Below are 121,896 nucleotides of genomic sequence, written 5' to 3' on the forward strand. Positions count from 1 at the left end.
CCACATAAGTGGCCCTTTCCAATATACATCATTTTCTTAAATATGATAACGATATCTGACAGAAAGATTAGTCTGAACCCGTTCTCACTTAAAAGAGAACCAGAAATCAAGTTCTTTTGATTGTCTGGAGCATGGAGTACATCGGTCAAAGTCACCTCTATTTCGGAAGTGAATTTTAACACGATCTTTCCCCTTCCTTTGACTTGGGTGGTCGAGCCGTTTACCTTGAATAAGGTTTCTCCTTCGGCTACCTCTGTATAGGAAGAGAATAGGCTTTTGTCACTACAATCGTGATGATTTGTCTTAGAATCGACCCACCATCTCTGGTTGTTAACCAGGTTATCTTCATGTGCCTCTGCACAGAGGTTCATTTTATGAAGTAGATCAAACGCCTTTTCGAACTCAGTAATCATTAGACGATGATTCCGATTTTCGGTGTCTTTTGCTAATAAAGCTTGGTTATCGGCTTTTTCCCTTTGACTGTCATATGTGGAGTGACAATCTTTGGCTAGGTGGCCTCGCTTTCTACATTTGTAGCATTCGACAGGCCTTTGCCTTTTCCTCGACTTGCCTCGCTTCTGCTTCAGAGCGAAGTCAGTTCCCTTGAACATCTCTGGGTTTTCCACGTATGTGGTGTTAGGCTGAAGAACCCGTAGGGTGGTTCTTGTTCGTGCCATTTCCTTTTCTGAAACACACAGAAAGTAAGCCAAATTAATATCTTATAACCAGAGAAATAATCGCTATATAAAATGTCTTAAGATTGTTGTTCTCTGGTTGATAATCGATAAGTCGATTTCTCTCTGTCTTGGCTTGATTCGGACAGAGTTTCCTTTCTCTAACTTTATAGAGAGATAAACTATTAAAGAATAAAGATAAGTCAATATTCCTTCTTTCGGGCTAACCGAGATAGGTGTTTAATGTAGTCGAGGCAAGAATAAATTCTCTTTCCTTAAGACATTTTACACCCCCGTAACAGTACCAAACGTTAGGGTGAATGCCTTCGGGATACAACGACTAACCTTTCAGAATTTTAAGATGGTACTTCTATATTCTGAAAGCGGGCGAACCTTTGTCAGTATTATGAGCTCTTTGACTGATGCGGATGATCTTCTAGATGCTTTGGAAATTCAGATTTCACTCGAGACTTCTTTCTTCCTTTTCCAGATATTCTAGTCTATCCAGAACCTCTAGAAAATACTTCTTTAATTAGATATTCTAGGCTAACCAGAACCTCTAATTGTTAGAAGGGAAGAGAAGAAGAGAATGAATTGAATTGATGTTCTAGACGACCTATGAAGAACTTCTTTCTTCCTTTTCTAGATATTCTAGTCTATCCAGAACCTCTAGAAAATACTTCTTTAATTAGATATTCTAGGCTAACCAGAACCTCTAATTGTTAGAAGGGAAGAGAAGAAGAGAAGAGAATGAATTGATTGAAAATTGGAGTGGATTTGGTTGGTTTATATAGGAGTTGAATGGATGCATAATGTCTGTTGGGTTAAAAGACATATCTGTTCGGAATTAGGGACCAAACAGGAAGTATAACTGATTGTTGAAGTCGGTTATAATCTGGGACGTCGGATCTGGGTGAAAATCTCGGGTGGAACGCCCACCGTTAGATCAGTCCCGAAATGTGCCCACAGATTTGGATGCGCGTGGTATTCGCTCAAACGACCCCTGATCTAACTTGTCCCGTTTGACGTTTCAGACCCTAACTTAACCGTTTTTTCACCCAAACTTCAAACTCGAATTTCTCATTCATCCGGAATCGGATTCGAGTAATTCTTTGCTCTAAATTTAAGAGCTCGACGAGACGAACGCAATGGCGCGTTCGGTTTCTGAGTTTGACGAGTCGGGTCGAGCCAAAATTGGCTCCGATTCCAACACCACGAACTCCCCATTAGTGTTTGTAACTATTGCAGCCGAAGTCCCATCGCCATTTTTGAACGCCCCATCAACATTTATCTTGTGGTACCCTGGAGGTGGAGGTAACCAGGTAATGACTTGATGATGATCTTGGATTGGATTCCATGTTTGACTATATATCATATAAATTACCTTTGTTTTTGAAATCTGACCACATAGTAATGGCATCACTTATAACCTTCATACTATTAGGTCTAATGTTTTCAAATACCAATTTATTCCTAGCCTTCCACATATACTAAAGTATATAACAACTCATATGAAATCCTTCATCATCAATCTTTGTTGTGGCCCATCTTCTAAGTAATTCAAATATTGTTTGTGATAGATTGATTCAAACGCTTAGTGGGGAGCGAAACCAAACTTCTTTTGCAAATTGGCATTTGTTGAATAGGTGGTTCACATCCTCTTCCTTATCATTACACAATGAGCATATCTTCGACTCAATTTTATTGAATCTTAAAGCTCTGACCCTAGTTGGGATAGCATCATTCAATAACCTCCAAATAAATATTTGCACTCGTGGGGCAACGCGAACACTTTTCCAAAAATTTTGGCACTCGAAATCGCTTAAGTTGGGATCGGTCGAATAAGAACTCAACGGTGTAGCATTTTTAGAGATCGATATAGAGATTTAGATGTAAACTCACCTTTTTCTACATGAGTCCAAATGATCTTGTCTTCATTAGCCAGATTTCCCAGTGGGATTTTCAGAATTGCCTTCACCGAGAGCGTATCGAACACTTCATTAATGAGGTTCGTCTTCCATCTTTTACCATTCAGTTCAATTAACTCCTGAACTTGATAGAGCAGTAAGTTTGTTGTAATTCCTTCCTTCTTCCCCGGTCAAAAACCTCTAAGAGAAGGTACCCATGGATCTTCCCATATTCGTAGTTTTCACTCCATTACCCACTGTATAGCTTTTTTTTATCATATGTGGATCTGCCACTGGATTGATTGACCAAACCGTCACCACCACTGGCTTCTCTATCTATCTCCGTCTCACACACTCTGGACAAGATCGGAACAAATAATTACACCATTAAAAGCATTAAATGTACACGGAACTTACTTATCTGAAGAGGTTAAGACCTGCTCTCGCATCTATTCAGGTTCTTAAGAGATAGTTCATTCGATATGGTATTAACATTTTATTCTTTTGAACTGGTTTAAGTCACTGAAATTACATCTCCTCAGCTTAATTTCAAATGTTGAAATTAGACCTCTCAAACTTATTTTTAATAACGAATATTACACTTCTCAAATATATATCTACGATTTGAATTGTAAAACTGTATGTGTCAATCGGACATAAATTATACCATCGTTTAAAAAGTTACACGTGATTTTACATTACGAAAATATCCATAAGTGCTTATTTCGAAAGTACCTTTATTCTTTACTTTTATTCCACAAAACCACTTTATTCCACAAAAGTACTTTTGTTTTCTGCACAAGTGAAATGGGTCGCCATCTCTTCATGTTTATAATAGTTTGTAATGAAGATGGTATTTAATTGGTTATTTCCGAAACGACCCTTAATTTATGATCAACTTCCCGTTTAGCCCCCTAATATATCAAAAATACTAAAATTACTTCCTTTTTGTTGTTACTTTCACAAGGTCGTTAATCCAAATATTATATTCCAAAGTTACCCTTCAATGATGTCAGAGCACGACTTATCAAACTGTCATCTCAAATCTTATTCTTCATTTACTTTACCTTCTTTGTCTTCCCCTTCATTAACAAAAAGTAAATGAAGAGAAGAAGAATGTGGTAGTTGTGACTTAATTGTGCATCAGAAAACAAAGTTAGATATATAGGGAGAAAGTGATTGGTAGAGAGAGAAGTTGACAAACTTTTCACTTGATTTTGGTAAAAGAAGAAAGTGACAAAATTTCATACTTGAGTGGGATTGGTCTACAATAATTAACCTTGTTTACAATAATATTATTATCCTGAATAAAGTTTCGTGCTTGAGTGTGATTGCAAAAGTTTATCACCTTAAAAATGTGAAAACAAATAGACCAGTAGCAATCAAAAGTTCTTGATTAAGATAGAATAAGAAAAGTGAGAATTGATAAAATCATCTGAGTTTGGTGAAATTAAGAGAAAGAAGATAACAGAAATAGATCTTTGAGATGGGCTTTGAAAAGATTTTAGAAAGAGAAAGAGATTTTAGAAAGAGAAAAAGATAATGATTAGAGGGAACTTTTAGTGAGAGAAAAAGAAAGTTGATATGAAAAAATTAAGAGAAAGATAATTTTGGAATAGAAAGACTGACTTTAACAACCCTATGAACCTCCTCATGATCGGGTTCATCAATTTTCTCATCCTGAGTATTATCCTGATGCTCCACCTGATCATGATTCCTAGAAACCCGTTGGTCTTCGGCTTCTACTTCCACTACTTGAGCTTTAGTAGACCCAACATCACCACAACTAGGCACCGTAGCTTTCGCCATAGCTACAATAGATGACTCATCAAACACCACATCTCTGCTGATTACAAACTTCTTGTCTTCCGTACACCATAGCCGATAACCCTTGACTCCTGTAGCATATCCTAAGAAAATTGCCTTCTTTGCTCTATTGTCAAGTTTGTTACCTTTAACATGGTAATAGGCCGTACAACCGAAAACCTTAAGTCTCCCGTAATCTGCATGTTCACCTGACCACACCTCGTAAGGTATGCCGCCATCTAAAGAAGAATGTGGAGACCTGTTCACAATATAACAAGCTGTAGCAACAGATTCTGCCCACCATTCTACGCCTAGTCCCGAATTGGAGCGCATACATCTAGCCTTCTCAAGTAGTGTACGGTTCAATCTCTCTGCGACTCCATTCTGCTGAGGTGTGTTTACTACTGTCCAGTGCCTCACAATGCCTTCCTGATTACAAAACTCCTTGAATGCCCCATCCGTGTACTCGGTCCCATTATCCGACCTTAACGTCTTCAGCTTTCGACCAGTTTTGTTCTCAACCATTGCTTTCCACACCAGGAATGTGTTGAATACCTCATTCTTATGCTTCAGAAAATAAAGCTAGACAAATCTCGAATGATCATCAACGAATGTAACAAAATACCTGGAACCACCCTTGGAAGGTAACTTTGCCGGTCCCCAGACATCGGTGTGTACGTAGTCTAATACCTCTTTGCTCCTGTGCTTGCTTGTAGAGAACGTCACCCTGTGTGCCTTCCCGAACACACAATGCTCACAAAACTCCATGCAAGGCTTCTTCATGTCCTTCAACAAGCCTTTCCCGCACATCAAAGATAGACCCTTTTCTGACATATGCCCAAGGCGCATATGCCAAAGCCTCGTACTAGCCGTTGGATCCCTTCCACTGATTCCTACTGCTACATCTCCCGTAATTGTTGTCCCCAAAAGTTTGTATAAATTTCCGTAACGAGTACCTCTCATTACCACCAAAGAACCCTTAACAACTTTTATGGAGCCATTCTCTATAATTATCTTACAGCCGTTCCGCTCCAACACACCAAGGGAAATTAGATTTTTCCGCAAATCGGGTATGTGTCTTACGTCCGTCAATGTTCTCACCACTCCATCGTGCATCTTGATCCGTATTGTTCCGAGTCCCACAGTTTTACATACACTATCATCACCCAGTATAACTGTACCACCATCTATACTCCTATAGGTAGTAAACAACTCCCTATTTGGGCACATATGGTGTGACGCCCCTGAATCAAGCATCCACTTATCGAAGATCTTCTCAGACACCTCTGTCACCGAGAAACATTCGTCCGCCTCTTCTGACACATATCCCGCCTCTTGCATCTCTTGTTTCTCCTTGTAGCCTTCGTTCTTTTGCTTCAACTTTCTCTTTGGACAAGCCGCTTTAAAGTGGCCAAGCTCACCACAACTAAAGCACGTTTTCTTGAAAAAGCCTCTAGATTTGGATCTAGATTTCCCGCCCTTTCCCTTTCCCCTTTCATTACTCCTCCCCCTCGTTACAAACAACCCTTGTGCTTGATCCTTGTCTACTCCACCCGACGCCATACTGCTAGTAGCAACCTTACGAAGGTCATCCGCTAATAGCGAATTTCTCGTCTCTTCCATGCTTAGACTATCACCAACAAGCATCAAAGTTTGAACAAGGTTCTCATAGGATTTAGGCAATGAAAGTAACAATATGAGGGCTTGGTCCTCATCCTCAACCTTAACATCAATATCCTTCAAATCTGAGATAATCCTGTCAAACCTATTCACATATTCCTGAATAGAAGAACCCTCTTCCATTCTACATGTGAATAATTTGGATTTTAAGTAGACCCGATTCGTTAAAGTTTTCGTCATGAAACTGCTTTCTAGTTTTAACCACACACCCCCCGCCGTTGTTTCTCCGTCTACTAGGAACGCCACGTCCCTCTCAAGACACAACATAATGGTAGCCCGTGCTTCGAGATCTAACTCTTCCCAATCCTCATCTGACATATCTCCTGGTTTCTTTCCCGTCAACGTCTTGTGTAATTTCTGCGAGATTAACAGATTCTTCATCTGCATCCGCCAATAAGAAAAATCGTTTTTCCCATTGAACTTCTCTATCTCATATTTCCCTGCTTTGACCGTACCACTTCTCGATCCCATCTTCTCTTCGTTCAATCTCAACAAGGCTCTGGTACCAATTGTTATAACTATAAGGTCGCGGAAGCTATCGAACCTATCCTAGAAATTGATCCGATTATGAAGATGAATCGAAAAGCTAAGTCAAAATCAAATATGCGAACAGAATTTAACGAGGTTCGGCTTTAAAGCCTACGTCCTCGGGCGAACAAGAAATCTTTATTGAAGGATAGATGAAGACGACTAACACAACCCGCAAGTTCGTCCCAAGATGGTACCGTATAGAATTAACCTTCTATACTAAATCTTCGACGACCGAGAAATTTAACACCGCTCAAAAACTATGAAAAATTTCTCTCACTCTTGCTCTCTCTCTAGCTCTCTAAAGAAGAGTTGTTGTTGCTTGTGTTGGTGTGTTTTCAATAGGCTCTCAAACCCCATATATATACATCCAAAGGTTTCCCAAAAATTGGAGTCGGTGGAACCGACCTCACCAATTGATGCCAATTGAGAGGAAACTGCTTATTTTTTAGAAACCATCAATTGATGCCAATTTGAGAGGAAACCGCCTATACCTATTTTGAAAACCGCCTCTCCTATTTTAAACTGCCTCTCACAATTCTTGTTGGGAAAAATAACCTAATTAACTTGTTCAGGAATATGAAGATAAACGATGCGAAAGTAAAAGTAGAGACACCAAGATTATTTAACGTGGCAAAAAACCCCTCCAAACTAGAAGGTAAAAAACCACGGGACCTAGTCCAGAAATCTTCCACTATAATTAAATAATGGATTACACAATTCTTCAAGATGTGTAGAAACACTCTTGGACAACTCTTCACCAAACCTATGGTGGATAAACTGAACAAAGAAACAAAGAAATAAAATCTCTTACTCCTTAGGATTTGAACAAATCCTAGATTACTAAAGGTTGAAGAAGATAACCACAAACTAAATTGCTTCACAAGATTAATAATCTTCTTTTCTTCAAACCAATATTCTGCTCTTTCAATCTCTCTTGAAAGAACCACTTCAGAAATCTCTCTTTCTCTGACTTCTCTTTGTTCTGGAAGTTGTTGTGTATAATCTCTTCCCTTTCATTCCCTATTTATAATAATAAATAAGGAGGTTTACCAATAGAAATAGGAATTCCTTTTTAGGCTTGAAAAAATAGAAACTAGTTTCTATTTTTTCCCCAAACAAGGAATAAGGGAAATCCTATTCCAACTAGGAGTCCTTTAATTATAAGGAGGGACCCCAACAAACTCCCCCTCCCGACTTATGAAGAGGGACCTACCACCCCCAAACCTGCAACACTGCTACATAGCTCATGTTTGCCTTTGGGTAATGGTTTTGTCATCATATCTGAACCATTGTCTTCAGTATGGATTTTCTCGATCTTCAACACCTTGTCTTCAAGAACATCTTGGATCCATTGGTATCTCACATTTATATGCTTGGACTTTGAATGGAAACTAGAATTCTTACTGAGGTGGATGGCACTTTGACTGTCGCAATGAATAACATAATTATCTTGTTTCATACCAAGTTCTTCTAACAGTCTCTTCATCCATAACATCTCCTTGCAACATTCTGTAATGGCAATATATTCTGCCTCTGTAGTAGATAAAGCTACACACTTTTGTAATTTAGATTGCCATGACACTGCTCCCCCTGAAAATGTAAATAAGTAGCCTGATGTTGACCTTTTAGAGTCTACATCTCCTGCCATGTCTGCATCTGTGTAACCGACTAATACTGGCTTATCATTACCAAAACATATACGAGCTTTAGACGTACCTTCTAAGATACTTCAGAATCCACTTCACTGCTAACCAATGCTCTTTGCCTGGATTAGCAAGAAATCTGCTTACTACTCCAACTGCAAATGCAATGTCCGGTCTTGTACACACCATTGCATACATCAAGCTTCCTACAGCTGAAGCATAAGGAATTTTCTCCATTTCTTCTTTCTCACTTCTAGTTGATGGACACTGATCACGAGTCAACTTGAAGTGACTGGCTAATGGACAACTCACTGGTTTTGTCTTGTCCATATTGAACCTTTCTAGAACCTTCTCGATGTATCTTTCTTGTGATAGCCAAAGTTTTCCAGCTTTCCTATCACGAGAGATATGCATGCCAAGAATTTGTTTTGCTGGACCCAAGTCTTTCATATCGAAATACTTGTTTAGTTCCTTCTTTAACCTGCTAATTTTATTAGCATCCTGACCAACAATCAACGTATCATCAACATAAAGTAGAAGTATAATCAAATCTCCATCAGGAAATTTATGAACGAAAACACAATGATCTGAAGCCGTCCTGTGATACCCTTGATCTTTCATGAATGATTCAAACTTTTTGTACCACTGTCTTGGTGCTTGTTTCAGCCCATATAAACTCTTCTCTAACTTACAAACCAAGTGTTCCTTACCTTTAACTTCAAACCCTGTTGGTTGTTCCATATACACATCTTCCTCTAAGTCACCATGAAGGAAAGCGGTCTTGACATCTAGTTGTTCAATTTCTAGGTTCATACTTGCAGCCAATCCCAATACTAACCGTATAGAGGACATCTTCACCACTGGAGAGAAAATCTCATCAAAATCAATACCCTTCTTCTGCCCAAATCCTTTCACCACTAGGCGTGCCTTATACCGTGGTTGTGAATTTCTTTCTTCGGTCTTGATTTTGAAAACCCACTTATTTTTAAGAATTTTCTTATTCTTAGGTTTTTCAACCAACTTAAAAGTGTTGTTCTTATGCAATGATTCAATCTCATCTTGCATAGCTTTCAACCACTCCTTCTTGTGTTCATCATCTATGGCTTCTTCATAACACTGTGGTTCTCCACTATCTGTAACCATCACATACTCGTGTGGAGGATACTTGGTAGATGGTGCTCTATCTCTAGTCGATCTTCTCAATTCAGCTGGTGGTTCATGTTGAACTTCCATTTCCTGCTCAACATCATCACCCATAGGAACATCTTCATGAGCTTCATCTTCATGATTTTGTTCTTCACCTGCATTATCATGCATAACCTTAGAAGAGATATGTGGATCTAGATCAATGAGATCATTACTATGATTCTCATGCTTCTCAACTTTCCCGAAGTCCTCAATAGTTTGATTTTCAAGAAAGACCACATCTCTACTTCTAATAATCTTCTTATCGACTGGATCCCATAACCTGTATCCGAATTTCTCATCTGCATACCCTAAAAAGATGCATTGCTTGGCTTTATCATCAAGCTTTGCTCTTTGATCTTTAGGTATATGCACAAAAGCCCTGCAACCAAACACCCTTAAGTGTTCATAACTGACTTCTTTCCCAGCCCACACTCTCTCAGCTACATCTCCATCTAATGGTGCTGAAGGTGATAAATTAATCAGATAACATGCAGTACGCATTGCTTCACCCCAGAAGCTTTTAGGCAGCTTTGCTTCTAACAGCATACATCTGATCCTCTCCACAATAGTGCGGTTCATGCGTTCTGCTACACCATTTTGTTGTGGAGTTTTGGGAACTGTCTGTTCATGTCGAATACCATGGGTTTTGCAATACTCTTCAAACGACCCGATGTATTCTCCTCCATTGTCAGTGCGAATACACTTCAATGATTTTCCTGTCTCCCGTTCTACCATGTTGTGGAAATTCTTGAAAACTGCAAGTACCTGATCTTTGGTCTTTATGGCATATGCCCAAACTTTCCTGGAAGCATCATCTATAAAAGTAACAAAATACAAAGCACCACCAAGTGTTTTGACCTTTAAAGGTCCACAAACGTCAGAATAAACGAGCTCCAAAACACTGGATTTTCTTTCAGATGCATTCCTTTGAAAGGATACTCTATGTTGTTTTCCTACTAAACAATGAGAGCAAGTGTTTAAAGTTATACCTTTTACGTTCGGTAAGTCTTGTCGTTTAGCAAGGATTTGAAGTCCTTTCTCGCTCATGTGCCCGAGTCTTCTATGCCAAAGATCAGTGGAAGAATCTTTTTCAACTGCATTCAATTCTCCTTTACACAGTTTTACTTGAGTCCTGTATAAAGTACAACACTTCTTCCCCCTTGCTATCACCATTGACCCTTTTGTGAGCTTCCACTTTCCATCACCAAAGTGACTGTGGTACCCTTCATCATCTAATACTCCGGTAGAGATTAGGTTATATCGAAGATCTGGTATATGCCTCACATTCTTAAGAATCAATGTACTTCCTGTGCTCGTCTCAATTTTCACTTCTCCAATTCCTACGATTTTTGAGAAACCTAAGTTTCCCATCCTGACTTTGCCAAGGTCACCAGTTCTGTAAGATCTAAAGAAATCCTTACATGGAGTAGCATGATACGAAGCACCTGAGTCAACCAACCATGTTGTTTCTGGTTCTGACTCAGTCATACTTAAGCAAGTCTCTTCACAACCTGAGAGTAAGATAATGTCATCACCTGAGGCAACTGCCGCAACATTATCTTGTTTTTCATCATCCTTTTTATTTTCCTTCTTTGGTTTCCTGCAATCACTCTTGTAATGACCCATTTTTCCACAACCAAAACATCTAATTTCTTTCTTTGGTTTTGATCTCCCCCTTGACTTATCACGGTTATGAGGTTTTCTACTTTTACCTCTCCCCCGTCTTTCTGTAACAAGTGCCTCTGAATGAGACTCATCTGACGATGATTTCCTTCTAGTTTCTTCATTCAACAAACTACCTGTTACGTGATTCATACGCATTATGCCATCAGGAGCAGAATTGCTAAGAGACACCACCAATGTCTCCCAACTATCTGGTAAAGAATTTAGAAGAAGTAAGGCCTGCAACTCATCATCCAAAACTAACTTCATTGCAGAAAGCTGGTTTACTAGACTTTTCATCTCATTCAAGTGTTGAGCAATTGAGGTTCCTTCTTTATATTGTAATTTTCCTAGCTTTCTGAACAATTAAGCCTTTTTGGCAGCTGTCTTCTGATCATACAATTCTTCTAATTTCCTCCATAGACTATAAGCGGAAGTCTCCGTCGATACATGATGAAAAACACTGGGTTCTACCCATTGTCGAATAAATCCAACAACTTTACGATCTAATACCTTCCAGTCTTCTTCATCTATCTTCATCGGTTTTGTACCGTGATTTTCAATGGGTGCAGCTAGGTCTTTGCAGTATAACAAATCTTCCATTTTTGCTTTCCACATCAAGTAGTTTTCTCCATCTAAACTAATCATTCGATTAGTATTCACTTCCATATTTCTGAACAATAAATCCAACCTTAGCTCTGGTACCACTTGTTGGGAAAAATAACCTAATTAACTTGTTCAGGAATATGAAGATAAACGATGCGAAAGTAAAAGTAGAGACACCAAGATTATTTAACGTGGCAAAAAACCCCTCCAAACTAGAAGGTAAAAAACCACGGGACCTAGTCCAGAAATCTTCCACTATAATTAAATAATGGATTACACAATTCTTCAAGATGTGTAGAAACACTCTTGGACAACTCTTCACCAAACCTATGGTGGATAAACTGAACAAAGAAACAAAGAAATAAAATCTCTTACTCCTTAGGATTTGAACAAATCCTAGATTACTAAAGGTTGAAGAAGATAACCACAAACTAAATTGCTTCACAAGATTAATAATCTTCTTTTCTTCAAACCAATATTCTGCTCTTTCAATCTCTCTTGAAAGAACCACTTCAGAAATCTCTCTTTCTCTGACTTCTCTTTGTTCTGGAAGTTGTTGTGTATAATCTCTTCCCTTTCATTCCCTATTTATAATAATAAATAAGGAGGTTTACCAATAGAAATAGGAATTCCTTTTTAGGCTTGAAAAAATAGAAACTAGTTTCTATTTTTTCCCCAAACAAGGAATAAGGGAAATCCTATTCCAACTAGGAGTCCTTTAATTATAAGGAGGGACCCCAACAGTTTCGTGCTTGAGTGTGATTGCAAAAGTTTATCACCTTAAAAATGTGAAAACAAATAGACCAGTAGCAATCAAAAGTTCTTGATTAAGATAGAATAAGAAAAGTGAGAATTGATAAAATCATCTGAGTTTGGTGAAATTAAGAGAAAGAAGATAACAGAAATAGATCTTTGAGATGGGCTTTGAAAAGATTTTAGAAAGAGAAAGAGATTTTAGAAAGAGAAAAAGATAATGATTAGAGGGAACTTTTAGTGAGAGAAAAAGAAAGTTGATATGAAAAAATTAAGAGAAAGATAATTTTGGAATAGAAAGACTGACTTTAACAACCCTATGACGGCAACTACAAAAAGAAGACCATCTAAGTATATTTGATAACCAAGGGGGTATGGAAGGAAGTTAGTCATAAACTAAAGGACACTTTAGAAAACAACCCTATTTAATTCAAACAATAGGAAAGAAAAAAAAGTAGATCTTGTTTCAATTGATTGCGACACACAAATGAAAACAAAAGCAAAAATTAATTTTACAAAAACAATCATTCAAGATATCTGCAGGGGTGACACATAAAGAGATAGAATCCCAAATTTATGACAAAATGTATTTTTTACTTGTCATTTTTCTACAGTTTGGAAGTATATTTTAAGGAACTACTGGGGTACATATTGATTCATATTAGTTGAATCTAGCTTACCAAAATTTTATTTTATTTATTTAAATTAAATTTGTGCACATATGAGTTTGGAAGCTGAACACGTAACATAGTTCTAAATAGATGTCTCAAAAAATCATTATTTGAAAAACAAATAAAACTGATATTATGGGCAATCTATCTTGAGTGAGTGGCTATAATACAATGTAGAAAATTGGCCAAGTGTACCAAACTCATAAAACGAGTTTATCATGTATAGTTTTCAACAAGAATAAGAAGTTTCTAGTGCATAGTCTAAAACAAAACAAAATGCTAAATGTACATGACAAAATGTTATTTAAACGGTCTCGATTAAAGTCAAATTTTGAAAAGCTTTAATCAATTTTTATCTTTTAGTGAAAAAAAAAATCATTAAGTCACAAATTTTGTCAAAGATCTTGTACATGTAGCACTCCGTCAAAATATTTTAAGTGATACCAAATAAAAAAAAATTATGTAAAAAGATTACGTAATACCAAATAGAGATGGATTCAGACAAGAAAAAAAAAAATCGATCATATTTCTGTCAGTAAATATTTAACTTATATGCCATGTAAAGTTGTATTACGTCTAACTTTACGTGACAACACATAATTAAAAACAAATGGCGCACATCAAAATTTAGGACTGTAAACGAAAAAAATCAAAGCATCTCATATCAACCACAAGTATGTTAATATGATTATTTTCCCACACCCAACTAAACTTTTAAACAAAATCTGGTCTTGGGATATGCCGCGTAATTGATCTCTATTTGTTTTGGACAACCCCATAAAATCAGTCACTCAACAGTCATAATGAATAATGAGACTCTAGAGACATAATTATAACCACAGCTGGATATTATTATAATTAACCAAATAAAAACATTTTACACGAGGGTGAAAGAATCTCTCCTACTTATCTAGATAAGGTATGAATGGTTGATAAGACTAGGGAAATCAACATTTAACATCAATTAAATCCCACAAGAATGACCCATCCCCTTTCAATTTGTGTATGCATCATGGGGTCTAGTTTTGGACTTAAGTTATTCAAAGTTGATCCGGCGACCTATCCGGCTAGGATTTGGCCGGAGAGATCGCTCACATTTGGCAAGATATAGAATCATATTTTTAAGTTATTTGTATAAAGGAGACTTAATAAGTTTTTAGTCCATCATTAACAAATGTCACAAACTCGATTCTTATAGAACTTAAAATCCATAATTTGTTGAATTGAAGTGTAAATAAGTCGAATAGAAGAATTTGTTTTTGTTTCTTTTTATATTGTTATAGGTTACGAACGCCAACTAGATCAATGACTCGTTGATGCTCCCTAAATAATTTTCGACCTCATATGATGGTATTAAAGATACTTATATGGTCCAGAATGAATCCTTGACCATATCTATGCCATGTAATAATGAAATGAAAACTAATGCTTTGTCGTCCACTCTTGGGGATTTGAGTAAATCTTGGTTGGGTGAGTGGTCGGTCCAGATATAGAGATAGAAAGTGAAAATTTCTCTCTCTAAATGTAGCCTGGACATATCATCAGATCCGAATTCACCATAGAGAGTGGTTGAACATAACATCACCGTTGAAATGAAATGATCCTAAGTCCATTCGAAAAATAAAACCTATTTTTTTGTATGGTTAGAGAAAGTTTGATTATTTGATCAATAAAGTTGTACTCTCTTGTCTACCCTCTTGTCAGTAAAATGTTAGCCTCTCTGGGAAGTACTCAGTGCCATGTCCTTTTCTAATAAATTGTTTTTGGTTCAATTATTATACTCTCTTGGATCCCACACCATATCCAAAAGATGTACCCTCCCAAACTGCTGTTGGCACCCGGCCAAAGCACAAACGGGGAGATATACCATGTGCAATCCGGGTGCCAACATCACTTTGGGCGAGTGCTTTTAGCCCTCTCAGAAAGAGATCCTTACTTAAAATAAAGTGTTTTGTTAGTTGTTGACTTGTTTCCCCTCTTAAGATTGTCACGATTTCTTTGTCTATGTTATACTCGTTGAGAAATAAATATTGCACATGTGAGTTTTTCATCAAACTCATTATGGGGTCGCAAAATCGATATTTGGTGAGAGTGAAAATCTATCAGTTATAGACCTGTACTATTAAAGGTATAAAAAACAACTATGATACTATGTCCGGCCACTCTTCCGGATGAATCTTCATTAGGTAAAGTGGTCGAACTAGATTTAGAGAGAGAGTGAACAGTCACCTCATCCGGCAAGAATTCACCCGAAACAGTGGCCATGTCAACATTTTTCATTAAGAAAAAAAGAAATATATTAGAACACTTTACAATGGTAGGTAAGATGGTTTCAGTAACCATTAAATTTTAAGAGGTGTATCAGACAGTTTTAAAGCTCGTTGTAAACATATTTTATCTTTATAATATACCCAAACTATTTGACGATATAATGCCCATTGTATACATATAATCATATATTTAAAAAAAATATCCCCACCAACCAGTGTCAATACAAGGTGTTGATTTATTATAATAAAAGATCAAAGGCCAGGCTTTTAAATGAAGTTTATATTATCTTTACAAATTATTATAAATAGAGGTATGGGAAGGTTTAAAGACGAGATCTAGTGAGAAGCCACTAGCTCAAGAGAGAAAAAGAGGGAGGAAATCCAAGAGAGAGAGAGAGAGAGAGAAAGGAAATCTAAGAGAGAGAGAATGGTGACCATGGGGAGAGTAATGCATTCAATCCTTCTCCTCCTCCTTACAGTTAGTTTCCGGACATCCACCACCATGGCTAGAGAGCCACCAACTCCTACTGTCATTGTGGTTGGAGCTGGCATGTCCGGTGAGTAATCGCTATAACCTTTTTCATGTTGTGGTTGGAGTCAACAAGCTTGTTAAGAGAGTCTGAAACCCAAGTGGTTCGAACCCCTAACCTAAGAGGTCAATCAGTCACACATATGCTTGACCAGTCTAATAGAAGATTGGTGGCTAATCACGGTAAACCCAAGTGGTTGGAACAATGACCTAGATGTTAGTCAGTCACACATGTCCTTGACCAGTCTAATCGAATGTTGGTGGCTAATCACCATAAACCCAAGTGGTTCAAACCCTGACCTAGATGTGAGTCGGTCACACATGTGCTTTACCAGTCTAATCGAGGGTTGTTGGGCAATCACCGTAAACCCAAGTGGTTCGAACAATGACCTAGATGTCAGTCAGTCACACATGTCCTTGACCAGTCTAATCGAATGTTGGTGGCTAATCACCATAAACCCAAGTGGTTCAAACCCTGACCTAGATGTCAGTCGGTCACACATGTGCTTTACCAGTCTAATCGATGGTTGTTGGCCAATCACCGTAAACCCAAGTGGTTCGAACCCTGACCTAAAGGGCAGTCAGTCACACATGTCCTTGACCAGTCTAATCGAGGGTTTGTGGCTAATCACCATAACCCGGTTCTCTCTTTCTAATTTTTTCTAGCTCTAGATTTTTATGTAATAATAATGTGTTTGGGTGACAGGAATATCGGCCGCAAAGACATTATCAGACGCAGGAATAAAGAACATATTGATATTAGAAGCAACAAATAGGATAGGAGGTAGAATGAAGAAAACCCAATTTGCAGGTTTATCAGTGGAAGCTGGTGCTAATTGGGTCGAAGGTGTTGGTGGCAAACAAGTTAACCCTATTTGGCCTATGGTTAAACAAATTGGTCTCAAGACTTTCTATTCTGACTATGACAACCTTGGTGCCTTCACTTACAAACAAAAGTATACTTCTTACTCTTCATACAAAATATTTTTCATATCAGCCGTGATGCTATGTCCGGCACGTCTCCCGGTTGAATTCCGACCACATGGCATGGCCGGACAAGATCTAGTGAAAGAAAGTTAAATGTGTCGGGCATAGTGTCATTTTCCTCTCATAATGTGAAGTGTTGTGGACGAATTGGACGAAATTTAACCGACGCTTTGCTACTTCTTGTGAGATGTTTGTACGTACAGACAGATTTGACAGACTGATCGGAGACCATTGGTTGACCGTCAAGCCCACTACGTAGCATATCAACTCGCCCATGACAATAGCAACCCTACTATATGGCCCAAAATATAACAAGATTTGTCGGCACTTGGAAGTTTACCGGGTTTATTTTCCTTACTAAGATGACTTACACTGAAAAGATCAACGCGAAAATGAAGGAGACACTCTAATCATTTCATGACTCTATTTTTCTAATTATGTTTTTTCTCCCTTACTACAGAGGTGGACTATACAAAAAATCAGTAGCTCAACAGGCATACGATATATCAGATGATGTCGCCGAGTTCAGCAAAAAAGTATCGGTTTCATTGTCTGCTCATAGACAAGAAGACATTTCAATCTTGGCTTCCCAACGCCTCAAAAACAAGTTAATCATCCTCACTTCTTCTATGGACAAACATTTATACACATGAATAAGTATGTATACGTGCACATAAGATGACTTAATTGATTTCGGTTCATACCATTGATTTGTAGAGTTCCATCAACTCCAATAGAAATGGCGATCGATTATTACACATATGACTACGAATTTGGCGAGCCACCACGTGTAACAAGTTTGCAGAACACAGAACCATTGCCAACATTTAAAAACTTTGGGGAAGATCTGTATTTTGTAGCAGATCCAAGAGGTTATGAGAGTGTTGTTCATCACATTGCTAATCAGTTCCTTCAAACTAACAAGGCTGGAGATATCATTGATCCCAGACTCAAACTCAACAAGGTAAAATATCAGTTCCACCGTTGTCTGCTCTAAAAGTATGGAGAGGACCTAGACATTATATTCTTGGTTGCTAGATCGCTTTTCTTCTGTGTGAGACTATTTTCACACGCCCCCTCTCGTGTGGCGTCTTTGAGCCTAACACATGTTTTTTCCTTTTTGGGGATGTGGAGCACGTGTGGCTTTTAAGCTTACCACGTGTGGGCCTAGCTCTGGTACCATGTTAAGTTTGTGGTCGTCCAACATGGGTAGTGAGTGGAGAGGACCTAGACATTATATTCTTGGTCGCTACATCGCCTTTCTCCTGTATGACACTATTCTGACAGACTGACACATACTGATGATCTTGTTCATATAAACAGGCGGTGATAGAGATAAGGTATTCCGAAAACGGAGTTATCGTGAAAACGGAGGATGGTTCAGTCTACAGAGCTGAATATGTCATGGTTTCAGCTAGTGTTGGAGTTCTTCAGACAAATCTCATTAACTTTCAGCCTGATCTTCCTGTTAGTACTTTCTCAAACTATCGAACATTATATATGGCTCTTCGTTCATGATAAGTTAATACTTAACCATATATGTTATACATATGTTGCAGCAATGGAAGATACTTGCAATATATCAATTTGACATGTCTATTTACACTAAGATTTTCCTCAAGTTTCCTCACAAATTCTGGCCAACTGGTAATGGTACCGAGTTCTTCATCTACGCTCATGATAAGCGTGGTTACTACACAATTTGGCAGGTAAAAACAATTCAATGACATAAGTAAATAACAAACGAATCAATACGTGACTTAGTACTGAAGAAATTGAAATGTTTTTGTGGTTTTTAGCAATTGGAGAATGAGTACCCAGGAGCGAATTGCCTTCTAGTAACAGTAACAGATGATGAATCAAGAAGGATAGAACAGCAACCTGATTCAGAGACGAAAGCAGAAATCATGGAGGTTCTGAGAGATATGTTCGGAAAGAACATCCCTGATGCCACTGATATCTTGGTTCCTCGGTGGTGGTCCGACAGGTTCTACAAAGGCACATTCTCTAACTGGCCAATTGGTGTTACCCGATATGAGTACGACCAAATTAGGGTACGTATTACAAATTTATAGACCCATTCTAGGTATTCTGGTGGAAAAATGTTCAACAAGAAAAACAGGCATACTCTAGGCAGAAATCTTATCTGGATTGTTGTGATTCGTGTTTTCGATGATTCTGATCAACTAAACAACGAATCACAGCAGGCCATGTAGGATTTTTGTCCGGAGTCTGCCTAGTTTTACTTGTTATCTAGCATTGCTCATTCTGGTGCCATATAAGTAATCTGGATCACGAGTTACTCGCGACACATTGAGCTCAGAGGTGGTCACGAGTTACTCGTGACATATTGAGCTCATATGTGGCCTGAGTTAACCACCACTGTCCAACCTAGCCTGAAAATGGCCGATTGACATCGTGACTAAGAAACGATCACATAGGAATCGAGCAAAGACACCCTACCCACTTTGACTAGCCTTGTGATTTCTCATGTAAAGAATGCTCAACCAATAAGCAGTAGCAAAATTTGTTCTTCCCCTACTTATGTTTTTGTTTTTTTGTTCCTTATTTAGGCCCCTGTTGGTAGAGTTTATTTCACCGGTGAACATACGAGCGAGCATTACAATGGCTATGTTCATGGTGCATACCTTGCAGGTTTGTCTTCATTTCCCAACATTCAAGCAATGTCTACGTCTTTTTTTCTCTTACCTGTTTCACATGTACTAGATCAACTAACGGAACGTCTGTTTAATGTCCTTTAGGTATCGATTCTGCAAACATTTTGATCAACTGTGCCAAGAAGAAGATGTGCAAGTACCAGGTCATGCCCAAAGGAACATAAATTTGAATCGTACAATTCAAATTTCGCAGCATTCTTGAATCGGAAAGGTCTCTAGTTCTACTTCTACTTCGTGTTGTATTAGGATTGAAAGAATTCTACTATTTGGTAAGAGTCGAGATGTTTTCATTTGTTATTCTAGTTTGGGTTAGGAGTTAGAGAAAGATGTGAAGTTACTTTTATGTGAATAATTGAACCTTTCCACTTAAGTTGTTATTAGTTTCTAAAGATTTAAGTTCTCGTTCCATTTATACTCCGGTCAAGCAAAATGCAACCGATATTCGGACTTAACAAGATCATACAGAACAGGTTAAAAAAAGATAAGGTAGATAACAACATCAATTTTCCCCTCAATATGAATTATGAATTTTTTTGAGTACTCGACAGATATAGAACATGATGTAAGTATGCTGCAAATAACGGCAATAAGAATACACAAATCGGTTAGAACCAGCTTACACAGGTGGGGAGCCTTTGAAGAATTCATAAGCCTCATTGTACTGATCTAATACAATATTGTAGAGAGGGTGAATGGTCTTTAACAGGTTAGAATATGGACCAAGAATTGCATGAGGCAAAGGTGGAGAATCGACATTCTTTGTCCAGCTATACTGAGAGACGGCAAGACCACTGAGACAATAACAAGTGTGGTAGTAATCCCTGTGCTTTCCGGGCTTGTCTTTGAACCCTCCATCTGATACCTGTGTAACGAATGTTGTTTTAATATAACAAGTTACGTGCACCCGTAGAAAGATTAGAGACGTATTTCTTATATAAACACTGGAAGGACAAAAATGAAACTAAGTGGAAACCAAAATTTAGATTATTGAAGATTTAAAATTTGAAAATTTATACCTGAGAACAAAGAAGAATATATTGCTGCAAGGCAATGCTATGGAACAGCGGCCCCATTTCTGTAGGTATCTTGAGAAATGAGAAACCAGTATCGGAAAGGTTGCCTGTATGAAGCATTTCATTGAGCATCAAACAAAAGCGTTGGAAGTGAAACAGTTAGGTTTGTTGATGTAAGAAAAGTTCTTAAACGAAGCCTTGGGTTTATTGGAATGACAATTACCATTACATTGACTAAGACTTCCAGCTGAACCGTTTTCTCCTTTAGATTTTAGTTGTTCGCCTATAATTGGAGATAACCTTTGGACTAATGCAAAGACGCCACCCTAATGTTGGACTTATTTCAGATGATAAGTTACACAGATATAAAAGGAATTTTCTTATCGTTTTTGCTTGGGTGACCGGTGACAGAACTCACCTGCCAAAATGAATAGCAACCATCAACTAGTTTATTTGCTCTTCCTTGAAATCCACATTCTACCCCTTGACGAAATGCCACCCAGTCCTAGTTTCCAAATAAAAATAACAAATGGTTAATTGGTTTATGGTATATTGCGAGAAAGATATTGGGTAAACAAAATGACTAAATAGAGATTGGACAACCGAAATATAGAGAAAAAATTACAGAAAATATTAAAGCTTTTCTGGTAGACTAGTAAAGTGTCCAACTGGAAGTTCAATCTTCTTTTATTACTTAAGAGCATAGCCCAAATAACAAACAGAATCAAGCAAAAGTACGATTAGTAAGGGATTCATCGTCTTACAATTAAACTAAGCAAGTCCAGTCGGTTGGCCTCATTGATCAAAATCATCGCTGCCAAGCCACAAAAGGTGTACCTAGTGCAGCAAAGATATCAGGTCTGTGAGGGACTACTAAAAATGGGGACGGAGAATCATTAAATGAAGTTGTAGTTATTTACGGGACATACCCACCATGAGCTTCAGAGCCAGGCTCCCCAGCGATACCACCTTCGTATGTTTGACAGCTGCAAGGAAGACAGAGTTGAGTTACAGTTTTACTTCAGTTTGAAGTTTGCATACGGCAGTAAAACAGTAGGAGAGATGAAAATCTAGCAATATAAAAATCTGTTTACAAAACCCACAGTGGTCATTAATCAATATGTAATTCGTTCTTGGTGTTATTTGCCCTTCACAGATGAAATAAATCTCCACTAAAATTAGTAAATAGTAACAACTAACAAGCACGTAAAATCCCCTGCATCTCGGCCGAGACAACCCGAGACCGAGACAGGAATTTCTAATTATTTGAAGAAAAAAATTTGGAAAACACTTAAACCTAATTGTGTACTACTATTTATTATCTTCTTAAATCTTAACTACTTATTCCCAATAGAAATATTGAAAATTCTTGCTGTCTCGCCCGAGAATAAATTTAGTAAATATTACTTAGTAGTTATTACTTAGTAGTAGGCCATTAGCTAATAGCTACACTTGATGTCTCGACCGAGAATCTAATATAAATAGCAATAATTAATTTATTACATATTACTTAGTAGTTATTACTTAGTAGTAGGCCATTAGATAATTGCTACACTTGCTGTCTCGGCCGAGAATCTCGGTCAGTCTCGGTCTCGGCCTTCGGCCGGACCGAGACCGAGACCGATACCAACTATATAGCTGTAGAGTAGAGAAATTGTTAAGAAATTGAGGAAAATATTGTTCCCTGTCTCCCTGAAGAGGTAGCTCCTTCTTTAGAAGGGGGAGGGAAGCTTAGCTCTGTCTCAATTCCTTATTGAATGATTGGAACGATTAAAGTGATCTGCCTATATATGATAGTAGAACTAAAAGAGAGCAAGAAACATGTTGGCAAGACTTTTGTACTCGATACACGAGTAACTGAGAGCAGTGTGATCAAAAGCGGCAAAAAATGACATAAGGTACAAGTAGAAACAGAACGGCTGAGAACAATCAGAATCAATCAAAGTGCATTCTGAAAGTACTAGTAGTAATGACCAACCTTAATATGTAATTTCCAACATTTTGCACTAGCTCAACATCCAGAATGTTCAAGACACTTGCTACCTGAATGAGATTAAATAGGAATTCAAGGCATGTATCATTAAGATAAGATTATAGTACATAAAAATGAGCGACAAACCCAAAATATTTTATCCTTTAGTGTCATATTTACTCTTGTGTCGAATTTCAACTATAGACTTTTTATGACACATAGCTTTAGAATATACTTTCCTCAACGAACACCTTTTCAACAATTCAACATCAACAAACTTCTATACGGAGGAACGTTTATGAGCAGAAAATCTCGTTTACAATTTTTTTGCCAATGATTGAACTAGTACCAATCAAGATAAATTATTACACCCAAAATTCGTCAATATACACACCACATTTAGAGGGGTTAAAGGAAGGAGAGGCTAACTTACAGAAATGGCAGTGTAGCAAGCCCTTACGTCGATTTCACCTGCATCATGCATTCTGATATACAAGCAAGTTAGTATTACTATATGGAGCAGTCGCTTAGACCTTCAAAGAGATAACTGCAAATGTGTTACCATGTTCTATACATTCTGTTATGAAATTGGAACTTTGGAGGGATCATAATATGGAATGACAAGTCAAGACAACAGAATCAGATAGTCGATTAACATGATTTTACAGGACTTCAACTATTTGAATATTTACAAATCTGCATAAGATCCAAACGTAATAAAGATATAAATTCGACGGATCAAAAAGAAAGAAATCACCAGGTCCCATCTGCAAGTATGGTACAGCCATAATTAATCACAAGGCAGCATAAGGTAGTATGATCCTTTCTATGCTCCAGACTAAGGATGCATTAGGTGCTTGATGCTTTCTTGGTAAGTACTACATAGAACATGTGCAAGGTATTGAGTCGAGGCTTATAAGTAGGGTTCTGAAAGAAATTATGGTATTCGATCAGATTCACCTTCCCAAATGGGCATATAACCTCCCAACGTACAAGAAATAATTCCAAAAACGAAACTCATTCCGTTGTTACGCCCTAAGAAAGTATGTACCAACTGTGAAATTTGAAAACAATAGTATTTAAACAAAAACATAACATTACCTGAAGCCACCTGATGGATCTTTCATCCTAAGCAGGAAACTCCGTAGTTTATCTCTAACATATTCAAGAACAGTACATCAGACCATTACCTAAATCATGAAATCTTATTACTCAAACCCGTCAACTTAGTAAGTACCTCACCTTTTGATCGACGATAAAGCCCTATCGCCACCCAAAGTAATGAGTGAATTAACAGCAGCGTAAGTTGTCGCCAGATGGGGCATCTGGGACAAAATGCACATCAGTTATAAGCTAAAAAATATTCCACTTGTTACAGTTTACCAGGCGATAATAAGTAGAGGACGATTAAAATAGCAGTGTCTTCGCATCAACCAAAAAAGGCTAGGTAAACTTGACCTAATAAATCGAACTGATAAATTCTAATACTTGATGTATGCTAAACCTGGGTATGAAGTTTATGAACAAATACAACAAGAGAAATCCATAGTAATATAGTATAAATCCATATTAAGAACACACCGAAACAACAAAATTAGGACTATAATACTTGCCTGTCCAGGTCCACCACCGTATCCACCATTCGGATCCTGTGCGTACACAATGGAAACGCTAAGTCAGCTTACCCTACAAGTAGATTACCCCAAAAGCAACCAAGTGATGAAACAAAAACAATCGAACTTAAAAATAGGATTTGATTCCAAGTTCAAACCTGACAACGGTCGAGAAAATCGATAGCATTGTTCTCCATTTCACAATCAAGAAAGTCTCCCAATAAAGCAATTGAATGAATAATCCAATAACAAAGCCATGGTCGACTGTAACCAAATGTGTTTGATGATTTCATGAAATTGAAAGAAAAAAAAAACAGTAAAAATGACAATCACTAGTCCCACTAAATTATCAAAAGATACCCATATAAGAATGTGCCCTAAAAGAAGAAAAGGTAAAACTTACTTGGCATCTAAAACACAAAATCCAGGTCCAAGATGTTTGAGACCTTTAGTTAAAAACTCAATGTGTTTATCAACTTGTACTTTTAACCTAACAAATAAAAAAAATTAGTACAAGAATTGGATCCAAATCGAAAAATAATATGAAACCCTAGTTAGAGAAGATTATGAAAGAGTAGTAATTCAAAATAAAGGAGGAATTACATTAGGGTTTGAGCATCGCGAGGTAGAGAACTGAAGAGCTGGTAAATTTCAAAGACTTTCGATTCAGTCATCCATTGTTCACGTTGAGATACTGTAGAACTCGTCGACTCCATTACTCTCTCTCTCTCTACTACTGTAGTATTTTTAGAGTGAGAAAAAACGAATTCTATTACTTCTTGCTTCACTTTCTTTGTCGTGGGGCTTTAGCGTCTAATGTTGTTGGACTTTACCATCTATGTTGTTGGGCTTTCTATGTTGTTGGACTTCAGACACTTTACTCATTAGTATACTGCAGACGGTTATCGTGCTTATTACATTCATTCTGATGATGATTTCAATTTTCAAGTAATATGGACCATCTTAAATTTCACCATCAACTTCGACACCAGCCACCGGCCACTACCACTATTACCACAAACCACCATCTTCATCTTTTCATTCACCGTCATAAATAGTTTTATTCTCTATCAACCACCGTCAACCATCTTTCATGTCCTCCTATCTTTATATTTTCCCTTTGGTCACGAAAACGTCTTTTGTCGTTCGCAAATCAGTGAACAACTATTTTGTCCTCGAACAAAAGGGTTCGCTTGAGATTGTGGTGGATTATAAGCAAGATGGTGGTTTGTGATTGGTGGTGGTGGCCAATAGTTAGAGTCTAGAGGTAATGGTGAGGGTCGATCAATTGCAAGTTATTTTTTAAGCCAGACGAAGTTGTAGTTCAATTCGACTGGTCAGTCCAATTAATTCAAAATATTAATTATTTTGAAACATTAATTTATTTTTTAAAATTTACCTGAGTCACATGAATTTCACTATATTATCAATTTCATACTCCTATTTTAATTCATATTATTATTATTAAAAAAGAAATAGTATAACCGTAAACATAAAGGACTTGCATGTAATCTATCTGTTCAGTTTGAACAGTTTCGAAATGTTCAAGTCAAAGTGAAACCAAATCGATTGAAGTTCGATTACGTTCGATAAAAAGAATAGTTCAATTTTTATCGGTCCAATATGATTGATTTGTTCGACCAACATTTTTTTTTTGTATATGGATTACGATTTACGGTAGTCATTACATGTTATTGATACATCATCAAGATGTGATAACTGATAAGCATGATAACTGCCGAAATTAAACTACGAATGAAAGAGGCCTAAAGCCCAACAACATATTAAAGAGGTTTAAAGACCGACAAACTTATTATTTAGGCCGCGACTTTGGGGAATAAAAGAAAATCTCGGGGGAATAAACATATTTTTGTTTTAGACCAAAATTTGAAATTGTTGTTATTGACCCCCTAATCTTCATCTCCTCACATCTTCATATCAAGTCACAAGAAAAACAAAGTAAATCAACCCACCAAATGCTCAGATTCTGACTAACAAAAGATAAATAATATATTCACACCATTGAAGAAAGAATTTTTTTTTTCACAAATCTCTTTTAAAAGATTCAACCAATCCACCTGCTCCTCTAAAATTCCTCTAAACTTTCATATGACTATCACCATCTTTACTTCATCCAAAAAATTCCAGGATTTTGAATTGTTACCCCTCTACCCTTCATTGAGAGTTAATCACCATCTCCATGTGTTTCTTTTACAGAATAAACATCAGAGGAATTTTCTTTTTGTGCCTAAATCTCAATAAGAAACCACTGTTTCTATAGGAAACCCTACACCAGGGAGATAGAGATAGATAATTTAGAAACCCTGGATTAGGGAGAGAGATAGAGAGAAAGAAAACGATAGAGAGAGGGGGGAGAGAGAGAACGACAGAGAGAAAGGGGAGACAGAGGGGGAGAACGACAGAGAGATAATGGGGGAGAGAGAGAACGACAGGGAGAGGGTGGAAGAGAGAGAAAGGGGAAGAGAGAGAGAAATGGGAAGAGAGAGAGAGAGAAAGGGGAAGACAAAGAGTTTGTTAGAGATAGGGTTTGTGAGATTTAGGGGGTTAACAACAATCATGTCAATTTTTTGTCTAAAAAAAATATGTTTATTCCCCAGAGATTTTTTTTTATTCCCTAAAGTCGTGGCACAATTATACCTGTAATAACCAAATTCAATAACCGTGAATTCTACTTTTTATGGGAATCGAACCAGGGACCTCCAGGATTTTGGAGTCTATGTCAACACAATCAACCACTTGGGAAACCAAGTGTTGGCCAACTTTTACTCACTCCCGGATATCCAGAGGTGACAGTGAAACATTTGTTTTAAGTCCTTAAATTATATTGCCCCATATTAGTCGAAATTTCCACACAACAAATTATTCCATCCACATATAAACACCTTCAATGAACGTGCCTTTAAAGCTACCTAGTTCTTATCGGTGTACAAAATCGTCACGTACGGTCAAGATTACGCTATGAACTACGGAGGCTTAAGATCAACGGTCACAATCAGTCTGACTTTCATTCTTATAGCCGAGTTCCATTGTTCTTTCTCTCACTAACTTCCGCACCAGATCTCTATCTCTCTGCAATCCGTACCGCTGCAACAGAGGTGATTCCTAAACCCTAAATAAGTAGTACTATTCATAATTTCTCCGATTCCCCATCTAATGAAGAAATCTCAGTAGATTCACCATCTACTTTACCCAAAATATAATTTGATAATCACTTATCTGAATCTTTGTTAATTATTCAAATCTGATCAATCTTACTGCTTTTTTTTTTATCCCCGATCCTTAATCTTGTGATGCCCTTTAATGGGTTACTCGTTGATTTTTGAGAAAACACGATTTTGATTTGATTTGATTTTTAGGGTTTATGGTTTCATTGTTTTTCAATTTTCATGCAACGATCCTTTCATGATCTCAATTAGGGTTAAAGTTGAAACATTTATATGTTTTTCCTTCACATTAGGATGCATATTACTTATATAGTCTCTACCCTCTTTAGATCTAGTTTTTTTTTTCGTTTGGGTATGAATTTCAAATCTCTCATTGACTAACCTAAAACTCCTATTTATCTTGATCTGAGATTAGATAGTTCTTTTGGTGTTTCAGTTTTTGTTAGCTATGGCTGAAGCAAAACCCGAAATGAGGAAAGCAGTTTTCACCAAGGTCAATCAGCTTCGACCAGGCACGAGTGGACACACTCTGACTGTGAAGGTGGTGAATGCGAAAACGGTGATGCAGAGAGGCCGTCCTGATGGACCACAAATGCGTCAAATGCGTATTTCTGAATGTTTGGTTGGTGATGAAACTGGAATGATCGTTTTTACTGCCAGGAACGATCAAGGTATATGGTTTAATAATCACTTTTGCTTTTATGATGAGATTTAGTAGTTTTAAAAAATAATGAGATTTAGCTTCAACTTTTCGTATTCGTATTCTCATGATATATTGCCATTATTGTTCACTTCAAATCGAGGCATCATAGTTAATAAATAGTACGTCTTAATGACGATATGAGTTTTATGACATGATGCCTAATATTTCTGCCCCTAGTATGGTATTCTTGTTTTGTTGATGACTTGATTCATTATATGTTTCCTTCCTTTCTTAGAGTAACATGTGAAATGCAAAGAGGTTTCGCTGATGTGATGATATATGTTTTGTTGCCAACACTCACTCTGCTCTGTTGCCAACGCTATTAGATCGAATGAGGGTTCAAGAAAGCCATATGGGCACTTAGTTAACAACTGAGTATGACAGTGTCTAGATATCCATCTCACAGTTTTTTTAAAAACCGATACAAATTTTCTGTTGCATTCAATCAACTAGCGTTTTTTACTTAAGAAAATCTCCCTAGTTACTATCCGTAAAGTGTTTACTACCTCCACTGGATGTAGATTTGAGCGAAAAACTCGGTGGTTGTAAGCATTGTCTTCCTCTCTCATCACGCCCTTGGATATTGAGACACAAAAGCAGCAAGCTATTTTGGTATCATTACTAAAATCTGATATTATGCACATGATTACTGTGGCCAGTAGTGTATGAGCTATGAGAACTTCTGAGAAAAATGGGTTTTATGCACATAGTTTTCTTTCGTTATTGTAATTACTTACAGTAAGACATGTTTTATGTGCAGTTGACTTGATGAAAACAGATGCTACTGTAACCCTGCGAAATGCTAAAATCGACATGTTCAAAGGGTCAATGAGGCTTGCAGTAGACAAGTGGGGCCGTGTGGAAGTGACTGAACCTGCAAGTTTCACTGTGAAAGAAGATAACAACCTCTCTCTAATCGAATTTGAGCTCGTCAATGTTGTCGAATAGTAGGTTCTAATTAAAATTGCTGGTTATGTCCCAAACACCACCAAAACAAAGAACATGCCGAGTTTTTATAATTTATTGAGGTTAGAGAAGTGGTATTTACTTTATTTTCCTGAGAATCCTTTCAAGTCCAAATAGCGATTAAGCAAAAAAAAAATGATGAAGTTATTTACACCGAAGGAAGTCAGTACAAAATCTGCAGCATTGAGGAAGCATGAAGAACCTTCTGAGGAGAACTATCGACGCAGATTGGTGATGACATGCAACAAGATAAAGCAGCTATTTATCTTCAAACCCTCCTTCGGTTTTTGCTACTTCGTTCATCATATCTTTTTCGGCTGTTTATTTATTAGGGCTGGAGATACTCTTGGTAAGTAACTTATATGGATTTAAGTATGAAAAAGCTCTCTTTTAACTGAATAAATACCAACTTTTCTTGCCATATGAAGCCTACCTTCTGTTATTTAACCTGATGAATATGTTGGTCTGTTGAATCTGGAGTACTACTGTGTTATTGTTATTAGGGTTTTGTGTGGACCAAGCAGATAAGGATAACAGGAATTGAAGAATAGAAAATGACAGTGAACACTGCAAGGAGAACCTTGTTGGTGACTTGGTGTATCCAGGCAAGCTTGGCCTGCCCTGGCCTGTTTAGTTTGCCTGTCGAACCAGGCTGGTTAGTAGCCTGCTCGAGACAGCTTTGGCCTGGTATGTAGGAGATTGATAGAGTTTAACTCCGTTTTATCTCTGCTCGGTTATCTTTCTCTGACCAAATATGTGGTATGGGTGTTTTTCTCCTTGGTTTCTTCATTACTTGACTTTTGAGATATAAAACTACTTTGTGCATTCATGAACTTCATAGAAGAGTAGTAGTCTGAAGCCAACTGTTAACATAATTGAATTTGCGAAAAATATTGCGAAAAAATAAAACCATGTTCTTGATTTTTTTTTTCATTGATTTTACTTCTATCTTTTTTTTGAGATTTTTGAGGGAATTTAGCTTATACTTAGTTTCTACTGCGCCTGCGTGGTATATCCCTTTTGCCTTATAAATCTATGAACAAGAATTGAGAAATTAGATCTGATTCAAACCAAACTCCCAACAAAAAATTGACGGACTTATAGTTTAGTAACTGCTATCAATCTTCAACAAGGTAACTTCGAATATGACTAAACTAGGCTTCTTCATTTATAATAGAGTTGACTCTGTATTGGCTACGAATTTGTGATCAATTCGCTGTTTTGGCTCTATAAGTGTTCGGCAGTTCGATTTGGTCTCAAAGACCAAACAAATTAAAAACATAAAAGTTACATCGCTTCTCTATTTCTCCTCTCTTCCATCTCATTTCCTCTGCTTCGCCTCACCTCTGGCATAAAACTATCAGTCGGCAAAAATTTTGGCCAACCACCTAAACGTAAAAGAAAAAAGTCTTCTTTTTCTTTTTCCATTTTGGCCTTCACTTTTAGAAAAAATTTAAGAATATTATTCTTAGGAATCAAATCGAGCTGCCAGGCAATTATGAGATCAAAACGAAATTTACTCTTCATAGTAATGTAAAAGACTATCTTTTCATTAGTTTTTTTTTTTTGAGGTAATCATCAATCTATTAAATAACATTAATGTTCATTACAACTTAATGATCATCAGGATGTATCTCATCCACATGGATAGATTGACCTGTTTTCCAAGCTAATTTAACTCATCTATCCGTTATATTGTTTGCATCTCTTTCTATGAGGTTAAAATTCAACTCGTGAAAATGTTTTCGACTGTTCATCAATTGGTCTATTGGAACCTTCGCTGTCCAATGGTGTTCTGAATTTCTTCCTTTCAGAGCGTCTATAATTTTCTTTGAGTCTCCTTCTAGAATAACTTTGGTGAGGGTTCTCTCCCTTGCCCATTGGATTCCAGCGAGCGCTGTTCTAGCTTCTCCTTCGTCCATTGTTCTTATTCTCAGTACTTGAGCGTTTCTGACGAGGCAATCTCCTGAAGAGTTATACGCTGTGTATCCTATAGCTGCTTGCTTTTTAACGTCTGTAAAGGAGACATCGAAGTTTATCTTAATATAGTTTGCAGGTGGTGGTTTCCATTTGTCTTTAACCTGTTGTTTGCTCATATTTTTCGTGCTCTGGGTTTGGATAATTTGAATGAACGCCAAGATTCTTTGTATGAGAGATGTAATGTTCAGTTTCTGCCTTTGGAACACTATTTCGCGTCGTACCTTCCATAAAACCATAATGTTATGAAGATTATATCCATGAAACTAGGGTATCTTTTCATTAGTTTAAGTCAATATCCACTTATTACTCGGCCCATATCTTTTCTTTTAAGGTCTGTTTGATTCGTTAGAATGTCTGAGTAAGAAAATCAGTCTTTTTCTTATGGGTCAGAAAACAACTTTCTTTCACATTAGAAATTCAAATTAAAGTGTTTGTTAGAGTCCTAAGAAAGAGAGAGAGAGACAAAAAACAAGAGGTGGGAAAGAAAAGGAATTCTCATGTTGTAGGTGGGGAAAAAAATTAGATCATTTGCGCACTTTTTTTCTTCTTATTTTATTACTCAAAGTGGCCAACCAAACAACAGAAAACTGATTTTCCTGTAAAAACGACGTTCTTACTCACATTTGTACACGTATGAAACGGTCCTTAGTCAATTTAGAAGTTGAAACTTTATCGTGGAAATTCTGTTCACGTTTTATAATATTAGAAATGTTATATACACTTGCCATTTCTACCTACCGCAATCACACCTCCTTTCACTTTAACAAAAACTACCTTAGCTTTGAGTGTAAATAACAAAAATAGTGAGTGCATACAAAATTTCCCTTTTAATATAACTGTCACTACTTTCCCCTATATTATAATAGATGCTGTGGGTAAACGGGCATCATACTAATATCAAATTAGAAGTACATAATGTGTTCCGTGCATGTTGTTGATGTTCATTACTTTATGTTGTCTTTACATTCTTAAAATTGACAACAAAAAGAAACGAGGTTCACTAACATCGTGAAACTAGTTGCAGAACTAGGCCGCAAAAATATGGATCTTTTAAAGGAAAAAACACATTTAAATTACTCCATTTATTCCAAGAGGGGCAACCTTTAGTTGTAGAAAACACATTTAAGCTACCATTTGCCACAATGTGGTCCACAAGAAGGACCTAAACAATTGAAGGGCAGAACACTATTTGACTCATCCATATAATGAATAGTTGTTATCGGGATAATTGCATCATCAATGCCATGATATATAGTGATAATTTTATTTAAGAAAATTCTATTTCGTTGAGTTGTTGTTTTCTTTTTGGCATTACTAGGGAGAACCAAATACCTATTCAAGGGTGAAAATAATTGTCTTTTTAAAGGGTAGGATTATTTTTATTTTGACTCCCTAATATGTAACTAATTTTGTTTTTGGCCTTGTAAATTCAAAATTGACTTCTAATTTAAAATTTATCATCTTTTATAAAACCTAGTTAGCTTCAATTGCTAACTATCTTGTTTTCATAATTGTCATGCTTCAACCAATCAATTCTCATTTATCTCTTCTCCTAAATCTGAAAAGTAGTCGTCGACGACTTATTGATTGACCAACTACTAAAGACCTTTATAAATTGATTATTGAAAGAAGAGAGAAAACATAAGTGTGAATTGATTGTTAGAAGAAGACAATTTACAGAAACGAAATTGTTAATCGTTAAAATCAATTTACTGTTTAGAAGAAAAAATAATCAATTTTGAATTTATGAAAAATAGGGGAGTCAAAAATGAAATTGATCACAAATTAGAGGTAAAAAAAGAAATAACCTTAAAATTTTAAACTAAATTATGTTACACTTTATGTACACCTATCTATAAGATGCACATAAATGTGAAATCTCGAGAACGAGGGGTGGTAAAACACTAGAGGGTGTTTGATTTTGCACTTATTAAGTGATTTTCATCTATTAAGTGTGGGACGACAATTTTAGATTGTTTGTTTTTCACTTAATCAAGGTGGTAGAAAAGTTAAAATCCAACTTGGAGCTTATCTTTTTGCACTTACTTGTAAGTGCTAAAATGATACGGAGTACATATTGTCACTCACCTAATATAACCAAACTAATAAAATCACGACTGGAAACAAAATCTTAAATAATTGATAAACACAAAACTTATTATGGGTTTAACAAAGATTCTTCTTCTTCATTCATCTTTCACCTAAATATTTCCCCTAGATTCTTATCATCTCTCATCTTTCACTAATTCTGAAACCACCCGAAATTCATGACGAAACATAACCGGTTTCTCCTAATTCTTTATTGTCTGCCATTTAGATTTTCTACGCAAAGTATTCATAAGTCTTAGTTCTTTTCTAACTTATCATGGGCTTAATGAGCTAGTATAAAATGCAACATTTAATTAGTTTAAGTTTAAAATAGACAATTGCTCCATTCTATATTACTTAGAATTGATATAAAAACAAAATCGTCCTGGCGGCTAAGTCGGAACAGTGGCAAATCCCGCAGGGAGATTCCAGTGGATCACTATAGAATCTTCTAGATAAGTTCAGGGATTTGAGAGCGGAACAAAAGACGGGATGACTCAACCACCTTCCGAAACGAGATGCAGCAATGTTGAAAAGACAATTATATCACTTGCAAACATATCTGGGTGAGATCAAATATATGACGGGGTTGCCTGATATTGTAATCATCGCTCGAGGCAGGCTTCTCCAAAATAATTCATGAAGAAAGAAGTCAATCCCCCTATGAGTAAGTTCCTTCCCTGCAGCATTTCGACCATTTGGAGCACCCATCCTTATAGAAGCATTTGATTCCTCTCTGGCCCGACACATTGATTTTTCAATGAAATATTGATAGGGCTTATAGAAGCATTTGATTCCTCTCTGACCCGACACATTGATTTTTCAATGAAATATTGATAGGCCATTGAATCGGGAAACGAAAATCGTAATATAATAAAAAAAAAGGGTTGCTCGACCACCAAGAAAGGGTATGCACTTAGATTTGATAGAAAATAAACCACATAACACTCACAATAGATATCACTTAATAAGTGGTAACATTTCTAAGTAGTAAAAAATCAAACCCCGTCTAAACTTATGGCCAGCGCTTTGGGGAAAGCTAAATAGTTTCCGGGGTGTGAAGACTTGGTAAAAAATTGGTCAATTTTGTTTGACAATTTTATTTAGGGGAAAGCAAAATACTTCTCCACCTCATCTCTCTCTCTCTCTCTCCACCTCACCTCACTCTCTCTCTCCACCTCACCTCTATCTTCTCCGATTAGGTCGCCTGCCGGAAAAATTTTCCGGCCGGCGACCATAAAAAAAAAAAAAAAAAAAATTTCACTCTCTCTCTCTCTAGAAACTCCGGCGACGGCGACCTAATAGGAGAAGATAAAGAGGTGAGGTGGAGAGAGAGTGAGGTGAGGTGGAGTGATTTTCTTTATTTCCCCTTAAAATTTATTTCCCCGGAAAATTTCTAAATTTCTACATATTCCCTTTAAAATTTCACACCCCGGAAATTATTTAGCTTTCCCCAAAACGCTGGCCAAACTTATTTGAGAGAAAATGTATCATATATGTATATATGCTGGTTGTTTTTTGTGGTACAAATGAGTGTCCCTGTGCCAACGATGGGCCTATACCACTCTAGCCTTCTTCTTTTACTTCGAAAATGTTACTTGGAAACTTTGAAGGCAACTACAACCTGAATGGTGATTTGACCCGTTCCAATTGGCCAACCCATGTAAAAAGAAAAATAAGTTGACCAGTTAGTTACGACCACGTCGTCTGTTCTTTCAACGAGACAAAGATGTTGGGCGGTGAGTATCTTTGTTATCTAACCTTAAATGTAACAAAAAAAAAGGTCACATCACTTCTCTATTTTACTTCCACTTCACCTCATTTCTCTCTCCTCTTCACTTTCGACTTAAAAATTTATTATTAAAGGTCAAATCGAACTGCCACACAAATATGAGATCAAAACGGTGAATTGCTCACAAAATTGGAGCCAAAATGGAATTAACCCATCCTAATAAAAAATTGTCCCCGTCAGATTACAAATCAATATCCACTACCTATGACTTGGCCGATATTTTTTCTTTTCGTTAACTTTTCTTTTTGTTGAAGTTTCTTTTCGTTAACTTAGAAATCAAAACTTTATCGTGGAAATTTTATTCATTTATTATAATATAAGTCATAACTTTACCCTTGACAGGCATCATATTAAAATTAATGGTGTGTTTGGTTGCAGGATTCCTATCAAAAGTGAGATTTGGTAGGAATCATGAATCCTTGGTCTATTTGGCTACCAAGAATCCTAGGACTCTTGAATTCTAAGGATTCCTAATTCCAAAATTTGTATTGGCCAAAATCTCACCCTACCCCCTAGGATTTTGGATTAATAAACCTAAATTTCAAACTTAAAATCAACAAAAAAATATTTCCTTCTACAAAATAATTATTTTTCAAAAATCATTATTTTTTTTTCAAAAATAATTTTTCGTCTCGAAAATCATTTTTTTCTTCAAAATCCGATTTTTCCGACAACCGTTTTTTCTAAAGAAGTGTTTATAAATACCCAAATAATAACAAATCATATAATTCTTATGAGTTGTCAAACAAACCAAAAAGTATTACTTGGATTCATGAATATGTGGAATCATAAATCCCAAGGACTCACGAATCCACGGATTCATGATTTCGTCATCCAAACGCACCATAAATTGAAAATACATAATGTATTTCGTTCAATGCGGTTGATGTTCATTACTTTATGTTGTCTTTACATTCTTTCAATTGACAAAAAAAATGAAGTTCACTAGTACCGTGAAACTAATTGTAAAAGCAGGCGGAAAAAATTAAGTCAACCGCAGAATATCAATCATTTAAAAGAAAAAAACACATTTAAATTACCGTTTATTCAAAAAGCAGCAACCTTTAGTTGTAGAAAACACATTTAAGCTACCATTTGCCACAATGTGGTCCATAAAAAGGACCTACAAAATTGAAGGGCAGAACACTATTTGACTCATCCATATAATGAATAGTTGTTATCGGGATAATTGCATTAATGTCATGACAGTGATAATTTTTTTCATTTAAGAAAAAATTATTTTGTTGAGTTGCTTTTTCTTTTTGGCATTACTTGTTATAAACTACATTTACCTAGGACCGTCAACAGTTGGTAGCCCAAGTGGTTCTAAGGTGTTGACATAAACTCCAGAAATCCCTGGAGGTCCCATTTTCGAATCCTAGAGAAGGTGGAATCTTAGATTATTTGAATTGGGATTATTAGGGTATAAATAATGTAGTGTAGTAGGGCTTTAGGCCATTATCTAGTTGGACTATAGGCCAGGTCATGTTAGTCGGTTTCCAAAAAAAAAAAAAAACTAGGACCAAATACCCATCCTCAAAGTTTTTGAATTCTTATTTATGGTAAATTCAAAACTGACTTCCAATTTAAAAGTCGATCATCCTTTTTAAAACCTAGTTAACTTTAATTGCTGATTATTTTGTTTTTATACTCCAATTGTCCAGCTTCTAACAATCAATTCTCATTTTAACTCTTCTCCTAAATCTGAAAAGTAATCGTCGATGGCCGATCGATCTGCCAACTGCAAACAACCTTAAAAAATTGATTATTAGAAGATAGAAAAGTTAAGTGTGAATTGATTGTTAAAAGAAGACAATTTACAGAAACAAAATTGTTAACCGATAAAGTTAACTGACGGTTTTGAAAAAAAATTAATTTTGAATTTAAGAAAAACAAGGAACCAAAAATGAACTTGATCACAAATTAAGGGCCAAAAACGAAATAACCTTAAGGGTTCGTTTGATACGCGAGAAAATATGTGGGTAAGAAAACGACTTTCTTTCCCATTGGAAAGAAAAGAGATTTCTTACTCCAAAGTCAAATTTTAGGTGTTTGATAAGAGGTGAGGAAAGAAGGTGAGAAAAAAGGGTGCCTTTAGAAAAATGTATATTAATTATGTTTTATTTATTAATGGGGCATTTAACCAATATATAAATGTTAGGGATTTAAGGGGTGGCTTAAGAGTTTAAGAGGTGTCTTTAAAATTTAAGGGGTGCCTTTAGACAAATGTTTATTAATTAGGTTTTATTTATTAATTGGGCCTTTAATCAATATATAAATTTTAAGCATTTAAGGGTGCCTTTAGAATTTAAGGGGGTGCCTTTAGACAAATGTTTATTAATTAGGTATTATTTATTAATTGGGCCTTTAACCAATATATAAATTTTAGGCATTTAAGGAGTGCCTTTTGAATTTAAGGGGGTGCCTTTAGAATTTCAGCTTACTTATTAATTTGATTTTATTTATTAATTGGACATAGATGAACAAAGAGAGTTACGGTAGGAGAGAAATAAAAAGTGAAAGTTACGGGAGGAGAGAGTTATGGGAGGAGGGAGAGAGTGAGAAATCAACTTTCTCATCTAAAAGGTGGGAAAAAAAATTAGACCATTTGCACACTTTTTTTTTTCTTAAGAAATCGATTTTCTTACCCTAAGTGGCCAACCAAACAGCGGAAAACGGATTTTCTTGAGAAAATGACTTTCTTACTCACATTTTCACACGTATCAAACGGACCCTAAAAGTATAACTAACTCCTCAATCATAATTTGTTCATAACGTCAAGAGAGTGTTTGATTTTGCATTTTCATCTATTAAGTGTCGGACGATAATTTTAAGTTGTTTGTTTTTCACTTAATAATAGAAAGTCACAAGGTGCCAACGTAAGTGTAAAAAAGTAAACTTCAATTTGGAACTTATCTATTTGCACTTACTTTATAAGTGCTAAAATAATTCATCCCTCACCTAATATAACAACGACCAATATAATCATAACTGAAAACAAAATCTCAAAAAATTGATAAACACAAAATTTTTGTATGGGTTTATCGAAGATTCTTCCTCTCATCACTCATCTTTCGACTAAATCTTTCCCCTAGATTCTTATCATCTCTCCTCTTTCACTAATCATGGAACCACCTGAAATCCATGATGAAGCGTAACCCGTTTCTCCTAATCCTTAATTGTTTGCGATTTAGATTTTCGACGCAAAGTATTCATAAGTCTTAGTTCGTTTCTAACTTATCACGAGCTTAATGAGTTAATATAAAATGCTAACATTTAATTAGTTTAAGGTTAAACTAGACAATTCCTCATTTTTATATTACTTCGAATTGATATAAAATAAATCATGCACTTAAATTTGACGGAAAATAAACGACATAACACTTACAATTGATATCACTTAGTAAGTGGTACCACTTCTAACTGCTAAAAATCAAACCCCCTCTAAGTTTGTTTGAGAGAAAATGCATCACATGCTGGTCATTTTTTGTGGTGCAAATGAGTGTCCTTATGCCAACATGGGCCCTGACCACTTGAGCCTTCTTCTGTTACTTCAAAAATGTTATTTGGGAAACTTCCAAGCCAACTAGGGCTGGGAAAACGGTCCGGGACCCCGAGATCCGGCCCGTTCGACCCGGACCGTTAGAGACCGCTACCCGTAGCCAACCCGAGCCGGGCTTACCCGGCCCGATGGCTCGGGCTTATAGGGCCGGGCTCGGACAGGGACTCCAATCCGAGTCCCGGCCCGATAAGTCCGCCCGATACCCGAGCCCGATTACGCCCGCTACCCGAGCCCGCGTGTAATAGTAACCCTAAGACCTAAACCTAATATAAAAGCAATCACAACCAGAAACCTACCCTAAACTCTTCCGCCTCTTTCTCTCCTCTCTTCCGCCTCTTTCTCTCTAACTCGCCTCTTTCTCTCTAACCCTAACACCAACCTGGAATCAACCATGAACTAACCTTAAACCTCTCTTTCTCTCTAACCAAAACACCAACCTAGAATCAACCATGAACTAACCCTAAATCCTCTCTTTCTCTCTAACCCTAAATCGTAGCCCTCTTCATTATCTTCTTCGATCTACATGGGGGTTAAGATTGAAGAATCATAAGATGATGTGGGCATTTTCATCTTATCTTCTTAGATAGGGTTTTAAGGTTTTTCATTCCATACTCTGTACAGATCTCTTGTGATTGTCTCATGACCACCTTTATTTTTCTTATCCGCTAAAGTGGGCATTTTAACGACCATGTAGATAAGTTTGTTTTTGGAGATTCTTCCCTTCTTCTTTTATACTTTTTTTTTTTTTTTCTCTTTTTCTCTCTTTCTTTCTCATGGATGGATGACGACTTATGAGTTTACTTATGCCTACATGAAGAGTTCTCCTTAATGGCAAGGTTAATTCCAATTTGTGACCGAAAATTGCGTTTGATATTTGTCTAGCATTCAAATTTGACCTCAATATCATGATATGTTTCCCTCTGTACCTATCTTTTCAAGTGATCTCTTTATTCTCTTTCCACAGTTGTATCTTCTTTACCCTTACTTTAGAAATTGAGTTTTGTTGAATGATAATTGCCTTATGCTAGTATTAGATCTCTTATTGGCAATAAATATCCACTTCATAGAAAATATTGTGACTCCTTAATAAGTTAATAGTTATTGGTATTACATCTACTTTAGACAACTCAAGGTTAAGTAACTGGTTAAAAAAAACCCGAGAGAGAGAATCGTCTCATTGGCCCTAGCATAATCTAGGGTTCCATTTAGACCCTATTTTCATAAAATATGGGTAATTATTAATTTATATTTTTCTTAAGTAAATAACCCGAGCCCGTCCGGCCCGAGCCCGTTGGAACCCGCTCGGGCAGCCGGGCTCGGACGGGCTACGGGCACTCAGATGTCGTGTTTCGTCCGGCCCGATCCGCCCGACTCCCTACCTCGGCTCGGCTTATCCGAGCCCGATCCGCCCGAGCCCGACACTTTGTAGCCCGAGCCCGTCCGCGCCCGCCCGATTCCCACCCCTAAAGCCAACTACAACCTGAATGGTGATTTGACCTGTTTCAATTGGCCAACCCATGTAAAAAGAAAGATGAGTTGACCAGTTAGTTAAGGCCACGTCATCATTTTGCCTGTCCTCTCAACCAAACAAAGATCTTGGGCGGTGAGTATCTTTGAACCTTAAAAGTAACAAAAAATAAGGTATCATATGCCTCACAACTTTGTACTAGTACATTGAACTTAAAATAAACGAACTCAAAACATTCTCAATCTAGTTTCCAACTCACACGTGATCTACAAAAAAATATCTAACATACACAAAAATGATTGCTTACTTAAATAATGTAAGCACATTTAGTGTGAAGTGGCTTTTATACTCAAATTTAACGAGATAATCGTACATGGTTAATTGAGACAATGGATGTTTCAACAAAAAATGAGACAATGGATAAATTGTTGATGTTGTACAATGACTTAAAGATCGTCCTATACAATTACATTTTGCAGAAAACTACTAAAAAGGACGATCTTGTTTAAGGGTGGCTTCTTAAATACTCAAGATTGTGGAAGGACTTTAATATGTAGGCCATGAAAGTGTGAGTAGTGCAAATGACAAATCTACCGAGTTAAAATAGATTTGACATTAATTGGAATATCCCCATAGTGTCCTTGTCATATTATTTTACACATTGACTTTAGGAATGAAAAGTGAATGGTCTTATAAGTGAACATAGATGATCTTTTGTAGGAGTTCATACAAGGGTGAAGTCATTGATTATAGTTTCCAAAATTGGAATAGAAATGATTAAAGTCGGTGCTAAACTAATAGTTATAAACCCTTTCACTCTCACTCTCTCTCTATCTCCTATATATACATAGAATCCTCCTTCCAAACATAAGACTACCTACAATATTGTAGAAAGAGAGCTAGTCAATAAGTAAAAGATGAAAAGTGGAACATCCTCATCAAATAAACTAGATAGAAAGATTATTGAAAAGAGTAGAAGAACCCACATGAAGTCTCTATGCTTCGAGCTTGCTTCTCTTCTACCTATCACCCATACTCATAAACCCACTTCCTCCAAGGTTTTCCCTATCTTCTTCTTCGTATCTATCTGTCTGTCCGTCTGTCTATTTTTTATGTATTTAACTTAGGTACATCTTTTTCAGGGGCCAATGACGCGGCTAGATCAGTTAGATCATGTAACTAGTTACATTAAGGAATTAAGAATGAAAATTGATGAACTCAAGAGAAAGAAGCAAGTAATGATCATGGGTACTAATCATTTTGATAATAATACTACACCTACTACTATTAATGATGATCTTAGTTATAATTTAAGATCATCATTAGCAAATACTCTTGTTGTGCGAGAATGTGGTTCTTCTCTATATGTGATTCTGGTTACTGGGTTGATAAGAAATTTTGAGTTAAGTGAAGTTATTACTGTTCTTGAAGAAGAAGGAGCTGAAGTTGTTAATGTTAACTCATCCATGGTGGGTGATTGTGTTTTCCATACTATCCACTCTCAGGTGATTAACTTAAAATCACTACTTAATTAGCCCACTAATTCTTTCCGCCCGAAAATTTACAACTTTGATCATATTTTTGACAGGTTAGAAGCTCAAGAGTTGGAGTAGAAACTTCAAGAGTATGTGAGAGGCTGAATGAGTTAGTACACCCTTAAGTGATATTGATCTTGAGCTAGAAGATGAAGAAGTGAAAAAGTTTATCTACCTTTGGTGTCTATTAAGTGATGATCATTTGGAAATAATGATATAAAAAAATGTATATCTATTAATCTAATGTTATTGGTTTCTTACCAATCTATTATATTATGTACTATTTGTCTCTATAACCAATGAAATGTTTTTACTACATACAATTAAGAGATATTATCAAATAAACTTCGAATTGTTCTATTCGAAAGTGACTTTCTCAAAATTCCAAAAGGTGGTGAATTAGAAACTCATTCTAAGTTCTTGTACATAGTTGTCTAAAAGGAATGAATTTCGTCTTGGGTGGAAGTTTTGGTAGACACAAAAATGAAAATATTTTAGTCGTTTTGTGCAAAATGTTAGAATAATTAATTTTCTAGTTGTGAAAAGTAAGGTTACATGAGAATCAAGAATGAAAAAATCAACGACTAAATTTTGATAGAAAAAAAAATCACGCATGCATTACATGGTTGCATTTTTTTTTAGAAATTGACTACGATAGTCTAATTTAAATCCTTAAAGGAACAAGCCTAAAGTCCAATTAAACTACTTCATTTATACTTTTTAATAAGTCAAATTTAGTACACCATAGATTTCACTTCCGGTAGGAATCGAACATTGGATCTCTAGAATTTCGGAGGACGTGCTCTAACAACTGAACTATCAGATGCTGAGGGTTGCATATATTTGACGTCATCAAATACATAAGAAACCAAGTTAAAACAAAAACTTGTATGTGAAATTCCAAATTTTTGGAATATCATTCATTTGATCAAATATATATTCATGCCCAATTCTTTTTCTCTATTTATGGTGTGTTTGGTTGCAGGATTCCTAAGTAGGATTCCTATCAAAAGTGAAATTTGGTAGGAATCATGAATCCTTGGTCTGTTTGGTAGGAATCGTGAAATTCCAAATTTTGAATTGGACCAAAATCCCACCCTAGCCCCTAGAATTTGCTAGGATTTTGGATTAATGAACCTAAATTTCAAACTTAAAATCAACAAAAAAAAATATTTCCTTCTACAAAATCATTTTTTTTTAAATCATTGTTTTTTTTGAGAAATCATATTTTTTCCTAAAGACGTTTAAAAATACTCAAATAATAATAAATCATAGGATTCTTAGTTGCCAAACAAACCAAAAAATATTACTTGGATTCGTAAATCCGTGGAATCATGAATCCGCGGATTCATGATTCCGCCATCCAAACACACCATTAGTTTACTCTCTAGTTCAACAACAACACAAAAAAAAGTTTACTCTCTCATTAAACAAACAAAGATATAGTTCATCATAAACCAAATGTCGTGAGTCGTCACTTTCATTTAGCCTCACTAAATTCAAGAAATGACTACACAATCCAGCAATGTAGGCATACTACACAAATAAAATTAAAATTGTTGGTTTGGAATGATCACTTAGCATGATTATTTGGGACATTGGTCAATTTTTTTTTAACTAGCTAGTACTAGTTGTTTAGCCAATTAACTCTAAATTATGCATAATTACTAATGAGGTGTGTTCTGAAGGAACCACAAAAGACAACTTTGACTTCTCTTCAAAACTTCTGGTCAAAAATCAGAGGATGACTTTCAGTCAATTAAGACAAAAGTCCGATTCCTATTTCATGTCATAAAACTGGTCCATGTGGCATGTACTGGTGTACACCATTGTCATTGTACGTCATGCAATATGTCATATGGTTATATTTCCTAAACAAGCGTAATAACCATTCTTTGCAACAAAAAAAGAAATGTGATGACCATTCTAAAGTTTATTACTTTATTACTTTTCCCTTTATTTCCAGATTTGAAATACGAATAGGATGTTAATTTAGATTCTACATTAAAGAAAGGCCGCGGCTTTGGGAATAAAAAAAATTCTCCGGGGAACAAATTCTCGAGGGAATCCAGATTTTTTTTGAAAATTCGTCGGGAATAAATTTTTATGGGGAATACAGAATAAATTTTTTTGAAAGTTCTCCTCCATCTCATCTGTGCTCTCTGCCACTTTATCTTCTTCGGGGACTAAATTTTTATGGGGAATACAGAATACATTTTCGAGAAGATGAAGTGGCAGAGAGAGGTAATGAGATGGAGGAGCCTTTTTTATAGCATCTTCTAAAATTAGAAGCCCTTAGCAATAAAAAGAAACATAAAAAGTCAATCTTATTTGACTAGTTTTAAGAAAAGTCTTAATTCCCCGAAGAATTTTCTTTATTCCCCAAAGTCGTGGCCTAAGCAAATCCTCATAATTTAGCTAAATTGAATCATTACATGTGTGTTTGTTGTCTAGAGAGACCACCGCCGACAACAAACAACCACCACCACAACAGAAAGATCGGTAAGATTTCGTCGATTCTGGCGAAGGCCGTCGTGTTTGAACCCTCACTGGATCCTTAATATTGTCGATTTTCAGTCAGAGAAAGAGAAATGACCCTCAACAAATTTGGCGATAGTTTGACTTTGTTAATCTACGGTGAGAGAGAGAGAGAGAGGGAGGGATAGAGGGAGAGATTAAACCATCGCAATCTTCGGTTAGAGAAAGATAGAGGGAGAAAGAGAGAGGGAGAGTTTTTTTTTTTTTTTTTTCCAGACAAGAGAGGGAGTATGAGAAATATAAATTAGTTTTCTTGGTTAAAAGTATCAAATAGGGGTATACGTGTTAAAATTTTAATTCATACTTCATCATTAAGATTTAGAAAACAAATATTTAACTTTGTAAATGATCTCGTCAATCCAGATTCAACCAATTTAGATTTAAACGTAAAAAAACACAAAGTAAACCTATTTAACACATAAACAAAGCAAACTAAATTCATTCATTTTATATTTTCTCATTAGAAACCCGATCATGTTGTGATAATAGTCCCACATGGGAGAATGGGTAACTAGCAACCAAGAATATAAAGTGTAGGTCATCTCCACTCATTGCCAATTGGTTTTGAGTTGGATGGCCACAAACTTAACATGGTATCAGAGCTAGGCCCACACGTGATACGTTTAAAAGCCACACGTGCTCCACGTCACCCGTAAAGAAAAAAAACACACGTGTTTGGCTCAAAGAACCTCACACGTGAGGGGGCGTGTGAGAATAGTCCCACATGGGAGAATGGGTAACTAGCAACCAAGAATATAAAGTATAGGTCCTCTCCACTCATTGTCGATTGATTTTGAGTTGGATGACCACAAACTTAATACATGTCTTAGACCTTAGGCGTGAACAAACCATATCTAATTTATTTTTATCTGGTCACAACAGAACACACTTGCTTAAGTTAGTGAGAAACCTGCTTCTTACGGGGGGTGGTCGCCGCACAGTCTCAGCTGGCCCCGGTTAAGCTGTTACCATAAAAGTTGGGAACATTACCCGTAGACAAATTTCAGTTTTTGATGTCGAGACACTTGAAGGAGAACCAAATCCTCCACATGTAGATGCCTCATTGGCCGGGCCAATACGAGTGGACATGTCAGTATCTATCACTACAGTGGTGTGCCATGTTTCGCTTGTTGGCACAACAAGTTTACCTCAGTGGTGTGCCATGTTTCGCTTGTTGGCTCACTATGTCTCTCGGTTGGCACGACATGTTGGCAACCAGTCTACACTGGTGCTCGTCAAAGCGATCCGAACTCACCAACACAAGCCAGTGTAGCCGGCCGGGGATTTATCCACCAAAAAGGTTCTAAAACCAAACAACTCCTTAATCCTTCTCCCTCCTTCCAACATTTCTATCTCCAAACCCTAGAGAGAGAAAGAGAGAGGGCTTTCAATTTTTAATTACCAATGGAGCAAAGTTGTATGTGGATGAGACGAGCAGGAACCAATTGTTTCCTAGTTCTGAAGAAGAACCCACTCAATCTCTCTTCCATCACTCCATCTCCCTTTTTACTCCCTCTTCCCTCTTTCCCTTCCATCATAAACCCTAATTTACCTTCTCTCCGTTCAATTTCACTTCCCACCAAAGCTTCTTCTTCTCCTTCAATTTCAGGCACTACCTTAGATTACTCCCAAACTGGTAACTATTTTATCAATCTAAATTCATTTCGTTTCTGCAAAATTTTACAAATTTATTCTACTGATAGTAATAAAGTTCGTTCCTTTTTTGTGTTTTTAGGTTTTAATTCTAAGAAGGGGTCGAAAGTGCTTTTGAAGAACATGAATTACACTGAACTTGAAGTGGGTAATTTTTGTTGTTTATTTACTTATCATAATCATATTCTTTAGTAGCCTTGTTTTTGCCCTAATTGGTGAATATAATTGGTTGATAGAAATGGGCTCAATCACATGGATATAGGCCTGGTCAAGCTTTAATGCTATGGAAACGTTTGTATGGAAACAACATTTGGGCTCACTCTAGTGATGAATTGGAAGGTTAATACTTTATCTACCCATTTCAAATTTCTGATTTCCTTTATGAAGTAGGTCTTGTTTATACTGTCATTTTGTGATTTCACTTCTTGTTGTTAAGCTATCTTATCATCAAGTTACAATTACTAATCTTGGGTTTTTTTTCTTTCTTATGATTAGGTTTAAATAAGGATTTTAGAAAAATGTTGGAGGAGTTAGCTGAGTTTAAAGCATTGTCTTTGAAAGAAGTTATCACTGCTTCAGATGGAACTCGAAAGGTCTGTTTTTCTATGAATTATTTGTGTTACTTGGTCGTATAGGTTCTAGATAGGTAGCTTATGAATTGCATTGTGGGTTTTTTTTTATTAACTTTGTTGCATGAGATTCTTCTCATTGATGTTGGTAGTCACAGGGTGGTTGCAGATTTTGTTCAATTTGGAAGATGGGTCGGTTATTGAAACAGTTGTGATTCCTTGTAAGAGTGGAAGGACTACTGTTTGTGTCTCAAGTCAAGTAGGTTGTGCCATGAATTGCCAGTTTTGCTACACCGGAAGGCAAGTTTAACCCTTCAACTTTATGCTTTGGAGCTAAAAACATTTGAATTTTGAAGTTACAATTTGGTTTTATAAAAGAAGGTTTGAAGTTAAAGTGACTAGCTAATCTCATTTTGCATTTTCATTTTTGTAGGATGGGTTTAAGGAGGAATTTAACTGCAGCTGAGATAGTAGAGCAAGCCGTATATGCCCGGCGTTTGCTCTCAAGCGAAGTTGGATCTATTACAAATGTTGTCTTTATGGTGAGCATATAATTGATACCAAAATTTCGATGTATATATTCTTGTCATGTCGATGAATCATATATAGTTGCCAACCGTCTGAACTTCAGATGTGATAATAGTCTTTTGGGTCTTGATTTACTTTCCGATTTTGTAAGAGGCAGTGCTTAGAATTTGATTATTTCCTTCTATGAACTACGTATTTGATTTTGTAGGGGATGGGAGAACCATTTCACAATATTGATAATGTCATAAAAGCTGCATCGATTATGGTTGATGATCAAGGCCTTCATTTCAGTCCTCGAAAAGTTACCGTTTCTACCAGTGGGCTTGTTCCTCAGCTCAAGCGCTTTCTTCGTGAATCCAACTGTGCTTTGGCAGTCAGCTTGAATGCAACAACCGACGAGGTTATTATTCCTTAGCATTCTATTATGCAGTTTTCGTGAATTTGTTAAAAGATTACGAACAAGCAAGTCTGCTGACATTATTTTTCAGGTCAGGAACTGGATAATGCCAATCAACAGGAAGTACAACTTGGCACTTCTTCTAGGTACTCTTCGGGAAGAACTCCGATTAAAAAACAACTATAAGGTGTTATTTGAATATGTGATGCTTGCTGGAGTTAATGACAGGTCAGATACACCTGCTCGTCTTTCTCCTTATTTGATGTCACACCTCAAAACCAACCATACTATCCTTGACTTGGGCACCACTGAGGTCGAATGACCAAGTTACACATGATACATAGTTTTTCCTTGCCATGGGCCTAACGGAGATCACGCCAGACTTCTCGACCTGGCCAACGTAGGTGCTAAGGCCACCGAGAAGGCCTCTCTGATATGTAAGACAAGGTGCTAACCTAGGCCGGAGAAGTCATCTTCATGATAATATGTTTGATATACTTGCTCGTGTCGTGTTTAATTGATACCCTTTTCTGAATGCAGCATGGAAGACGCAAAGAGGCTAGTTGATCTTGTTCAAGATATTCCTTGCAAGATCAATCTCATTACGTTCAATCCTCACAAAGGGTCGCCGTTTAAACCAACGACTGACGAAAAGATGATAGAGTTTCGAAATGCTTTGGCAGAGTCAGGGTGTGTTGTTTTTTGGCGGCCAAGCAGAGGGGACGATAAGATGGCTGCCTGTGGTCAGCTCGGAAAGCCTGGGGAGATTGAAGCACCTCGTCTCCGTGTTCCTGCTCGATTCCAATTGGCTCTATAATGGTCAAGTTCCAGTGAAGTTGGTGGCTTACCCCCATTGTTATTTGCTATCTGCAGCATTTTGATTTGGAAGGTATGCTAAACTCTGAGTAAACGAGAACGAAAAAACTGTTGGACAGCCGTGATTTCAAACTGTGTTTACATTCTATTCTGTCATTCTCTAACTAGTGTCAATGGTGGACTAGATGAAAAATGAAAAGCTTTCTAATTCTAATTCGTTGGAAATGACCAACCGAACGTGCTTCAGAGAAGAAATTAAACAAATAATTTCATATCAACTAAGGAACAAGTTAAATCATTGTCATTAGAATATTTAATTAGAAAATTTCATGGATGTAAAATCTTAAAGGTGATATCTGGTGTTTTATTTCATCAATTGTCAACCTGAGGTTATTATTATATATTTTAATTTAGCCTTGTAATAAAATATTAAAGTTATGTTTAAATACATACTGTCAGTATTAATTTTATAAAGGGTATTTAAATGAAATGAGACTATATGTTATATTAAAGTCATGTGGGTGACAACTATTTGCTCAATCATGTCCCCAATTACATAATTATATACTAACATTGAATTAAACTTCATTGATTGAATAAGACTTTTTTTTTTTTTTTTTTTTTTTGTGGTGGAAAAAACGGATTGGGCCTGGTACCCATGGGTACCATCTTTTATTGAGCCTGGCAAAACGGATGACAAAAGCCCCCTTTGTGCATTCGAATTTCGAACTATATGCTTTCTGTCCGAAGCGCCGAAGCGTGTCCGAGTCCGAGAGCCTGAAAAAAGCAAAGCCAGGTGACTGACTTTACGCCCAATGCCTACTAGCAGCCGGGTGCTAACCGTGGCAGTGAGGATCGGCTATATCCTGAGTCGGGTATTGGGTGCTTCCGAGCGAGCACCATGGCTCGTGCACGGGCCGGACAGGTTCAAAGGGCTTTCCCCATGACACAACTGAATTACCAAGAACTAATATCCACTTCCCAACCAGATTAACAAAAGTCAAGAACTCTCTTTTTTCATCTTGAAGTGATAGTTGTGGAAAAAGAAAGTATATACAAACCGTGAAGCCTATCAACCCCATAACTCAGGTAGAGAGAGAGAGAGAGAGGAGACAAGAGGTGGGTCAGAACTACCAGTTATGTTCAGGCAATCCATGTGCCCACATGGATGATGATGATAGAAAGAAGAAAGTAGAAGAAAAGATAATCAAAACCCATTTTTCTCACTCATCTTCTTCTGTAATAACACCAAAATTTGCTCCTTCTTTGTTCCCTGTTGTTGTTGCTGCTGTGTATTAACATAATAGTTTTAGAGAGAGAGAGAGAGAGAGAGAGAGAGAGAAGATGAAGGAAAACAATGATGGGTTTGTTAGAGCAGATCAAATTGATTTGAAGAGTTTAGATGAACAATTAGAGAAACATCTTAGTAGAGCATGGACTATGGATAAGAAAAGAGATGAAACTGTTGGTGGTGGTGGTGGAGAAGGAACACCAAGAGATAAAGATAGACAAGAATGGGAGATCGATCCAACTAAACTTATTATCAAAACTGTAATTGCTCGTGGTACTTTTGGTACTGTTCATAGAGGCATTTATGACGGCATTGATGTTGCAGGTACAAAAAATAAAATCAAACTTCCAATCTACATTATTTATTGAATACCCATTTTGTTAATTTCATAGTTCCATTGATTTATGTGGTTTTGGAACACATTTTGGTCACTGGGTTTGATTAATTCTGCTTCTAAATACTCAATTTTGGTTCAATTTGTTCTTCCCCAATTTTTAGTGTTTTTTAGGTGGCAAGGTTTGAGGGAAGGGGGATCTAGTCTTCCTTTTAGTAACTGATTAGGTTGGGGGAAGAACTATGAAGCAAAATTTCCATCCATGACCATTTTTGTCAATGGGATTTAGGGCAGTTGATACTTGATAAGTAGTTCTTCAATAGATTGTTTCTTCTAATCTTGTTAATTCTAGTAACTCCCATCCATGACCATTTTTGTCTACTTTTTCTTGTGGATAGCTATTGCATTTCCTTGTGTGTAGTGATTTCTATTCTATGGCTTGATTAATTTTTAGTCGTTGTCGTGAAGGTCGAGACATGGGTGTCTCTCGTCTCGACTGAAGAGAGCAGGATTCAGCTCTCTTAGTCATGGAGGTTCAGCGTATTCTATAAAACCGGTGTGCCATTTCAATAAAAGTATTAGGTTATTATAATCCCGCATAGATGATAGATCTGTCAACTCTTATGTGATTTTTATCGTTAAATGACTCCCACTTGTTTTCTTCACGAGTTACTACTTTATACTGATATTAGAAGTGGATGCAAACTTTAGACCTTTGTATGAGGATTGGTCCATACATGCTAAGGGAAGTCATAATTATGTTGATCTTTTTTGTTTCGCCTTCAGTTAAAATGCTTGATTGGGGAGAAGAGGGTCATAGAACAGAAGCTGAAATTGCTGCACTTAGGTCTGCTTTTACTCAAGAAGTCGTTGTATGGCATAAGCTTGATCATCCTAATGTAACCAAGGTAACCTTCAAATTTTGTTTCCCCATTGGATTTTCCTATATCTAACGATTTGAATACTTGGTTTTTCCTATTCAACATAACGTCTTATGCTCGGATAATTAAATCATTTTTAAATCTCGGTTTCAGTTCATAGGGGCGACAATGGGTAATTCAGGGTTGAGCATACAAACCGACAACGGTTTCATTGGAATGCCAAGTAATATCTGTTGTGTTGTTGTTGAATATCTACCTGGAGGAGCACTAAAATCTTACCTCATAAAAAATAGGAGGAGGAAGCTAGCTTTTAAAGTCGTTCACCAAATTGCCTTAGATCTCGCTCGAGGGTCAAACTCTAAGCACTATTTCCTTTTTCCATTAATCCATACTTCCTTTTCATTTGTAGGTGCGCTTCGGCAATTCTGACTTCTCCACTATTGTAGGTTGAGTTATCTTCACTCAAAGAAGATTGTCCACAGAGATGTAAAGACAGAAAATATGCTTTTGGATAAGACCCGCACTGTGAAAATAGCCGACTTTGGGGTTGCTCGTGTCGAAGCTCAGAACCCTCACGACATGACTGGCGAGACTGGGACCTTAGGTTACATGGCTCCTGAGGTAAAATTCTCAAACCATTCAATTAGGGTTTAGAGAACAATTGACGGGGAATGGCTTCGAGATAATGTTGCAGAGAAGAGCAAAATTTACCTCTTCTTTCTTTTTTCATCGAAAAACTCCGATTTGTTGTTTTCTAACCAAACGGCTGGGTCATTTGGTACAGGTACTAAATGGGAACCCGTATAACAGGAAGTGTGATGTTTATAGCTTTGGTATATGCTTGTGGGAGATATACTGTTGTGACATGCCGTATCCTGATTTAAGTTTCTCAGAAGTCACATCAGCTGTTGTTCGTCAGGTACGTAATCTACTCTTCATCTCCATAGATTCATTGTGTCAACACTGACAAGATAGAGAGCTAATCAAAATAGACTTGAATTTTGTAGAATCTAAGACCTGAGATACCTCGTTGTTGCCCAAGTTCTTTGGCGAATGTAATGAAACGATGTTGGGATGCAAACCCCGATAAACGACCAGAGATGGATGAAGTCGTAACGCTGTTAGAAGCCATTGATACGTCAAAGGGTGGAGGAATGATCCCAGTCGATCAAGCTCAAGGTTGTCTATGCTTTCGTAAGAAAAGGGGACCATAAAGAACCCTTATGGGAACAAAATTGAACTATTGAAGTATATTGAGTGAACAAAAGCTCATTAAGAAAATGGGTGTTTCAGAGGAGAGAAGATTTGGTTGATGTATGATAAAGAGAATCTCTGTATCTAAATCTCTCCATCAGTGGTGTATAGCTTTTCTTTTGTTCATTCTATGTTTATTGTGTATTTCCATTGAAATCCAGGTTATTCGGTTGAATTCTTCTCCCATCTATTCTGTAACAATAATCTTTTTTATTTTTATGAACAAAGAAGACAAATTTACCTGAATAATGTTGAGTCCAAGATTTAAAAGTGCAATCTAATACATAATTATTGAGTTCAAAAGTTAAAAGAATGAAGATGACAGGGAAATGAACAGAAAAAAATGATAACATCACATAAGTTTACAGAGAAGTTTAGCCTGAAATTTTGCAGCTTGGGTTAACTAGATACTGACACAACCGTGATAGGGAGACCGACAAACTTGGCGTGAAGTTGTCGTGAATCCCTATCCAATGGTTTGGATTCATCCCACTTTCATCAAGAGGTTTGGATTCATCCCACTTTCATCAAGAGAAAGTGGCGTGAATCCAACGATTGGATGTGGATTCACGCCAATTGCACGCCCTAAATGTCGGTCACCCAGTCTTTTTCCATACTGATAAATGATAAAAACTTAAACTAGTAAACAGATTCTCCGATCGCAAACTAGGTCAGACCGACTCAGATATGACTCTTAAGAGCTCTGTAAATACTAGTCGCCTTTCATTCTCGTTTGCTGAAAATTGGGTTTCAGAACAATTTGTGTAGTTTGGCCCACAAATTGATGTGCCTCGTGCATCAAGTTCTACTGGAGCCCATAAACCCAATGGGCCATTTTATCTCCGGCCCATATATGAGATGATCCAAACATTAGCCTAAGTATATCTAGCTTTTGACCTCTTTTGACTTTGTGAGATTTTCTTTTCCGAATATTAGTGTTTTTTTTTCAAATGTAACGACATACGTAGATCGTAGTCGACTTCCAAAAAAAAAAAAAAGAATATTAGTGTTTTTACCGGCGACCCATATCACAAAGTATGATCTAAACCTCTCACATCAACCACTGAAAAGTGGTCAACTTACATGCGTATTTCTGATTTTAATTGGGCTAAGTAAATCATTTCTTTTTCTATCGTTACAGGCTTAGATTGTCTTGAGTGATCGAAGTAAAAACAAAGAAAAACCAATAATCTTCAGTTTATTTTTCTCACCCATCAAAAATAAAACACAGAGAATACTCTATACAATTTCGATTTTATCTTCACTTATGTAACCCACATCAATATTATAGTTGACCATGAAACCTCAATTAAACCTGGGTTAATTCCGTTTTGACCCCCAATTTGTGGAGTTTTGACCCCATAAGTGTCCGACATTTACATTTGGCCTCAAAGGGCCAATTTTTTCAGGAAGTACCCATTGGGAGTTAAAATGAAATTATTTCACAGAAAAAAAAAGTTAAAAGCATAAATGTCACATCACCTCTTTCTTTCTCTTCTACTTCACCCTATCTCTCCTCCTCTCCACCTCACCTTTCTTCTCCGGTGAAAAGTTGTCTGCCGAAATAAAATTTTGATTGGCCACCTTTAACAAAAAAAGAAAAAGATTTATTTTTTTCTCTCTTCTTCTTCTTCTTTTTTTCTCTCTTCTTCTTCTTCTTCTTCTTATTCTCTCCCTTCTCTATCCTTTCTCTCTCTAAAACCTCCGCGAAGGGGTTTCCTTCGTTGGAGGTCTGCTCCAACAGACCTTCGAAGGTCGAGCAGAACCAAACTTCGAAGGTCTGTTGGAGTAGACCTCCGACAAAGGTGGCCGATTTGAATTTTTTTTAATTTCGACGACCTATCATCGGAGAAGAAATGTGAGGTGGAGAGGAGGAGATGTGATTGAGGAGATGATATGGTGAAAATGATGAGGAAGATAGAGGTGGTGTGACATTTATGCTTTTAGTTTTTTTGACAAATAATTTCATTTTGTCGCCAGGGATGCTTCTGGGAAATTTGGCTTTTGGACAGACAATCGAACTGTAAGACACTTATGGGGCCAAAATGGTGACTTGGTCACAGATTGGGGGCCAAAACGGAATTCACCCTTTATTTCCCTAAAGGCCCCCTACTTTGTGACCAGCTTCCCGCGAAGCCCACTACTTTATTGAAATTACCGAGAAGGCCCCCTTTTTTCCGTTACCGTTAAGTGTTTGTTACTCTCTCTCTTCCATCTCATCACCTCTCTCTGCCACATCATCATCTTCTCCGATAAAGTCGCTGGTCGGTCAAAAATTCCGGCGACCGGTCGACGACCTTCATACTAAAGAAAAAAAAAACTTCCTCTCCTCTCTCTCTCTCTTTCTGAACACTCCGGCGAAGGGAACCCCCTTCACCGGAGGTCTGTTCAACGAACAAACCTAAGATCTGGTAAACCAGACCTCCGACTAAGGGAAATCCCTTCGGCGAAGTGTTTAGAGAGAGAGAAAAAAATTATTTTATTTTTTAAGTATGAAGGTCGCTGGACGGTCGCCGGAATTTTTGACCAGCCGACGACCCTATCGGAGAAGATGATGATGCAGCGAGAAAGTTGACGTGGCAGAGAGAGGTGATGACACGGAGGAGAGAGAGTAACAGACGCTTAACGGTAACGGAAAAAAAGGGGTCTTCTCAATATTATTGATAAAGTAGGAGATACGCCGGAAGCTGATCACAAAGCAGGGGGCCTATAGAGAAATGACCCTAAAAGTTATCATGATTCTTATACTAAATGCTTGTAGGTGGGTCCTAATAGGTTCCATAAGGGATAAATGAATCCCATGCTTACATGTGTCCCACATCTTAGATTCTCAAATTTTATTAAAATTGAGGGCTTTATAGTCAATGTCAACCATGTACACAAAAGCAAGTAAGGGAAAAAAAAATAGTTTTAGAGAGAGAAAGCACTAACTAAAGCTACGTTTATGCTCCCACCACTTTTGAGATGATGCAACATCTACATCTTTCAACATAAAAAACAGAACATCTACATCAAAGAAATGTTCCTATATTATGATCAATACTCCTTTATATCTTATTTTTTTTGTATAAAAAAACCCTTAAACTTTTCCTAAAGCTAGAAAAAAAGAAAAGAATAAACAAATCTTACCTTATTAGTGAAGAAAAAAAAAAAACTAAAATGCCTCCCCCCTTGTACATTTATTCTTCAACACATCCACATCTTTTTTTATGAGTAGTCATTCTTCTATCTTTTTTTTCTTTTTACTTTCTTTTAATATTTTCTTTTTAAGTTTATATTGTATTTTTTGTAAAGTTGACTTATCTTAAATACCATTGGTGGGTGTCATTTAAAAAAAATTATGATTTTTTATTCTATAACATTTTAAAACAAATACATTATTAAATCAATGGATTTTTACTAGTGTATTAGGTGTCATGTATGTGTAGCATTTTTGCCATCGCCATTGACTCTATGATGTGTTAGGAATAATCATCTTAAAAAAAGCATTCCCTTGAGTTGTATCCCGTTTCCAATTTTTTGTCTTAACATAACAATAAAAACAAATGAGTTTGATATCGATTTCATAAATAACGTCAATATTCTATCAGTACGCTACTCAAACGTACATGCGAGATAACTCAAACACTAATGTATATAGATCACATTATAATTCTTTTTTTTTTGTTAAGAGATCACATTATAATTCAACAATTACATTTAATTTGCGGAAACAACCTTGGTTAATTAAGGGTATAAATTTGAATGGTAATCCTATTAAATTGATAATACAAATACTCCAAACTAGCATTTGATGGACACGAAAAGACAAATAAAAACTTTATGACTTCAAATGAGATGGAAAAAAACCTAAATTTATTAAGTTCAATATCTCAAACATCGCCAACTACTGATAGTTCAGTTGATAAGGCGTGTACCCTGAATCCCTAAATGTCCCAAGTTCGATTCTCAAAGGTAGTTTGATAGGCTTTAGGCCTCGAGTTTAGATGGGCTTTAGTCCCTATAGTTTAGAATGTTTAAGTTTAGGCGGTTATCGTATTTATCACATCTTGATGATATATCGATGTCTTTGTAACTTCTGTATAGTCAACTTTCCAAAAAAAAAAATATCCCAAACATCATACGTGGAGTCATATAAACTTTTACAAGATATAAAAAATAAACCTAATTAGTTCAGATTCTAACTTCAAACTTCTGAGATTATATTCACTAAATCATTTTTTTAGGAGCAAATATAAAAATTATGTTCTTAATCTTACCAAAATTAGATACTTAAGGTCATGTGTTTTGTTGGCTAATGAGGAGACCCATTTCCCTATTAAGTAGCAAAATTCTTATCTTATTCACGCAATGAAACTCAAGATGGACAACTGGCCAACACATGGAACATGGTTCCATAACTATACTTCTCTCTTGATCCAACACTAAATTGTGTTATCTCAAACTCAAAAAATACTATCTACTTGATCAATATGTTGTTGATTCACTTTATGAAATAAGTCAATGAACTGAATGTTTATATGTAAACCATTGGATCAATTTTATACCTATTTGGATGATGGGTGGCAAGATAATCCAACGGTTGGTACATCTTAGATATTATTGCAAAACTCTTCTCAATTTGGTTTTGTCATTTGGCTATTTGATCCATATAAAAAAGAGAACTTTATTTTATATTTTGCTTACTTTAGAATCATAGAATGATATATTAAGTGCAATGTATCCCTTTTTTTCCTTTGTTCCCACCACGCACATTAGCTTTTGATTCTCGGTTCCACAATTATGTGTCGTTTAGTTAAATATTTCTTCAGAATACGTAAGAATTAACCATAAATTCTCTATAGGCAATTAGAGTGGAATGAAGATCCAAGGGGCAATAAGATATATGTGGTCTTAAATCCATAAAATTTGCATGACGAGGGAAAAATTATTGAAGAGGTGTCAGAAAGTGACTATAGCATATCTCTAAGTTATCGATAACATATTTTTCGTGTCGAATAAACTGTAGAGTCTGAATCAATTAACTTTTTTAAATGCTTAAAGTAGGATAAAAGATGTAGATGTCTGATTCACTTCTGATTTCAACGTAGATGTAATATGCTACTTATACGTCAGAAAGTGCTAGCCTTGTTCTGAAAGAAAAGGAAAAGCATTTGTTATGGATCTACTAATGTCAGGATATGTGAAATAAAAGATGTATTTTATGGTGTAATAAATGTGGAATAAAAAATACTCCGCATGAATGCATTCAACTCAATAACGCCAAAGACAATACAAAGTAGGTGATCAATTTATAACACTATTGGTTTGATTTTATAATGCCCACCAAAATGTCTAAAAGTGAAAAGCAAATTAAAAGTTTCCACTTCAATACAATCAAAACTGTATCTTCAATGTCCTTTCGTTAGATTTATGCTACATCAACTTTTGAACAAGTCTTACTACTCATTTATAAAACAACACTCAACTTTACCAGAGCAGGTACAGACTTTTCCATGGAGTAAACTTTGAAAAAAAAACTCTAATAGACCCAGAAAATACAATTATTCGTATGGAAATTACTGCATAATGGAGTGACTACATTGTCAAACATAAACAGACGCATGCAACATATAGATCCAGTTTGCAAACTATGTAATACCCAGGAAGTAGAAACTCTATCTCATTTATTTGGTTCGTGTCCTATGTTTATAAATCTTATTGGTATTATGATGCTTCAGATTTATTGCAATTAAGGTTAGATCCTATAAAAAAAATTTGCAGGATATACTGAACAGATGAGAAGTAGCAAATGGGATCTGGTACAAGTTCACTTATCTATTATGGATATGGTGGAAAAATCGCAATGAACTATACTTCAGACAACAAAGCTTTACGTTGGAGAGATTATGGTTACTGACAAAAATGGAACTCCAACGAAACCCTAACTTGTTAATTTCAGCTCTTGTTGTTGATGATGCACATGTACAAACTTGGACACCTTCCTCCCAGGGATGCTTTAAAGTGAATGCTGATGGTGCTTTCCAATCTGAGGGAGCATTGGCGGCGGCAGTTATGAGGGATTCGACCGGTGAAGTAATTGGTTCGCGAACGATAACATTCCCCCCATTTCCGCTCTCCTTCCATCCCGTGGAGACTGAAACATGAGATTCAACTGCTACATGAGGAAGCCAGGGAAAGACGAGTGAAATTCAACTATTGACCTCGAAGTGCTAATTCAGCCCCTCATACTTTGGCATATGAAGAATTGGTCCCTAGGACTAATTAGAGATTTTAGCTTTTGTTGTTCACTTAGTGTCTTTTACCTCTGTAATTGACTTTTCTTTGATTAATGGAATCAATTATTCAAAAAAAAAAAACTTTTGAATAAGTCCACCACCGGCCATTTGGTTTACTGGTTGGACATTAACTTCGCACAGTGGTAGTCCCGATATCGATTGCAATAAACACAGAAATTTATGATTTATTAAATCTGTATGTATCCATATAGAGTTAGGAATAAATAGGTTCTCATGTATCCTTAACAAAAAAAAAAAAAAAATAGGTTCTCATGTCTTAAGAAATCTTTGAAATCATACTTATTGATTTTATTCAATTCATGATGTATTTATGTCATGTAATGGTGTAATGACTTTTGTGTTCAATACAAAATCTGAATAATAAGTATACGAAATCCCAAGAACTGTTTTTTTTTCGTTGATGCATTTAAACTAATAACATCACTACAGGTGTTGAATCCAACTTCTTACAGTATACCGCATTACATGTCATCGAGTAAAATTATGATTACGTGGACGTGCAAAACTGACTGTGTCAACTTAATTGTCATCGACAGGGACATGTTTGGCATTTTTTTAAGAGTCTCAGCTATAAAATAAGAGCATCTCCAATGCAAGACTCAAGAAAAACTCTAAAAATCCTATGTGTCAAGTGTGAGAAGTGGATCTCTAAATGGTCTCTTTCCTATTTGGCCCTTTAGAGATACTCTATTGCAAAGCCTTCTCCAATGCAACACTCAAGAGGTTGTGGCACTTAGAGAAACTCAAGAGGACACTCCAAATTTAGAGTGTCCTCTTAAGGATCTCTAAAATAAATCTTGACACATCATTTTAGAGATTCATATTGAGTTTTGCATTGGAGATGGATTTTAAAGAAAAACTCTAAAAATTCCTACGTGGCACTCTAAGATTTAGAGTTTGAGTGTTGCATTGGAGATGCTCTAATACAATGATACACCATCGAGTAGAATGAAACAACTCTGGTCCCAAATTACACAATTTGGCCGGTCGGCGACCCTGCCGGTGAAGACGATGATGTGGCTGGTTTAACGAGGTGGCAGAGAGAGAAAACATGCTGGAGGAGAGAGAAAAGAAATGGAAGAGAGAGAGTAACGGTGTTATAACGGAAGGGGGCCATATGGGTATTTCTTGTAAAGTAGGGGGCCAAGCAGGAAGCTGGTCACAAAGTAGGGGGCCATTAGGGAAATAACCCAAAACAAAACTGGTCATAAATTAGAGGGTCAAAAAAGAAATAATTCTATAAAAAACACGAAAGACTTCTTCATCAAAATCGTAGGTCTTATTGCGGTTAGTATTGACATAAACTCCAAAATTCAGGTGGTCTCAGGTTTGTCAGATTTTAGGCCTCTTTAATATGTTATTAGATTCTAGACCTCTTTCTTTCGTAGTTTAACATAGGTAGTTATCGCGCTTATCACATCTTGATGATGTGTCAATGACATGTAATGACTAACGTATATCGTAGTCCATTTTAAAAAAAAAAGGTTAATTCCGTTTTGGCCCCATAAGTGTTCGGGAGTTCGTTTTGGCCCTAGAAATACTTTTTGGTCAGTTATTACATCATCAAGTTCTGACCAGATATTTTGTACTCCCAATCTACCCTTCTCACCAAATTAAAATCAAATACAGGTCAAATCAACTAACCTACTTATTATTACCCTATTTCATTTCCCAAGTCTCTTTCTCTCCCTCCCACTAATTTTTACTTCTTTCTCTCTCTCCCATTAATTTCTAGTTCTTTCTCTCTCCATTTATCTCTATCTTGATCCACCATTGAAGAAGCTTCTTTGAAATCTATTAATTTCTGCCCCTCTCTTGATCTAATCCACCATTAATTTTCTCTGAAATCCTTTACCTTAATGTAAAGTTTTCCTCATGGGTTCTTTTTTTTTGTACAATATTAATCTTCTTTTTTGTTTGAGGATAGATAAAGAAATTTCAATTTTGATTAGTAAAGCAATATGGGTGAAAAGAATACCCCTTCATCTGTATATCTCGAAAATCTCTGTTATTTCTCTTCACAATTACAACTTTGATTTTCATTTTTTCTTGGTTCTTTGTTCTTCGTTCCACTGGGCATATTCAATTAATTGATTACAGTTTCTTACCTAATTCAAGACTTTTTTCAACAATTGATTTTGAGAATACCCAAATCCTAAATGAAAATGAAAATGTTGTTGATTCCAAAAATACCCATTTCATCAGATTCAATACCCATTGATTCTTCAGATCAGAATGTGGAAGAACCAGTGAAAAAGGATGTGATTTGTCAATCAAATAAGGCACCCTTAAAAGTATTTATGTATGATTTGAATCCTGAATTTCATTTTGGTCTTTTAGATTGGAAACCTCAAGGAAATAGTATTTGGTCTGATATTAAAACTAAGATTCCTTATTATCCTGGTGTATTAAACTTGCAACATAGTATAGAATATTGACTTACAATAGATCTTCTTGTCGATGATTCATCTTCCCGACTTCGCTGTATTTCAAGGAGCTATTTGAAGGAGTTGAAGGAGATGTCCTTCGACCAAGGTGACAATGCGAACAATTTGTCGGATAGGACAATTGATATGGAAGATCATCAAGTCCGATTGATTTAGGGATCGTAGAGTTGTAGCTAGAGACCAACTACGATCGTCGAATTACGAAGTAATTCGCGGCTAACTTCGATCGGATCCTACAACGGGTTACACATAAGAGTGACAAATTGATCTAGGATATGACTAGTGGGAGTGAGATATAATCATGGGAGTGTCCCATAAACATATCTCATAGGCCTAAAAGGAATTAGGCAAAGATAGTACAAAAAGGCCAAAAACAGGGTTTTTGGGCCTAGACCGGTTCGGGTACTTCTAGGACTCGGATTGGGCTAAATTTTGGAGGGTTAGTTGCTGATATAATAAACATTATATCTGCCAATTTTCGTGGTGTTTGGACACCTCCTACTTGGGGAATTGAGAAAATACCAATAGTTGCTATTTTCGACTATTTCCCTAAATCTTATTCTAAAGGGTGTTTTAGGAAACCTAAAAGGAGGTGGATTCTTATTAGGGTTCTATATAAACACTCTTAGGGCAGAGAATAAGGTGTGGAATTTCTCTCTAAGCTTTCTTACTCTACCACATCAAGTAGAGAGGAGAAAGTGAGCTAATTCCCATTACTATCAATCTAGTCAAAGAAGAAGGTGTTCTTCTTTTCCAACCACCATTGGTGTGCTAGCTATACAACAAGGTGGGAGATCAAATTGATTGCTCGTGTCCCAAGTAGAGGAGCTACACTTGAAGCTCTTGGTCTTCTTCAATCAATTCAACTAGTTCGAGGGAAAAGCGATTAAGGCAATCTACTATCTCCATTAGATTAATTACTAGTTTTGCATGTGATCCTGGGAATACTAGTGTACACATTAGATGTCATATTTCCGCTATAAACACTAGTAGAAGGGTGTAAATCCCTACACTATTTACAGGAAAGATGTAAGATTTCCTATACTTACATTTAAAATAATGAACTGCTTTTCTTGCCTATGTTTCTTTTTCTTATTGTTTAAAGTTGCCCAAAGATAAGAAAGAGAAAAAAGCTTCTTCCATGGTGGATCCGATAGAAAGAAATGGATAGAGAGAAAGAACTAGAAATTATTGGGAGAGAGAGAAAAAGTAGAAATTAACGGGAGAGAGAAGAGTCTTAGGGAATGAAATAGGGTAATAATAACTAGGTTAGTTGCTTTGACCAGATTTTAATTTGGTGAGAGGGGTAGATTGGGAATACAAAATATCTGGTCAGAACTTGATGATGTAATAACTGACCAAAAAGTATTTATGGGGGTCAAAAAGGTGAATTGGTCACAAATTGGGGCCAAAACGGAATTATTCAAAAGGTTATACGAGTGACGAGTCATTTGTCAATTTTCACTATAAATAAGCCTTGGCACACTAAACCAAACTTTAGCGGCAAAAAACAGAGAGAAAACCATTTTCTCACCGGAATCCGAACCTTTTCTCACCGGTGTGTCAGATTCAGTCGGTTCATTTCCAGTAGAAAATTGATCTATATGATAGAGTATAACCATCAAAGGGTCTGTTTAAATTTTTCTTTTCTCTTTGGTGTGTAAATTAAAATTCGTATAGGGTGGGGGGTGAAAATTGCCGGAGCTGGGAAATTTGTTTCTCGTGATGGGATTTTGTGTATGTCCGTTAGAGGTTCCGACTAGATTACTATGGAGTACTAGCTTTTTCCGTCACAAGATCATGATCTTCTGATAGAAAACCTAATTGTCGATACAAGAAGAGAGAGAGAAAGATTGAGGGTTTGGGGTTTCTTTTGTTTGAGTAAATTTGAAATTTTGGATTTCTCATATTGATCTGAAAAATCTATCGTCGGAATAAAAACTCATCGACGATCTGACACACAAAACAAAAACTCGTTTTGGAAATGGATTCCGGTCGTTTCTTATTCGGTAGCTCCTGCCATGGAAATATGTTAGTTCTTGGAAATGGGGATCATGCTTTTCAAGGTAAGGTTTTCATATTAGGGTTTCAGTTTCTTCGTTTTTCAATTTTTTTTTTCTTGATTTGTTTTTTTATCATGATCTTGTTATTAAGTAATTTGTTAATTTTCTTGAATTTAAAGAATATTTAATCTTAGTTAATTACTTATTACTAAAAATATCTGATTTTTCCACATCTATCTAGTCGTAAACCTAAAAATTTATTCAAGTATCTGTCTTGATTGATTAAACCCATCTTCCCAAACAATTTTCTAGTCAAATAAGAAGATACCCATCTTCATTTTTAGCATTATTTTTCGAAATCATATGGTTCTTAGCTAGTTAGACTAAATAGAACATCTACATATGTATATTACAGGGCCAACAAGATCATTGTTTAACATGGAAGAACCTTCAAAGAGGACATTTTTCTTCAGCTCTCAAGAAGAACTTTACGACGAAGAATTTTACGATGAACAGTTGCCGGAAAAGAAACGGCGCCTCACCTCCGAACAGGTTAGTACAATGCTTTTGTTGAAGTATCGAATCTATACTCTTGATCCCTTAAGATATATGCCATATTCATATTCTTCATATTTTATTTTATTTTTCTTATCGAAATGGTATGAGATACTATCTATTCCAAAGTGATATAAGTTTAGTATACCCATATCTTATAAAGATTCGAAATAGATAGATCTTGAAACTTTATCTTTCATTTTGGTATATTGATCTTCATTTGAATATGTGATTATGTTTAAATGGGGTTTTATAGGTTCTGTCGTTGGAGAAGAGCTTCGAGGCAGAGAACAAGCTGGAGCCTGAACGAAAAACCCAGCTGGCCAAGAATCTCGGGTTGCAGCCAAGACAAGTAGCGGTGTGGTTCCAAAACCGACGGGCTCGTTGGAAGAATAAGCAACTCGAGAGAGATTACGATCTCCTTAAGTCATCTTACGACTCCCTTCTCTCTGATTACAACGCTATTGTTAAGGAGAAGGAAAAGCTCCAATCTGAGGTATGTACTAGAGCTTTACTGATTTGCTCGTTTCTGTCTTTTAAGTTCGCTAATTTCAATCAAAATGTAACATGGCTGAATACCTTGCTGCAACTAGTGTTTCGCTTAGAGCCTTGATAGTTACACTGGACATTTTATCTATTTTACCTTCGAATCATCCCACAAAATTTCTATCCATTAAGGGCTAGCTCAGGGTCACCCGTATGTGTGAGGATAGTCTCATGTGGACAAAAAAAGTCTCATAAGCAAGTATAATAGATCTAGGGTAGGGTCTCTCTAGTTGTCACCAACTAGTTCTAAGACGGAAGCTCCCATACTCAATATAGTATCAGATTATGCCCTTTGGACTGAATGATCTGAGGTGTTCTATGCCACTAATAAAGGGTCAAGTCCTTGACGAAGAGGAGTGCAAGAGTAATCCCACATAGATTATGGGAATTCTCATAAACTAAGTACATAAGATTTAAGACGTCTCCACCTGTAATCAGTTGATTTCGGATAAGAAAAGTTTAGAAGCTTACAAACTGAAATAAAGTATAGGCTTTCGAAAGAACCCCGTTGAAGGAAAGTGAGTGGTGGCCGGTAGGTGGGTTAGCTGTAATCTCTTATTTGGGAAAGAAAGAGTTTTGTTAGACCTTTTCATGTGGGGAGGTAGCAAAAAACAACCAACCACCCCACTTCGTGATAATAATACTTAAATCTGTTGTTTAACTGGCATGAAAGTGGATAGTGAGGGAAGCGCTCAATGTAAAGGAAAAAAGAAAAAGAAAAGAATCGGGCCACTCTAAGCTATAGGGTAAAGGGGAAAGTGATTCACTATAACAGTAGACGGCACCACTAAAAGGTGCCGTGGAAGGTTCTGTTGAACCGCGATAGTGGAATACAGAAATTCACTAGCTCTCTCCATTTCATTATCATGCGGCCCAAAGCAGAGCAAAACCAATAAATAATATAATGAAAGTAGACATACTCATGAAATTGTCACGTGTGCTTGAAATTTGTTAGAATCTTGCAAGTTAAACCAAGTTTTGTAGCAGTATAATACAAGCCGTTTTCCATGTTTTTTCGGGTAATATTATGGTGTTCGCTATATATTATAGCGTTATATCTCAGTACTTAATATATTTGAATTTCTTATCTAATTGTGTAAGAACAACTACAAGCATTTAATAAGTCAATTTCTGTCGTCGTTCAATATTGTGTAGGTGGTTTCGCTAAATGAAAAGCTTCAAGCAAAGGAGGCGGTGGGAATGGTAGTTGTGGGTCAGAAATCTGACCCACAACTCACCTTCAACGACAGCACCACCACCATGGACGGTCTCATGGCAGCTGTACAATTTAACGTCAAGGCTGAGGACCACATGAGTTCTGGCACAGGCGCGAGTGTTGTGGTAGACGAGGATGGTCCAAACTTTGTGGACAGTGGTGATTCATACTTCCCCGACGATGTGTACCATGGGTACACCATGGGACTGGTCGATGCGACCATCCAATCAGAAGTAGATGACGGAAGCGACGATAATGGGAGCTATTGGGGTGTGGAGCACGGACAGGAGCAAGAAGGTGAGGGGTTGAATTGGTTGATTTGGCCTTAAAAGAAGCTGAAAGCTACTGCCATTGACTAAGAGTTAATGGTACTTCCCAATCTCAGATGACCTTTGGAAGAACAAAAGGTCTTTCTCTCTCTAGATCTATGAAAGTCTTTGTGTAATGTTAATGTATGCAACTATAAGAAGGTAAGAATAAGCAACAGTGACAGTTTTTATATATAAAAAAATTGTACTAGCTGTTTGAGGATGTTGACCTTTATATAGACTACTGATCTTTGTCAAATACCCACCTCAACTAGTGACAATGTTTGTGAATTTTAATTTACTCTTTATTTCTTGAAAGTGTGATATTGCTCCAAAAAAAAAAAAATATAATCTTTCCCACCTACACCTTCTCTTTTCTTTTATTGCTAAATTATGTTATCTAGTTCCAAGTCTGATTGATTCAGTGTTTATTTTTCTTAGTAAGGTCTGAAATCTGACTTGATGTCTTGTATTTACGCGAGTCTCATTTCAAAATGTTTGTTTTTGTTTAAGGTGTTGGCTCGTTTAGATGATTGAGATTTGGGTTGATATTTGGACTATTTGAATGAGACAAAGTTAGTCGACCAAGTAAGATTGTGCGGATAAGTCCAACAGACTGACCTATTGGAAAGTTGGAACATCTTATTTACATATTTGCTCACCATATGAACTAGTGGTGAACTTGAAATGGTAAGAGCTGGTTTATACCAGACACATATCACCACTGTTTGTAAAGTAGGAGGCTGGACCCTAAAACCCCATGAGGAAGTAGATAAGAAGGGGGGAAAGGTGGGAAATGGTTCAGGACAAACCAAGGTCATGACCCCATCTCTTAAATGAACAAAATTCCATGGTAGATAGTCAAGAGATAGGGGTGCTCCAATTCCTCCAAGAACCCTAAAAACTCAAGCAACCAAGCGCTAATCCAGAACAAGATACAGCACATCTGAATTTAAGTCATAAATCGTGTCATGAAACTAAAATATGTACCAACTCGCATAGTTTAATATATTTTTAAAGAAAAAATAAACTAATAAACGGAGTAACACTTTAACAAATGACAATTGACTTTTGCCCTATATATATATACTAGGTTATAGCCCGTGCCTCCGGCACGGATAATTATATGAAGAGTAAGTCGGGTTGATTTTCATCGAAATAAATAAAAATACAAGAAAATTTGAAATAGTGCAATGGGTATTGTTAAAGTTGTTTTTGTTGTGGTAGTTGCCCACCCTTCTTCGTTAATGACCTTTCAACATGATAGAGAAGTTCCAATATTAAAGGTATAGCCTGTACCCTAAGCCAAACGTATTTTTCAAGAATGAAAATGTAAAGAATTGCAATAGTGTCACGAGCAAACATAAATAATAATTTTCGCCTTCCTCTTTAGTTTTTGCAAGAGGGTGGTGACCTGTGATATATATGAAGTTGTTCAACACATAAGTATATAAGGTGAATACCCTTGATTCCAATAAAGCCAGCTTGTTCAACACATTTGTACTTTGTTTTCTGGGTTCAGGTGGAATTGTTGTTATAAATGCACCGTGTTTCAGCAAATTTACCGCACAGAGACATTATTTCTTCCTTGGTGATCATAGGTAATTGTTTTCAGTGATGCGGAACACATTTACTACAAAATGTGCAACTACGTAAAGCTTCCCACACACAAGTAAGACACAATGAAAAGGAAGATGCCATTATTGAGGCTTTCGGAGTATACTTGCTGATACTTTAGGTCGTCACAACCTGTGTTATTGAAGTACGACAGTTTCCTTCTCTAACGGGAGAGTTTCAGTGCTGACGTCGATTGATTCTTCTATTTTTTGGCATACGTAAATATAGTGAGACTCTGGATCTTCCAGAACATAAATCGGCCATTCTATGAGATAGACACAGGTTCCATGAATGATCTTCATGAAGTATCAGCACTGGTTTTCTCATATCCTGGTCTGGCACTCTGGCTGCAAGAGATCAGAAGTAGATATTGTTCAAAACGAAATGAAAAAGGAAAGGAGCCAAAATGTAGCATTTATTTTAATAGAAACGACTGAGTCATTCAACATATCAATGATGTGCCTCGCAATCCAGGGATTAATATGAGTATCAGCGAGACTCGTAATCAAAATTTCCATGAATTGAGGGCGGATTTGGAGACTTATTCCTTGAGTTATCTTTCGAACAGTTTGAAGTACTAAAACAAAAGAATTCTCTATTATCCATGATTACTTCATGGGAGTAATGTCTCATTCGGTATAAATAATCTTATTAGTTACCCACAGAATAAAAGGGGCATAAAAACCGTTTACATATTGTTGATATTTGTGATATTTCATATATCAGAGACAGAATACGTACTCCTGAACAAAGAATTAGCAGAAATGATTATCCTTTAAGAAGAATAGTATTTACCTGATTAAATGGTTTATGTTATGAACATTGGCACAATTTTTCACTACTAATGAGCAGGGGGTTCAAGTAACCTATTTTATCGTCACTACATATTGTAACTATTGTCCTATACTATCATGGAAAGCAAAATGCGGTTCGAGGTTATCAGCAAGTTATCGGATTACTGGCTCTGATAAAACTTCATAAATGTTTGTTTTCATTGATGCTAACAAACATTACGTTAAAACATCGCAGGTTATAGCCCGTGCCTCCGGCACGGAGAATTATAGATAATCTTATTAGTTACCTACAAAATAAAAGGGGCAAAAACAACAAAAAAATAAAACACTTTAAAAGAAGAAGATGATCTTGAGTTGTTAAAAAATAATACACATTCTACCATATTACCATGATATTCATGAAAATAACATAGAAGAACTACGAAATCACACGTGAAGACGATTAGACATCATCACTTACCATTTGGTTGAAAAAAGTCGAAAAATTTGTTTTTTTTTTCTTTTTGTTGAAAGGAAAAATTTGTTTGTATGTATAGCTTTCATGTTATCTTGTTATTCTTCCCTTCCTCGTGACCTACCATGTATATGAGAATACTAAAAGAAGTTAATGCAAAACGAAACTGGGCCATCCTATAAATTTGAAAGAGGAAGTAAAGATTTTAGCTTAAGGGGAACTAACTCGAATGCGTACTTATCGTAGCATGTTTTTTAACTAAACTTCTAAAAATTATGTTCAAAGATCAAAAGCTAAAATAAAATCGTAGAGTGTAATTCCTTCTTAGTTACAGAAATTATAAAATTATTTACGTTTCTATATCCAACTATTTGAGGTTCTTAGGTACAAAACAACAATATTGAGGTTTTAGTATGTACTTTCCATTGTTATTTTCTCTAGTATCGGAATACTCTAAGAAGTTAATGCAAAACGAAACTATAACGCCCTATAAAATCCCAGAATCAAAATGTATGCATCAATAATTAACCACTTAATCAGATTTGGAACAAATGATTTACCATAATCACTTCAAATTTAAAGCAATAAGTATCAGAAAAACAAATTGGAATTACTTACCAAGTGAAGTGCACAAGAGACTAACGTAGTTTGAAGGGTCGAAACTGAAAAATAGCAACATAAGTTAGTACATTTCATAGAAATATAACAAGTTGGTTATATATATTAGCAAGATTGCCGCCATCGGTTGTGTTTTCTTCAAAAGTGGATATAGCAAAAGACTTGCGGCCAAATGAAACCAGAATTTTGAAACATTAAATGTAAGATAATGCTGGGGAACATGTGCTAACTGGGTTTCATCAGGCACCTACTTGGCATATGGAACAGAAGTCCTTGAAATCTTAAAACATCATCCACGAATTAAAATCAACTGCAGAGGCTGAATTTTTACAAAAGAATGGACATTCCCTTCGACATGTGTATAGTTTGACCATGTCCAATAGTTACCAAAAACTCTTCCACGTACAATCAATAGTAAATATCTTCCACATTCCATAACTCTTGGTGTCTGATCGGAGGACTGACAATCAGTTTCATACTGCCCTATCTAAATATCAAACATGTGACGGGGCCTATGCGATTGGAAGTCGCGTGTTCGATAAGGATATGTTATAAGAACTATGAAGCTAAAGAAATGAAACTAATTTGGACTGCAAGGGTTTAAAGTCAGGGGTGTGTGTTCACGTGTTCGATAAGGATCTGTCAGTGCCTTCTTTTTCATTCGAACCCTAAAATTACACATTCTCTTTTCTTTGATAAAAAAGAAAAAGAATATAGTTGGGGGTGTATGAGTCTTTGTGTGAGTAGAAATATGTCATATCATTTTATTTTGCAACCGTAGATACACTAACAGATCAAACAGTGTCAACATAGAATACGTTTTTTATTTCAGTGTCAATATAGCGTTGGATCAAATCCCCATGTTCATAGACGTAACCTATTTAGCAAAATTACATAAGCAATGAGAAGTTAATTTTTAATATTGTGCAGACAGCCTTGAAGGTGAACCGCGTTACGAGAAAAAAAACGGGTGTACAGAGTAGTAAGATGAAACATAAAATTGAAGATGAACCCAAACTGAAATAGGATTTTAAAGTGTTTCAGACATTTAATAAAACACTTCGTGAGCATATGAAGTCAAACACAAAACTGAGAAGAAAATAAAAAACAAAACTGAAGATTGCAAAAAAATTGGATTTTGAGAAGAAAATACAAACCAAAATTGAAGACATTTAATCAAACACTGTGAGACATCTAATCAAACTAAAACAACACCAAGATAAACCAAAACAGAAATTGGATTTTAAAGTGTTTAAGACATTTACTCAAACACTTTGTGAGCATATGAACTCAAACACTTTGTGAGCATATGAACTCAAACACAAGACTGAGAAGAAAATACAAACCAAAATTGAAGATTGCAAAAAAATTGGATTTTGAGAACAAAATAGAAACCTTGAGAAGAAAACACAAACCAAAACTAAAGACATCTAAACAAATACTCTTAAACATTTAATCAAACCAAAACAACACTAAGATAAACCAACACTGAAATTGGACCAAGAACAGTAAAATCAATGAACCTACATATTCATTTGAATCAATAAACCAAAACTGAAATTGGATTTTCAGAAGAAGAAAATAGATGGATTGAATCAAACTAACCTTGCTTCCGTGCAGTGAAAAATTCGAGACACGAAGCACAAATATTCTCCAACTCGAGAAGCCATCGTTTTAATGAGGAAACTGAGAAGAGATGTGTCTGGCAGGAAAAGTCGTGTCCGTCTGCAAATGAAAATTTTCTCATTTATTACCTGGCCGATTGGTTGAATCTAACAGTGGATAGGAATGTTGATGTGGGACGGAGGGTCGGATTTATCCCGGGGTTTGTCCCGGTCAGCACCCATCCACCTGTTTCGATAAAAAAGACTTGAAAAATTAGTTTATAATGTATAAACTATTCGTTCCGTAATATAAGTTACAAGTCCGCCAAGTTATGATTATTCCTTTTAGACAAAGTAGTTAAAAGAAAAGGACGAAGTGGTCATCATGGTCGAGGTAAGATTCTAGGACAATTAGAAAATCAAAGTTAAGATTCTAGGAACTTGGACCAGAAAATAGTACTTGGACCAAGTTTACTGGTTCCTCTTCAGTAAACTGCAAATTGAAAGCAAAATTTTGGCGATAAGTTTATTATAAATTCTCAGAGGAATTTCGTCGAATAAGAAGTGCATATCGTATTTGTAACAATCACATGATTAAACAACTAATGAAGATGTTTATGAATTCTTCGTGCTTCTTTCTCTACCAAAAGAGTCTAGTACAAATTGAATTGAAGGGAAAATTGTCCTCAAAACTAACCTATAATAAATGTTGGAACTTATTATCTTTTGAGCTTATGATCCTTTATCACCAAACCCAGTTTCTTGTTGGGAGTAGTAAGATTAAATGATCCTTATTCCCCAACACACATCCAATTTCTTCCAATGGGTAGAAGATCAATATGTTGAATAATGTGTAGAAATTTAGGATGAACCCAACTTTTGGAGGTTATTATAAGCCTATATATGTGTATTTGTCTTTTTGGTCTTGACAACAACAATCTAATTAGAACTTTCACTGGTAGTCTTGACAGAATACATGGACCAGACAATAGTACTTGGTCCATGTTAGGGCAACCTCTCACAATTATTGATTGATACACATTTATAAGGAACTTTTGTTATGTAGAGAGAGTTAATTTTAGGAACTCCACCAGGAAAAAATCACACAGACATTTCACCAAACATGTAGTATGCACAAAATTCACATAGACAATCCACTTACTTCTTCCTATTTTTCCTGAATCCAATTACGAACATAACAATGGTTGATACAAAAACTGACCTTGCGACAAAATCAGAGATTTCTCTAAAGATGAAGAGAACAGAAAACCAACCTTCCCGGCGTCTACCGAATCCCCAATTGATGTATCACAAATAGATTCGGATAAGAGATCGACTGAAACCCCAAAGGAAGAATCATGAAAATCAGGAAACCGAAAATGAAATTGAAAGAAAATTACAATGGTTGATGCAAAAACTAACCTTGATCAGAGTGTTTGGAGCCAATCGATATTTGGAAGAGATTATGAAGCACAGGGTTTTTATGGAGAGAATTGAGAAGAAGCACGACCGATAGGTGTGTCTGTCCGTGATGAAGTGAGATGGCGAAAAGATGCATTGCTACAGGCTGGGATGAGTCACTCAATCCGGTGGTGGATGAGAGTGCTGACGTGTATTGGACGGCTGGATTTATCCAATTGTTTGTCCCGGTCAGCATGTTTCCACCTATTTTATTATATAGATTGTGCATTACGATTTTGGTTTTATGATGTCTTTGGGGTTTTTATTTGAGATCATGATTAAGACTATATAGACAAAAACCTCACCTACTAACATGTTATTTTCAATAATTAAAATAAAAACAAGCAAGAGATGATGGAGACAACTAATTAAACATTATACTCTCTTAACAAAAAAAAATTAAACATTATACTGGAGTAATATATTGGGCAATGGAATTGGTCCATCCTCAAGAAAAAGAAAAAAAGTATAGGTGGGGGGGTCATTACTCTCTAGGTCATTACTAACTTGGAAACTTTCATCAGAGAAAAAAAAAAAAAACTTGGAAATGAATCTCCCGTGCCAATCGTGTGGTCTCGTCTCTAGGTCGTCGTCGCACCTTCACCTTTTTACCACCACCCTATTCACTCACTTTTTCCGCCGGTTTGGTTACTCTCTCTCTCTCTCTCTCTCTCTCTCTTTCTCTCTTTCTCTCTCTAAAAATGGTGATATTAGTATCATTAGGAGACCACTGAAAGCGATGCATGTTTTCTTCTTCGAGATTTTCTTCATTTTCATCACTGCGCCTTCTTAAAATACATCACTCTCTCTCTCTCTCTCTAACTTTCTCTTCTTCGGTAACTTCTTCCATCTCTCTATCTCTCTCTTACTTTGTTTTGTATTTACTCGCACTCTTTTGAACTTATACTGTTAGGTTTTTGATCTTCTAAGTCATTGATTCGTAATCGAAATAGACAGTTAGTAGAATGGATCTTCGTATGCCAACTTGTTGTTTCTTCAGTATCTTGAATGTTTTTCTTCACTTGGGTTTCATCCCATTTTTGTTAGTAACTTGTAGATCTCTGTTTTTCTGGAGGGGTTGTGTTGGTTAGGTTATTGTTGGGTACATACTGTTGCCCTAATTTACTTGTTCTTATCGTTCTACCACCCTCTAGATTCATTCCAATTGAAATTAGGTGTAATTTTGTACTATTAGCTGTTGAGAAACTTAGCACCAATTCAATTTAGAGACCACTTTGTACTGAGAATTATGCCTTTCTAGATGCAAAATGATAAACATTTTTTTTCAGTTACCCTGTGTTTAGTTTAGTTTGGTGGATGTTGATAAAGGTCCATTCAATGGTAGACATGATCCAGTTACACATAAAGCTCCATTTTAGGGTTTATTTGTACTTCCTATTGATTACTTACAGTTTAACTAGAAGAAATCGTATCTAGGGCAACTATTATGCTTAATTATACAATCATGGGTTTTATAGATACAATTGCTCTGCATATGTTTTTCGATATTCGTGCATGATCGTACAAGATAAGCCTTATCATTTCAATATGGGATTGTCTTTTTTTCTTTACAGACGGCTTCATAGAGATGACTACGGAGGCCCTCAGAGATCACAACACACTACCAGGGTCTGAGAGGAGAAATGGGAGTTCTAGTAAAGATAGCTTACCCAAGTCGTACATTGAGAACAACAATGAAAATCTTGAGAAAACGGGAAGTGCTAAACCTGCTTCTGTGGCCACTCCAGTCAAGGAAGAAGAAATTGGGGGTAATGGAGTAGAAGTAGGTGTCGTGGAAGTAGAATACGTAGATTCTGAGCACCTGAATGACGTGGAGGATGTGGATAAAGTTCTAAGTGTAGGAGTTACTCATTTTGCTCATGAGCCATTTTCTTGTTGCTTAATTTACACTTTTTCAAGTCTTCTTTCATGATAAGTTTACCTCGAGTCTTAACCTTAATCGTTGTCACTTTTTAATTTGTGCTTCTTGCTATTTTTTAGACATTATTAGCGGGACTGGACTCTAAGGATTGGGTATTGTTGTGCGAGTCACTCAACAATGCACGGAGGTTGTCAATATTTCATAAAGAAGCAATTATCGATACCTTGTACGTGTCTCTTTTTTTATATATTAAGAAAGTTTCACGCGTTGTTTGCGACTCATCATTGCAAATTCTCTTTTCTCACATTGCCGTCCTATCTTAATGAACAGGGGGAATGTGATTTCCCTGGTTGTGAAATCCTTGAAGAATCCGAGAAGTGCTGTGTGTAAAACTGCAATTATGACATCTGAGGACATATTTAAAGCGTATGGTGATACTATGATTGACTCTTTGGACCCTTTGGTTAGTTTTCTCTGTCTTTTTTTTTCGGTGAAGCGCAATTGGATGGATTTTATTGAAAAGAAGAACTTAGAAAATTAAAGCAAAGAAAAGAAAAGTTTTCCGAAACATAGCCGACTAAAAGATATGCCCTAGGCAGCCCAAATATGTCATGGATAAACTTCTTCCCTTGGTCTCTGCAGTTTATGGTCTCTCTATGCTATTCTTTTAAGCATCTATAATCTTACTATTCCAATTGTTTCTTTTATTGTGGTCGTTCTTTTAAATTACTTCTACCATTCTGTTTCAGCTTGTCCAGCTTCTTCTAAAATCTTCGCAAGATAAACGATTTGTTTGTGAAGCTGCCGAGAAAGCTTTGGTGGCAATGACTACTCGGATTTCCTCAACCATATTATTACCAAAGGTGATACCACATCTTAAGCACAGGAACCCTCGCATACGAGCAAAGGCATCATCATGTTTCTGTCGAAGTGTTCTGCAACTAGTAAGATCTAATTCTGCTCGTCTTGTTATTTCTCTATTTTAGTAGTGAAACATCACTTTAATTTGGAACTCATGTTCTTTTTTATCCTTGTCCTATTGATAAGGAGACTCCTCTTATTCTATTCAGCTATGATTTTCATAAACATATCTGAACTTCACCTGATCTCAATTAATCCTTTCCGAAAGATGGACTGAAGTGACTGACAGATAACAAAAATATTGGAAGAGTGAAAACTCTTGTTCATGTGGGCAATTGAATTATGCTTAAACCATGCTTAATGATGTTTTCTTTGGTGTTTATGAATTCTAAATTTTGGTATGTGATTTGCAGGGAAAAGACGGAATCAATGCTTTCGGGATTGATAAGTTGATCCAAGCAGCTGCACCACAACTCACCGACCAACTTCCGGAATCAAGAGAAGCAGCTCGAATCCTCCTTTTGGAACTTCGAACAGTATACGAAAGTACCGACGATCCCCTTGTACACAAAGATGAATATCCGACTGGTGTATTATTAGCTGCAGATTGCGAGCAGGGTGAGATTGATTTGGGGACTTCGTCAGCGAGGATGTGGGAGAACTTTTGCTTCTCGAAACTCAATCGTTTGAGTGCAGAAGCTGTCATTCGTGTTACGAAAACTGCAAAACTAGGTCACGTTGTGAGCTCTTAACAATACAGAACTATACATTTCTGGACATATATATGAGCTTTATATTTTTCACTGTCATAGTCAATTCTTTTTGGTTTGGTTTGGATGGTCTTTTTCATTTACATGTAAATTCTAGTGAGATGTTTTGAGAATCTTATATAGCATGCATTGAGTTTGAAAGCATGGAGATTTTTTCTCCCAAATTATGGTAAAAGTTGGATATAATATTTCTTTTGGAACCCCACTATATATATGATCCACTTGAGACATTGTGTATTTTAAAGTTCTTACTTGTTTGGTGGTAGCTAGTAGATCAAACAAACTTGTGCGCGATAGCTGTTAGGGTTTAGATTTTAAACATATGAGGTCGAGTAAGTGTTGTATGTGCTTACACATATGGGTAGTTCGTCTGTACATACAACTCTCTCGCATGACCCCACCTGTAGGTTGTTTGTCTGTAGGTTGTTCTTGATGTGAGAGGTCTTGATGGGGCGATTTGTTCTTTGGATAGTATGCTTTGAAGTAGTTTCACTTATAAAATTCTATCATTAGCTGAATCTTCTCTCAAATCTACACATTTAGGGCCTTGAAAATCGATATATTTATTTTTCAAGTCGGGGAACCAACTTTTGTTACAAGTTAGGACACTTTTTGAAAAATGAGGCTACTTTTACTTTTTTTTTTTTTTTTTTTTTTGTTGAATGAAGGCTACTTTTACTTGATCATCATGATTTGGATTTTGGAATTAAGAGCCATTATTGTACAGATCTACCAAGATCTGTACAAATTATTCTAGATTGAACAACAGCCGTCCGTTAGAACCCAATTTTGGAGGTGGAAATGACCAACCATCATAGCATCATTTTTATGTTGTGAAAGGATCAACTTCAGACAAGTTCCTTCAACAAAAAAAAAAAAAAAAACTTTAGACAAGTTAATGAATCATTGGATCCATCATTATAATGTTGAGTTCTCATCCTCCCTCTTGATGTAAAACTATATATATACACACACAGAGAGATTGAAATGAAAAAAATATATATATAATTTGATATGGGTAGTCACTAATTTCTTGAAATCACTGATAAATTTCTATTTGAATGAACTCTTCAAATCTCAATTAAGTGGTGTCTGTGCTTGTTATGGTCAAATCTTACTAGTATGAGGTCATAAAATTGGTATAGGGGTTTGTTTTACGTACCCATACTCTCTTATTATATGCGAAAAAATGAAAAATATTGGCTGCATCATAACATTTTTTTGATTAATGATAAACCAGAAACAATTTTTATCAAAAAGAATACTTTTTTTCGAAGAATTAAGGATACATACTTATGCTAACAGCTAATAGCTCAGTTGGTTAGACATGTACTCCAAAATTCTAGAAGTTTTAAGTTCGATACTCAACGGAGGGTGCAATGGTTTATTGAACTTGAATTGTTAAATAAAGGGTTATTTTTCAAATAGCCCCCAACTTTGTGACCAGCTTCCTGCGTAGTCCCCTACTATAAAAAATACCCAGATGTTCTCCTTTTTCAGATTTCGTTATAACAGCGTTAAACTAATTATCAGCTATCTCTCCTCCATATCTCATCACCTCTCTCTGCCACCTCATCTTCTCTCCACCTCATCATCTTCAACGACAGAGGTCGCACGGTCGGCAACCATAAAAAAAAAAAAATTTCTCTTCCTCTCTCTCTCTAACACTCCGGCGAAGGGAATCCTTCACCGGAGTGTTAGAGAGAGAGGAAGATAATTCTTTTTTTTGTGTTTGAAGGTTGCCGGTCGGAATATTAGTCGGTCGACGACCTCTGCCGTTGAAGATGATGAGGTGGCGAGATGATGAGGTGGCAGAGAGAGGTGATTAGATGGAGGTGACTAGTTAACGATGTTATAACGGAATCTGGAAAAGGAAGTCATCTGGGTATTTTTGATAAAGTAGAGGGCTAGACAAGAAGCTGGTTACAAAGTTGAGGATTATTTGAGAAATAACCCTTAAATAAAAGGCATAATAAAGTTGTTTGTTGTGTTTTAGGCTAGTAGTTTAGTTGAGTTTTAGCTTCGTTTTTGTTAAGGTTTAAGTTTATCGTGCTTATCCCATCTTATTGTGTATTAATGTCATTGCAATAATTATCGCTTTCAGAAAAAAAAAAAAAAATGTAGGCTTATAATAACAAAAATATCACTTCCCATTAGTTCCATTAAAAATATGTGTAGTTTTTAACTTCACCAAACTGACTCAATTGACCTCTACTGTTTCTCCCAACAATTTTCAAGAACACAAAAAAACAGAACCTACTCCATCTGTCACCATTATTAAACATCAGTTTCTTTGACCTAAAACAATATCTGTATGTTTCACTTCATTTCTTGATATGTCTATTTCCCAATTTTGTTCACATTCTATCTAGTAATTTGTGCACCATAACTTCTTGGGTTTGATTGAACCCATCCATGGTTTTATACAAGATTTACAAAATTTGAGAAAAAGGGTAGTATCTTTCTTTGTTTTAGATTATGGTGATGGAAATTGTAATATCAGTGATATTGTTGTTTGTGGGTATTGGAGTTTTGGTGATGATTCATCTTTGTATTGTTGGAAGAACATTTAGAAGAAGAGGAGGAATCAATTCGGAGAACACATTAATAGAGAGAGAAAGACTAGATAATACTATGAATTATAGAATGTCTAATCAAGATTTGGAAAACCTTCCTTGTTTTGAATTTAAAACACTAGAGAAAGGAATTGTTGACTGTGCTGTTTGTTTAGAGAATTTCAAGATGGGTGAAAAATGTAGATTATTACCTATTTGTAAGCATAGTTTTCATGCTCATTGTGTTGATTCATGGCTTTTGAAGACACCCGTTTGTCCAATATGTAGAGCTAATGCTGCAGCTTGTTCTCAACCGAAAGCTACGGTTTCCGGTGATGACGATGTGAGTAACCGGTCCGGGGAGGTTGATGTTAGATCAGTTGTAGTTGAACCTGAAGTAAGCTCTAATTCATATTCATTACCATTACATAGTTCTTCTTCTCATTTAGAACTTGTTTGATCAACAATAAGTCTTAAATTGGTTTTGAGTTAAGTTATCATGTTAGGGTATTAGAAGCAAAAGTGGTAATTCTCTTGTTTGATATACTTGTTGGTTTTTCGGTTGCTTTGTTTGATCTATTTCTATAAGCTAAATTTCATAGTGAAACCAATTAACATGTTATATCTCCATAGTGACCTATGGTCTAGTTCTAGTCCACAAATACCGGACATTGGTCCATATGGTGTGAAAAAAATACTCATTTCTTGAACTAACTTTTGGAGTGAGAGAGACTCGTGCATTTGGGCCTTTGAGATGTCCAAGCCCACCAATAACACTCATGACTCATGAGAGCTAGCAGACAAACTAAAGCCTTTCGGATTTTATTGTGGAAGAGGAAAATCTTTTTCTAGGTCTCAACGTAGAAAGATTGTTGGAGTTATCCCACTCTTACTGAGGGAGGATTATTTGAGGGTAATCTTAACCCCTTGAGCCAGAATTTGGAGTTAGATAACCCTAAGACCACTTAGGATAATAGGATATACTAATTAATACCCTTTTTCACATGAAACTTGCAAGCATGACCTTGACCCATTCCCATTTACGTACCCTAAAACCGAACCTTTGCATATCCAAATACCCTTACCCTTCCTCACTTAAACAACAACAAAGACTGAAAGACCTCGAAAGTTCTTTCTACCCTCCCCAACCTGTTCACACTCCAATTATTATGGGTCCTCTTGATCCACTAAACGCCAATGGGTCTTTTCCTTCCATAATACATATTGGTGCTAATTTGGCTCTTGTGGCACATGGGATTACTCTTGACTCTTGAGAGAGAGAGGGAGAGAATCTTTAATGGCAATAACTTGTATAAATGAGTTAACACTTAAAAGAAGACACAAATTTAGTAAACAGTAAAGGCATAGTAATATATAAGAAAGATGTGATCCTCATTTGTGCTTCATATATCATATCACTATTCCATTAGGAGTTATAAGATCCACAACAAAATATCGACCGCGAGAGTCTATTGTTGATGTGTGACTAACGTCAATCTTAGGAAATCAATCAATCAATTAGTGAATATTGCATGTAATGGCTGCATTTAGACTAAGAAATTTTGTCAAATAATTATTAGTTACACCTCTTAAATTTTATCTAATGTTCAACTTCTCTTATCTGAAACTGAATTGACTCGAGGGCTTGTCTAGCTTTACCTAAATTGTTTCTTTGTGTCATTTAGAAAGTTAGTTCAGGCTCTTTGTTAGGGTCGCGGCTTTGGGGCATCTCAAATAGTCTCTGGGTAATAATGATTTTGCTCAATCAATATTTATTTACGGGACATTTTAGTTTTTAGTCCAAAAATAAATCTGGTTATACTTTATCCCCTAATCTTCATCAACCACCACTTCTCATAACCCCGACCACCACCACCATTTGGTAATAACCCCATTTATTTTCAAGGCCTACAATCCCAATTCTTCATCTTGAGTATTGGGTTCTTTACTAAAACAAATCAAATTTAGATAAGGCAGCCTATGACAAATCAGATTTAGATAAATCAAACTTCGACGTTACCACTAAAAAAAACACCTAATATGATGAAACCACAACCTCAACAGTTCAATATCTAGATTTTGATTACTTATACATATATATATGATTTGTACCTTGTATATTAGATTCCATTCTTTTAATTTGGCAATTGAAATACACATTTAGAAAGCACACAAGAAAAAAAAACACAAATGTGGTCTGCCACTAGCAATGACTACATGTTGAAATCTTCACATCCACTTGTTATAAGCTTCCTCAATTGGCACACACATTTCTCATTTAGCCCATCTCCCTCTCTCCTCTACCTAGCAAATTCTATCTCTACAAGAATCTAGTGAGAGAGAGATAGAGATAAGAAGTTAGAGAAAGAGAAAGAGAGAGAGAAGATGGCTTCTATACATTCAAAACCTCATTTTGTAGTAATCCCACTCATGTCCAAAGGTCATACAATCCCAATTCTTCATCTTGTTCATCTTCTCCTCAATCATAACACCCAAGTTACCATTTTTACTACCCATGCCAATTCTCCATTCATCCATGAATCTTTAGCAGACACTCAAGCTTCAATCATTAACCTCTCTTTCCCACAAAATGTTGATCCTCAACTTCCATCCGGAATCGAAAGCACTGATAAATTACCATCAATGTCTCTCTTCTTCAACTTTCTTAATGCAACAAAACATATTCAACCAGAGTTTGATCAACTTCTTCAAAGTTTGTCAATGGTTAGCTGCATAATCTCAGATTCATTCCTTTGGTGGACTATGGAATCAGCTACTAAACTTGGGGTACCAAGATTAATCTTTAATGGAATGAACATGTATTCTGGTAGTGTTTCTTATGCAGTTTTTAAGGATCAAATTCATACCCAAGTCGACTCAGACGACGAGCTCTTCTCTGTACCTAGTTTCCCATGGATTCAACTCACTAGAAATGATTTTGAGCATCATTTTTTATACCCTGAACCTGGTTTGCAAGCAGAGATCTTCCAAGTGATAATGGAGACAACATCAAAGAGCAAAGGTTTGATAGTTAACAGCTTCTACGAGCTCGAACCGAAGTTTGTTGAGTATTGGAAAAATGAGGCTGAGCAGAAGGCTTGGTTCGTAGGCCTACTCTGCCTAGCCGACCCACCGAAGAAATCGGTTCAACCCCATGAGAGTAAGTCCATATGGGTAGAATGGCTTGATGAAATGTTAGCCAGGGGAAAATCAGTTATGTATGTAGCATTTGGGTCTCAAGCAGAGATTTCGACCGAGCAATCTCGCGAAATTGCAATTGGCTTGGAAAATTCGGGGGCGAATTTCTTATGGGTTATAAGGTCGAAAAATGAGTTTATCGATGATGGGTTATTCGAAGAAAGGGTAAAAGGTAGAGGACTGGTAGTGAGGGAGTGGGTCGACCAGGTCGAAATACTATGTCATGAATGTGTTGATGGGTTCATGAGTCATTGTGGTTGGAACTCAGTGACAGAGAGTATAAAGGCATCTGTACCTATCTTGGCATGGCCTATGATGGCAGAGCAACACCTAAATACAAGAATGGTTGTGGAGGAGTTAGGTATAGGCCTTCGAGTTCTACCCGAAAATGGATCTGTTCGCGGATTTGTGAATGCGGGGATTGTTGAAAAAATGGTGAGAGAATTAATGGAAGGAGATGAAGGGAAGCAAGTGAGGAAGAAGGTGAAAGAGATCGGTGAAGCGGCTAGAACAGCCATGGGTGAAGGTGGTTCGTCTAGGCGGACATTAGCCCTGCTTATAGATGATGTCTGTGGAAGATCTGGAGATGAAACCGAAACGGAAACTCTTACCTAAATGAAGGGTTTCAAAGCCTCCATGTAGCAATCAGTCATTTATCTCATCTCATTAGAATAAAGGGAAGATGGTTTCCTAAAATCTTGATGAAAAGAAACATTACATATATATATCAGCACTTGAATCCTTCTCATATAACTCACGACCGAACATTAACACACATACATTTTATTCGCTAATAGTTCGTTACTAGATGATTTGAAACATCGAAACAAAAGCATTATTGAAATGTAGAAGATTATAACCATGTTGGGTTGCTCAAAGGAGTAACGACGGCCTTGATTTGCAAATAGTTTTGAAGACTGTAAACACCTTTCTCTCTACCTTGACCGCTCATCTTGTACCCACCGAAAGGAATTGCTGCATCAAAAACGTCGAAGCAGTTGACCCATACTGTACCGGCTTTGAGTGCACGAGTCACAGTGTTTGCTGTATCGATGTTTTGAGTGAATACTCCTGCAGCTAGGCCGTAGTTTGTCGCATTTGCTCTTTTTATCACCTCACTGAGGTCTCTGTTATAATTAAGAATGACAAAATGAAACGTTATTTCGTATAAAAACGGTAAAATTATTTGGCGATGAAAGAAATGAAATGTGCGGACGGTTTAAAGGATCAAAGCTCACTTGAATTTCAAGATGGACTGAACTGGTCCAAAGATTTCATCCTTCGCGATCAGCATGTTATCCTAATTTTACAAGAAAAATGTATACTTATGTAAGTTCCATGTAAATTATCATACACATTGTATCATCGATTATAATTCACAGACAATGGTGATGGAGATATGAAGGATGGTACCTGGACATTTGAGAAGACAGTAGGCTGAATATAGTAACCCTTGTCGCCAAATCTTTCACCCCCTGATTCAAGGGTTGCTCCACTCTCAACACCAGACTTGATGAAATTCATAACCTTCTCGAATTGCTCCGAGTCGATCTTCAAATGAGCATTGAACAGTTTCAGTAAACAACAGTGTTCCAATTTACTCACTTACTGAATCTTTTTTTTTCGTTAAGGGTTATAAATGAGAAGGTGATTTACCTGTGGACCTTGTTCGACACCCTTCTTAAATGGATCACCAACAACACGTCTTAGAGCACGAGCTTTAGATTTCTCTAAGAATTCGTCATAAACTTTCTCGTGTACAAATGTTCGAGATCCAGCACAGCAACATTGTCCCTGTAGAACAAAAGAAAAGATCTCCGTAAGGATAATTAATTTTCAATAAGCAATGAGGTTGTTGTTACCAAATATTTGAGTCGGTTTATACCTGATTAAAGAATAGAGCAAAGTGAGCAAGTTCCACAGCCTTGTCAATATTTGCATCTTCACATACAATGAAAGGAGATTTTCCTCCAAGCTCCAATGTCACTGGCTTCAGATTGCTTTTCGCAGCCATTTGAAGTACAAGCTTGCCAGTTTCAGTTGATCCTGTGAAAGCAAGCTGTAAAAGAAAATCTTTGTTTCAATTCGGAGTTCTTGATATTATGTAATAGTACAATTGATGGATTTCTTGATTTACATCTTCCCATATGCAAATCGTTCGTTTCCGTTTTTCTGTTTTTTAAACTAATTCTAACCAACCGGAAAGGAAACAAACCTTGTCGACGTCCATGTGGCTGGCAAGTGCTGCACCGGCAGTTGGACCAAATCCAGAAACCACATTCAGAACACCAGGAGGAAGCCCGGCCTGCCATAGATAAGAAATTAATTTCTTCTCAATTAGTTCTGTGGATGAATCTGGGTAGACAAGAACGAAGAACCAAAAAAAAAAATGAAAGGGAACCAGAATCTAATACTGAAAAATAGAAGATGGAGCACAAGAACGGACCTCATGAAACAACTTAGCCGCATATATAGCAGATAATGGTGTTTGCTCTGCTGTCTTTAATACGACACTGTTACCAGACACTAATGCAGGTCCAACCTTCCAGGCGAACATGAGTAGGGGGAAGTTCCATGGAATAATTTGTCCAGCAACACCGATTGGCTCGTGTAGGATTTGCACTTGGTGTGGTCCATCAGCTGGAACTGTGAGACCATGAATCTTATCGGCCCATCCTGGTGTTATTACAAACAGAAGTTCTTAAACATTCCTCCAAATACGTAGATCAAAATAGATCGAGACTACATTTAACGATAACACAACTCACCAGCATAATATCTCAATATACGTGAGACCATTGGTATTTCAATTTTAGCTGCTTGTTCGTAGGGCTTTCCATTGTCCCAAGTCTCAAGTGCTGCAAGTTCATCAGTATGCTGGTCAATCAAATCAGCGAACCGATACATTATCCTTGATCTTTCCTGATTAAGGCACACAACAACGAATTCGGTCAATGATTTTTTCGCACAACCCAAATACCTTAGACATAGAATCCAAAGTCAGCAAATCTGAAAATACTAAATAATCATGAGCATTACGTAAGGGGTCATCCTTGGCCATGGTCCTTCATCAAACGCCTTACGAGCAGCAGCAACAGCTCGATTTACATCTTCTGCGTCACCTTCAGCAACATGAGCGATTACATCTCCTGTCCTCGGATCCAAAGTCGGAAAAGTTTTCCCTGTTGTCAAAGGAATATAAGATATCAGTTTCTGCTTATTGATAAAAATAACTTTTTTGTTGCAAATTACAAAAAACAAAACACCAACCTGAAGCTGAATTGACAAACTGCCCATTAATTAGAAGCTGGGTGTGGTTTACTTCAACAGGTGGAGCAATCGGCGCTTCCGTGGCAACAGCAGTACTAAACCTAGCGACGCTTCTTCCTAAACTAGTTCTGTTACCTGAAGATCACATAGAAGTATACAATAGTGATTCAAGAACAAGCTAAAACACACCCCCAATAACAAAGAAACAAACATGGGGTAGGTGGTCTAAATGTGCAATTTTTAAACCCTACCATTTTTAAACTTAAAATCTTAAAACCAAAATTTTCTCTCTTCCCTTTTCAAGATCCAACAAAAACCCATTGTTTTTCATTCTTCCTTGGTGTTGAGAAAGAAGTAAAGAGTTTTGGAAGAACTTGATTTTTGAAATACTGTGAAAAAAAAAATGTTAGGGAACAAGAAAAACTAGGGAGTTTCAGGGCAGAATCTTATGTGGTTTGCTGTGATTTGTGTTTCGGATGATTCTGATATACTGAACCATGAATCACGGCAAGCCACATTAGATTTCTTCCAAGAGGCTGTCTAGTTTTTCTTTCTCCTTAGCATTCATTACTTAGAAAAAAATCAAGGTCAATGGCTCAAACAAATATTAGTGGAAGTATTTTTTTAATAGCAGAGGAAGACATTAAATGCCACTAAAAAGGTAGGGGGAAGCATTAAAACTTGTTGATAGTTCATAGGATTGATCAAAACACAATAAGAATCAAAATAAATGAAACTGATAGAGAGAGAGAAAGAGATCTGCAAATCAATCAATCAATCAATCAATCATGAAGATAAAAAAAAAGTGGATCAAAATCAAACTAAATGAAAAATTAACTGGATCCTGAAAGCTAGGAAACAACAACTAGAGATGTACTTACTACAATAAATTACTTCAATGAACTAACTATCAACAGAAACTAATAAGAAGTGAAGAAATTAAGAACAGATTATCAAAAAAGAAGAAAACCCCATTGAATGAAAATACTAGTAGATGAATCATAAAAGAGTGATTTTTAATGGGGAAAAGGGTAGTAGACCTTTGACTGAAGAAAGAAGAGAGGTAGCAAAGGAACGAGAAAGAAGTGAAGAAATTCTTCGAGTAGCCATGATATTACAGATATAACCTTTGAGGAGGAGGAGGAGGAGGAGGAGCTTTCTCTCTCTCTCTCTCTAGAAAATTTATACTAGTAGAGTAGTAGCAAGAAGGAAGTCGAGGGTTGAAGTTATAAGCTTATCTAGTTTAAGTGGAGGATTAATAAATGAAATGAATTAAATCTAGATAATCTCATTCTCTCTCTCTCTCTCTCTCTCTCTCTCTCTCTCTAAAGATTAACAATTAAGGCAGAGGAAGTGGCCAAAGAGCCAAAGAGAGTGAGAGATATACATTGATAGGTAAATTGGACAGACTCATTTTAGATATGACTCCTCATGTATCATCCATGAACTAACCAACAAACCACTATGATCTATAACCGAATGGCTTAATACTAATCCACACACATTTGTTGTCTTGTCTACTACTTGACCCATTTCCATATACTTCATATATAAGCAAGCACATATATTTCAACAAAAAAAAAAGATAAGTTGGTCGACAATCTCCCATTATTTTTACAATATCTTAAAGTTTAACAATTCTACATTGTTTATATTTTTACATCTATGTTCAAGAGTAACAAATAGTGGCATATGAGTTTTGTGTGTGGCCCAAGGCCGGCCCTGGCCCAAAGCGAGCAAAGCCTCGCTTTGGGCCACCCAATTTCAGGGGCCACATTTGGTTCCTTACACTAAGGTGCCTATAAAGAAAATGAATTAACCCAGGTCACAAACACATGGAAAGGATCACGTCTAATTCCAAGCCCCTTTGAATCCAAACTTTCTTACGGGCCCACTATTTCATTTCTGGGTCACGTGCAAGCCACTTTCACATTAGAAATGTTTAATTCAAATGTGGCCCCTAGTGTTATAACTATCTTTAGAATTTGGTCTTAATTGTGGTCAACTATAAAATTTGGTCCTCATGTATATGTTTCCAAGTTAAATTTACCCCAAATCTATTTACATTCTTCCAAATTATTGTCCTCATCATTTCTCTCTAGTCTAGTCATCTTTTCATATAAAAGTTGATTGTCAGCGTGAAGTGCATCTTGGTCATCTACCAATGAGTCAGACACAAACACATCTTCTCACCGTCACCTCTCTTCATACCTCTATCTTTCATCGCACTCTCACGCTCACTTCCTCACTTCTCCACATTTATCTTCATGTATCTATGCTTCCCTTTCCATCCGACTTATTCTAGGGAACTCAAGAAGATACTCGGAAAAATCTCAAGAATAAGTCCTTTACAAAGGTTTCCAAGTTTGAGTTAATATACTTTTGAGGTATCAACTCGTTGTGCAAATTCATGCAACTTTTTTTGAACTTGACAATTTAACATGTGGTTAATTCTTGCATAATATGTGCGAGATTTCACAAACTTTATTATGTTCAAAATCCTTGCAACTTTACATATTGATATATTCTTTTTTGGAAAATTGATAAATACTTTTCGAAGAAAAGCGCAAGGAGTATCGAAAAAATTATACTTCTAGACTAAAAAATTCGGGGCCACATTTACTAAGTCCGCTTCGGGCCTCAGCAAACTCAGGGCCGGCCCTGGTGTGGCCAGAGACTGTAGGAGTCCGTCAGAAATTTTTTGAAGTTATTAAGTTTGGTGTCACGCGCCTGATGTGAGACTATAACATATTTTAGACCAAAATTGCTCATGAACGACGAAGATTCTTTTATTATTTGGAAATGAGATGTGAGATTGATTTCAACCCAAATTTTACATTGACTTTTACCCTATCTATCATTTTTGTTTGCACTCAAAGTTGGTTGATGGAATAGTTGAAACTTCTTGGGGTAAATTTCTTACATGTTATTACAAGATCATTACTTAAGACTTTGAAACTTTTCATAAACACTTGTTCATGTAAGCTATTTGAAAGTATTTTTCTAACTCTTTTAGGTTGTTTTATGATAATGTGAAAAAGAAATGAATTTGTGCATTTGGATCGTAGTCAGTAGTATAAGAATCTTATATCTATATCTTTCGCTTATAAATTGTACAATATTTGATCGAATCTTAAATACTCCATCTAATTCCAAACCATTTCTTATTGACTTATTGTAATAAAGCGAGCAAAGAAAAAGATCGTTCATTTAATCTCACATTACACATTTACATAGTCTCTATCTTCTAGATTATACCCCTTCTTTTTTGATAATTTGACACTTCGATGTACGATAGTCATTACAAGGCGTTGATACATCAAGGATGTGATAAGCACGGTAACTGTCAAATCAAATAAGAACCGGCCTAAAGCCCATCTAAACTATGGTCTAAAGTCCAACTAACTAAATTCCACTTTATCTGAGGATTGAATCTGGAACCTCCAGGGACCTTTGGAGTATATGTCAACACCTTAACCACTCGGGCAACCAAGTATTGACCTAGATTATATCCCTTTGGAGGTGCAAAAGCCACTAATTATTTTTAAGAGCAATGCCTTGTAAAATAGAACCCTTTATCTTTTTTCAAACCCTAAACTATTTCTCAAAATTAAGCCCTAATGCACTCTTGAGTCCATTATTACTCTTAAAACAGCAACGAGAAGCTAGTATGGGTAAGAATTGATCACTCACCAAATCAATAAATTTTTTGTTTCTTATTGAAAAGACATATAGTTCAACAAAAAAAAAAGACATATAGCAGGGTAGGGTCTATACTTTTTAAAAAGGAGTAGATCCCATGCTATTTTTAGTTGTTTTTGTCACACTGAGTAGTTTTTTTTTTTTTTGTTGAAATTCACTGAGTAGTTGTTGCTTCCCGAAAAGGATCAATAAAATTTTTGTACGAACAAGATATTTTGCGGCACATATTTTAAAGCATTCAACAAAGAATTAAGTACACCACACGTAAAAAGACATGTGACATAGACCGACAAAATTGACATATAATCAAATGAATAGTATCTCGAAGTACAACCAAACTGTGAAAAAGACGATCTAGCAACTAAGGAAATAATGTCATAATTTTCTCATTCATTGTTGTTTGATTTTGATTTAGATAATCACAAATGCAACACAAATATTATTTTTTTTTAATATGTACTCAAGAGTCATTACAACATTACATATCATGGATACGTCATTAACGTATAACATTATGATGAATTTGGATAAGCTCAATAACTACCATCTCAAAAACATCTTGGGTCCTCAAGAAACCTTTAAGGCCCTCTTATGGGGCATCAGAGCCCAGTTATTCGTAAATCTACTTATTTTCTATCCGAGTTCAATAAATCACAAATTTCGACTTCCATGGAGTGGGTGTCCATCCATTAAACCAAATGGTAGTGGACGCGACACAAACAATTAAACCACATAAATAAGCAATAAGTAGAGTAATAAATTTGTGTATATATAGAGAACATTTACCTGAAAGAAGTATAGAAGAAGTTGCAGTCTTGGGGCGAAAGAGAAGTGATGAAATTGCCCTAGCAGCTGCCATTATAAACTGTCAACTTCCAATTTCCCATTACTCCATTTTGTTAGGTCCTTTAATAAGTGAGATGAGATTCCTCTCCATCTCTCTCTCTCTCTCTCTTAAAAGATGTATGATGATGTTGCCTGTATGTGTTTCCAACCTTCCCTCACCAAACTTTTGCACATGTAAAATAAAGGGTTGACCTAAATTATTTATTGGATTTTAAAATCTCTACCTATCCTATAGTCCTATATCATTTCATAAAATGTTTCATCCATAATTAATAATGTAAGATGTTTTTTTTTTGTTGAAGAAATAATGTAAGATGTTGTTTTTAAACTCAATTTAATTGTAACTTGTATCACAACATATCAATCTCTTTACTGGATAAATTTAAATTGTTTATGTCCCCATCAAAGTTTGAATTTGATTGCATAATATTATTTATATTTTGGGTTATCGAAACCCGATTCTGATCACAGTGGTAATCTTGTATCTTTTATTTATATTTTGTAATTGGGAAATATGCACGAATAATATTATTCATTCTGATATTAAATTATAGACTCTGATTTCGAGTATTTATTTATTCATTCATCAAAATTGATAATCGAGCCATACTTTTCGCACCTTCGTAATTCAACATCTACATCAATATAAAATGATAACTAACATGTGAACACATTGAGTGATTAAGTTTAACACTTAAGACTGATCTTCTATATCCCTCTAACAACTTTATCTCATAAAAATAAAATTAAAAAACCCGCAATTGGGTCAATAATTTTAATAAAAAATTGAATACACATGAGTCATTATCTTAAGTGATCTGTTCAATGATCTTTTATATATTCTTACAAGTTACATGAGACTGATTATGTGATCTCGTATGGGCCATTTCGAAGATTTATCTCCATAAACAAAGAAAATTTGTTTTTGTTTGTCAACGTGAAGGAAAGACTCTTCCCTATAGGAGACTATAGGATCTGCTTCAGACCAAGAAAATAATGGGCCTGTTCAATTGGGACTGACCACATTTTTTTAATTTGGGCCGCCACTGCCAACCTCATAAGGGAAGTTTCCCGAGTTATAAAGGCGCACAGGGATTTACGAGGCCCAAACATTACTAGCATACACCACACTCTAATAAAAAGAAATAAAGTGAACGGTCGGTCGGTATAGCGTTTTGCTGACATGTCATCTTCACTAGAACCGCCACTGTCACCACCACCATTATCATCGTCACCAACCACCACTGTCACCACCATCTTTCTCATCTCTCCGTCCGCTCTCTCCACTCATCTCTCTGCCAAATCGACAATTTGCATTTTTTAGATGCCTCCATGATGGGAGACCGGCCCTGTTCTTGAATGAAAGATTGAAAACCTAATGCAGGATGCATAGGTTGAGAGAGGGAGGAAAGCCCAATTAAACATCACCCATACGGAACCCTGATCTTTAAATTGAGCAGAACATAGTAAAATGACATAATCAACTGTTGACATTCAAAAACTGAGCCCTGTGGGTAAAACCTTAAGTACCGTCACAAATGCCTACGAGTTCGGTCCCAACTACAAATGGACAACAACGGATACCGTACACTGTTAAATAACATGTCTATCGTCACAAATACCTCCTATCATCCACAGGCAAATGCCTTATATACCGCCACAAATAAATAACGTAAGCAGCATGTTACCGTCACAATTACTCATAAAAGGTGTCACAAAACACTCTTACATCTTCACCGGTACCTTGTGTGCCGTCATAAATTGCCATGATTAGTTATAAATACCCATCACAAATACTCTTGTGTCTCGTCATAAAGACCAACGCATGTCGTCACAATGCTCATGTGTACCATCGTCCAATATCCATGTCAAACTCACAAATACCCATGCGAACCGTCACAAATACCTATTTCTTAAAATATCCATAAACCATTAGATAGAAGGGGTCATCACAAATATCCCACATGTCTTAAATGTCCATCAGAAATAGTTGTTGTTTTTTTTTTCGAGAATTCGACTACAATCTACGTTAGTCGTTACAAGGCATTGATACATCATGAAGATGTGATAAGCATGATAACTGCCTAATTTTAAACCATGAATGAAAGAGGCCTGAAACCCAACAACATGAAAGAGGCCTGAAGCTCGACAAATTATTACATTATTTACTTTGTTTATAGCCTAAATTACATGGGATAAATCTTGATGGTGAACTGCTTCCACCGGAACTCGATCACACGGCCTCATGAGTTTAAGAGGGGTGTCCAACCACTGCAACAAAGAGTGGTGGACATCACAAATAGTTGTTGCCGTCACATACCTTTGTAAATACCCCATATGTATTATAGGTTTATAGCATTAAACCTAAAATGGAACATTATGCCTGCATGGTTGATTCCTAAGTAGAGGTGGATCTTTCTTTACTTGGAGCTATTATAACCCATGAGGAAAAAAGAGAAGAGAAAAGGCAGCCTGAATCTAACCACCAATCATCCGTACAAAAATAATACTCCAATTTTAATTCTTAATTACATTTTCTTTTCTGTAATTTTGGATTGAAATATTAACAATGTTGGGGGCTCCAGAAATGCCAGATTTTCCTAAACATTTGTGTAGGTACCAAATCTAAGATAATCCATGGACTAGAATTGTTGGCCGGTGGCAAAAATATTAAATATTGAGGATAAATAAAATATTTATTTTTCTTAGATAAAAAGTGCAAAAGCTAAATAAAGGAAATGCCCATAGTCAATAAAACCCACTGAAATGTCTAACAAGGGTCAGGTCATGTTTAGGATCAGAATAATTTCTACTTGTCTTTTTATCTTTCTCCACATTATTTTAGTTTATTCACAAAAGGTCCTTTATGAGTATAAAATTGATTATGTTTAATTTTGAATGTGGAAAGTTCCAAATTTATTATGTAATTGCCCCCTTGGACATATCAAAGGTTGTAATCCTAATGTTAACATAAACTGATTTTTAAGAGAATGGAACCTTTAGACCATGTGTTATATTTTAACTTCAACCATTTATAATCGTTTATGTATGATTTTTTACTTAAATTTAAATGTTATTTCTTCTGACCCTCGTCTCGTATGTGTTCTCTTAGTAAACAATAGGACAAACTAGCACTCTGATATAAACGTGTCAAATATGGGACTTTGTAAGTTTTCTCGTGTCTATGTAGGGTTATAAATCATGGGCGATGGTTGGTCTTTGGAAAGGTGTAGGTGGAGCCATGATAACTTCCTCGGAGTAAATGAGACTCCGCCCACCACAATTTTAGTTGAATCCTCGACGACAGAGTATGTAGCCCGACAAAATTTAGAGAGCAAAAGTGTTATACATTTTCTCTGTAAACCTTATTCAGACACATACTGTTTGGATTGTGGCAGGAGAGAGTATCACTAGAGGTACTTGGGTGGGTCAAAAATTTTCGAAGATATGTGAAAGCAACATAACTTTGCAGCTAAACATGAGCTAGAAAACTCTTCTTCATTTTCGTGATTGAGCAATTCTGCCCTCATTCATCGATTTTAGTGTGGGCATCTTTTCTTTATCTTCTAGTATTCGTTTAGAGGAGGCATCTTTGCCTTTTCTTTTCTGTTTCCTATATAAATACCCATACTAGACCTCTTCTGCTATAAGGAAAACAGAGTCATCATCTCAAAGAGTTTTGGGTTTTGGTTTTTGTCCATGGCTGAAGATAATGGTGGTTTTGGTTTATCATCTTCATTGATTTCTTCTGATTTGCCTGTTAAGAGGAGGACTAGAGAAGGTGAAATCTTGATTAATGAAAACAGTTTATCTGTTGATCATATGGAGGAAAATAAATCTATTTCCTCATCTGTGATTCCTGGTTGGTTTTCTGAGATTAGCCCAATGTGGCCTGGTTAGTTTCTTTCTCTCTCAAAATTATCTTATCATGGGTAGTATTTGATTGAATTCATCACCTTTTTCTCTCAATTTCCTGTCATGGGTATTTCATAATCTTGGGAGAAAATTAACATGGCTTTTTTTGCTTTGTTCTTTGTTTTTTGTATTGACTTTGTTTCATAATCTGTACGAGTTCTTCTGTGCGTTGTTTGACCACGCTATTTGTTCATTGAAATCTAAGGAGTAATTCGAAGGACTTGCTTTCTTTCCTTACTCTGTTGTAGTATGAATTGCAGCAGTCGACGTAAGATTTCTGCCTAGAGTCTGTCTGGTTTTTCTTGTTCTTCAACATTTTTCTTGAGATTATCTTCATTATCAGGTACGACTATTTAGGTTATCTAGAAAACAAGTACTACACTTTGAAGTCTAGTCTAGGATAATCTCACATCTGTTGTGGAGGGAGTAGGTGGTCAGTTCAGAAAAGGGAAGAAAAACCTCAACTCTTGAGCTAGAGTTTGGGGTCAGAGAGGCCCCTGACCACCTAACACTGGCACATGACCACCTAGCACTGGCAGTAGAGCCAAATATACAACTCTTGGCTCAGTAGTCTATCGAAGTTAAAAACCTTCGTGTGAATCAAAAAGATAAATCTAATGTCAATATCGGACAACACACATGATCAATTTGTAAATGTGATGAGAAGCCTCGTCTATGTAGCGAGGTTTTCCAGTGATCATAAAAATAGGGTATACTTTTCTAAATTCCAACTTATGAAAGTACTAGAGTTAACTATTATGGTCGTGAATACTTTACTTCCGACGAACATTGGTCATACATCTGTACAGTTTTTCGAATTGTTTCCTGTCTATCTTTTGATTAATTGTTAAGTGTTTTGCTATTATGTTCCATTGTTTATGTCTATATTTTGACTTAAGTGAGACGATGGATATACGAATGAGTTAGTGACCAGGCTTTCATTTAACTTTTCACAGGAGAGGCTCACTCTTTAAAGGTAGAAAAGATCTTGTTTCAGGGGAAATCCCAATACCAAAATATAGTAATATTTCAGGTATTATTTTAGCTTCAGCCTATGCACCAAGCTTTTTCGATCTTCATTGACTTTTGTATTTTGAGTAATGCTACATAGACCCGTATGCTCACTGATTTCACTACCAGTCATCTACTTACGGAAAGGTTCTCGTGTTGGATGGAGTGATTCAACTCACAGAGAGGGATGAATGTGCATACCAAGAGATGATTTCTCACCTTCCTCTTTGCTCCATCCCAAACCCTAAGAAGGTACTCTTGTTGTTCGAGAAATATTTGACGTTCTCTTTTACATTTTTATCTGATACGGTGTTTTCTTTAGGTGTTGGTTATTGGAGGAGGAGACGGTGGCGTTCTTAGGGAAGTATCTCGTCATTCCTCAGTCGAACAAATCGACATTTGTGAGATCGATGGGATGGTTGTTGATGTGAGTGAATGGAAGTTTCATTTTTCCACTCTTTCTTCTGTGACAACCGAAAGATGATTATCCTTCTTTTTTCCTCCATTCAGGTCTGCAAGCAATTCTTCACACACCTAGCAGTTGGTTACGAGGATCCTCGTGTAAACCTCCACATTGGCGATGGTATGTTCTTCGAATTCTATGCATAGTGAACGATCAGATTGTTTTATGCTTCTTCGTTTCGTTCGGTCCTTCTGATTTCCTGTTGAACTTCATAGGAGTTGCATTCTTGAAGGCTGTTCCTGAAGGTACATATGATGTTGTTATTGTCGATTCATCTGATCCGATAGGTAAAGATCTTCATTTTTTAGGTTGATACCTTCATTTTTCGAACTGTCTCATGAATCAAAACTCAAAAGCGAAATAACATCAAAAACCTCAAACAGGCCCAGCACAAGAGCTATTTGAGAAACCCTTCTTTGAGTCAGTAGCAAAGGCGCTTAGACCTGGAGGAGTTGTATGTACCCAAGCAGAAAGTATATGGCTTCACATGCATATTATCGAAGATATCGTTGCGAATTGCCGTCAGATATTTAAAGGCTCGGTTAATTACGCTTGGACAACCGTTCCTACGTATCCGAGGTAAGCATATCTCTATTTTTTTTTAAACAGAAATGCACCCGCTATTCTAGAACCCTTTTTTTTTTAACACATGCTATTCGAGTAACCTGATGAAATTGTTTTATTTTTTTGCCTTATGGAAATTTTGCAGTGGAGTGATTGGGTTTATGCTGTGCTCAACTGAAGGGCCGGCCGTTGATTTCAAGCATCCAGTGAACCCCATAGATGAAATCGATGACGATCAAAAACCACCATTGAAGTTTTATAACAGAGAGGTCAGGGATTCATTATTTCGAATTGAATTCTTATGCTTGTTAACCTAAGTTTGTTAGTTTCTTATCTAGGGTTATTCTACTTGCAGATACATGCAGCTGCTTTCTGTTTGCCATCTTTTGCCAAGAAGGTGATTGATGCAAAATCCAAGTGAAGGTGGGAATCTCACTAAAAGCATAGGAAAAGAGTCAGCTGAAGCCATGTCTTACTTGGATCTAGTTTGTTATGCCTTGAGAAGAGCTTAGTTAAATTGCCGATGATTTTATCAGTCGATGAAGGTTTGGTTTTCCTTTGTTTGCGCTTTTAGGCTCTTGATGTTCAGGATGGTATGAAATCAATGCTAGAAACACGACTAGCACGAACATGCAGTTCAATTTTTGTAATCACTAGTAAGTTAATTGATATTGTCTGAGTTTAATTAACGTAATTTGTTGCAGAAGCAAGAAAACAGATTAAAACTAATTTAAATTTAAGAAAATGCAATGAAATTATTTATATTGATAAACACACATTATATTAGAAAAGAAATAATTACTAAACTCTAGCGCCCTCATCGCAACTAATTTTAATGAACTTCATAAGAAAAAAATATCTCAACTTGGAAATACCCACTTCTAGACCTAGGTGACTTGGCCGTAAGGCCCGTCATTGCCACGGCCAAGAGGCCAATGCGGCGAGGCCAGTCATTGCCAAGGCCAAGAGGCCAATGCAGTTGGCCAAGAGGCCAATGCAGTTGGCAAAGAGGCCAATGCAGTTGGCCAATGCGGTTGAGGATGTTCTCCATCACTAATGTCAAAAAAATCAATTTAGAAATTTGAAAGATGGTTTATATTGTAAGGCAAGATCAAATGAATTTAATTGGGCAGGATCGAATCCCCTTGAGAATCAAATTTATGACTGCCATTTCAGAGGAAAACATGACATTTCTCATTTCTCTTTTATTGGGCCAACAACCCAAACATGTTAATCCACATAGCTCCGTTCTAGAATAGAAGAAACAAAATACTTGTTTAGGGTCGAGGATTACGACTTACTAATGTCGTCCGTTAACCCTGAAAAAACGAAGCAATTGACGAGCCTTTGTAGAACCAGGTTGTAGTTCTAATGAGTTCTAGCAGAACTGATGCAAATAAAAACCTGCAAGCACACGGTCATGCTGTTGTGCTTTAGCAGATCCGACATGTGATTCAGACTCAAGCTGGGGAAAACACAATAAGCAGACAGAGGAGCCGGTTTGTCTAATACGAGTAGTAGATGCAGAAAAACCAGAGTAGTCGGGTCATTGGCGCGATTCTAGCTCAAGATAAAGCACAAAAGAAGAGATGGCAGATGCAGCTATGAAGCAGACAGATGCTAAACCAATGTGCAGTAAAATCCCAACAATGGTGCCGTTTTAGCAGAAACCCACCTCAAAACAAAAAGACAAACACAGCTTTATGTAAGACTAGTCATAAAATTTCTTAACAATCCAATTCTACTCAAACTGTCATAAGAGTCGATGAAAAATAACTTAAAAAGATAAGCGATATATAAAGTAGAAAAATGACCTCTCAAGTTCTACTTATTAGCTGAGGAGAGTACTCATGCCAAGGCAAACAACACCAGGTCACTTCAATTCAGCAGCTAGTTACTTTGTAGGGACATACTTTCCAAATACTATGACAGCAAAAGTAAGACTCAAGTCTTCGAATCATTCTCGTTTTTTACTAGTTTTATGAAGATGCCCTTAGAAGTCACGCACGGGGTCACTTCAGCTCCGGCTCCTTTCACGACGTTTGTCCCTGAAACCGAAATCCACTTATGAGTGTTATCATCTATATTAAAGCATATACTAGCTTGAAGAGCATTCAAGTATCGAATGTAATCCAAGTATCGGACTTATGGTTATTACAGTAAGAATAACCCGCTGAAGTGACTAAACGACATGCCAATAGATAGGTGAATCAACTTGCTGTAATATCATGGCATACCCATTTGCGTAAGGCGAGTCACGGCGTACATAACGAGCTGGAGGTGACCTGCTGTAGCTCCGACCAGGACGAGGTGTTATACTGCGACGTCGTGGAGATGGAGATCTCCTTCCACGGGGTGGGCTGTAACTCCTGCAACAGAATATAGTAAGAAGCTTCAACTTACGAAATCACACGGGAGATCCATTTAGTGGTTAAAATAATACAGCATAAAATGGTCTAAAAGCTGGAGAATGACATAAAGAGAACTAGAAGCAGACCTCCCATAGCTAGGGCTCCTACGACGTCGAGGACTAGGACTTCTACGGCGCCCACCTCCCATGCCCCGTGAACCACCACGTGAGCGACATTCTCGAGCAAAATGACCAGGCTCACCACACTCATAACACTTCAAATCCTCACCTCCACCACGCCCACCACGTCCACCACCACCGCCGCCACCACGACCACCGCCCCCACCACTACCTTTAGAATTATGAGAAAGTTCGACACGCCAACCGTTCTTCCCTGTAAACACAAAAAGGTAATCACTTCATGTTCAAACTTCACAAAAAACAACGTGACTTATTGACTTCCATTACTAGGTTGAGAAACTTTATACTAAAAAATTGATACAACTTACCATCCAACTCACGGATTGCATCAACAGCATCTCTACGATCATCAAACTCAATAAAAGCATAACCTGGTGGTTTCCTAGCTACCCAGACACTGCAATTATTTCATCAAATCCATAAGAACTACAAACGCGATCCGTACTAAAACCCTAGAAATCACGAGTACAACCATGATAAAAGATGACAGAGAGAGAGAGAGAGGGTTTTATTACCTACGAAGCACACCATAGACACGGAATTCATCTTCGAGTTCTCTCTCTGAAACTCGTGGATCCAAATTTCCAACATAAACCCTAGACATACTTATCGATCTCCGATTTCAACCTAATAAAACAAGAACTGGCATAAATTAGACTGGAGATAGAATTGAAATCCTTAGAAAAAACATGACTAAAATACTAGTTCCTGAGAATACACATCAAAGAATGAAAAAAAGTAATAGCTTTGAGCTTACCTTGATGTAGAAGATCTAGTGATCCAGAAAAAACCCTAACTTTAGATCGAGAATGGGAGTGATTATATTTGGGGAGGATTTTTGCGGCTTATAAACCCTAATGTGCCGGATGAGATACAAAATAATTTATATAACTAGGGCTGGTAATACGGGTAGGGTGCCCGTAAAATTATCCAATTACGGAGTGCTTCAGTAAAATATAGGATTGGGCTTAAGAAAGAGCCCAAGATAATCCCATATCATGGAAGTACAAGTTGTTAGTGTTTGCTCTACCAAATTTTTTAGGTTCAAAGTGCTTCTTTTTATGGAATGAGCTCTTAAGATTAAAATTTTATTGACGACGAATAAGACACGCTTACTAGGTGATCATTTCAAACCCAATGGTATCCTCGGTATTGTCCTCGTTTGTTGGCCAAAGTCTCGTGGACGACAAACTTTTCTGTTTTTCAAAACTATTTCAAAAACATCGCCATAAAATAAAATTCTAAACTTAAACAGCGATAGACACAACACGTGATGCTAGATTTATGTGATTAAGAGAGAGTAGGGGAGCAAAGAATTGATTCACGAGAAGTACAATAATGTTCATGGATGTACGAATACTAATAAATCCGCACCTACCAAGGAAGAAGGAAAAACACTAATTAAAAAACTGGTCGATGATATTAGTAATTAGGGTTCAATAAGGGAACACTAATCACCATCCAATCAAACCAACTAGACTATCCATAGGATAGGGGGAGCCATAAAGTTTTTTATTTTGCAAAAAGGGAGCCATAAAGTTTGAATAATGATAAGTAAAGACAACATCAAACCAAAATAAGTGGCCGATACAAAAGCCTTACACTCTTTACCAACCCCACTTTAATGACCACTTACTACTAATAAAGGCAGTTTGAGGTACCCAAAATATCATCAATAGATCTCCCAAAATCTACCAAACTCTCCTCGAAGAGATATTAAACAAATCTCGAACAGAAAATACTTGTGCATGTTTGGGGTTTCTATATAATGTGACCTTATGAGACATACTGGCTTAGATTCACATAGCATACAAGTAAAACTAGGCCAACTTGATTATGTCCGTAAGATAGTTGTGATATCTAGTTAAATTTACATCTTCATACATCACGTAAGAATCCTAGACTTTGGGACGGTGGATCGGACACAATAAAACATAAACACGTGTATCTAGACAAGATTAAAAATAAAAATTAGGTATGCTAATTTATTAATAGTTTGGGTGTCAATATAGAGGAGTTGAGATACTGACTTGGGTGGGGAAGAGTCAGAAACCAATTTGAGCATAGAAAGAAGAAATAAATTATTAGATCTCAACTTTCAATTATTTTTCGTTTGCCACAACTTTCTCTCTCCTAATAGCTTAAAAAATAAAATATGAATGAACATAATCCACGATTACACGGAGAACAAAATCTTTTTGTGTGTTGGCAACCTACTAGAGGGACTTATTTAGCTATTGTAACCTGTATCATTTACATACGAAATGATCTAATTCTAGAATGTTTATTTCTGAAATTCTAAATGATTCCGAAAATTTTAGTATGGGTTGGCCTATATGGTACTTAATGAATCACTTTTCTAGGAAATATTAAAATTATACCATGGCTTATTTTTAACTTTTATTACATTCATTATAATTGTGTTCCAATATCATTTTGTTGTTTTTAACTATAGCATAAGATTGAGTTGTTTTCTTGCTCTAAAAAGGTTGCTATAGAGAGATATTCTCAAAATTGAGCTGTTTACCTTATCAAACAACCTTAGATATGATTTAATACTTATCATGAAATCACTCTTTCAATAGGAAAAAAAAGAATGAATAGTGGAGAATACTTTTGGCCAAGATGATGACCTAACTTATCACTTGTGCATGAATATCTAATCAAATACTTTCTAGAGTATGCCACAGAAGACAAGACATAAAAGAAAAACAAGACTTAGACAACCACTCCATTTGAAACCCCACTAAGAAAAAAAAACAATGTGTCAACATCGTACTAGCATAATAAGTTTTATGTAATAGAACTGTAAGATTATGATTGAGATATTTTAAACGTGTTTCGGACAAGTTCTCTTCTCAAACATAGTTAGAATTTACTGATAGAAGGCATTAACTTAAAGAATAATTTCCTCGTTCGATGTTTAATCGTTTCAAATATGATGGGGGTGAATTATCCTGACAAATTATCAAACCCAAAATTCACCAAGTACAAGTACTATGATATTAGTGCTTTACTTGGAACACAAAATGGTGGATTTGAACTTCAAATGGACTAAAGGAGACAAGGAAATCTTTTTGACATCCCAAGTGAGGAAGGAATGGTGGGGAATGAATTGCTCAAAACTCAAAGGTCTTGGGTAGGATGCTCTAAGCCATTTTGGGTTATTGAAACTATACCTTGTTGAACTCATCGAAAATTTAATCATTTAACAAATGGGTTAGAGTTTAACCTTTTTAATGGAAATCGTAGCTTGATAACACCTAAACATGACATACCTAATTCGTAGAGGTTGAGAAAATTCGAATTTCTATTAAAATTATGTTTGATTGTGACAATAATTTGTATGATACTTGATCAAATAGTCTCTTTTATGGTTGAGCATCACCTCACCAAAATAAGTAATTCCTTTATCCTTACTTTTTCTTTTATTTTTTCATAAAAATGCTAATTTATTTATATGGAAAGGACACAATATTGGTGTGATGTGACAAAATTAAGGGCAAATCTAACTCTTCCCCTTCATGTCCCAATAGATCGAAGGGTCATTTAAGAATATTTACTCTTAAATTTTAAGGATATTTTATAGTATTAAATGACTAGTGGATAATGACATTGAAATCACAATATGTCAATGGAATGTAGAATTGAAAGAAGATAGATTATAGGAAAATTGAATAAAGTTTGGGTAAGGGAAATGAAGAAAGATTCTATGGAGAAATTTAAGGAAGAAATATAATTGACAAGAAGAGATCTTGTGTCAAGAGAGAAGTGGGGTGCAATTATTTATGGGAGAGATTTTAGGGATTTTTTTTATGAAATTTTTATGGGAAAGATTTCTAATTTTACATATAAGGGTCTTTCTTCCTATCATAAATCATAAATAAATTTCAATCTTAATAAGTTAAATTTCTCACTTCAACAAAAGAAAAGTTTAAAGTTCTATATTTTACTCATTACATTTATTCATAGATACTAATTTACAAACAAAAAACATTACAAGTATCCTACAGATCCTAATAATAAGTGGAGTATAAAAAGAAAGACATGTCGACAGTATTCTAACAAGAACTTCGAATTTTAAACAAGATATATAACAATTGGGGGTTTCTTACGAAACCAATCTAAATGTTTAATAAAGAAATTTTTATCTGAAAATGAAGTCCGAAATTTTAGTTGAGTGGTAACATGAAAGTATATTCCATTTATCATGTAAATGGGAGTCTGAATCTTACCATTTTCATACAAATGTATTGAAGGATAGTTAAGTAAAATGGTTAAATTCGGAGTTGACTCGTCCGATTTAACTGAAAGATTTGAACGATTAGAAAGTGTGACGTTCAGGTAACAGTAATTCAGTTACCCACTCACTCACTTAATCTTCCTTCCATTTGGCAAGCACGTTCTGTGTGTGTGTGAGTGAGAAGAATCAGTTCCGCCATCTCTCCTCTCCCCCCCCACTTTTTCTTCTTTTTTTTGCAGAAAAAAGATCTTCATAGTGGAATCAAGGTCCCCTCTAACCCTAAAACTACTCACAATCAAACAGAAACCAAATCAATAACCTCTTTCTCTCTCTTCTTCTTCTTCTTCATCTCTCTCTCTAACTCAGTAGTAACTCACAATACCCACAATACCCATACCCCCAAGTTTTCTAATCTTCTTTGCTTATTTCACCTACCCATTACTCAAAATCACAAGTTTTATTAAAAAAGAATTTGTTTTTATTCTTTTGTGGCTTTTCGTGTTTCATTCTCTATTCTTGTTGTTGGCTATTGAAAAGTTCTTTTTTTTTCCCCTTTTTTTCTTCTTTAACTCAATACTCAATTCTTACCAATTAATACCCATAAAGGCATTTCTTTTTCTCTATCTGGGTTTTCTTTAGCTTTCTCAAATTTGTAGTAAAAATGGGTTTTCTTTGAGTTGCACAAATATGGATCTAGAAGGTGGAGTTTACAGAAAAACTAATAAGGTAACTTGAATAAAATCCCTTTTTGGGTGTTTTTAGATTGATTTTTAGTAATTTCATATTTGGATCTCACTTAATTGATTAATGAATGGGTAGTCTTTTAAATTTCTTGTTCTTCACTTATTTTTTTTTGCAGAAGGAATCATGGAGGACTGTTTTGACTTTAGCTTTTCAGAGTTTAGGTGTTGTTTATGGTGATTTAAGTACTTCACCACTTTATGTTTATAAAAGTACTTTTGCAGAAGATATTGAACATTCAGAAACAAATGAAGAAATTTATGGGGTTTTATCTTTTGTATTCTGGACCCTTACTTTAATACCATTATTGAAATATGTATTTATAGTTCTAAGAGCAGATGATAATGGTGAAGGTGGAACATTTGCACTTTACTCATTACTCTGCCGGCACACCAAAGTGAGTTTTTTGCCTAATTGTCAACTAGTTGATGAAGAATTATCAGCTTATAAGAAAGATAGCAGTGGCCCTCCAGAGAAGAAAATTGGGTCTAGATTGAAATCAATTTTAGAGAAACATAAAGTTTTGCAAAAAATGTTACTTCTTTTGGCTTTAGTTGGAACTTGTATGGTTATTGGTGATGGGGTCCTCACTCCAGCAATTTCGGGTACTTTTCGGTCTTCTGTTTTTCTTATTAAGTTCTTCACCTAAATTTCTTATACAGGGTTCGATTTATTGGGTTTTATGTGTTGATTCATGCAGTTTTTTCTGCCGTTTCTGGTCTTGAGCTCTCGATGTCGAAAGAGCATCATAAATGTAAGATACTTGACTACTTGTAATATACCTTTTCGACTTTTTGTTAATTAGTTAAGTGTTAGTGGGGTAATCAGTCAATTAGTAGTATTGGGACACTTACCAACTATGCTTCATATAGGAGATTTGTGCATCTAAATAGGTGACCTTAAAATTTGGAATTTGAAAATCTTAGCTATTAGGGAAAGGTTGAAGTAAATTTACCTAACAATTTGTAAGTAAGATTACGTATCTATCAAATACCTAAAAACGTTTAATTTGTTCCTGATAAAGAAAGCATAAGAATTTTGTTTAAAGTGCCTCAAACATGGGTGTGATATCTAATCCAAGAAATGTTTACTTATGTTTGCGCTAGTCTTATAAAGGGCAGTTATCAATGTAATTATGTAAGGGGTGTTAGGTGTATCATGTTTTCTCGATTTTGGGAGGGAAACGTGGATGCGGAATGTTAGGGTTTTAGTGAGCTATAAATACTGAAATCCTTGAGAAATTACTGCCGGTTCCTTGTACATAGTTAAAATCTTTCTTCGCCGGGGAGTAGATCCCACCCTTCTGTGATTGTTTACTTTCATTATTACTTTTCTAGTATGCTAATTCTTTGTCATAACATTTTCAAGTAATTCGATTTTTAAATATATTAAGGATGAACTCTGGGGATCTCATGATTTATTCTACAGATGTGGAGGTTCCAATTGCGTGTGTCATACTGATATGTTTATTCGCCTTGCAACACTACGGCACCCATCGAGTAGGATTCTTGTTCGCACCCATTGTCCTAACTTGGCTTTTCTGCATTAGTTCGATTGGTTTGTATAATATTATTCACTGGAATCCACATGTCTATCAAGCATTATCTCCATATTACATGTACAAATTCTTGAACAAAACTCGGACCCGAGGTTGGATGTCATTAGGTGGGATATTGCTGTGTATAACAGGTATGTATTGTTTTTACTGAACAAACTGTTGTTTACCAATAAGTTTAAGTTATTTTGAACTTTCCAGTTCCATATTTGCAGGTGCAGAAGCTATGTTTGCCGATCTTGGACATTTTTCACAGTTATCAATCCAGGTATGAGTAAATCATTGTAACCTATAGACATCTTCAATTCATATTATCTTTCTACTTCCTTAATCAGCGTTTTAATTGCTTGGAGATTTGTATTAGCGGCTGTACTCCAATAATGCTTACCCATTTTTGTCGACGAAAATTGTGGACACAAAAAGAATGTGATATGATATATGAGTATGACATAAGATGATCCTAACTGAATATGCTTTTGTAGACCATGTATAAATTGTGATGTATGCGGAGTAAATACGTTTGTCCTATTATATATGGGCAGTGTCAGAGGTTGTCATTGAGGTTGGTTCCTCGGTTTCTAGTCAGCTACTAGACGCCATGCTGTTTTTGATACGGGGTTGTGTCAGTTATTGATGTAAAAATAGCTCTCAAGCTTTAGGTTGAGTTTTATTCTGAATATGTTTGTCTTGGAATATAAGTTCTAACTCAACACTATTCGGCAGATTGCTTTCACCTCTGTAGTATATCCGTCCTTGATTCTCGCGTATATGGGACAAGCTGCTTATCTTTCTAAGCATCATATAATTGAGAGCGACTACAGAATTGGATTTTACGTATCCGTTCCAGGTAGTTAGTTCTCTCTCTCTCGCTCTCTCTCCATATAGCGATGTGCAAGTTGCGTCTAGCTAACTGAAACTAACTGATCAACTTGTCAGAAAAATTAAGATGGCCAGTTCTTGCAATAGCTGTACTTCAAGCAGTTGTCGGAAGCCAAGCGATAATCACAGGAACTTTTTCAATCATCAAGCAATGTTCTGCTTTGGGTTGCTTCCCTAGAGTCAAAATAATCCATACATCGTCAAAGAGACATGGTCAGATTTACATCCCAGAGATCAACTGGACGTTGATGCTGTTATGTTTGGCTGTTACCGTCGGTTTCAGAGACACAAAACGTATGGGTAATGCAGCAGGTATGTCAGTGGCAAACTAAAAGGATAAAGCATCATGTCATTATGATTTTGCTGCTATTGTTATATAATATAGTGATGCAGTTCTTTTTGTTTTTGTTGGAATAACTGAGTGTGATCTATCCTCCGGCCCGGAGACCAAACCCACTCCGAAAATTTGGATGGGTGGGATTCTATATCGAGGAACATTCAGTAAGGAATCTTGTTCTGCCCAAAAATTGGACGTCTTGCGTAATTGTTTGTACTCCAATGTCCAAGGGCGAAACCTGACCATGCCAAATGATCACAAGGAGAAACATTAGGAGTTGGGTCTGGATCGAGACACTGCCCAGACCGACTAACACTTGGTCGACATTATCAGACTGCTAACTCGATCCATTGCATCTTCAGAAGGAGCATTTTCCGCATATATTCTTATAGATAGAGTAATTTGTCCCTTTTTGCGAACATCACATGAAACAAAAGGAAGTAACAAAGGGATAATTTGTTTAGTTACGAACCTTAGACTTATGAGTTTGGAAAATCGATCGATTCTGGACTTAAATCTTAATCTTTCTTCTGTAACAGGATTGGCGGTCATAACAGTTATGCTGGTAACGACGTGCTTGATGTCTCTCGTTATGGTCTTATGTTGGCACCAGAGCGTTGTAGTAGCTATATGCTTTATGTTGTTCTTTGGCTCCATTGAAGCACTCTATTTCTCAGCTTCCCTTATCAAGTTCTTCGAAGGAGCATGGGTTCCAATAGTCCTTGCTTTCACATTCATGATCATAATGTACGTGTGGCACTATGGTACAATCAAGAAATACGAGTTTGATGTACAAAACAAAGTCTCCATAAATTGGCTTCTTGGCCTCGGACCCAGCTTAGGTATTGTTCGTGTTCGAGGAATTGGTCTCATACACACTGAGCTTGTTTCGGGTATTCCTGCAATTTTCTCTCACTTCGTCACCAACCTCCCTGCCTTCCACCAAGTCTTAGTCTTTCTCTGCGTAAAATCTGTTCCTGTCCCATATGTTAAGCCAGAGGAGAGGTTCCTTGTTGGTAGAATTGGGCCAAAAGAATATCGTCTTTATAGATGCATAGTAAGATACGGTTACCATGATGCCCACCAAGACGATATGGAATTCGAGAAAGATCTTGTTTGTAGTATAGCAGAGTTCATTAGGTCAGGGAAATCAGAACCCAGTGGAGTACTCGAAGAGTTAGAACAGGATAATGAAAGAATGACAGTCATCGGGACGTCCTCAAGCTTCAACGATGGGATCCAAATGTGTGAAGATGATGAAGATCTAACTCAAATTCCAGGGACATCAGAACTAAGAGAAATACAATCTCCATTGGGCCCAAGAAAGAGAGTGAGATTTTTGCTGCCTGATAGCCCAAAAATCGACAGAGACTCACAGGAAGAACTTCAAGATCTAAGCCAAGCGAGAGAAGCAGGAATGGCATTCATTCTCGGACATTCTTACGTTAAAGCGAAAAGAGGATCGAGCTTAATCAAGAGATTGGTTATTAATTTTGGATATGATTTCTTGAGAAGGAATTGCAGAGGACCTAGTTATGCATTGAGTGTGCCTCATGCTTCTACTCTTGAAGTTGGGATGATCTACCATGTCTAGTTTCTTGAGTTATGAGATATCCTTCCTGGATCCTATGTGTAGTTGTGTTTTTGTCAAATATCAAAGTTCTCTTTTTGTACAGTTTTCTTGCTTTAAGATAGTGGTGGGCTGGGCCGGGTCTTGGCTACGGAAAAAGCAGGTTGGGCCGGGATTTGGGGTGGGCCTGCTTTACCCGGGTTCAAATAGTTATGCCACGGACAGGAACCGTTAAACCCGGCCCCACCTGTGGGTTGAAATTAACGGGACGTCCCAACAGCCTAATGGGTTTTTGCCCAACCCGGGCTTTCTGTCGGTCTGGACCAGACTGAAAACTCGCTGGGATCAGAACAAAGTCCAGCCCAAGACAAGAGGGTAACCCAGGCTGGCTTGGCTCATCTTCTAACCGGGTCAGGCCTAGGCCGGCCCAGCGAGATAAGCACCTTTTAGATAAAGAAGTTGAATGGCACCATTCTGTCATTAGATATCAGTTACCAGATTAGGGTTATGAAGTTGTATTATGCAGGATAGAAAATGGAGATCAGATGGAATTGAAGTAAAAAGATTATAATCAAAACACCATGCCAAGTAGTTTGTTTTTTCCCCACTTTATAAGAATTTGACTAGAGTTATGGTTTAAACTTGAGTCAGATTTGAGAATGTTTTTTTTTCTTGTACCACGACTCAGATTCATTCAATCGCCATATTAAAGTCGGCAAATAAACTCTCTAGTCTCTCTCGGGTATAGTCGGGCAGCCTTGCGAGCTAGACCTTGGGTTGTCTGCCATGTAACACGAGCCTGACCAGCAAAATCTAGTGAGCCAAGTGAGCATTACCCGTTCCACGACTTTGGGTGTCACTTGTTAGTGACTGAAACGGGTTTTCGTGAATTACATCAAGTATCAGCCCTCATTTTTGTCTTTGTTAAGTTCTACTCGTGATATCTAAGTCATTCTAAATGTCTGATTTGGACTTAATTTAGGTCAGTTTGAGTGATAGAGATACAGATTCAAACGAGTCAAGCAAGTCCTAAAATGAGATAAAAGATAATTAACAACGACAAAAATGACAATCTTATATATCTGATATTCCAACCAAACCTAATCCTTAAGTAATTCTTCTCTAATTTTGCTAATTAATTATCTAAACTGCCTTTATCAAATCTTGTATGGATATGGGTTATCAGACTATATATATTATATAGGAGCATGATACAAACTTTGTAATACAAAAGTTCTATCATCTTTGTAAGCATATCCTTTCATCATTTGTTTATTTAGCAAGTGCATATCCCTTACTTTTTATTTTTAATGTATGGGAAGATAGATTTTAATTTAAAGACAAGGATATGGATGTCCAACATTAAATATTGTATGTTGTTTTGTTTGTTTGTATGTTTTTTAGGTTATCCATGAAGACGAATGCAAAAGATTTGTGGGTATGTGTGGGACGTACAAGAGGAAAATAGGGGATGTTTGTGTGATCGTTCTCCCTCTATTTATGTAACAACAACGTGCTATATACAAATAAATTCTCAATTATCTGTTCGTTACTTGTGACATCTACTTCCAGGTTAGAGCGGATTGATTTTATTTACCTAGGATAAAATCTTAATCTTTGTACCATGGGGATAAGAATGTTTGAATGATTCAAGATGGGTTAAGTATAATTCCACTATAGCTTTTGAATTTTAGTTAAAATTTGGTTTTATGTTAAATTCCACACGGTTTCCAGATCTGGTCCAAATGTTTCAACTTTCAAATTTGCCAAAATCAATATCTATCCTCAAATGGGTGCATGACTATAATTTTAATATGACCCACCACATATCTAATATGGTCCCCGTCAAAACCCATAAGAAAGATTTCCTAAATATTTTCTTGATTGTTTTGAGATTATCTACTTGGACATTCCTAAATATTGATATTTCGACTACTAATATTACTAAGAGCATCTCCAATGCAAAACTCAATCTTAGAAACTCGGAGTGCCACATAGGATTTTCTGAGTTTTTCTTAAAAAATCATCTCCAATGCAAAACTCAACTAAGATCTCAAAGATGATGTGTCGAGAGTGGAATAGAGATATCTTAAGAGGACACTCTATTTTCAGAGTGTCCTCTTGAGATATCTCTAATTGTCCAACTCATCAATATTTAAATTTCAACCAATAGAAATCAAGTCTTCGTATATTTCCAAAATAACTAATTACTTTATTACGAAAATAACCATAACACGTAAGTAAAATAAAAGAGTTTAGAGTATTGCATTGGAGACATACAAGAATTGAGGATCTCTATTTTCGACACCTATGAGTGAGAATCTCAATTGGAACTCGACAAATAGGACGAATAGAGATTTTTTTGAGTTTTGCATTGGAGATGCTCTAAGTGTTAAGCTCTGAAGTCAGGAGCTCGACGAAAATGACACCAATTGATCGAACTAAGCCATGATTAGACGAAAATAGAAAAAGAAAATTATTATAAAGACCAAATCTTTCGAATGGAGGGAGTTATTCATAAATTAAGGAAAGCATACAGGTGGGAGTTATATTTTTTTTTGAGAGTTCGACTACGGTCTACAAGTGGGAGTTATTGTAAGGACCAAATCTCTCTTTTTTTCCGCTCTCTTTCTCTTACTACATAGTCATTTTGCGACGAAAAATTGCCGAAAAACGACACTGATTTTGAGATTTTCCCTCGACTGCTTTGGGAGAACCACTAATCGGTTCTGGTTCGATTTTTCGATGAAGGGGGTCATCCCCTTCGCCGGATTAAACAAAGAGATAGAGGAGAGGGAGGAATAGAGAGAAGAAGAAAAAAAAAACAATAATGGTGACTGGAGTTAGAAATGGTGACCAGAGTTCGCGGTAATAACTCGAATGAATAGTAAGAGATGAGGAAGAAGAAAATGACTGGTTCTTCTTTACAATTTTATAATAATAATATTTGTTGAAAACTTTTTTCTTCCTTTTAAAATTTTTTACTTCCCATTATTTCCATATTTCACCCACGAAAAAATACTACACAAACGTGAAAAAGATAAGTTAGGGAACATTCTATGATATATGTAGGACCCACATCAATCCTCTTCCGCCCAACCCAAAACCCTCACTAGGTTTTGGATTTGGATATGGACGAGAAGAAGATAGATAAAAGAGAGAGAGAAGAAAAGAAAAGAAAAGAAATTCCAACCGACTTGATGGACTAAACAAAATTCACGCCTCACATTAAACCCAGCATGAATTGGCGGGAAACGCGGCGACTAGATAAAGTGGGACCCAATCCACACTTTCTCTCTCTCCTCTTCCATTTAGGGTGGGTCCCACCACAACTTATTACTCACTCTATCTCTCTCTAAACGGGAAGGAGGAGGATGATATTCATTGGATGGATGACCTGCTGGTAAAATCTGACCTGTCACGTGGTTACCACGTGTCGTACTTGACCCCCTTCTTTCTAATCTTATGAAAGCCTGTGTATATCTCTTTACAGAATGACGTGTGCTTACTTGTTAGACGTGGCAGCTGTGTCTCTTGGGTCCCACTTCCATGTGATTCCTATTTTCATTGGTATCTCATCTATCTATCTATCCCCCAGCCAGGAGACTATATAGACGACTATAGAGAGAGAGAGAGATATTGGTTTAGGTTTGAACGCAACGAACCCCATATATTCAAATTCTCATTTATCTCCTTCTTCTTTGATCTTTCTCCATTATTTTGGTATTTATTACGAGGGATGCCATTTCTACTTTTCTCCAAAAATATCTTCTACTCCCTCATTCGTCTTGTTTGTAATCTTCACGATAGAAAAAACGAGTATTAAAAGTGAGAGGTTTAGAATCAAAAGAATTGAAGTACTGTATAAAAAGAATGACTGAAGAAGATTGTTTAACTAATTACTAACCTTTGATTGGACCCAATTTTGACAATCATAGGCAAAATAGTACTACAAAGAATAAATTGAGAGGATGTTACATGTGTACTAGTTAGGTGCCTAGTGTTCTTACTTACAGTAATAGAATAAGTCTTTTACTGGTAGAACTCAACTACTCTTTTAAAATTACAAAAAGGTTCCTATAGGTATGAAATTACCAACATGAGAGAAAATTAATCATGACGAGACAAAGGTAATTCACAAACAACAAACACAAAGGGTTGGACATGGATAGGTGGGATTCTTACCTAACAAAAATCAATGCCATGATTTAGACCATTAAACTATAAAAATGTAAAAACGACTGCCGCAAAATACCGGCGCGAAGATAAAGCGGAAACGAGAATCTTAGCTTGAGTAATGCAAACATTGTGGAGAGTCCGATGCTCCGAAAACTAAAGGTTTCTCTGCAAAGTTCAACTACGGGGTGAGTCAAAGTTTAATATAAGGACGATTGACGTAGTCGATGGACAACATGTGAAGATTCATGTAGTACTCCTTGTTGGTTCTGGTGGAAGGATGATGTTAGGTTAGCTTAAGGATGATTATCGGTTCAAGGACGCAAGGTGGCCTTGCTTTTCAGTGTAAAAAGGGAAGAGAAAATTCTTCGAGCCTATATCCGAGTACCAGGCGCTACGATGCTGAAGTAACCCATGTCATACTCCCACGCAGAGCTCGAATGACCTCTAACAAAAGGGTACTTATACCTGAAACCGACATGGGTGGATAGGCAAGGAATACCCAGAGACGCGAGACAACTTTCTTTAAGGAACTCGATAAATTAGCCCCGTAACTTCAAGTGAAGGGGTGCCTGCGATAATCCTGCATACAAATTTATAGTCATTAGTTACATTTTGAGATGCGGTAGTTTGAAGTTGACACGAGATATATTAACATTAGAATTTATCAATTATCTTATTACAACAATTGATCCATTCGACACTATATTTGATAGTACAATTCTGGAAGGGTTCTTTTAAAGGAACCCCTATTGTTGTGAAGGTCCCCCGTCAGAGCATAATTGAAGGAGAACTTGTGAGTGAAAGAAGCGTCTTTAACGCTTGTGTATGGCGCCCTTAAAACATCTCATTTTGGAATTGGATTATATACGGGGCCGATCCAATTATTCAAGATACCTCGAAGTTAAAAATTAGTACCATATATAATTCGTGTTAGAAGAAATAATAAAAATTTCTATAATAATTGGATAAGGATTTGAACCTCTGCTTTCTTGCACATAATCTAGACTTTTAACTTCTAAGACGTGACTTAGATCATGTTTTAGACATGTTTATTACATAATTATTATTTACCTTGGACGCTATTATATAATTATTATTTCGAAAATTACATACAATATCTAAAAAGACTAGTATTTAAAAATTACTTCACCTAGGACCAAAAATACTACTTTAGTCTTTAGCTGCTCTGGGCCTGAATCACATGCACCACATTACATTTTTTTTTTTTAGTTTTTTGTTGAGGTATAATGCACCACATTAGATGGATAATGTATTTGTACCTCGGGGGACAATGGCACATAAACAAACCACTTGTGCCTTAACCATGTAATCCCTTGGAAACCCTAGTTCTAGACAGGGTAATGAAAACAAGTCAATTGGTGTGAAATGAAAGAAGCTATGGATAAGGACAATGGGAAAAGGAGAAAGAAGAAAAGTACATCCAACCTAACATTATCTAATCCAATAAATCTTGGGAAGATACGTCGTCGAGCAGCTGCGTGCTTTTTTAATCCACGCCCCTAATTTAATAATTACTATGATTTTTTCTTTATTTCTTAATAACTACTCAAGTTTTATTTTCTTCATCTTTTTATCCCTATACCCTAAACAGTCCATCCTAGCATCTTTCTGTGAGATCCTTCGCATTTTTTCCTTTTCACTTTTACTCCAATTAAGAAATACTGATTACCAGTTGAAATCTAAATATAAACCGAACAGTAACTTAGAGACTTCCCATATAATATTAGTCATTTGTAAATCTCGTTTTTCTTAAGAAAATCAAATATTTTATACAATATTAGTAAATATACGACCTAACTAGTCGATGTAATTGAATATACGTTTTAGAATATAATGCCTAGTTCTAATCTGACCTCCCATGAATAGAATAACTACATCATATTGATTTTTTAAATCATAAAGAAGATATCATATTGCCCGTATAATTTGTACATGAAACAAATAGTAAACATAAAAGGGATATGGATCAAATTAGTTTATGTGTTAATAAAGATAACATTTATAAATTATGATTACCAGGATATCCATTCGGTGACTTTACCAATTGTATATTACAAAGTCTTCGACACTTCTCTGCCCTCCTGCCTCTTTAATCGAACCAATGTCGTTGATGTGAGTCCTAGTAAATTAGATAACACGATTAAAAAAATCAAAGGGTTGTCCACAAATTAAGGATACCATTGAAAGTTTTGGTACAAGTATAATATACTACGATATTAAGAAGTGGTCAATATAGTACAATTATTTATTCCAGTTGACCTAAAGTCTTCGTCGAAAAAAAAAAAAAAAAAAAAAGAGTACCTTACAAAATCCAAAAGAAACATGCTTTGAGGATAATTTGGTTGAGTTTTCGAGAATCCGAGTCTCTCTCATTTTTGTGATAAAAAAAAAAATTAGGCGTTTGTAGTTACATGTATATGAAGTGATTCTTCCTATCTAACTTTGGTTGGTTCTTTCTAATCTTGTTAAACAACTCTTCACTTCTTAATTAAACTCTGGTCATATCCATTTGCAATTTTAAAATGTGATGAAATCCCATATTAATTATTTGTTGATTCATACCTAATTTCAACTCCACTATTAGGTATCAATTGATCAGGTCGAACCTTTGATTGTAATCAATAAATTTGTTCCCAAACTAGGTTTATATACCTGAACTATAATTTTCTCTTTTTCTTTGAACTTTCATGTTATCCATTCGTTTGGTTAAGGCAAATAATAATGTTGAGGCCAAAGTCCGTTATGGATAGTGCCTGTCAGATGCTCAATCTGTCCGTCGTCATGGGTTGATGTCCGTGGCGGGGCTTGTTAACTTTTTTTAGGTTTTGTTCGAACCTAATCCGCCTGCTAAAGACCAGTAGTCTTGGATATTGGCTACTCGAAAGGAAACGCGTGATCTTTTGAGCCCTCCTAAATTCTCACCCCTACCTACAAGTGGCTCCTTGGATTTTACCTCTGAATGGGCGCCAAAAGCAATAAACAGGGGGCCATTATAGGAGCAGCACTGAACGAGCAAACATGTCACTAACAAATTATCATTTTGGTTTTTCAAAAAAGGGGCAATTTGGTAATAAATGTTGGAGGAGTGTGACAATTTCGGCAAGTGAAAAGGACTTAAAAGTTAAAAAGGAAAAAACATAAAAAAATGAAAATGAAAAATTGGAACGTTATCCAAACAGGTTTCAATGAAAGCTGGCGTAGTCATATTGATCTCTTTCTCTCTCTAAAAAAAAAACTCTCATTTCATTTTCTCTCTCTAGAAAGGGAGACTACTACTAAAAAAAACTCTCATTTTCTCTCACATTTATTATGGGTTATATCCTCGTCCTCTGATCACTTCTTCTTCTTCTTCTCAACAGAACCTCCTTTCTCTCTCCGGCCGTTTCGCCTCTTACTTATCAGACAGAGTCCTATACCTCAACCTCTCTTTCTTCACTTCAAAATCACCACTTCCGATCCTATTTTCTTGACCCTATCCGCCTTGCATTCCGGTCAGTCCTCTCTCTCTCTCTAAAACTCTGTTTTGTTTTGGTTTCAAATAGTGAATTCTAGGGCTTTTTTTTCATGTCTATGTTCCTAATTTCAGTTTAGTTTTGACAGGAAATCATACGTAAAGCTTCTTCTTCTTCTTTAGATTGTGGAAGTCTCTTGATTCGTTTCTGGTAATAAGCTCTCTTTCTCTTTTTGTGCTTAAGTTTTAACCTAGTTTTGAGAATATGAGATCTCGATGTTTTTGATTTTCTTCTGTTTGGTTTAGATCTTGAGCTGTGATTTTTGAGAAAGTAAAAGTTTTGAGGAAGAAAAGATAAGGATGAAATTTATTTCATTTACTTAATTTTCTTTAATATTTTCTTGACAAGAGGAAGAAATCCTAATTACTGATTAATCCTAGTCGGTTTCTTTTTATAGTATTTAATGATATTTTATCCTTATCTTTTTGATTAATAGACATTAATATATGAAATACTAATCAATGATCAGTAAATACCATAGTAGAAATCTGAAATATTTCTTGGATTTGGATTCATATGAAGAAGCTAAAGGAAAAGTACCTACTGGGGGCATTAAAGTATGAATGGATATGCATATCAATATTATATGTTCTTCTTTTTTCATCTGAATAAATTATTCTGTAAAGAATTTTGGATAAGGCTACCTACCCATTAGATGGTTCCTTGCAATCAAAGACTACTTTATGCCATTCTTCCTCAAAAAGGTGATGATTGGTAAAGATGCTATGTATGGCTAATCTGATCAGTTTCATAAGTTTTTATTACCCATTTGAAACTTGCTTTACTTTGTCTATAATCTAATTTTTAGATGAATCAATCTTGTTGTAGTTTTATACAAGTATCTTCGTTAGCATTTGTTTTCATGGTTGCTTCATGTACAGTTTGTTGCCATTGTATAAGAGTTCATGGGTTCAATTGTTCTATTTGAATGATGGCAAAGTAGCTTATTTTTCTGGTTCATCAGTTTTGTGGTGGTCTTATATTTTAGCTTGCTTCATTTTTAGTTTCCGATGTAAAAAAAAAACTCTTGAATATAGACTCTATGATAGAATTAGCGCATGAGATAGCACATGTGATAATTTTTTATGTATATGAGACATACTTGAACCTAGGTAGAGTAAGATAGGCTGTTTACTATGATGAAACTTTTTTTAAGAATATCCATTGAAACAGCTTATGTATGGGTTTTTTCTCGTTCGCGAAGTAAAAGTAGCAATAAGAATTGAAGAGAGAATCGTCTTTTCTGGACACTCATTTTATCAGATGAGAACTGTGTTTGCTCAAAATTCAGGTGCTTCGTGGCCGGAGATCATTTTCACATAGTACGATTTGCAGGAGTCACGGAGAATAACTACTGTTGCTGCTGCTGAATATCAGAGTATTGGGCATTAATTCATCTCCTTCGGGTAACTGTTTAATGAGACAGAAAAGCCATTGTGGCAAGTATGGCGTCAAGGTCATGCACGAACTTTATGGACTTGGTTTCCGAAAAGAATCTATTGGATTTCCCTCCTACTCCTAAAGCGCTTCCTAGAGTGATGACAGTTCCAGGAATTATATCAGACATGGATAGTGATGTGAGCAGTGATGCAGATTCAGATATTCCTTTGACTGGGAAACGCCCACGAAAAATCATTGTGGCCAATATGCTCCCACTTCAAGCTCATAAAGATACGAAATCTGGAGGATGGTCCTTCAGTTTAGATGAGGATTCTATTCTGGTACAAATGAAAGATGGATTTTCATCAGAAACAGAGGTTTATTATGTCGGCTCTTTAAAGGCTGATATATCTTTAGGCGAACAGGAAGAAGTTGCACAGAAGCTACTAAATGACTTTAATTGTGTGCCCACGTTCTTACCTCCTGACATTCAGAAGAAGTTTTATCATGGGTTCTGTAAGCAGCAATTATGGCCTCTTTTCCATTATTCACTGCCTATATGTCCAGATCACGGCGATCGGTTCGAAAGGTCACTTTGGCATGCATATCTGTCTGCAAATAAAATATTTGCAGACAAGGTCATGGAGGTAGTAAATACTGATGATGACTATATATGGATTCACGATTATCATTTGATGATTCTCCCAACTTTCTTAAGGAAACGATTAAATCGGGTCAAGCTTGGGTTCTTCCTCCACAGCCCATTCCCCTCATCAGAAATCTATCGTACTTTGCCCGTCAGAGATGAAATTCTTAGAGCACTGCTTAATTCTGATCTAATTGGTTTTCATACATTTGATTATGCACGGCACTTCCTGTCTTGCTGCAGTAGGATGCTTGGCCTTGACTATGAATGTAAGAGGGGGTATATTGGTCTTGAATACTTCGGTCGTACTGTATATATCAAAATTATGCCTGTTGGTGTTCATATGGGCAGACTTCAATCAGTCCTAAATCTACCTTCGACATTCACCAAAGTCAAACAGATACAAGAACAGTTCAAAGGTAAAAAGTTGATTGTTGGGGTAGATGACATGGACATTTTCAAAGGCATCAGTTTGAAACTACTAGCAGTGGAGCAGCTTTTGCAGCAGAATAGTGATCTTCAAGGCAAAATAGTTCTCGTTCAAATTGTAAACCCAGCAAGAAGTACTGGAAAAGATGTCCAGGAAGCAAAGAGAGAAACATATTTGACTGCCAGAAGGATAAACGAAACATATGGGCTTCCGGGTTACGAGCCCGTTGTCTTGATCGATCATGGTGTGCCTCTTTATGAAAAGATTGCTTATTATGCGGTGGCAGAATGTTGTATAGTAAACGCTGTGAGGGATGGGATGAACTTGGTCCCATACAAGTATATTGTGTGTAGGCAGGGAACACCTGAGATAGACGAAGCTATGGGCATTCCAGAAGGTTCCGCTCGCTCAAGCATGCTTGTTGTCTCTGAGTTCATCGGTTGTTCACCATCTCTAAGTGGGGCAATTAGGGTTAACCCCTGGGACATTGATGCTGTAGCCGATGCTTTAAATTTGGCCATTACCATTCCCGACGCTGAGAAACAATTACGCCATGAGAAGCATTATAAATACGTCAGCTCTCATGATGTGGCTTACTGGGCTCGCAGCTTCGTTCAAGACCTCGAGAGAGCTTGTGGAGATCACTATCAAAAAAGATGCTGGGGGATTGGCTTTGGTTTAGGTTTCAAAGTTATATCTCTTTCACCAAATTTTAGGAAATTATCTATCGATCACATTGCTCCAGCTTATAAGAGAAGTAATAGGAGAGCTATATTTTTAGACTATGATGGAACTATTGTGCCCCAAGCTTCTATAATTAAAACTCCTAGCAATGAAGTTATTTCAGTTTTGAACAGTCTCTGCAGTGATCCTAAGAACACAGTCTTTATTGTTAGTGGAAGAGGAAAGAGTTCTCTTGGTGAATGGTTTTCCTCTTGTGATAAGCTGGGAATAGCAGCTGAACATGGGTTCTATATCAGGTAAATACCCCAACTAGTGTTCAGAAATTTCATTAGATTACCGTTATAATGCTTTCGGAGATGTAATTTCGTATTTCTCTTTTCAGATGGAGTAGGAATTCAGATTGGGAATCTACTACATTGCATGATGATTTTGATTGGAAAAGAAACGTAGAACCTGTGATGAGATTGTATACTGAGACAACTGATGGATCCTACATAGAAACCAAAGAAAGTGCCCTAGTCTGGCACCATCAAGATGCAGACCCTGATTTTGGTTCTTGTCAGGCCATGGAACTTTTAGATCATCTCGAAAATGTACTTGCAAATGAACCTGTCGAAGTTAAGAGAGGTCAGCAAATTGTTGAAGTTAAACCACAGGTAAGAATATTCTTCTTCGGGTTATTCTCTGATCACTTTTTTTTTGCTTCCCCATTAGAGTAGAATTATAACTGAAGGCCCTTACAATTTTCATGCAGGGAATAAGTAAAGGTTTGGTTGTGGAAAGTCTTTTATCGAGCATGATCAGTAATGGGAATTCACCGGATTTTCTGATGTGTATCGGAGATGACAGATCTGATGAAGACATGTTCCAAAGTATATTGAGTGCAGCCTCTAATCCACTTCTACCGACCGTTCCAGAGATATTTGCTTGCACAGTCGGACAAAAGCCAAGCAAAGCTAAGTACTACTTAGATGACAATGTCGATGTTGTCAAATTGCTTAATGGTCTCTCTTCCGCTCCAACTGTAAGACCTAAACCTAGTTCAATTCAATTCTCGTTCGAACCTACTAATTGGGATCGATAAGAAGTCCTCCCCATTTCTGAATCTAGTGGTGAGTTGATGCCAAAACAGTGGTAAATTTGGGTGAAAATCTGAAGTACTTCCTCAGCAGTTTGGTCGTAAAGGGTATTATTACTTACTGGACCGTGGACACAATTGGTTTGTATAGTCGAAAATCGTTTTCTTACATAAATCATTTTATGTCATACATGAAAAGAAAAACTTTTTCTAACTTTTGGGTCTTCTGATCAGCAAATATAATAGTAAAAAAACAGAAACAGTTCTCTGTTCTTCTTTTTAGGGTTTTTGAATAGCATAAAGTAATAGCATCCCCAGTAAATTATGTTTTCTTAGGCATTTCATGTTTAGGTATAATGAACTTGTTTTCCTTTTTCTGTGTGTAATGTGTTAATTTATGCTGTAGATATTGCTGTTCATTTTAAATTTGAATTTTTCTCTTGTTTTGCTTGCAAGAAAATTGAGGTTTGTACTATCAGGCTGGGCCAGTATTTGGGGTCTGGGCTGAGAAGTTTGACATTGTACGGGCCAATGTTCTTGGGCTTAGACTGAAATTCTGAAGTCGCCCCTCGTATTTGACCTAGGAAAAATTTGTGGGGGTGCATGTGGTTCGGGTTTCCCTACATTTGAATACGTTTTTTTTTTTGAACTTTTTATGTAAATTCAAAATTCAAAACAATAGGAAACGGAATTTGAGGGGTCAGAGTTTACATCTATGGATGTTTTCCTACATGCAAAATTTGAGGGGTCAGAGTGTTTCTAATTATTGCTTGCTAAAATTCGATCAATAAAAGAATTTTCATAGCAGAAACTCTTAAGTTCACTCTAGATCTAGCCATGAAATAAAGATCCAATGGAAAACTGTAACCAACGTGGACAATGCTCTCCAATTTGAGAAGATGAAGGTTAAGGAGTCATGTCATGATGTGCCTACTATAAATGACAAATCCCTATACTTAGCAATTGTTCTTATTCCTTATAACCACTATGACTAACATAAAGTCACGTGGAATTGGGTGAAGAGTCATATAGCCATAAAATTCTTAATGACTATGTTGGATTTGTCCGCCAATAATTAGCTTACGATCCTGCTTGGAATTTGTATAGCATCCAAAGATCTATTACTACATGAAGGAGTCCTTTGCCAGTAAGTGTGTAACCCCATTCAAACCTCCCATGCAAAACTTGAAAGAAATATCAGTGGGGGCGTATTGGTCTGATTTTCCATGGCGGATATGTTTCCGTAGTAGATAGCGCTTTGATCACCACCAAAGCATCACCCTCAAATTTCATTGGTACGAGGGAGTTGATTCACTTTTTTTGCAAGTCCGACAACAAGTCTTCCCATATGAGCTTCTACTACAGTTGCATATAGAGCCAAGATGTTCCTCACTTCAGCCATGATAATGTCTCCTTTACTGTCTCTAAAAACCCCTGCAATGGTCGCCTTTCCTTTCTTGAAGGTTGGGTCAAAAGTAAGCTTCAATTCACCACTTGGTGGTGCCGACTAACTTCCGGTAGTAGCTCGCTCCTCATTGTTTTGTTGTGCATTTTGGGGCTCCAACGCTAGGGAGAAATCATGCAGCATCATTGCGGCCTCATTAATGATTCCCATACAACTTGATTTTTTACCCTCTAACACCCATCTATTACGCGCCTTCCATAAAAACCACAAAACATATAATCCCAAGAGCATATTTCCATCTTCCTCTTCTTCAAACAACCTTCCACATATAGTATTAATGAATGTGTCATTCTCCTCGATTCTCAAGTTCGTAGCAGGGTTCCTCCAAAGTTCTATGGCCAGTTTACACCTTTTGAAAATATGTTCAATATCCTCATCTTATTCGTTGCACCAAGAGTATATCTTTGAAGTCTGTTCATTAAAATGGAGTGCCTTCATTTTTGTAGGTAGTGTTGTGCATCATGAACTAAATGCCTAAGAAATAGTTTTACTCTAGGCACTACTTTGATCTTCTCCCAAAACCGATGTCAAGTGAGTCCCTTCGGCTGTGAGTCCCTTCGGCTATATCAAAGCGTAAGAGGTAGAAGGCATAGAGTTTTCAATCGAGGGATTTAGTTGTGAAAACCCCTTTTTCTATACGATTCCAAATAATTTTATCATTTACACACCTTTTATTCGAAGGGTATTTTCACAATAGATGACATCCACTACTCATCAAATATATCTTCTACAAGCCCAATCATGGTAAATGTCTAAGTACCCCGTGTAAATTTTGTTGGAACCATGGTAAATGTCTAAGTACCCCAACGGTCAATGGTCGAACCAAAAGACAGATGTGGGAGGAAATGCCTCCGCGATCTAAGAGGGTAAACCCAACTACACCATCAGCTACATTAACACAAATTCAGAAATGCCCTCGAGTTAAAATATGCGAGCAGAAAAGAGTGCTCAATTCCTTTGTACTCCATACTAGAGACTCTGAAATCTATTTTATGGGGTGAGAGGAAAACATTAGTATTATCTTTGGAAATTAGAGTTCCAAATTCATCTACGTACATACTAGAGACTATAATCTAAGCTCCCATACACAGTTGAAAGAGCAGTTTGGAATTTAGTGTCATCATACTTCGATCATACACAAACAATACGCTTTTTATAATAAAAATTGATTTTTTATATACAATTTAATTTATGGAGACTAACCATTTTTTATGTTTCCTCACGTGGAATAACGAATAAGATCAGAGATCGACAGAGGACAATATTAAAATAAATTATTATTTTTTCATAATTAATTTGTATTAAAAAAATGAAATGGTTATAGAAATATAGGAGTAGAATAAACTTGAGGTAATTCCTATTTGGCCCTCTACTTTGTGACCAGCTTCTTTTATGGCCCCCTGTTTTCCGTAAATTCAAATATGACCCTTTTTTTTTATGTAACTATCATAAATACCCTTCCTATAAATATTTTTTCAAAATAAAATTAAAAGAAAAACATGAATTCCACCTCACTACCCTTCTTGTAAATGTCATAACTACCATGTTTTTCGTAAATTGAAGTTATCTTTTTAATTTTATTTTGAAAACATATTTATAAGAAGGGTAGTTATGACATTTACATCAAAAAAGGGGTCATATTTGGATTTACAAAAAACAGGGGGCCATAAAGGAAGCTGATCACAGAGTAAGGGGCCAAATAGGAATTAACTCAATAAACTTACATATAGTTTTTGGCCAGCGTTTTGGGGAAAGCGGAAAAATTTCCGGGGAAGAGGGGGAAAAACTCAAAAGCTATCCCCCAAACATAACTTTGAAATTGCCGGAAATAAGTCGCCGGCCGGAACTAAGCTAATGGCCGGCGACACTTTTTTGCATGTTCTCTCTCCTCTTTCTCTCTCCCTCCTTCTCTCTCTTTCTCCTTCCTTCTCTCTCTTTCTCCC

At 36.4% G+C, this 121,896-nt stretch overlaps 15 protein-coding genes and 1 long non-coding RNA gene across 25 annotated transcripts; 12 read left to right on the top strand and 4 right to left on the bottom strand.

Moving 5' to 3' along the window:
• Positions 1–15,722: 15,722 nt before the first annotated feature.
• On the top strand, positions 15,723–19,955 carry LOC147563020 (polyamine oxidase 1-like). 2 transcript variants are annotated; one of them, XM_086633705.1, is made up of 9 exons: positions 15,723–16,074; positions 16,256–16,876; positions 17,368–17,514; positions 17,625–17,871; positions 18,231–18,374; positions 18,467–18,616; positions 18,707–18,961; positions 19,481–19,562; positions 19,670–19,955. In XM_086633705.1, the coding sequence occupies exons 2-9, from the start codon at positions 16,710–16,712 to the stop codon at positions 19,747–19,749; spliced, it is 1,272 nt and encodes a 423-aa protein (XP_086489831.1). In that variant the 5' UTR covers positions 15,723–16,074; positions 16,256–16,709; the 3' UTR covers positions 19,750–19,955. The 2 variants fall into 2 exon arrangements, with proteins under 2 accessions (XP_086489831.1, XP_086489824.1); XM_086633698.1 differs by having other exon boundaries at positions 15,723–15,948; positions 16,627–16,876.
• A 115-nt stretch (positions 19,956–20,070) lies between these two features.
• On the bottom strand, positions 20,071–25,364 carry ERA1 (Prenyltransferase family protein). The gene is made up of 14 exons (XM_086633716.1): positions 24,787–25,364; positions 24,587–24,673; positions 24,342–24,447; positions 24,184–24,219; positions 23,813–23,895; positions 23,672–23,725; positions 23,004–23,055; positions 22,577–22,641; positions 21,528–21,584; positions 21,363–21,435; positions 21,017–21,103; positions 20,822–20,924; positions 20,602–20,705; positions 20,071–20,447 (listed from the first exon to the last, which is right to left on the bottom strand). Exons 1-14 carry the CDS (start codon positions 24,897–24,899, stop codon positions 20,202–20,204), a joined length of 1,266 nt encoding a protein of 421 aa, XP_086489842.1. The 5' UTR covers positions 24,900–25,364; the 3' UTR covers positions 20,071–20,201.
• A 1,780-nt stretch (positions 25,365–27,144) lies between these two features.
• On the top strand, positions 27,145–29,458 carry LOC147563022 (uncharacterized protein At4g28440-like). The gene is made up of 3 exons (XM_086633689.1): positions 27,145–27,299; positions 27,805–28,039; positions 28,832–29,458. Exons 2-3 carry the CDS (start codon positions 27,817–27,819, stop codon positions 29,017–29,019), a joined length of 411 nt encoding a protein of 136 aa, XP_086489815.1. The 5' UTR covers positions 27,145–27,299; positions 27,805–27,816; the 3' UTR covers positions 29,020–29,458.
• Positions 29,459–40,835: 11,377 nt separating this feature from the next.
• On the top strand, positions 40,836–41,587 carry LOC147563023 (transcription factor bHLH162-like). The gene is made up of 3 exons (XM_086654389.1): positions 40,836–40,985; positions 41,070–41,432; positions 41,516–41,587. The coding sequence occupies exons 1-3, from the start codon at positions 40,845–40,847 to the stop codon at positions 41,585–41,587; spliced, it is 576 nt and encodes a 191-aa protein (XP_086510515.1). The 5' UTR covers positions 40,836–40,844.
• A 3,411-nt stretch (positions 41,588–44,998) lies between these two features.
• On the top strand, positions 44,999–48,453 carry LOC147563024 (Radical SAM superfamily protein). Its single transcript, XM_086633727.1, has 9 exons — positions 44,999–45,636; positions 45,736–45,797; positions 45,890–45,992; positions 46,149–46,246; positions 46,392–46,522; positions 46,656–46,764; positions 46,959–47,150; positions 47,239–47,375; positions 47,688–48,453. The coding sequence occupies exons 1-9, from the start codon at positions 45,405–45,407 to the stop codon at positions 47,962–47,964; spliced, it is 1,341 nt and encodes a 446-aa protein (XP_086489853.1). The 5' UTR covers positions 44,999–45,404; the 3' UTR covers positions 47,965–48,453.
• Positions 48,454–48,562: 109 nt separating this feature from the next.
• Positions 48,563–51,969, top strand: LOC147563025 (serine/threonine-protein kinase 52-like). Its single transcript, XM_086633740.1, has 6 exons — positions 48,563–49,578; positions 50,375–50,496; positions 50,623–50,819; positions 50,916–51,090; positions 51,254–51,388; positions 51,477–51,969. Exons 1-6 carry the CDS (start codon positions 49,308–49,310, stop codon positions 51,681–51,683), a joined length of 1,107 nt encoding a protein of 368 aa, XP_086489866.1. The 5' UTR covers positions 48,563–49,307; the 3' UTR covers positions 51,684–51,969.
• A 7,709-nt stretch (positions 51,970–59,678) lies between these two features.
• Positions 59,679–65,415, top strand: LOC147563026 (homeobox-leucine zipper protein HAT5-like). The gene is made up of 5 exons (XM_086633748.1): positions 59,679–60,531; positions 61,492–62,535; positions 62,888–63,024; positions 63,284–63,523; positions 64,729–65,415. The coding sequence occupies exons 2-5, from the start codon at positions 62,454–62,456 to the stop codon at positions 65,116–65,118; spliced, it is 849 nt and encodes a 282-aa protein (XP_086489874.1). The 5' UTR covers positions 59,679–60,531; positions 61,492–62,453; the 3' UTR covers positions 65,119–65,415.
• Positions 65,416–66,567: 1,152 nt separating this feature from the next.
• LOC147563027 (uncharacterized) lies at positions 66,568–71,756 on the bottom strand. The gene is made up of 5 exons (XR_015236269.1): positions 71,607–71,756; positions 71,459–71,520; positions 70,186–70,431; positions 68,581–68,624; positions 66,568–67,061 (listed from the first exon to the last, which is right to left on the bottom strand). It is a non-coding gene; the product is annotated as an uncharacterized LOC147563027 (long non-coding RNA).
• Positions 71,757–72,105: 349 nt separating this feature from the next.
• LOC147563028 (uncharacterized) lies at positions 72,106–75,355 on the top strand. Of its 2 annotated transcripts, none has more exons than XM_086633760.1 (6): positions 72,106–72,481; positions 73,220–73,503; positions 73,647–73,753; positions 73,858–73,990; positions 74,277–74,471; positions 74,802–75,355. In XM_086633760.1, the coding sequence occupies exons 2-6, from the start codon at positions 73,234–73,236 to the stop codon at positions 75,138–75,140; spliced, it is 1,044 nt and encodes a 347-aa protein (XP_086489886.1). In that variant the 5' UTR covers positions 72,106–72,481; positions 73,220–73,233; the 3' UTR covers positions 75,141–75,355. The 2 variants fall into 2 exon arrangements, with proteins under 2 accessions (XP_086489886.1, XP_086489893.1); XM_086633767.1 differs by lacking the exon at positions 72,106–72,481 and adding an exon at positions 72,605–72,747.
• A 2,281-nt stretch (positions 75,356–77,636) lies between these two features.
• On the top strand, positions 77,637–78,173 carry LOC147563029 (putative RING-H2 finger protein ATL36). Its single transcript, XM_086654402.1, has one exon. It carries the CDS (start codon positions 77,637–77,639, stop codon positions 78,171–78,173), a length of 537 nt encoding a protein of 178 aa, XP_086510528.1.
• A 1,925-nt stretch (positions 78,174–80,098) lies between these two features.
• Positions 80,099–81,607, top strand: LOC147563030 (UDP-glycosyltransferase 90A1-like). The gene has a single exon (XM_086633837.1). It carries the CDS (start codon positions 80,099–80,101, stop codon positions 81,524–81,526), a length of 1,428 nt encoding a protein of 475 aa, XP_086489963.1. The 3' UTR covers positions 81,527–81,607.
• Positions 81,608–81,609: 2 nt separating this feature from the next.
• Positions 81,610–88,901, bottom strand: LOC147563031 (benzaldehyde dehydrogenase, mitochondrial-like). Of its 2 annotated transcripts, none has more exons than XM_086633818.1 (11): positions 88,670–88,901; positions 84,182–84,316; positions 83,951–84,093; positions 83,680–83,833; positions 83,358–83,587; positions 83,127–83,216; positions 82,797–82,970; positions 82,568–82,705; positions 82,325–82,462; positions 82,150–82,211; positions 81,610–82,038 (listed from the first exon to the last, which is right to left on the bottom strand). In XM_086633818.1, exons 1-11 carry the CDS (start codon positions 88,740–88,742, stop codon positions 81,765–81,767), a joined length of 1,611 nt encoding a protein of 536 aa, XP_086489944.1. In that variant the 5' UTR covers positions 88,743–88,901; the 3' UTR covers positions 81,610–81,764. The 2 variants fall into 2 exon arrangements, with proteins under 2 accessions (XP_086489944.1, XP_086489951.1); XM_086633825.1 differs by lacking the exon at positions 88,670–88,901 and adding an exon at positions 85,222–85,825.
• A 2,890-nt stretch (positions 88,902–91,791) lies between these two features.
• On the top strand, positions 91,792–95,371 carry LOC147563032 (spermidine synthase 1-like). Its single transcript, XM_086633859.1, has 9 exons — positions 91,792–92,624; positions 93,601–93,677; positions 93,785–93,907; positions 93,978–94,082; positions 94,166–94,238; positions 94,334–94,405; positions 94,502–94,697; positions 94,828–94,951; positions 95,038–95,371. Exons 1-9 carry the CDS (start codon positions 92,429–92,431, stop codon positions 95,101–95,103), a joined length of 1,032 nt encoding a protein of 343 aa, XP_086489985.1. The 5' UTR covers positions 91,792–92,428; the 3' UTR covers positions 95,104–95,371.
• Positions 95,372–95,852: 481 nt separating this feature from the next.
• LOC147563033 (serine/arginine-rich splicing factor RSZ21-like) lies at positions 95,853–99,353 on the bottom strand. The gene is made up of 6 exons (XM_086633870.1): positions 97,991–99,353; positions 97,749–97,860; positions 97,542–97,630; positions 97,180–97,426; positions 96,920–97,051; positions 95,853–96,730 (listed from the first exon to the last, which is right to left on the bottom strand). Exons 2-6 carry the CDS (start codon positions 97,835–97,837, stop codon positions 96,700–96,702), a joined length of 588 nt encoding a protein of 195 aa, XP_086489996.1. The 5' UTR covers positions 97,838–97,860; positions 97,991–99,353; the 3' UTR covers positions 95,853–96,699.
• Positions 99,354–101,646: 2,293 nt separating this feature from the next.
• LOC147563034 (potassium transporter 6-like) lies at positions 101,647–106,663 on the top strand. Its single transcript, XM_086633848.1, has 8 exons — positions 101,647–102,202; positions 102,336–102,822; positions 102,918–102,971; positions 103,646–103,906; positions 103,988–104,040; positions 104,496–104,619; positions 104,709–104,963; positions 105,528–106,663. Exons 1-8 carry the CDS (start codon positions 102,164–102,166, stop codon positions 106,580–106,582), a joined length of 2,328 nt encoding a protein of 775 aa, XP_086489974.1. The 5' UTR covers positions 101,647–102,163; the 3' UTR covers positions 106,583–106,663.
• A 6,705-nt stretch (positions 106,664–113,368) lies between these two features.
• Positions 113,369–118,948, top strand: LOC147563035 (putative alpha,alpha-trehalose-phosphate synthase [UDP-forming] 9). Of its 7 annotated transcripts, none has more exons than XM_086633882.1 (5): positions 113,369–114,249; positions 114,359–114,420; positions 115,562–117,706; positions 117,793–118,066; positions 118,165–118,948. In XM_086633882.1, exons 3-5 carry the CDS (start codon positions 115,716–115,718, stop codon positions 118,492–118,494), a joined length of 2,595 nt encoding a protein of 864 aa, XP_086490008.1. In that variant the 5' UTR covers positions 113,369–114,249; positions 114,359–114,420; positions 115,562–115,715; the 3' UTR covers positions 118,495–118,948. The 7 variants fall into 7 exon arrangements, with proteins under 7 accessions (XP_086490008.1, XP_086490047.1, XP_086490017.1 ...); XM_086633921.1 differs by having other exon boundaries at positions 115,606–117,706; XM_086633891.1 differs by having other exon boundaries at positions 113,901–114,249; positions 114,350–114,420.
• Positions 118,949–121,896: the final 2,948 nt, after the last annotated feature.

This window comes from Eschscholzia californica, unplaced genomic scaffold, assembly GCF_041429995.1.
Source record: "Eschscholzia californica isolate CP2 unplaced genomic scaffold, dmEscCali1.0.p SCAF_1, whole genome shotgun sequence".
NCBI classification, from domain to species: Eukaryota; Viridiplantae; Streptophyta; class Magnoliopsida; order Ranunculales; family Papaveraceae; genus Eschscholzia; species Eschscholzia californica.

Bases quoted from the DNA above. Each gene is read 5' to 3' on its own strand.
- LOC147563020 (XM_086633698.1), top strand. From the start codon at position 15,819: ATGGTGACCATGGGGAGAGTAATGCATTCAATCCTTCTCCTCCTCCTT. The intron at 16,877-17,367 runs GTATACTTCTTA...CCCTTACTACAG, and splicing joins GCCTTCACTTACAAACAAAA to AGGTGGACTATACAAAAAAT. The intron at 18,962-19,480 runs GTACGTATTACA...TTCCTTATTTAG, and splicing joins ATGAGTACGACCAAATTAGG to GCCCCTGTTGGTAGAGTTTA.
- ERA1 (XM_086633716.1), bottom strand. From the start codon at position 24,899: ATGGAGTCGACGAGTTCTACAGTATCTCAACGTGAACAATGGATGACT. The intron at 24,448-24,586 runs GTAAGTTTTACC...ATTTGGTTACAG, and splicing joins TTTTGTGTTTTAGATGCCAA to TCGACCATGGCTTTGTTATT. The intron at 23,726-23,812 runs GTGAGGTACTTA...TGAATATGTTAG, and splicing joins GCTTTATCGTCGATCAAAAG to AGATAAACTACGGAGTTTCC.
- LOC147563022 (XM_086633689.1), top strand. From the start codon at position 27,817: ATGGCTGAAGCAAAACCCGAAATGAGGAAAGCAGTTTTCACCAAGGTC. The intron at 28,040-28,831 runs GTATATGGTTTA...TTTTATGTGCAG, and splicing joins TACTGCCAGGAACGATCAAG to TTGACTTGATGAAAACAGAT.
- LOC147563023 (XM_086654389.1), top strand. From the start codon at position 40,845: ATGAAAAGTGGAACATCCTCATCAAATAAACTAGATAGAAAGATTATT. The intron at 40,986-41,069 runs GTTTTCCCTATC...CATCTTTTTCAG, and splicing joins ATAAACCCACTTCCTCCAAG to GGGCCAATGACGCGGCTAGA. The intron at 41,433-41,515 runs GTGATTAACTTA...TATTTTTGACAG, and splicing joins TCCATACTATCCACTCTCAG to GTTAGAAGCTCAAGAGTTGG.
- LOC147563024 (XM_086633727.1), top strand. From the start codon at position 45,405: ATGGAGCAAAGTTGTATGTGGATGAGACGAGCAGGAACCAATTGTTTC. The intron at 45,637-45,735 runs GTAACTATTTTA...TTGTGTTTTTAG, and splicing joins CTTAGATTACTCCCAAACTG to GTTTTAATTCTAAGAAGGGG. The intron at 46,523-46,655 runs GCAAGTTTAACC...TCATTTTTGTAG, and splicing joins CAGTTTTGCTACACCGGAAG to GATGGGTTTAAGGAGGAATT.
- LOC147563025 (XM_086633740.1), top strand. From the start codon at position 49,308: ATGAAGGAAAACAATGATGGGTTTGTTAGAGCAGATCAAATTGATTTG. The intron at 50,497-50,622 runs GTAACCTTCAAA...TCTCGGTTTCAG, and splicing joins ATCATCCTAATGTAACCAAG to TTCATAGGGGCGACAATGGG. The intron at 51,389-51,476 runs GTACGTAATCTA...TGAATTTTGTAG, and splicing joins CATCAGCTGTTGTTCGTCAG to AATCTAAGACCTGAGATACC.
- LOC147563026 (XM_086633748.1), top strand. From the start codon at position 62,454: ATGGATTCCGGTCGTTTCTTATTCGGTAGCTCCTGCCATGGAAATATG. The intron at 63,025-63,283 runs GTTAGTACAATG...GGGGTTTTATAG, and splicing joins GGCGCCTCACCTCCGAACAG to GTTCTGTCGTTGGAGAAGAG. The intron at 63,524-64,728 runs GTATGTACTAGA...AATATTGTGTAG, and splicing joins AGGAAAAGCTCCAATCTGAG to GTGGTTTCGCTAAATGAAAA.
- LOC147563028 (XM_086633760.1), top strand. From the start codon at position 73,234: ATGACTACGGAGGCCCTCAGAGATCACAACACACTACCAGGGTCTGAG. The intron at 73,504-73,646 runs GTAGGAGTTACT...GCTATTTTTTAG, and splicing joins ATGTGGATAAAGTTCTAAGT to ACATTATTAGCGGGACTGGA. The intron at 73,991-74,276 runs GTTAGTTTTCTC...ATTCTGTTTCAG, and splicing joins TTGACTCTTTGGACCCTTTG to CTTGTCCAGCTTCTTCTAAA.
- LOC147563029 (XM_086654402.1), top strand. From the start codon at position 77,637: ATGGTGATGGAAATTGTAATATCAGTGATATTGTTGTTTGTGGGTATT.
- LOC147563030 (XM_086633837.1), top strand. From the start codon at position 80,099: ATGGCTTCTATACATTCAAAACCTCATTTTGTAGTAATCCCACTCATG.
- LOC147563031 (XM_086633818.1), bottom strand. From the start codon at position 88,742: ATGGCAGCTGCTAGGGCAATTTCATCACTTCTCTTTCGCCCCAAGACT. The intron at 84,094-84,181 runs GTTGGTGTTTTG...CTTTGACAACAG, and splicing joins GTTTGTCAATTCAGCTTCAG to GGAAAACTTTTCCGACTTTG. The intron at 83,834-83,950 runs GTAATGCTCATG...TGCCTTAATCAG, and splicing joins GGCCAAGGATGACCCCTTAC to GAAAGATCAAGGATAATGTA.
- LOC147563032 (XM_086633859.1), top strand. From the start codon at position 92,429: ATGGCTGAAGATAATGGTGGTTTTGGTTTATCATCTTCATTGATTTCT. The intron at 92,625-93,600 runs GTTAGTTTCTTT...AACTTTTCACAG, and splicing joins GATTAGCCCAATGTGGCCTG to GAGAGGCTCACTCTTTAAAG. The intron at 94,239-94,333 runs GTATGTTCTTCG...TGAACTTCATAG, and splicing joins AAACCTCCACATTGGCGATG to GAGTTGCATTCTTGAAGGCT.
- LOC147563033 (XM_086633870.1), bottom strand. From the start codon at position 97,837: ATGTCTAGGGTTTATGTTGGAAATTTGGATCCACGAGTTTCAGAGAGA. The intron at 97,427-97,541 runs GTAAGTTGTATC...TTGTGTTTACAG, and splicing joins TGCAATCCGTGAGTTGGATG to GGAAGAACGGTTGGCGTGTC. The intron at 96,731-96,919 runs GTATGCCATGAT...TTTCGGTTTCAG, and splicing joins GACTCGCCTTACGCAAATGG to GGACAAACGTCGTGAAAGGA.
- LOC147563034 (XM_086633848.1), top strand. From the start codon at position 102,164: ATGGATCTAGAAGGTGGAGTTTACAGAAAAACTAATAAG. The intron at 102,203-102,335 runs GTAACTTGAATA...TTTTTTTTGCAG, and splicing joins TTTACAGAAAAACTAATAAG to AAGGAATCATGGAGGACTGT. The intron at 102,972-103,645 runs GTAAGATACTTG...TTTATTCTACAG, and splicing joins GTCGAAAGAGCATCATAAAT to ATGTGGAGGTTCCAATTGCG.
- LOC147563035 (XM_086633882.1), top strand. From the start codon at position 115,716: ATGGCGTCAAGGTCATGCACGAACTTTATGGACTTGGTTTCCGAAAAG. The intron at 117,707-117,792 runs GTAAATACCCCA...TTCTCTTTTCAG, and splicing joins GAACATGGGTTCTATATCAG to ATGGAGTAGGAATTCAGATT. The intron at 118,067-118,164 runs GTAAGAATATTC...ATTTTCATGCAG, and splicing joins TTGTTGAAGTTAAACCACAG to GGAATAAGTAAAGGTTTGGT.